We start from the raw sequence: 144179 nt of genomic DNA on the forward strand, positions 1-144179 counted from the left end.
TCTATTGTAATCTGGAAAAACAACTCAGTGAGGTTCCACTGGGAGGCGAGTGCTTAGAACGTGTTAATTTGGGTGAATTGTTCAAGCTTTATGGGTGTTCCTTGGTCAGACTTTGGTATCACATGTAATCTAGACAGACAGACACAGGTGATACAGGCTGTCTTCAAATATTTGAAGATATAGTAGACTTGGTGATAATATTTAGTCTTTCATTTAAGGTAAAAGAAAATGTCATTTAGGAATCTAGAAGTAGGCAGGTTTTTTTTTTTTTTCCAAGAAAGTTTTGATCTATGGTTAAAAAATGAAATCAGTCATCTTCCTTTGCTTTTGTCTGAGAGAGAAGTGGCCTCTGTCTGCCCAAAAGTTTAAAACAGTGAAGCAGGGGAAGCCACGAGAGAAATACAATTACAAAATGTATTTTTATAAATATCTGATTTTTACTATAGTTTGGTATTTACATAGATACAAAGAGTGTATAGATGTCAGAAATCAGACTGGAGTCCACTCAAAGCTTTCTGTCGAGTCCCCGCTAGGTTCCTACAGCCACAGCGACTTCATCTTCATGGATTTGTTGTTCATTTTGCCCTCTGAACTCCACTAAGACTTTCAGTAATATGTGACTTTCCCAGAAGAAGTTTGTAGGGTGTTTGGTGCAAGCTATTAGTATTTTTTTAATATTAGTTTATTTTTTCTCTTGCTTGCTCATACAAATTATGATTCACACCTACCCCATGCTTCCATATGGGATGGTGGAGATATCCAATATGGAGAAAAGTAAAAATGTGATGACTTGAAGAGGGAGTGCTTCGAGTTCATATGGCGAAGCCTTGGCTCCCAGCTAGTGACATTGTTAGGATGTGTTGGGTCATGAGTGGAGCTGGCTTTATTAATGGGCTAATACTTTGACGGATCCATTCTGGACTCATATTCAGGATTTAGGACCCAGTGGAAAGAAAAAGGTCCACTATTGGTGGCAGTATTAAGGCAACTCCACGTAGTTAAAAGGGAGGTTTATTTTGTGGGGTAACTTACAAGTAAAGGGACAGGTTACAGGGTCTAGGAAAGGTGTAATGCAGTCCAGTGGTGTTCTCTGGAGAACTCTGCTCGGTCTACCTCCAGCGTCCAGGATCCAGGAACCAAGAAAGCTGGCTCATCCAGATCTTGGGTCTTAGGGGCTCCTCTTTTGGCCCCGCATTGTAGGCTTCACAGTTACCAGAAGCCTCAATGTGGGTATTACTTCCAGGTCAAAGCTGGAACAGCTACCTACTACAGGTCCACAGAGGTGCAGTTTTGAGAGCTATGTCTTGACAGGACCCCCTTTTCTCTGTCACTTTCTCTTCCTGGAAGCCATGAGGTGAGAAATTGCATTCTATCACACACTTCCTGCTATGACGCTCTGAAATAGGAAAAGCCAAGTGGCTGTGAACTGAAAACCAGGAGCCACGAGTCAAAATGAATCTTTCCTTCCCAGAGTTGTTTCTGTTAGTTATTCCATCTCAGCAATGAAAAATGGACTACCAACAAGCCAACATCCATCACACTACATTCCCCAGACTCATGGTGATGTATTTCATGGACAAAGATTCTGGAATCTTACTAAAAATTTTGGAAACTCATAAAATTTCTTTAACTTTCAAACTTCACTTTTTCATATAAAATGTACATGCAAAATAAAGACTTATAATAGTTTTCAACAAAATGTAATTTTGCCCGAGATTATTCTTCCCTGCATGCAAATAACATGCATGGGTGGCTTTCAGTATGGAGGCTGAAGGGATTCTGAATCGCATGCCCGGTGTATCCTAGGAAGATCCTAAGCCACACATATGACTTAGTTCAGACTTTAAATCAGTGGTTCTCAACCTTCCTAATGCTGTGACCCTTTCATACAATTCCTCATGTTGTGGTGATCCCCAACCATAAAATTATTTTTGTTGCTGCTTCATAACTGTAATTTTGCTACTCTTATGAATCATAATGTAAGTATTTTTAGAGATAGAGGTTTGCAAAGGGTTGCAATCTACTGCCCTAAACTCAAGAGACTCTGCTCATGAAATTTTAAGCCCCCTTCTGGAGACAAAAATGGTGAGCAAATGCAATAAAATTGTGGAATAACACTGATGTCCCCCCTCCCCCCCAAAAAAAACCACAGAACAAGAGGCCAGGGCATACAAGACTGACGTCCAGACAAATAGAGTCAACCTTGATAGAAAGGAAAGTATGGCTCAGGAGGGTGGAGAACAAGACACAAAGAAAGTCTGGAAAACTCAAATGGTTCCCTATAGCCCAAGGCATGTTACATTAGGTAAGACGGAGACAATGTGGAGGTGGCTGACAGTGACTTCTGGAAGTATAAGGCAAGAGGTACAAGAATTGGAAGGGAAGTGACCTCAAGGAAGACACATCAGATCTTTAGAAAGCCAGAGAATAAAAGATCCTGTTAAGGAAAGTAGTACATTCTGACTCCTCATTCCTAGGCAGGAGGAAGCAGAGTTTCCAAGTGACCACATTTTCAAAGATAAATGGAAGTCAGTGGAATGTTCAGGATAGCCAATGAACAGCCAGATATGGTGGTTGTCACACATCTGCAGTCTCAGATACTTGGAACACTGAGGCAAAGTTATCATTTCTGCCCACAAGTTTGTAGGCAGCCAGTCAACATAGTGAGACCTATCTCAGCAACCACAGGGAAGGATGCCATGAATAATTTTAAGCAATAACGAAAATGGCATTTCAAGGTAAATCATCACATCTGTCTGGCCTAATTTAAAACAATTCTCAACCAGAGTGATTCGGTGCCTGAGGAGACAACTGGCGGTATCTGAAAGTGTTTTTAGCTCTCTCCGCCTTTGGAGCAGTACAGTACCAGGCAGCTCTCACCAGGGCAGAAGCCATTGTTTCTCCAAACATCTGAAGGCACCAAGGCTGACCTCCCAAAGCGGGGTCAGCCAAATCAGACTTGCTAGAGGTTCAAAACTGACAAACACTCACTGAAGGTATTTCTAAACATTCCAAGAATCAATTCCAAATTTAGTGTGTTACCAAGTTACCTGAATTTTCCAGTAAATTCTGATGAATGTAGTCACATGTGCGAAGGCAGTGGTTCCCAACCTTCCGGATGCTGTGACCCTTTAATACAGTTCCTCGTGTGGTGACCACAACCATACAATTATTTTGTTGCTGCTTCATTCCTGTAATTTTGCTACTACTATGAATCATAATGTAAATATCTGGTATGCAGGATATCTGATATGCAGCCCCAAAAGGGTCATGACCCACAGGGAAGTTTGATGACAGCCTTAGGCCACTTGGTGTTGAGACTTAAGTCATTATTTACCTATTGCTACATTGCCTTGGGGAAAACTTGCTAGCTAATGGCCAAGCCCATTCTGAGGGCAGTAAAATTTTAAAAACAGCAAAATGAAGAAATGCCACTAACAATAACTAAACTGTAAGGGGGCAGTTACTGTTTAAAACTACACAAGAAGGGACCAGAGAATGGACACATTACAGGAGAAGTAAAAAAAATATTTGGGATAAATCTATATCACACACAGCATTTTGCTAAAAAACAAAACCAAACAAACAAAAAACAAAAACAAAAAAACACTATTTTAAGCCCAAGCAAAGTCCTTTAGAAGACCCAAATAAATGTCTAATCAGCTTCTGCTGTGTTTTCCATCATAAGGATAAGCTAGAGTTCCTAGGGGTTGTTGCCATTTTCTGTGAAGGTAAGGCAGGCTTTGGTCCTTTGCCTTCAAAGCAATCTGTCGCTGGATTTTTCTAGAGCCTTTCAGAAAACTTTCTACTTTAGGAAACATGTTTTATGAACTTGATCAAAATTTACCTTGGCCACAACCTCTTCCTTGTAATATAGTAACAATGTGTGCATTTTACCGGGGGACAGCATGGACACTTGCACGTTCAGGTTGAGGAAAACCTTCCTGTGCTCTTCATGATACTATTGTGTGCTTTTCACATAGGGTCTATCTCTTATTGGGGACGTTACAGCTAGAAAAGGAAGGGCAAAAGAAGATAATTAAAATTTGTGCTTGTCAGAGGTTGAATCTGCAAAGCTGGATAGAATTGGCTATGTAAAATGTAACTCCTTGGCTTTAATTCTTATACGTTGTAATAACCCCTCAGGCAGACTTTTTTAGAAAAAGGAAGCAGAAGAATAAAAAAGTAGATGTTAGTGCTCTATTCAACAGATGTATCCTCATACAGTATATGACAAACTCTATTGGAGGGTGAACCTTAAAATGTCTGCATATTTTAAAAACAAGTTTACTATTTATTTGTGTGGTGTGTGTGGGGGGGGCACAATATGATTATGGAGCTCAAAGGACAATATGAGTCCCAGGATTTGAACTCAGGCCATGAAGTTTGAGAAGAAGCACCTTTACCAGGTGAACAAACCTACCAACCTGGCTTCAAAGTACACATTTTTTATTCATTTGGTTAAGGTTTCTTCTTTAAAAACTTTCATCCAGGTACCTCATTCTTTATTTCTCATTTGAAGGGAATATATATATATATATATATATATATATATATATATATATATATATGGAGAGAGAGAGAGAGAGAGAGAATGTACATATTCATTTTAGTATAGACTTTTCCTAATATAAAAGCATATTAAAAGTTTGGCTATGTTACAGCTTTTTAGGAAAAAAATTGATTATAAATCTATGATGACAAATTACAAATGGTTAAATTCCCATGGTCACTGAGCTTATCACTGTCCTCAACTGACTCTAACGCTTGCAAAGGACACCATTTTTCCCAGTGGCCATGTTGACCGCTGACAGAGTCCATTCGCACCCTCTGGGTGATCATCAGCTTGCTCATTTCTCTTACATTTTCCCCTTGCTCTTCATTCTTTCTATCCCAAACTTAAAAGATTGAAGGCATTTTGGGGAGTGCGGAGGATTTCAAGGCATTCGTTTCCCAGCCTATATAATCAAATATGATTCCCAGCTCTGTTCAGGGCTTTTCATCCTTTGCCCTGACCATTAGAGAGTAAAGTAACCACGAACTCAGCGTGCTCTGTGGGCTTCCACTGTATTACTGTTTAGTCCACTGTTTATCAAGGCTGTGCAGAAAGTCTGCTCTTGGGAAAGACTTAGCACTTGCTTCTGAATATATTTTCTCTTTAGCTTTTTGTAATGGCCCAAAAAAGAACATTCAGTATCATCAGCTCAAGAACGCATGAGCGAAATTATTGACCCTTTGTCAAGTATAAATGAGCCTCTGAAACATCCCTAGATAAGAATAGGAAAAATCTAATACAGGGCAGCTTTATTTCTTGTTATATGGTCACACATTCTATTTATAGAGTTAGAAATTAAGTTAAAGCAATTAGGAAAAGTAATTATAAATTATTAAGAAGAAATTACTTTTCTTCTCTTTATTTTTTCTTTGACTTTTTTGTTTAATTTTAAATTCAGCCTTCACTGAAGAAAACTATTTCCAATTAAAATCATCTTTTGTTTTTTTTTCTTTGTGTGTGTGTCTGGTTCTAGGATGAGAAAATATCTATATGGCTAAGATGACTCCTCAGGACCAAATCTTTCCCACCTGACAGAGGAGAAACTATGTGGATGAATAGAGTGTGATTCACTTTCCCTCAGCTTTCTCTTTGTGCAGCAGCTCCAAGCAGATGAAGAAATAAAAACTGGTCAAATGCAATAAAGAGGTCAGGAAAATCAGAGGAGGCCAGCTGGCCTATTGCTTAAACTAAGAACACAAGGTTCTTGGGGAGGCAGCTGTTAACACATGAGTACCTACGGAGGTACCACAGAGGCGGTGTGTGCTTTTAACAACCACATCCGAGGCTGGATGACCTGATGGTGTTCATCACCAAAGGGAAATATTTTCAACAACTACTATATTGTTACTTGTTGGGGAGAAACCATAGCACCAGATGACTGGAAGTCCTGACTAGGAGGCAACAGAAATTCGAACATAAAGCTGTAAGTCCCACAGATGACTTCGGCATGCCCTCTCCTCTCCCACCTCTCCCTTCTACCAGTTCTTCCAAAGGCTTTGACACCAGACCCCACATATCTAGCTGTAAATCTGCTCAAACGAGCTTCTTTCTTCTCTTTATATTGGCATTAGTTTGTTTTTGCCAAGCTAATGTTTCATTTGCATTTTCTATTGCATAAAACAGGAGCTGAGTGAAATCGGATCCACCTGTGGCTCCCGTGGAATGAGACGGATTGGAAATCAATAGGCCAGAAACATTTCCAAATAAAATTATCTTAGAGGCTAGAGTTTTCAACATGTTACCCAGAAACTTTGGATGAATCATATGAACGGGAGTTCACAACACAGATCAAATATACCATTCAGACTGTAGAGCACTTTGGTGGAGTTCTCAGATAATTTAAAGTCGTTGTGTTTAGTATTTTGGTTTAAAGACTTTTGGGAGGAACTTAGGAAAAACCTGAAAGTTCTTCTTTGAAGAAAGCATAAGTATGCCTGCCACAGTGGTAGGTATACAATTTCAGAAAATTAATAGAGGCTTGAGAGCCCATTAAAATCCATGATGAGGATACCTGAATTCCTCCAGTCCTCCTACATGTGTTTGAATGTTGAGGACAAGTGCAAAGTCGGTGCAACAACCTTGGTCTACAATCAGCACTATATATTCCATCCAACTATTTTTGATCATGCCATATAGTCTATGCAGAGCATCCTGGTCCATTAGGAGCAGCATTCTTCATCCAAGTCATGCTTGAAATCTCAAAAGGAGCATTCACAGAGGTAATAAGTGACAAGGAAGTCGTATTGGGTTAGGGTAACCTCTAAATTCACTGAATAGTATCCTTAGAATAAGAACCAGTAGAGCTAGGGGGTACACACTGGAGAAAGCTCCCACACACAAGCAGTAAGACCCAAGTTTGGATTTCATAGCAGCATGTGTCTCTCCTCAGTGTTCTTGTGGAAAGATGAGGGATAGAGACAACAGAATGTCTAGATGCTCACCTGCCAGCTACCCCTGCCCACACAGCAACAATCAATGAAAGACCCATCTCAAACAAGGTGGATAGTGAGGGTCAATGCAAGAGGTTGTCCTCTGACTTCTATATATGCACTGTTGCATCTCCTTAGTCCCCTTAGGCACACATTCTCTCTCTCTCTCTCTCTCTCTCTCTCTCTCTCTCTCTCTCTCTCTCTCACACACACACACACACACACACACACACACACACACACTAATACACAGAACTTTAAAGAAAATACAGGAAAAGACACATACACACCAGGAAAAAGCCAACTGATAACCGCCCCTGTCATGACCATGACATTTAAATATTATAGTGAGACAGCAGAGATTAGGGTGACAGTTCTTCAAGATAAAGAACATTGTGTGGTGATGGCAAATATCACAATCCAAGACAGAGGCATAGCATGGATTCCTATTGAACTTCCAAAATCACTGAATCCTACAGACTTCCGGCCGCCTTCTCACCAAAGTTTCTGTTGCTCTAAGAACCCTAATTGGGTAGCAATGTCTTATTGGAGCCCAGAGAAATAAGCAGCATGGGTTATTGCAGTTTGTTTTTATTTTATAGCTATTGTTGTTGAAAGTTTCAATACTGATCTCATCACTGGTCTGCTTGATGTCTTTCCATTTTATTTGCAAACTAACTGACTGACCTAAGAACTGGTGCTGGGCACATCAGTGCCCTTTCTTTCCCTGGTATTTCCTTTAGGCATTGTAGTGAGTTATGTTGATGGCAGTTCCCAGACCTACAACAGTGTTCTGATTGCTTTTCAAGTGGCTGTGTGTTTCCCATGCTGGGGTAGAAGCTATTGATCTTGCATGGTAGGGATGCGGGGCAGGGGGGCAATGAAAACTTAAAAGGAAGTTCCATTTGAAGTTTCTAGTATTTTTGGTTGTGAGCCTAGCCTTTAACGGCTGAGCCATCTCTCCAGCCCTCAAGTTTCTAGTAAAATGGAAGTTTGGTTTATTCAAACAATGAGGAAACCTTGGAGGTAATGTTGTTGACTTCCTACACTCTAAAGTGCTTCAGGAAGCTAACTGACTGAACTGGGGAATGATCTGTCTCAAAAGAACTGCCTCAGAGACTCATAACAATTGCTTGAGATAAGTGAACTAGCTTGAATTAATTTTCCTAATCCAATTTTCCGAACACACATGCCAGCTGTTATCCACTGTTCATGTTATTAGGACCATAGATTACCCTGTACATGGGGACACTGCCTTGTGCTGCTGTCAAAGTGTTTTAGCAATAATCTCGAATACCAGGTATAGTTTCCTTTAATTCATTGTTCTCAAGCAATTCTGAGCTAGAGGACTTTTTCTTTGGCCTGGAGAAAGGTCCAATGCCATGCTAATGTGAGAAGCCATCTGGATGTGTGGCTTGAAATAGAAGTCACAGTTATGCCTATTTTCCTGTCTAAGAACTGCTTGGAAATACAGCCCTGTAAGTTTGTTGAGAAAACAAGTGGGGGTGGGACTCTTTTATACCTTGAGGAAGCATGCTTTACCCTCAAGCTGCATGTCAAACGCAGCTTCTATTTGTGGTGTCCTGTCTGATTTCCTGTTTCTTGAATACTGAGTAACCATTCTGGGCTTCTGTTTGTCCATGAGCAAAATGGCACAGAATACACCTTGGAGTTGTGAGCATGAGCTAAGCAGATAAATCAACTGGATTTTTGTGAGTCTCCTTCAAATTGACAGCTGAAGGTGGATGGGTTTTTCCCTTTGAAACAGGCTACTGTTTTCTTAAAGAGGCAGTAGTGGATTTCCAAGAAGATACCGTAGAGCTGGAGTTCTCTGTATTCAAGTGTAACCATGCACTCAGTACAGTACGAAAGGGACCTGAACACCTGCATTGAAAACTCAGCTGTGCATCTGTTAGTTGGTTAGTTGTTACCATAGCAAACATGGTAAGGATGTACAAACCAACCTGGAAGAGTTCAAACACATACAATGCCAGCTGGATACCGTGAAGGGCAGGAAAACTAGGGGAAGGCAGTAGAAGGTGGCCTTTTAGGGCAAAACTATTAAAGAGATCAAGCATGAAAAAGAACAGCAAGGGGCAGGGAAAAGGCTTTGAGATGACATTGTTGAGTAGTAAGTACCCATTTGGAGATGCAGTGGCAAATAATCTAGAAGTCAGGTATGTGTCATTGCCTGGCGAGCAGAGGAAGTGGGAAAATGGACTCTTGAAGGCTCACTGTGGTTCAAATCTCGAGTTGGGGACAGATGAACCTTGCAATGCCAGCAAGTTCGTTCTTCAGAGCCTTGTCTATAACTCTTCTTGTGGGCTGCTGTTAGTATCTCAGTTAATACATGCATCTAAGTCCCTAGGAAAATACAGTGAATAATGGCTATTGATTAGCCTAATGAGGAACTAAAAGGAGAGAAAATTAAAGAAGAGAAGGCAGCCAGTTTATAACTTTAGCTCTCATGTCCAAAGGACAAAGTAGTAGGGTCTACCTGGAGGAATCCACATCATATGATACCCATGAAGGTCCTTTAACAGTATGCACTTGTGTCTTGAATCTCAAATGTATTAGAGCTGTGTTACCCAATAACCAGCCACCAGCCACCAGCCACCAGCCACATAAGGACATTTAATTTCACTAGTCATATTTCCAGTAACATGGACTAATGGATTCCACACAGGACAGTATACATACATATATTTAAATATATACAAATATATTCATGTCCCTGTGAATATATGTATGTTTCCATTGCCACAGAGACTTCTGTTACCAGTACACTATTGACTGTAGTGGGTTATGTAATAAAAAAGATATAACCTAGGGTTGAAGAGAAATGGTTCAGAAGTTAAGAGTACTAGCTGCTCTTTCAGAGGGCTCAGGTTTGATCCCCAACACCTACGTGGCAGATAACATTTGTTACCCCAGTTTCAGGGAATCTGATGCCCTCTTTGGGCCTCTGCAGGCATTGTACACATGTGGTGCACATACATGCAGGCAAAACACTCATATACAAAGTCAAAATGACAACAACAACAAAGATGTAACCCTGGAACTCAAGGGAAGGAGAGGAATCCAGCCATATTTAAAAATGTGTCCTACAAATGACACCTTTGTCTATAATGGCAAAATAATCTATTGGTAGCCAATATTGTGAGCTGTTTATCTCACATAACCTTGGGAGCTAAACAAAATCAGGCAGACACAATAATGGCAACCAGACTTTCACAAATGAGTCATGTCACTCATGAAAAGATACATCCCAAAAGAAAATGTGAGGTTTCATCGTGTGTTTCAATGAATATGTCAAAGTCCATAGAGAAAGATAATGATCCACAGTAAGCACACATAGTATCTAAGCAGAGAATATATCTACAAATTTGTGGTTAGATAGCAAACAACAACAGAACCCATCAATCTGAATATATAACAAGTTTTGTTACTATAGCAACACAGGAATAAAATGTGACCGTGTATATAGAAGTCATTCTGAACTCTAATTGTAACTGGGGTCATATTAACATCTATGACTATGATCATATGCCCGGTCCTTGTCTAGGCGCCAGAGTCTGCCCTGTCACATTCTATCCTCAGGATTTCAAAGTGTTCTTAACCCTGTTTTATAGGGGGGAAAACTGTATCTTAGAAGAGTCAAGGTTTCTGCTGAGTTAGAATACAGAAATCCAAAGTAAGGTGTTTGCTAGTGTGGGTTATAGCTGATACATGCCCAGATAAGTGAAGAAAAAATGGACCAGTAAAAGGATAGAAAGGAAGAGAACCCATTTTTAAAAGGTACATGGTCCTTTCACCCCCACCCCATCTTTAGTCCTTAGTGCGATAAAATACAACTAAACACAATTGAAATACAAAACAAAGAGAGCATGAAGCCTGTGCTCTTGAACTTTGGAAGGAGACTCAGAGTTGACATGACAATTCTGAACAGTTTCAAGAAACTTACAGCTATCTAAGCTGAAAGGAGGAGTGTGCCAGATGGGAGCCTGAAGTAGAAGGGTCCCTGAGGCTGTTGCCTTCTGCAGAGGCTTATTCGAGGATCTTACTCCTTCGTGGGGAAGGTCTGGTGCCTTGACAGATGGTTTTAAGTGAGTTTCACAGATGATGCTATTCTCTAACCAGAATTTTAAGCCTTAACTTACACTTAGTGTTTTTTCCAAGCCGTAATCTTCCACACCACACAGAACTGAATGTATACAGTTGAACCATATGCCTTAATGCATAAAATAATTTGAAATTTTCACATGATCATAAACCATGTTTTATAGCACCCCTCAAGTGGAGATGGTGTCTTGATCAAGTCCTGTGAACAGAAAAAAAATAAAAAGGGACAATAAAAATAAAAATTTTAAAAATGGTTTTTGTTCTGAGTTTCCCTCTACAGAGAATATGGAGCTATGAAAAGAAACTAGCTAGGTTTTCCAGGCACTAATAAGCATGACTATGAAAGCCCAGAGATGTTTGCTGTGGAGCCTAGTCTCTGCCCAATCTCATATCTTGATGTATGAAGAAGTAAACATTACCTGAAGGGGTCTGTGTGAAAGAGAAAGCCTGCCTGTACAAGTGGAAATATCCCTAAAGGTAAAACTTAAAGATAACAGCAATGTAATTTTTATATATGAGAACCGCATCAATATTATAGGAGATGAATAGGAAAAGCCCAAACAATAAAATAAAAAGTAACATGGCCATCTCTCTTTCAGCAATTTAACTTCATTATGTATATTTTTTTTTCTTCACGTGAACAAACTTATCAGAATTGTCATAATAGAACACCAGAGTCTGGGTCATTTAAGTAACAGAAATTTGTTTTCCCATAGTCTGCAGGTTGGCAGGTGTGGTTTCTTCTACAGCTTCCCACATTAACTTGAGAGCATCATCTCCTCCCTGTGTCCTCATATGGCCTTTCTTTGTGCACGTGCATTCCTTGTATCACTTTATCCTTACAAGGATGCTACTCATGTTAGATTAAGGGTCACCCACATGGTCTCATTTAACCTTAGTTTCTTCTCTGAAGGCCCTCTCTTCAAATAAATTCTGAGTCTATTAATGGTAAGGACTCAGCATCTGAAAGTTGAAGGAAAATAATTTGGTCCACAATAGAGGAAAAGACATGTTTTCACTTGTCTCAGACCCTGCTCTTTCCTCTCACCCTATCTATCATCTTGTGGTTGTTAGCAAAACCCTCCTTATATTTAGCAGTCCAAGTTTGAAATGCAGTATAACTTAGGGGGTTAACTCACAACCGTGGCAGTTTTATCATAGGGTCTGGGAAAGCTGAGCTACGTCCCACACAGAAGGGCTTGGTCCAAGATCTCAGCATCCAAACCACAAAGTAGCCAAGAAAGAGCCTTGTTCATGCATCCCAGGTCTTAAGGGTCCCTGGTGGCCACACCCCAGGGGCTGATACTTCAAGGTCATAGGCAGATATAGCTGTAACCTGCTGCCACATTAGGAGCAATGTTTCAAGGTTGTAGCTAGAATGGCTACTCATTACACTTAGACATTAATAAAGAAACACATGCAATTCATTTTATTTCAGCCAGGTTTGATGTGTGAATCAAGTATTGGTATCCAGACTGGAGTGGGCTATATGTAAGCTGGACACTGTGAGAGGCATGTAGAGGCATTGGTTGACCTTTTAACTACAGTGCAGAGTATTGCTTTGAATATTGACTGTGACAAGGATTGCATTTTCAAGTTCTCTCTCTAAAGAGCTTCCCATGACTCACTCTTACAGTAGAGATGATAGGATCCCATGTGACTAAAGCAGTCAGTCATCAGGTTGAACTATTTGAGCTAAGAGACACTGTAAAAGAGGATACAACATGGCCAATGCACTTAGCATTAGTGCAGGGCATGCTCAAAAGCAGGGATCTGTGATAGGCTATAAATAGCCACACTGATTACTATGAAGGCACAGTCAGAACATTAAAAGGAGGAAGTGGAAATAATAGTGGATTTATATTGATTGACTAGACCATGGTAGCCCAAGGATCTGAATAGATTCAGCACACCACCATTGACTTCTTGGTATTACCAGTCACTATTCCTAAACACAGATGGGAGACCAGAACTTGACTGGTCTCCCAAAGCTCCCAGAGGATGGGAGGCTTAAATTCCCGTCCAATGGTCAATAAACATTTGAGTCTGTCCTGGAGTCATGCTAGTGCTTCCCTTCCCACCACATGCCATCGTGGCAACTGGTACTGCAACATCCACATGTCAGGAATGAGCTGTCCAGGGTAAAGGGCTGTTGGCGGGCACCAGGGTACACATGACCCCTTGCAGTTGGTTCTATATCCAGAAGCCAATTGTAGTCTCCATCAAGCAGTTATTCAACATTTGAACCTTCTTCCTCTGAACTTACACCTAGGACCTGGGATGAGACTAGATATCATTCTTTCTGACAGCAGACTCCTCATATTGGTTTGTCAATACGAGTTGACATGGATACAGACTAGTTTTAATATAAGGACTATTTGTGAAAAAAAAATTTTTGTTCAGAGAAAGGAATACAAAATGTATCAAAAAACTTCAAAAACCCAGAATGGAGATGCTTTAAGAAGTGGGTAGTAACACATTTTAGGGACTGGGGAGATGGCTCAGAATTGGTAAAGTGTTCTTAAAGTTTTAACCACACAGGCATGAGGCCCTGACTCCCAGAGCCCATGTGCACCCTTGTAACTCTAGTGCTTGACAAAAGAGGATGCCCAGGTCTTGCTGGTCAGCTAGTCTCACCAAACCAGTGGGTTCCAGGTTCAGTGAAAGACCATGTCTCCAAAAACAAGAGGGAGAATTGATCAAGTGAGAAAACAGGCACTTACCTCTAGCCTAGACACACAGCCATATGCAAGTGCATGCAGGCCCACACAAATGCGTGCGTGTGCACACATACACACACACACACACACACACACACACACACACACACACACACACGGTGGTATTGTGTTCCCCGAAATATTGTGTGTTCCCCGAAATAAACTTATCTGGGGGTCAGAGACAGAACAGCCACAATATTAAACATGAGTATAGGCAGTGGTAGCACACACCTTTAATCCTAGCATTCCAGAGACAGAAATCCCTCTGGATCTCTGAATTCAAGGCCATTAGAAACAGCCAAGCATGGTAACCCACGCCTTTAATCCCAGAAACCCAACCTTTAATCCCAGGGAGTGACGGCAGAAAGGAGAAAGGTATATAAGGCGTGAGGACCAGGAACTAAGTTAGTCAACCCTTTGGCTAGTTAAGCTTTTAGGCTTTGGAGCAGCTCAGTTCAGCTGAGATCCATTCTGGATGAGGACTCAGAGGCATCCAGTCTGAGGAAACAAGACCTGCTGAGGAACTGGCGAGGTGAAGTAGCTGTGGCTTGTTCTGCTTCTCTGATCTTCCAGCGTTCACCACAATAACTGGCCTCGGGTTTGATTTTATTAACAAGTACCTTTAAGATTCATACTACACACATGCACACATGCACACACACACACACACACACACACAAAATCTGATACACATGCATATAACACACATGCACACAAAGAAATTTGTAATGTAGAATTTTACTTAGTGTGCTGTGTTTTATGTGTATTTTCTGATATATAAACTTACCAACTGTACACACACACACACACACACACACACACACACACACACACACAATTCCTCTTGATTATGCCTTCCCCCAAAACATATTCATTCTACCCAATATTTCCTTCCAAATAACTCCAGGAACTATCTCAGATTCTATAGCTGAACACCCACCCATCTGCAGAGATATAAGATTGTTTTCTACGGAACTAAAGTGATTTTTTTTTTTAAACCACAGTAAACAGACTTTAATATCCCTACCACACTCCGGAGCTTTGTTCATCTCATAATAATCTTCTTATGAGGCATCTGTTTCTAATGATTTCAAGAAGAGTCTCATGAATATAAATCATTAAGAAATGCAGTGATGGTGAGTGTAGCAAGCTAACAATTCATTAATAAGAAGTTGAAGAAATCAGAAACTCCTTATATCTATTTTTAAGTTGAGTAAGACATTTTCAGAATTTTATGTCACATCTGTTCATACATAAGGAGGGAAGGAAGGAAAAACAAGGAAGTATACAAGAGATAAAAATATGGTTAGATATTCATGGATGGGAGCAACTGTTACACAGAGCCAAAGACTAGGGAGCAAGAGAAATGAAACTTAATATAACCTGAATATGATCTAAACACCCATGACCAGGAAGTGGATTCTTGGTGTCCAAGATGCCCTCTCTAATGAATTCATCTGTCTTGGGTTGGCCCAAGGGTCCATACCCTTGGCTGCTGAACATAATATCAGCAAATATTTGCTGTCAAATCATCATAGTGCATATTACTGTACTATGTGGTCTTATGTGTGTGAGTACTTACCATCTCAATTAATTCTCACAACCCTCTGGAGCATATAACCCACTGTCCACAGTCAGTAGACTGAAAAACTCAGGTTCAGAGAAGGGAAATGATTTGCCTAAATCCACACAGCTACTGGAAAATCTAGGGCAAGTGTCTGGATTACTCATATGATTGTAGGCTAAGAAAGAAACATTTTATTACTGATAAACACAACAAAGTATCAGTGTGTACAACATTATTAGAGACTTAAATCAAGTCTTCACAGATTACATTCAAACCTTGAGGACAAATCTGGCTTTCTAATTTGGAGACCCAATAGGATGATAACACTCCTACTTTTGCTTAAGGACTTCCCTTTAAACAGTGAGCAGTACAGCATCTTCCCCCATTTTTCTGGCTACTAGGGCAGGAGAATAGGTTGTTGGAAGACTGATGCTATATTTGTCTTTAAGAAGGAAGTGAGGATGGGGATTTTAGGACAGCATTGAGAATAGTGTGGGGACAGAAACCTTTTGGCATGTCAATCATGGTGCTGGACACAAGGTAACATTAATTATGGCTACACATTTCCTATGTAACAAGCCCTGCCCTAGCCTCTGTGGGCACCATGCATTCTCTTCTGCAAAGACTCAGAGTAAGATTGGGAAGGAGATGAACAAGCAGAGAGTTGTGCCAGAGTCATCCTTGCCCAAGGGCATTATATGAACAGGCAGGAGGAGCACCTGTTTCCAGGGAGATGCCTGAGACCATTACATCTAGGCCGAAGCATTACTTCTAGGTTAAGAGTTGCAGAATTAGAAATACGTTGTCCAGAGATTGCAGGAAAGAGCCCTTGAAGCCGCTGCTTTATAAAATTGGATGCAGACTGGGAGCTGTAAAATGTACATGTAACTGGTCCTCATGCACAGAGATTCTGGTGAAATTGATGTGAGTGTGGGTTGCACACTAAATTAAAAGCTCCTCTAGAGATGTCAATGTTTGGGCCCAGAGTCAAGGCTGATAGCTCTCAGTACTCAAAATCTCCTCTTAGATTTGCAAGAAGTTTGGGATGGCGCTATCCTCAATGACTCTGGAATTGCAATTTGCTGCTTGGATGTTAAGAGTGGGTACATACAGGACCTAGAATCATGGGAGATTTATCCAGTTCTCTGTGTAGGGGCCAAAAGTACGCTACAAAGGAAAGGGAGACCAAGATTAGAAAGGGATTTGTTGTCCATATTATGGTGTTTGTTCTTCATTTGATATGCAGTGATGGTGAGTCAAGGGCTTAAGAAACTGATTAACAATATAAACAGAATGCAAGATGGAAGGTAGTGAGCAGGTCTACGTAGACATAACCCATGCGCAGAAAGACAGGAGTTTACAGCGTGGCCCTATTTTTACTCCTGCCCACTATAGTAAAGAAATGTATCACCCATCATTCTCCATAGAACCCCTGCTTGGGGAAAGCTGATAAATAGTAAAGGATTGGCTGCCTGGAAAGCTTGCACAGAGGGGAAACATCAGCTGACCTCTTTGCAAACAGTGTGTGACCAGACAGTGCAGAGACAAGGTGAAGCTTGAGGGGTCACAGGAAGTCAACCAGAAAATGTCTCAAACCTTCTAGCCTGTGCCTATCTCTGAGGAGCATCCTTGTCCTCTCCAGTGTTTATATGTGTATTCTTGGCCCTTGATGTTTCTCTTGGACTGTTCAGGGGAAGAAGAGATCAGGGGTGGGGAAGGGATGCACATGGTACTCTATCCTTGGTCATTGCTCATGCTGGGAAAACAGCCCCAAGCTTTTCATGACTCAGAAGTTTGGGAAAGGACTAGACTACCACTGGTGGGAAAATGATGACTTGCCCTCACTCAGCAAGCATGTCACAAGAGCAGAGCATGAGATACACCTGCACATATCCGGTTCCCATCCTTTCTGTGTGTGCTGTTTGGGGTGAGCCTCCTGAAGTCAACACAAATCAACCCAGGATGCCCTGTGGGTCTTCAGCCTCCCATAAGTTATAACTGAGACACATTGCCACATCACAGCTGGCCCATTTGCTGAAGTCATCCAATGGGACCTTAAAACTCCCAGACAGAATACTAATATTGGTATTTAAGTAGAAAGCTTTTCAGTAACTTTCTGAGAATCCTGAACTATTTCACTGGGTGAAAATATGCTTTCTCAGAAAAGGGTCACTGTGGCCCTCAGTATAGGATTCATTGTGCCCTATGGCAACTAATGGAAATGAAGAACTGTCAGGTCCAGAGCTTTAGAAACTTGGCATACAGTTTCTATATGTATACTATTGTAGGTAGATGTACTAGATCATGCATGAAATTCAGGCATGGCTCTTAGCTTTTCCCACATACAATAAGCTACTTTGATTAGATTAAGAAACAAGTAACTGCCCTTTTTATAATAACTGGCTAGTATTGGTGAAATCATTAAGGCAACTCCACGTAGTTAAAAGGGAGGTTTATTTTGTGGGGTAACTTACAAATGAAGGGGTAGGTTGCAGGGTCTGGCAAAGGTATAGCGCAGTCCGGCGGTGTTCTCTGGAGAACTCTGCTCGGTCTACCTCCAGCATCCAGGGTCCCGGACCCAAGAGAGAAACGTCCTCCTGATCCTTGGTCTTCTGCTTCCTCCTCCGCCTTGCCTTGTGGGCGTGACCATTACCGAAGCCTCTATGGGGGTTGGAACTTCCAGGCCAATGCTGGGATGGCTATCCACTACAGGCTAGTATTTATTGAACTTCTTATTGCCATTTACTTTGGAAACATTATTTAATTAAATATTTCCAATAATACTGCAGGGCAGTATTATATTTCCAAGTCATATGGGTTAATGCTGAGAAGAATAAAAACTGAGTGATTGCCTCAAGCCAGTGAACCTAATTAGCATCAAAACCAGGTTGTGAGCTCACATCTATTTGGCTTTCCTTTGTAATTTTCTTTTATAATTGGCTTTTCTCTAGAAGTTTCACACTTTCTTACCTCCAAGAAAGTAAGTCCCTGTGTGGTAGTTTGAATGTAATTGGCCTCCATAATCTCATAGGGAGTGGCACTATTGGGAGGTATGGCTTTGTTGGAATGGGTATGGCCTTGTTGGAGGAAGTGTGTCACTGTGGGGGCAGGCTTTGGGGTTTCCTATGTTCAGGATACCTCCCAGTGTGTCAATCGATTTCTTGATGTCTTCTGGTCAAGATGTAGACAGCATATTCCTGCATACCACCATGCTCCCCATCATGATAATGGACTGAAACTGTAAATAAGCCACTTCAATTAAATATTTTCTTTATAAGAGTTGTAGTGGTCATGGTGTCTCTTCACAGCAGTAGAATCCCTAATTAAGACACCTTGGTAGCCAGGTTCCTAAGAGAATTTAAGTCACATTGTGCTGTTCAGAGAATCAACCATTTTCCCAGTTTGATCTAAGTGTTCACCCCATTCATCTCTTCATTAGCACATGGTCTGTTCAATGATGCTCTGATGCTCTGCTTAGACTCAGGCAGTGGGATGCAGTGATGACCAAGGCATTGCTCCTGATCTCAGGGTTTATTTATCAGCCAGTGGAAGCATACGTGGATAATACATGAAACAGTCACAGAGGTAAACACTGAGAAAATAAAATAATGGGTAACAATAGGAGGGATTTGGGTAAAAAGGAGCACTTTGAGTATCTGATGACTCCTCCAGACCATGTGAGCTGAGAAGCAATGATGAGAACTAGGGGAAGGGCAGTCAAGTGGAGGAAAGGGCAGGTGTGTAATATCACCATACAGGTGCAAATAGCCTGCTACTCATTCTCCACGGTGGTAAAATGCCCGGATCACCTAAATACGGAGATGTGGTTACCCATCTAAAGTGATGCTGCGTATTCCCCTCTTATGGGTTTGTAGACATTGCTGTAGATACAATCCTCACTGTATACCTGCCATGTGGCAGCCAGTGAGGACATGCCTGCTCATGCTTGAGTTCTCAGGAGGCTGGAGCATTCATTGCTTTCAAGCCTTTCTATAAAGAAAAACAGCTAAATTCCCTTCAAGTGTTTAGTGAACGAAGAGGCTATCTAGTCAACATCTGGTATGTTTTACTTGTGCAAATGTGTTCAGTCACTTGATGAAGCAGGAGCCTTTGAAAAAAGACTGCATTTCAGTAAAAGCTGGGAAAACAGATGATAGATGATAGATATAATCAGTGGTTCTCAGCCTTCCTAATGTTGTAGTCCTTTAATACAGTTCCTGGTGTTGTGGTGGCCCCCAACCATAAAATTATTTTCATTGCTACTTCATGACTGTAATTTTGCTACTGTTATGAATTATAATGTAAATATCTGTTTTCCAATGGTCTTAGGCAACCCCTATGAAAGGGTCATTCCTCAAAGGGGTTGCAACCAACAGGTTGAGAGCCACTGAGATGATTGATAGATAGGTAGATAGATAGAAAGAGAATAGATAAAGTGGGAGAATGTAGCATGAATCTTAACTGGTCTTATTAATAAACTCAACCCTGAGGCCAGCTATTGGGGTGAATTCTGGAAGATCAGAGAGACAGAACAGGCCACAGCTACTTCACCTCGCCAGTTCCTCAGCTGGTCTTGTTTCCTCAGACTACAAGCTTCTGTGTCCTCATCCCAATGGCTCTCATCTGAGCTGCTGCTCGAAAGCCTGAAAGCTTAGCCAGCCAAATGCTGCTAGTTTCTGGTCTTCACGCCTTATATATCTTTCTCTTTCTGCCGTCACTCCCTGGGATTAAAGGCATGTGTCACTAGGCCTGGCTGTTTCCAATGTGGCCTTGAACTCACAGAGATCCACCTGGCTCTGCCTCCCGAGTGCTGGGATTAAAGGTGTGCACCACCACCGCCCACCTTCTGCTATAGCTTGCTCTGACCCATTTTCTAGCCACCATTTTTGGCTCCAGTGGCTGTCTGTTCTCTGACCCCAGATAAATTTATTAGGGTACACAATATTTTGGGGAACACAATACATCCATAGGAGAGAAAGAGATAGATAGATGATAGATAGATGGTAGATAGATAGATAGATAGATAGATAGATAGACAGATAATAGATTTAAATTTCATATGTATAGAGAGAAACTGTCTTGAAACTGGCGCCTTCCCTATCTCTTGGTCTCAGCCTAAGACTGCCTTCTTCAAGAAGACTTTTGGAATGAGCATGTTCAAAGTGGCCTTCCATTCCACCCACTGCCCAATTAGGCTTCCTTGTTTTGTCCTGGTGTGCTCCATCTCTTGCTTACTGTATTTATATGGTTTCACTGATGTGTTTTTACTCCATTGTTGGCTGTATTTCTGCTGAAAGACTTCAGGATGGTGAAGAACTTGGCAACCATCACTGAGTATGTTTTTCTCCTTTTTTTACTTATTATATTTGAGTTTTAATTTTACACATCAGCCATGGGTTCCCCTGTCCTCCCTCCCCAACTCCCACCTTCCCCCCCGCCCCTCCCCTCCATTCCCATCTCCTGGGAATTCAAACACCCCTGGGGATTCATTTAAACCTGGTGGATTCAGTACAGGCAGGTCCAGTCCCCTCCTTCCAGGCTGAGCAAAATGTCCCTGTGTAAGCCCAAGGTTCCAAACAGCCAGCTCACTGTCTGGCATATACCAGCCATGTGCAGTAATATAAGAGTGAGCAAATCTTACTTTGTCAAACTGATAAGGCCTATAAATTTAGGGAAGACATTTTTGACCTGGCTTAATATTACCCTATCTATAACCTTAAGAAAATTTTGACCTCTGGGTCAATGAGATGCTCCAGTGAGCAATGGTGATTGCCAGCAAGCCTGACAATATGAGTTTAATCCCCAGAATCTGAAAAAGATAACTAACTCCCACAGTTGTCCTCTGGCCTTCACATACCCACTGTAGCACATGTGCCCTTGTACACACATGCATGCAAATATGCACATATACATACCCATAGAGGAATAAACATCGTTTAATTCTTTTGTCTTAACCTCTGCTCGTTCATTTCCTAAGTCATACATGGAAGCTTTAATATCCAGTATTTCATAAGGTGGCAGCATTTTAAGGCAGAGCTTTCAATGAGAGGATTAACTCAAAATGAGATCATTAGGATGGAGTCAAATCTAATGAAGTAACTTATGTTGGTCAGCTTTTTGCTACTGCTACAAAATGCCAGGGAAATAAACTTCAATAGAAGGTTTACTTCAGCTCACAGTTTCAGAAGTTGCAGTCCGTGGTCAAGAGGCCTTACTATTTTAGGGCCTGTAGTACAGCATTGTAGCAGGGTGTATAAGACAGAGCAGTCTATTAAAGAGGACACGTCAGGGTTATATCATCACTTTCCAAGGCACATTCCTGGAGACCTAACTCATGTCACCACATCCCAACTCTTAAAGATTCTGCCCTCTCTCCATACTAACACAGCCCAGGCATCAAGCCTTTATAATGTGGACCTTTGGGGGCAGGGCATTTCAGATCACACAGATGTTTAGAAATGAAAGCAGGAAAAGTGGACACAGAAACATACAGAGAGAAAACTGTGTGTAAACACAGTATGAAGACACCTGCGAGTTAAAGACTGTATTAGAAGATACACTACCAAAGCTTGGGTCTTGGACTTAGAGCCTTCAACATTGTGGGAAAAAAAAAAAAAAAAACCTTATGAGTTTTATAACAATTTTAATATACTGATATCATCATCATCATCATCATCATTATTATTATGGGGTGCATTCACACATGGGTTTGTGTATGTGTGCATGCATATACCATGGTGCCTATGTGGATGGAGGTCAGAGGATGACTCTGAAGAGCTGGTTCTCCTCTCCCATTTTTACATGCTCTCAGCGGATCAGTTGCCGGGCCTGCATGTCAAGCACATCCACTTGCTGAACCTCCTCAGCGGCCCAAATCTGGTCACTGAGCCTCCCGGTTCATGATCCTCTTTCAGAATACCAGGAAACTGATGCATCCTCCAGGCCACAGTCCTTCTAAAGTAAAGACAATGACAGTAACGATTACAAGATGGACTCAGTGAGAGCATATGACAAAGGTGTCTGACAAACACTGGGAGGGAGCACATGGAACACTTGAAGATATCGACCAATTGTGACTTTCTTCCTAGAATCTGACTCTTTCCCATTTCAAAGTTAGTAATATCATAATCATGGCATGTTTCAAATAGAGAGCAATTTGAAATTATCCACACCAACATAGAATTTCAAAGTAATTGGCCTACTTTAATGTTCGATAATGTTTTTTTCAATTAGTGATTACAGGTGCATTTGTAAACATAGCTTCCACACTGATTTCTATTTATTTATAGGCAAGTCCCTTCAAGCTTTACAATACATTAAAACCTCTAACGAAAAGGGAATTTTACACTACAATAAAACAGGAGACACACCATATCACCTCCCCCACAGCATGCATTTCACTGTGAGCCAAACTGCTCATCTCTTGGAAGAACACACGGCTAATTCCTTTCCAAATTAAGCTTTGGTCTGTCTCAAGTTCTTCCTCTCAAGCTAGAATCCTACCCCCTAGATGATTTATAATAACTCTGTTCAAACAATAGCAAAGCAGTGTGGCCTTCCCAGCCCCCCTCTTCCTGGAAGAGCTTCCTGCTTCTCAAAGGTGTGTTCTGTCTGATGCCACACTGCCACCTCCAGAATTCACGTCTCGTACTTCCTGTTGACAATGTCTGCAGGGCACACACACACACACACACACACACACACACACACACACAAACACACACACGTCAGCAGAAGGAAACTTGGGGTTTAGGAAAGCTCCTTAATTTATGGAGAGCATGTGCAGTTATTATTAGCTTTTATCTTTACCATCATGCGAGGATATTCCCATAGGGCAGTTTCTGAGAATATAAACACCTAGGTATCTACCGTACTTTCTAGACACACCTCTAGATTTAACAGCTCTGTTTACTGCTTCCCAAGCATCTATCACCAAAGACAATCTGGATCTCCCAAGTCTGACTGGACTCCCATCACCTGCAAGGGAAGAAGATCATGAGATGTAAACATATGTCATGAAATCCATCCCCAAACAGCTTCTTAAGATCAGGAAGACTGGGCTGGAAGACAGGAAATACACATTGTTTTGTTTTGTTTTGAAATTTTCTTGAAGGTTGACAATATGAACTTGTTTTGTTTCTTTTTTTGTTTGTTTTGATTTTTTGAGACAAGGTCTCTCTGTGTAGCCTTGGCTGTCTTGGAACTCATTCTGTAGTCCACGCTGGCCTTGAACTCACACCTGCCTCTGACGCCAGAGCGTTGGGATTAAAGCCATGTGCCACCACCACCTAGTTGACACTATAAACTATTATGCAGTGTACACAGCCAAGCTGCTGTTTCTATTCAGCACAAGCTAAACTTAGATTCAGTGCACCGAAAGAATGTAGGAAGCATGATTTTACACATCTATAACATTCGCTTATCTCGTATGGAGGCTTTTAGACATCCTGCAAAGGCTTAAACATAATTGGGGAAGTAACTGTCATTTCTAGGGAGCAGGTAAAAAAGCTCTTTTCACTTCCCTCTTTTGTATGGTTTGATATGTTAGTATCAGATTATTAAAATTACACTCTCTCATTTCCTTTGTTTGTATTTGTTTATTATACTAATTACTGTCATTATACTCTTTGTATAATAATATATTAATTTTAAACATGTACTCTCATCCTGAAATATTTCAGAGTTGTTTACTACCTACTAAACAAATTAGACTTCCCCTCTGCCCATATGTTCTCAATTGTCACTGCTTAAGCCCACAACTTTCTAACTACATGTCCCCATCCCTGGCCTGTGGTGGCCTTAAAACCACAGAGTGCTAACAGCGTGCTCAGGACACGAATCTCTAGCCACAGTGTGAAGAAAATCCAAGAGCCAAGCAGAGTAAGTTCAGTTTTGAATCCTGAGTCTGATCCAGAGCCTGAATTATTGAGAGGTGATTTTTTTTCTTTTTCTTTTTCTTTTTCTTTTTCTTTTTCTTTTTTCTTCTTCTTTTTCTTCTTCTTCTTCTTTTTCTTCTTCTTCTTCTTCTTCTTCTTCTTCTTCTTCTTCTTCTTCTTCTTCTTCTTCTTCTTTTGGACTAGTCTTAAATTAATGGGTCACACAAGTCTCTAAATACATTATTTCTGCTAATGTTAAAGGGAAAACAATTGTTCAAATCTTATAAGAAAGTCGGTACTGCTAAATTAGAAAGTTCACCTTACTCGGGCTTTGACCTTTGAAAACCATTTGTGCTGCATCCAGGTACTCTTTTTGGAATGTCAAGACCTGCCTGAATTCTGTCCAATCTCATATGTTAGTTTTCTCCCTCAGAGCATTTCCCTGACCACCTACAGCCTTGTTTTGCTTCAGATTCAACCACATTTCCCTTTTCTGCAAGGCCACACACAGGGATATCCTAGACCTGACAGGACTTTAGGGGGAAGAGAAGTGACCTCATCACCCCTTTCTCCAACATCCTTCTTCTTACTTGGGGGCCATGCCCCCCACCCCACCCCACCCCCGTCTTCGTCAGAGCTGTGTATTTCAACCATTCCTCTATTGTACTAATTCATCTGCCATGACAATCCATGTATGCATACCCTGAGTTCTTTTTTCTATTAATTAAAAAAATACTTATAGCATACAAAGAAATGGGTTTTAGTATGATATTTTCATGTGTGTGTAAACATCATTCTTTGTTCTTATTCTGAGTGAGGCCTTGGAGAATTTGACCCATAGATAAGAGAAACACACACACATTCACACACTCACACATACCACATACACATACATACCACATACACACACATACCACATACACACACATATTCACACACACAAACACACACATGCATACACGCACACATATGAAAGGGAAGAACGTACAGGGTTTAGAGAGGCCCTTGATGGAAAGCACACATTGTTATTGTTAACTTCTATCTTTATCATCATGTGAGAATATTCCCACAGGGGAGCTTCTCTCTGATTATCTACTGTCCCTTCCCTCCTCCATCCTACCATAGTGCATAAAAGGCCCAGAAAGGACGCTGTCTCCCAGGTTCCAAGTAAGACTGACTATAGTCTCTCTTCTAGCCTATCCCTGGTACTCCCTCTGCCCAACCCTTTATCCTGGGACAATGTCTCTGGGGATACCATTGGGGAAAATTTCCAGGGAATGCCTTAATATGGATTCGTTAGAGAAGTGTTGGACCTACCTCAAAGGCGAGAACACTGTAGCAAGTACCAAACAGAAGGGAAGAAACTCTTGGGCAGTGTGGGCAAAGCAGTGACTGGTGTCTTATGAGCATCATTTAAGGCCCTGACTTTTTCTAATTGCTCAGTAACCAGCTGCAGTTAATGGCAAACTCTGGCTAAGCTTCAGCATACTCAAAGAGGAGTAGCCTTAGTGTTTCTCCAGATGCTTGGAAGGTTTTCTTGGAGAGAAAGTACATAAACCCCAGGGATAAATATGGGGTAATTTTTGTTATTTAAAAATAAAATTGGGATACCAGAGCTACCATGGGGAATGCATCTAACTAGGGTGCTATGCTATTCGGAAATATGTAAATGAGTCCCACCCCAGAAGTCTTCCTCTTCCTCAACAGAGACCACTGATCTAAACAGGGTTCTGTTGACTTTCCTCTCATCCTTTTACAAAGACAGGACAGTGGAGAGAGTCACTGACGTGCTGGAGAAAGCGAGCAGGGTTTGAATATGCACCTCCCACGCCCGTCCCCCCCCCCCCCCCCCCCCCCGTCCCTGTCTCCTCTAGGTGCCCTCCCAAATACAAGACCCAGAACCACTCCAGGAGTAATCCCTGCTTGGGCAAAGATTAAAAGTTCCAGGAGGCCACATGAGAAATAAATATAAAGCACCAGAAGGAGATTACTCTGTACTTAGGTTGAATTACTTCCCTTTGGCACGTGGATTGTTTTCTTGTGAAGTGCATTTTGGCTACAGCAGGGAGCTGTGGCGGTAAGCACACCCCTTGATACTGGTAGAGAAGGAACACAAAGTTATTAATGAGGGTTTTGTTTCAGGTATGAAGCCTACTATCTGCCTTGAAGCCACTGTGTTTTCCTGTTTCTCCAGGTAGCATTGAGGTATATTACTCAATAACCTATGAAACTGAAGACCTAGGGAGAAACAAGTTGCAACAGTCTCAGCAAAATTAATAAAATTTAAAAAAATGATATTCAATGCATTCTTCACAGAAATAGAAAAGAAAATTCTAAAATTCATGTAAAACCAGAAAATATCCCAAGTAGTCTTTTCCCAAGCACTCCTGAGATTAAAGAACTATTCTGGAGGGATTGTCAAGTTAGATTATAGTTTATAGGTTAAAAAGAACAAGGTACTAGAAGAAAAGAAGACATGTAGACCAATGGAATAAAATAGAAGACCAAAAACATTAGTGCACATAACTACAGCCATCTGATAGTATGCAAAGTGGCCAAAAACTACATCCGAGAAAACAGTGTCCTCAACAAACAATGATGTGAAAACTGGATATCCACATACAGACGAATGAAATTAAAACTATATTTATCACTCTACAAAACAAAAACAAAAACAAAAACAAAAAACAAAACTCCAACTGGATCAAAGATCTCAATGTGGAAGCTACAAATGATAGAAGAACACACAGGAAATTCCTACAAGACATAGACAGAGGAAGGAGTTTCTGGATAGGACTCCATTTGCTCCTGAATGAAGGCCAACTATTCACAGCTGGAACCCCACAAAACTAAAAAGCATCTGTGCAGCTAAGGAAACGTTCAGTCTAATGAAGAAGAAACCCACAGAGCAAGGGAGAACCTTTGTCAGCTATATACCCAGCAGAGGATTAATATACAGAGAACTCAAAAAAAGGAAGGAAGGAAGAAAGGAAGAAAGAAAGAAGGAAACAAACAAACAAAGGGAGAAAGAAAGGATGGAAAGAAGGAAAGAGAAAAAACAGAAAAGAAACAGTCAAGAAACCAAGTGATCCAATTAAAAGTTGGGCTATGAGTCTGAACAGAGAGTTTTCAATAGAAGAAATAAAAATAGTGACGGTTATCAGAAGAGGAGGCAGAAAGATTGAAAGAGCCATAGAACTAGAAGTCCCCTGTGAGATTGTCTCAGAGACACAGTTTCCTGTATAGGACCTGAACAATGACAATGTCAGTAGGGATGCCACAAGATCTGAACAACAGCAATATCAACATACATGCTAACATGGGAAGGAGAATATTTCAGAGTCCCACCCCTAGACAAGGAACTACAGATGACTGATCACTGCTGAAAGATGGAGAATTAGCCTCTCTTGGGGATTAGCCCCCAGATTGGTTATCCAAGACAAAGTGGTCTTCACTGGAATTATACATACACAGCAACAAAAACGGACTCCTCAGGTCGAATCTATATATTTACACATCTATGTCTGTCTATCTATGTATGTATCTATCTATGCATCTGCCTACGTATCTAAGTATCTATCATCTATCTATCTATGTTACCATAATAATCAAAGAAAAAGAGGCCATCAATTTGAGATGGAGTGTGTGTGGGTGGAGTGGTCATGGGAAGGATTGGACAGAGGACAAAGAAGAGAAGTGATGAAATGATATTTTAACTCACAAATATATTAAACAGTAAAACAAAAGGCAAAAGGGAAATATGGCCAGAATTAGGTAAGGAGTAAGTACTGACAATATGTAGGGTAAAACTGAATTTTACCATTAACATCCCTAGCAAATCCAGAATGTGATTCAGCATAAATTTTTAGTCCATAGAGGGTTACATTCACCACTTTATTATATAATGTGATATCATAATTTCATTCCAGTTAAGACCGTCAAAACTGATTCAGCTTTGGATTAGATATCTGTGATATAGTTTTATATGAAATAATTTAAAAATAAAGCTGAAGTTTCTGTTCTCTGAGACTCTGAAGATAAAGCAAAAACATATTGAGGTAGGAGAGCACAGGAGTCCTGGTGGATGTCAGGATCCACGTAGTATATTATACTCTTTTCTAAATCTGTGGATGTCACCTTCATTTCAGGGTCTGACATGTTTCCTTCAAGGCTCTTTGGAGAGTTCAGACTCCAATCAGATAACAGAAGGATTCCCTGACAAATAATGATCTTACGTGCAAGGCACTCTAACCCACCGCAGCCCTGTGGAAACCTGCCCACAATAATGAATTCAGAGAGGATGAGGAACTGGAAAGTTGCCCTCTGATTCATCACTCTACTCCAGCTGTACTTAGGATAATGGATCCAGGCTCATCCCCCTTGGGAAAATGTGTATTTGGGGAAGGAAGATGCCTGGACAGCATAGAGAGGTTTCCTGTGCAGCCACGAGCAATTTATGACTTAATGAGTATATTTATAGGCACATTATAAGTCCTTTATCATTTCAGAAATCAATGAGGCAATTTCCAAAGGAAGTCAGTGATTTGTGGCTATCAGTTGACACTGATTATTTATCATAAGGAGAAAAGAATTCCTCCACTGAAGAAAACTGGTAACTAAGTATCTTAAAAAGAGGGAAAGCCCAACTCATAATGATTGAATGCAAAGCTTGGTGAAAGCAGATACGCTTAAAGCGAAAAGGGCATAGTGTGGCTAGTGGGTAAACATCTTTAAAAGCTATTAAAACTCTTATTTGCTGCTCATGACCAGGACTTAATGCAGAGAGCTGCCATTCACCAAGGACTCGTGGCTTCCCTGCTGGTTGCTTACTAAGTACTCTACACATTGTCTTCACCCCTTCACTCTTGATACCACACTGAGAGTAACAGGGCTCTGAGAGATGTGGTAACCAATTATTAAACAATGGTTTGCTAAAAAGGGGCAAATGAGATAATGAGCTCAAGTCTACCTCACTCTAAAACTGTGTTTTTGTTTTTCCTCTCAGATTATCACCATTGGACTCAAGTTATTTGATAATGTCTGAAACAGATGTGTTTGATCTTACAGATTCATTTCACTGTGCATTACAATATACATTTGTATATGCACATATTCAATGTACTTGTTCATCCCTTCAACAGATACTGATCCATTGTCCACCTGTATGAAGCTCTTACTAAGAACATGGGCCCTATGAGTTAACAACACCCAGAGCCTCTTGTCCCAGTGAGTTTAGCAGGAAGACAAAGCAAACAATATTTATATTGCAGCATTTGCAATGATTAAAAAAATGTGCGAGGTCATGAGAGCAGAACAGAGATGAAGATTCTTTAGACAAAGCACTCAAAACCATCACCACACTTGTCAAATTACCAGCTACTTTTCCAAAGCTACTGTTTCAGTTCAAACTGCAGATAACAGGAAGTGAGATGAGATTCTTCACTTGGTTTTAGGAAAAACTTCCATCTGGGCATCCATAGAGCACACAGGAAAGGGTGTATTTCTAGACAAGGGAAATCTCCTTCTCCCAAGTGTATGAACTCTCGGAAACTGTGTTCTGAATTTAGAAATCAACTTCAAACTTCAGTCATTGAGAAGTGGGTGGGTTAAGGTGAAGTATAAGCTTGAAGTAGCAAATATACCACGTTCTCTTTCTCCAATTGCCTTGACGATTCTGGAGTTGGGTTCAAAAAGACTTGTGTACAATAATCTTTTATTGTTTGTTCATGATTATTGTTTGCACACAATCAACTGTTTCTTTGGTTGGCAAAATCTCAGTTTCTTTTTTTAAATTAAAATTTTCAATATAATGAAAGGAGCTTTCAAATGCTACCCCGTTCGTTCTTTGAAAACCCACACTGAAAAGTTTCTACACCAACTATATTCTAGTGTTTGTTCCAGATTGAAATAGAAACACATCTTATAAATATAAACAATAGAAAAATGATAAGAACCAAATTCAAGTTATAGGCAGAGTAGCATACTGGGAAGCACAATGTAATGATTGTTAGAGTTCATCCAAACATGGTTGAGACAAATTTTGTAATTTACATTATGCCCTCGGGTCTAGTTTGTTTTCTATTGTTGTGATAGACACCGTAACTCAAGCAATTTGGGGAAGGAAAGGCTTAGTTCAGCTTATACTACAATGTCAGTCTATCGTTGAGGGAAGTCAGGGCAGAAACTCGAACAGGAGTCTGGAAGCAAGCACCAAGTAGAGACCACAGAGGTCACTGCTTACTTGCTTGCTCAGCATACTTTGTTAATGTGATCCACGACCACCTGTCCAGGAGTAGGAGCACACACAGTTGGCTGGACCCTCCCACATCAATCTTAGCCAAGATAGTACCTTCCCAGACACTTCCACAGGCCAGTCTGATGGAAGCAATTTCTGAACCGGATGTGTCTGCTTCCTTTTGGCTATGTCAGGCTGACAAAACTAGTGAGCAGAATGAACCAAATAAGTTTTCCTTTCTTGACTTCTAGTTGAATAACTAGTCTCTTAAGTGGCCATAATCTCTCAGGAGCCTATCTAGATACTGTGGTGGGTATTGTGTTCCCTGAAATATTGTGTGTTCCCCGAAATAAACATATCTAGGGTCAGAGAACAGACAGCCACTAGAACAGAGCCAGAAATGGTGGCTAGAAAATGGGAAGGGTAAGCCATAGCAGAAGTTGGGCGGTGGTGGTACACACCTTTAATCCCAGCACTTGGGAGGCAGAGCTAGCCAGATCTCTGAGTTCAAGGCCACTTTAGAAACAGCTAAGCATGGTGACCCATGGCTTTAATCCCAGGGAGTGGGGGCAGAAAGAAAAAGGTATATAAGGCGTGAGGACCAGGAACTAAAAAGGAAAAAAGCATGTAGTTAGTTAAGCTTTGGAGCAACACAGTTCAGCTGAGATTCATGTGGAGGAGGACTCAGAAGCTTCCAGCCTGAGGAAACAGGATCACCTGAGGAACTAGCAAGGTGAGATAGCTGTGGCTTGTTCTGTGTCTCTGATCTTCCAGCAATCACCCCAATAACTGGCCTCGGGTTTGAGTTTTATTAACAAGACTCTTTAAGATTCCTACTACAAGATACTATAAAGAATTCTGAGCTAAGCTCTTCCTAGGTCAAAGATCATTACTCACAACAGTGTGACAGGCAAGTTGTCAATATAAATATGTGGAAGCTTCCTAAATTAAAAATAACTTCTTGTCTTAGAGAAGCAATTTATGTTTTATCTGATTTATTTATTTCATTTATTTACTAGAGTCCTGCCATTATACTAGAAGCAATAAGAATTCATTCAATGAAATGTATTACTACTCACTGTTAATCTATATGAACAACATGAATGTAGCCTGAGATAAAAATTATGAAATGAGCATTGTCCCCATTTTAAGATGTTTGGGCAGCTGAAAAGATAAAGGAATATATGTGATGGCAAAGGAGTTGTGTAGGATCCTTTCTTTCTTTCTTCCTCTCTTTCTTTCTCTCTCTCTCTCTCTCTCTCTCTCTCTCTCTCTCTCTCTCTCTCTCTCTTTTTCTTTCTTTGTATGCCTGTACATCTGATGAATGTACATGATTATCAGCATGTGGACACTAGAATGGACACTCATAGGTATGTGGATTCGTGCATGTTGAGGCCAGAAGCCACACTGTGTGTTTTCCTTCATTGTTCTCTACCTTATTTTTTGAGACAGGGTTTCTCATTTAGTCTGGGGTTCATTTATTGGCTACATTGGCTAGCTAGTGAGCTATAGGATCCAGTTATTTCCATTCTCCAGTGCTAAGAAGGGACACTTGCCATTGTACCCAACATGTGCTCAGTAGCTGAACGCAGATCTTCATGTTTGTGTGTGGCATACCCTTGGCTAACTGAACCATACTAAGTTTACAACCCTATTTGTTTACTTGAAATATACTTTATTTCACAAATCCCTTTAGACTCACTTGGTCTTGCAGCTGATTCTGATGTATTACCGTTTCTAAAATGTCCTCAGAAAGCACAGACCAGATGCAGGCAATATTGACACTGGCTTGTTAAGACCTAGCTTATAATTAAACTGCTGGATCAGGAGGCTCCAGAATCAAACCCTTGACAGAGCTAGACAGGTGAAGCTGACAATTTATTCCTTGCAGGAATGAGCCAAGCTGTGGAATCAAAATCCTAATTACTTAGAGAAGTTGATGCACCATCAAATGGGGTTCCTATCAATCAAAGTCTAGAAAATGACCTTTTGTGTTTCAGGCTGCAGACATAGACTGTCCATGCATGGGCATCTGTTAACCTTTATCTGTGTCTTTATCTGCCCTGGCTTCCACATCCAGCCTGAGCTCTCGTTAGAGAATTTGCCCTTTCTTGTTCCACAGAAGCACACAGCTCTTTGAACATCTATTTCTATTCCTTTTATTCTTTCCTTCCTCCCCCATAGCAATTTCTACTTGAACTGATGTTCCTTGGTGGGGTTCAGACACGTCCATCAACTCATCACTCAGAATCCTGATATGATTTGAAGTACATTCCCTGAGGTGAAAAATAATTTTTGTGAAAGCACTCTTTATTATTGTCAGTTTCACAGTTTGGAGTTCTCTCTCTGACTTTTTAAAATTTCATGTTTTCCCAGTTCTTTAAAGTCACAAGCACATGGAGTTATCAGTGAGTGCTTGCCATGAATCATTCTATAAAACATCAGGACAAATATGCAGGATAATAAAAAAAAAATTGATGTATTTTCCCTGGCTTTAAACTCACTCTAGCTCCACTCTGCACTTTACTTTCTCTCGGGGTAGGTTCTGTGGGGTTAGGAAGCACATGGATAAGCTCAGTGACATAATGAGGCTCCCATTCAACCTGGAAGTGATATCACTTCCTTCAAAATACTTACAAAGCCTTGTGCTTAACCGAGTCATTGTGTTACTGTAAATTTTATTGTTTCACAAGTAGTTTCTTTGTCTTGGGTGGGTACTCCATGTCTGTTAGAAAATCCTGCTGAGGAGAAGGGCAAGGCATGAGCTCATTTATTTTCATGACAGGCCTGTGATTTTGGAGGCAAGTTGTCACCAGCAAATGGTTTGTAAGGGGTATGCAACTGTATTTCTACCTTGCACTGAGTATAGCAGACATATTTCTTAGTAGAATAAACATCAGAAACTGATCCTAGGTCTTCAGAGGCTATGAAGGGAGAATGAAATTGTTTTATTATATATATATCTCATATAGAAAAATTGTATTCCTGGTTTTATTGCAAGAATTACATCAAGATTGCAGGAACTTTCTTGGCAAAGGCCTTTTGAGCAGTGAGTACAAGGCTCATATTTCAAATGCATGCGTGTGTGTGTGTGTGTGTGTGTGTGTGTGTGTGTGTGTGCATGTGTGTGTGTGTTTATGAAAAAATACATTTGAGCTCTTATACCAAGAAGTAGTTTTGAGGTTTTATTGTTTATTGATGGAAAACTTCCCCAGTATGGTAACCTTGCTATTTTTTTTTCTTCTTCTTAGTAAGGTCGCCACATTTAACACCCCTGTTTCCTTTATATCTTCACATAACTGTTGACCATGAACTGTCGCTCAGTACCATCTTCTTCCCCCTGAAAGGTCAGTGGTGGCAGATAATGAGGATGTTTCCTGATGTATCTGCTAAATTAGCATCTGCCTCAACCTAAGTATGTGACACTTTGTGAAAGAACTCCTTTATGCTAGGTGACTGACACCTCTAAGTAGTGTCCCTGTTGCTATTACTAATGTGGGAATGTCACATCAGGCAAATCACAATGAAGCCTGCAAGGGCAGATGAAATTCCAGCAGATGATACTCTGCATTCGTCTAAAGTAGTCATTTTCAACCTGTCTGTTGTGACCCCTTTGGGGGTCACATATAAGATATCCTGCATATTAGACATTTATATTACTATGATAATTACATCATAACAGTAGTGAAATTGCAGTTATGAAGTAGCAACAAAATGATTTTATGATTGGGGGTCACCACAACATGAGGATCTGTATTAAAGGGTTGCAGCATTAGGAAGATTCAGAAGCACTAGTCCAAAGCGGCTGAATTGTTCAGAGAGAAACTGGTGTCACATTCAGACGGCTCCAGATATAACAGTGGTGCGTGATATTTTAAAAAACAACAGCAGCAGCCCTTCTCACACTTATTATAAAATACTTTCTAATATATAGTACAAATTTGTGTTCCACTTTTTTTCCATCACAAAAAAAAGAACAAACTGATATGAGAAAACATCTTGATAAATCAAGCTCAGCAAACTTCCCCAGAATTGTACTTGTTGCGCTAACCTATCTCTGGAGATCTCATTTTCACCCACAGAAGCACAGCATGCAACTGGCCTTCTACCTTTGAACTTGGATTTGCTATATTTACCCTTGTTTTCTCATAGGATGCTCTCACAGGCAGAGTGGGAGCTAAATCAGGCTCCGATAGGGCTTCCTCATCCTGAACAGTTCTTTGAGAACACTGTTTTCATAAATAGCCCGCAAAGCAATGGGCTTCTGAGGTCACCGGGCTTCACACAATTGTTCTCCAAGGGACTACGTGAAAGACAGTGGCAGGCTGAGGCCTGCAGTTCCTGGAAGCCAGGTTTCTCAGCATTGAAGGGCTATCTCTTATGAAACAAAGCACAAAGCTGTGTGAAGGTGACCTTGGTCATTGTTCTTGGGGGCTGTGACTTCAGAAGTGGAGGTTTCTCCTGAGAGGATAGGACCAACTTTGAAACCGATATTATCTTTGTTTCAGGATGCCCATAGAAAAAGCAAGTTCATATCTGGAATGAGATAAATGCTCTTCTACAGAAAAGGGGCTGCAAAGTAAAGCACTGTCTCAATTCACTAACTTTCCCTCCTACTTCCTTCACACCCCAAAAGATTAATCCTACCCAGCTTCGCCAGAGGCAGGCACAATGGGGAACTGAGCACTTCTTATATGAAGTCTATTTTATAGACATTCAGAGCAGGTGAATAAAACCTGTGTATTGCTTGGCAGTTGTCTGAGGAGGTCGGAGAGGGTAGTATGAGGATCGTTCAAACTTTGATAACTGAGAAGGCAATGATCACTTTGTGGTTAGGCACGCCCGCTGGTTTTTGGAAGACCAGATTTCCATTCTAAGCATCCACGCGAAGTGACTCAGAACCACTTGTCACTCCAGTTCCAGAGGATCTGACACACTCTTCTGGACTCTATGGGCACACGTAGATACACACACAGCACACATATATACACACACATAAATCTTTTTTAGATAGCATTTGATAATTTGCTGACAAGAATGTATTATATTGTCATGTAGATATGGGTAGCGTCAACACAAAACCCACAACTGTCACCTCAGAGGGGACATGAAGTAGCTTGTTCTGGAGTCAACTAGGAGTGACTATGGTCTAGGAACAGAGATTTTTGTTAGGACAACTTCCATGTTCCCATGAGGCAGAAACAGAACAGAGAAGGCTTTAAACTGAGTCCCTGCAAGCATGTTAGTGGAAATGCGTGCTAGAGGAGTTATAACAGCAACTTCAGATGCTGTCTGATGACTCTCAGCTTTTGGGTTGGTTGAGGCTAGTGATTTGCTCAGTTCCTACATCCCAAAAGGCTTCACCTCATAGTCACAAAGAAGGTAGAACCCACAGAGGTAGGAAAGGAATGGCGGGTTGGAAATAGCTCAAGATAAGTTTTAATTAGGCGCTAGACCTGCAGCATTCCAACCCAGTCCACAGTCTTTGAGGTTCCAAACAGTCAATCAGTCTTGCTGAAGGGTCAGGGGAAGGTGTGGCTTCTTTCCAGGAACTTCCCTTCACAGTAGATACTGTACAGAAACAAGTAAGGGGTGGGAGAGGTCTTTACACTTAAAACCAGCAGACTTTCTCTTTATTCCTAGACACCCATGGCAATTAACATACAACTCATGCAAATTCCTGGTGCAAATTTCCTGTGACTCCATTTCTACAAAAGCAGTAGAATGTATAAACACAGAAACAAAGCAAACTATTTTGTTGTTTTTCCCCAGGGCCCTGTGATTGATGGCAACGCACAAGCTTTGGGGAAGGGCTCTTTGTGAGCTGGGGTAGATTCGTGAAAGTCTGCAGACCTAAAAAGCAAGTTACACTTAAAATGTGTTCGCATTTATCTTGAGCCCATCTCTTTGGCGGGGTGCATGTGGACTTTGTAGGCTGAGAAGTACTTAAACAATTGTCAGTAAATATTTCAACATAAAATATGGTTTAAGTGCTCTGATCCCATATTCAGACCAGAGCATAAAACATGACCACAGTATTGCTCCCCTCTACATCCCTGATGACATTTCCCTCCTTTGTGACAGCCGTTCTGAATTCCTTTTAAGTTTATTTGGGGTCAGACCCCTAAATTAGCATTGCAGTGCTCTAAGTGTACAAATCTTCAGCCAGTTTCTGGTGAAGGTGGAGATGGTAATATGTCTTAGTTATGGATACCGTTGAACTTCGTGACTTACAAAAATAGGAAATGGTTGAGTATATGCTATAATTGAGAATGTATTTTTGTTTGTTTTGAGACAGAGCCTCATGTCACTCAGGCTGACATTGACCTTACTATGGAGTCATAGCAGGCCTTAAACTTTTGATTCTCCAGTCTCCACCTCCCAGGTGCTAGAATTTTAGGTGTTACCACCGTACCCAACTCTAAGCAATGCTTTTAATATTCCTCTTTTATTTTTTTGGTTTTTCGAGACAGGGTTTCTCTGTGTAGCTTTGCACCTTTTCTGGAACTCACTTGGTAGCCCAGGCTGGCCTCGAACTCACAGAGATCTGGCTGCCTCTGCCTCCCGAGTGCTGGGATTAAAGGTGTGCACCACCAACGCCCGGCTGCAAATAGTTATGTCTTTACATACAAGGACGAAGTTTGCAGTGTCTATACAATTATTTAAATACTAGTCTTCAAATGGAAAGACTAGTAACATTTCAAATTAAGAAGAAACAAAGTTACCCAGGACTGTATGTAGCTTGCATTGCTTGTAATGACTTTATTATAGTCACACAAAACTATGATCTTTTTCTTATAGTTATTATTCCATGTTTCTCCTTGGACTGTAACACACACATACACACACACACACACACACACACACACACACACACACACACCACACACACACACACACACACACACACACACACACACACACACCTCTGCAGAATAAACACTTAAGGTTAATATGTTGAAGACTTCAAAACTACAATTCAATTCATTTAAATCAATACTATCTGACTATTGGACTAAATTGATTTGTGATTGGATTTCACTGGCAAACAAAAAATGGGCACGAATACTCTGAAAAGCTCCTATGCTAAGAAAGTACTAAAGGATAAAAATGAAAAATATGACCTTTCTGCTCACTATTCTCTCAGAATGAACTTTCATTGAGTTTGTTTGTGACAATTTCATGAACATATGATGATTATTGTAACACCCCTCTGACGTCCCTCCCACCCTGCCATCCCCTCCTCCCTGTAAGTCCCTTCCCCACACTCACTGGTTTGTTTTTCTGCTATTGTCCTTTTGTTTATTGAGACTCTTTGAGTTTGAGCAGGGTTGTCTGTGTGACCATGGATTTGGAACTATCCCTTGGACCCCAGTGGGCTCTTCAGTGCCCTAAGGACACAGCTAAGGACAATGACTGCCTCTCCCCTAGAGTCTATCAGTAGACAACAGTTGAGCAGGTGGATGTAACGTGCTATAGACACTCCTCTCTACAGAAATGATTTCTGATAAGGCCGGCCGCAGGCAGTCAGAGCTGCTGTTACGTCATGACTACATTGTCTATGCTGCACCCACAGACAGTGTTCCAAGGCTTTCCCCTGTTTTCTGACTTTTCTACATTTTTTCTACCTCCTTTCCCATGATGTCTCTGGGGCCTGATAGGGGCGGAAAAGGTGCCATTTTTAAGCCTGAGCATTCATGTATCATTTATTCTCAGCACTTTAAGCAACCATGTGGCTCTTCCTTCACTGCCATTCATTGTAGAAAGGCCTCTTCAGTTAAGACTGGAAGTAGCATTTGTCTATGGTTATAGAAATAATTATTTAGAAAGCAGCTTGGTGCCATGATAATTTAGCTAAAAAGTATTAAGTTCTTCTGTACAATCCAAAACCACTGACCATGGGTTTTTGACCATTTTTGAGTAGTTATTATGTATTACTTCCTGTGAAATGAGCCTCAAATCTAAATGGGGAATGATTGGATACCCCCAGAACTGCCATGCCACTATTCCTCCTGTGGGTCCATATTATCTGGCAGGCTGGTGTTTAAGTTTGCAAGGTTCACAGCTGAATAAAACTGTTGATGTCTCTCACTCCCCCAGCATCCTGTATTGAACCTTCTGGAATTACGAAAGCTAGCCAACATGGAAGATGCTTCTGGCTTGATCTCTCTCTATATTTTGCAATCAACATGTATGGAGTCTTTAGCAGTAGGCTCTTATCAATTATTTCTAGCTAGCAAGCAAGCAGAGAGGCAAATACCTATATTGTTTGGGGATCACTGAGGCCTCCCTGACCGACAACTGTAAGGAGGCATCTCACACCTGCTTTTTTTCTTTTCTTTTTCCTTGAAACCCTTAGATTTTGGGAACAGCATTGTGCAGTTTGCAGAATCTCTCTTTCCTAAGTCTCTCTCTTCTTAAACTTACATATATTTTACTGGTTTACAAAGTAGTAAGTTTATATGTGGTTTTCCCCATACACACTTAGGCTTGGATAATTGTCCCTCCTTTTTCCCTTTCTCCACCCCACCCCAAATTCTAGCTAAAGCTTTCCACCCTCAAAAGTAACACTCTATTTTCATTTCACCTGTGTTAAACTACCTCCCCTCTCTTCTGATTATTTTGGATAATTTTCCCCTATATTTATTCATCTATTTATAAATTCCACAATTTAATTTTTCTTAAAATCAAATAAAATTCCATTATGCCTATGTACCATATTTTTCATTGTCCATTTATATCAATTGATTGACATGTAGGCAGATTCCACTACTCAGTTATGGAGAATACAGCAGCAATGAGCATGTTTGAGCAAGTATCTCTGGAGTAGGAATATGGAATCCTTTGGGCATGTACCCAGGAGTGAGTGAAATAGTGGATTCTTGAGTTCCAGAATACAGATAAGGGAAGTACATGTGAGGTGACTAGGCATTCAGTGCAGGTCCTCCAATGGATAGGTTCGAGTCCCAGGGGAGGGAGCACTACCTATGGGATGATGAACAGGCATTTGGCATAGGTCCTGAAGTGGCAAACTCATCACTCATTTCTAATTAAGTCAATAAACCTTGATATGCATTTCCAAAACTAATTTAAAGATTTTTCCTTTTTACATAATGCATAATAACTGTGCATCCATTTGGAATTTAGTAACAGACATTAGTTAGAGACATTCTTAAGTCTTCAAGCATCTGATTGGTCTTATTCCTATGCCAAAGTAAGTTGGGAAATTGGAGAAACATTTGAGAGAGGTGGTGGGGCCATGTCACTCGGCATTCTGAAGAGAGCAATTTTATTTCATAAAGTGCAATTAACTCCTATGTGTATCAAGGCACCTGGCTGTAGGTATGGTGCATTGACTCCTAAAATATTCCTATCACATCCCTTAATCACAGACTTGACATGGCTCAGTTATGAAGTAGCCGAAAATAGAGAGAATTTCTTTTAAAATTCAGACGGTATGCACCACTGTCCACATAAAAGCCCTCCAAATTCAGCCTTTCTTCTTCTGCCTTCATTTCTAGTTGGCTTCTTCTTGGTCACATATAAAGAGTGAAGAAACATTGAATAGCATTCAACTTTGCAAACTCATTCGGCTGAAAGGGGGTCTCACGACTCCTGGAGACACTACTGATTACTCTGGCGTTGCGGAGATATTGACCTAATTATTCCATCATCTTATAAACTCTCCCTGTACAATGCCTAAATTTGCCTAGGGTACCACAGCCAACTGGTTTTTTTTTTTTTAAGAAACCTACTCAGACACTGTAAATAATTTAAGCAGTCGTGCAGATAGAGAAACTGATGTAATAGAGAAAAACCAGCCACTTGTTTTGTCTTCATTTTGATACCCTTAAGAAAAAAAAAAAAACTTATGTTAGTTTTCATTAGAATTTAGCACACTTCGGTGTGTCCTATGACATACAATCAACAGTCCCCATGATGATCTGAAATGTAATTCAAGGCCTGGGACTCAGTTTGGGACTTTGTTTCAATTTTGTTGTAAACAGTTTGTTTAGGAGAAATAAATAAAAGCAAAAATGTCGACTTCCCTTACTTTTCAATAGCATCGGATGCTTTGTCCTACGTTAATGTACTTTAAAAACACACCACCATTGGTAGGAGCATCCTACATGTTCACTAGCTTTGATGGAAGTACTCGGACATGCTCAGTGAGAGAGCTGCAAAGTTAAAGAAAAGAAACAGCTGGTGTCTCAGGGAGACATAGGAGTTCCCATTTTTACAACCTGGGCGAGAGGCAGAGGGAAAGAGACATAAAAATCAACACTACCTTGTTTAACTTACTGGGCTTTGAATCCAACCCTAAGGTTCTCTATGGAGACACAGAAAAGTGGTTTCTTATTAACACCTTTCACTACCCTTTCTGGCTGAAAGCATTTTCTTTGAGCAAATGCAAGCCTGTGCTATAACCCCAAGTCCCCCACCCCCACCCACCACAGCCCAAGGGGAATAGTAAAGAGCGGCATGTCCATTAGCCCGTGGGTAGACATACCTCAGGTAATTCTAGGGGCTAGGGTGGTTAGTGAGAGGCACAACTCCCATCTTTACTTAGGGCTGACCTTATTCCATTCTGACTACCATCAACCTTAGACAAACTACAAAAGGGACTGTTCCTCTCCTCCAGCTTGATTCCTTTCAGGGCCCCTTTCCTTGACTAAAGCTGGCCCTCTCCTGTCTTTCAGGGTCTCACAGATGATTGCTTATCGATCCTGTGTGTTTTTGCAGCCGTATTAAATATCAGAGATAATCAAATCAACCATGCTATGACACAGACCAGATGGTAGACTACTAGCAGAGCCAAAAACTATTTTAATCTACTATTTCTAGTGTTGCAGATTTGTCATAAGACCGCATGTTCTTTTTACTTTTTTCTAAGTCCTTTTATTTTCTAAACTAGGTGTTATGATATTTTATTTTATTGCAATAAATTTTGTAAAAGTAACTTAGAAGATGTTCATTAATTTTGTCGATTGCCTGAATTATTAGGTTATAATACCTTGTAGTTTTAACTTGAATGAGTGTGTTAGTCTCTATCTGTCCCCTCCTATACATTTAGATATAAGATACACTCTTCAATGTTAAGGTCATATGTGATAGATGCAGGAAGAGTCTTCCAGAGTTTTGACTTTGGAGTTTGTATCCATATCATTTTTTTTTAAATCTAGGTTCATGGGCCTTACACCAGAGATCCCTATTTAGTACTTATGGGGAGGACCTCATGAGTCTACATATTTTTTTTTTTAAAAAAAACAGAAAACTAAAAAAAAATTGTGATGCTAATATTGCCACATCATTTGAGAAACAGCAAATCAAAGAATAGGGTATCCCATTAGACAAAGTAGGAAGAACAGTGCCAAGTAATTCAAGACTTTACAGTAGACTGGAGGGAGATGTGGCTCAGTGGGTAGAGCATTTGCCTACAATGCAGGAAGGCCTGAGTTCAGTCCTCAACCTGCCATGAAACTGGGTGCAGTAATGCGTGTTTGGAATCCTAGGAGAGTCAGATGTTCAGTGTCACCTTGAACAAAGCCATGAGTTCAAAGCCAGCCTGCCTAAGAGACCCTACCTAAGAAAAATCAAAACAAAAGACATCACAGTGGCCAAGGCAGCCATGAGCTAAACTATCACTGAGCAGAAGGTGTGGAATGAGGAAGGCAGGAAGGAGCTTTGCATGGAGGTTCAAGAAGGAAAAAACCAAAGTCCAGGAATGTGTGCCCTCACACTGTTTAGAGAATATCTTGGTGCTCAGCATGGGCAGTCATGATTTCATGGTGGCTGTTTCCTAAACTTCACACTTTCCTCTGCTTAATGGACAGGCCCACTAAAAAATCGAGTTCACTAAGCAAATGACAAATTGACAGCTTGCTATATACCTTTTTCCAGGAGGAAAATGTCAATGTAAATGCTCTGATTTAATAGTTTTCCTAAAATGAACAGGCATTTTCGTTCCATACATAAAGAATATTTTAAAATTGACATCTATTCATTGTCAATGGTACCAGGTTTTCTAAGTACATTTTCACGTAAGTATTTACTGTACTGGGAGTCTATCACCCCATGCCTCCTTATCCTGGCATCTCTTTCTGTTCCCCATTCCATTTGCCTTGTTTGTCCCCCTAGAAATTTTACTTCTACTTTCAAATCAGAGATACAGGCATGATCTTCGTTGCATGCCCATTTTTATACACCTATAAAAGTGTATATTTAGTGAGCATATTTAGAATAAGTCATTTGCTCTAAATCTGATCAAGCTTCTGAGTCCTTGGAAGACTATTAACTCTACCCTGTTATAATCCTATCTTCCCACTCCTAGACAGATGTGACAAAATGAGGTGGATTAGGCATGAATGCCTACTGCCTGACTGACTTGAAGGACAGCTCTGCCATCTACTAGATTTCATCTAAGTGATTCCACTTCTCTGGATACCAATAACCCTTCTACAAATGGGGGTAGTTCTTTCTGTATATTTGCAGAAGTAATCAAACAAGCTAACAGATATAAAATTCTCTTTACAATTAAGTTTTTTGCCATTCAAACTGTCCTTAATGTTTGTTTCCAACCTAGCAACTAAGCAAACTCCTTATCTATTACTTTTATGTAATGTGGCATCATTAGTTGGTATTGAAATCTCAAGTGTAATATCTCATAAGCCAAAAAATTAAGTGATTATTTATGAATGCTATATGAAAATTTATTTCTCTTTGCCTTTAAAAAATCACAGATATTACATTTATTCTTTCCATAAATACTGCCAAGTGGCACTAATTGAATTCTGTGGTTTATAGTTTGGAGATAGGGTCTTGATGTATACTAAGGTGAGCCTCAAACTCTTGATCCTCATGCCTCAGCTTCCCAAATGTTGGGGTTTCAGATACACCACCTGGATTCTCCATTTCTAAAATACTTAGCTCTACATTTAGAATTGTCAGGTGATCTTTTAAAAATTCCATTGCTTAGAATGTACCTATCAGCACTGCTTATGACAGAGCCCAGGTACTACTAGTATTTGCTGAAAATCCCTGGGAGATTCCATTCTGGGAGTGAAGTACTCCAGAAAATGCCATCAGCAAGTCACTGGCAGAGAAACAGTGTGACATAGCACAACATTGGGAGAGTGTCCAAAGTTCTGCAGTAATACAGAGACACTCCACAGAAGGGAGAGTCAACAATGGACCACAGTGGTCTCCCAGAAGCAGGATGGAAAATCAAGACGAGATACTCTACTGGCAAATATGTGTAACAGCCCAGATGACAAATGACTGGTTTGGGGAGACTGGAATAAGGCAGCCAGAGGAGGCTCTAGTATTGGTGAGGAAGATCATTTGTCCCTAGGTCTCCAAGCACTTCAGAATCAAGCATGTAAAAATAAATGCCTACCTACTGATTTTTGTTTACAAGAGCCAGGGCTCTTAACAGATGCCTAGCATGATAAAGGTCCTGGGTTCAAACTGATCCTCCAAATCACAAAATTAGTCAAATAAAAATAAATCATGATAATGGAACAGGTTCAATTTGGATCATAAATAAATGTGACTCTTTGGGGTTCTTAAATTCTACATGACAAGATCCTGAACTGATGGGACCCCCAGAGTAAAGTTCATTTTCTTGTGAAAGCAAAGTATCCCCCATCTCTAAGAAGGCCAATTCAAAATCCAGGAAGAGAATGTTGGCTTTCAAGGGTGTGGGAGGTCATTGCATCTCTCTGGAATCTCAAGGAGGACCTTGCAAATCTTCTCGGAGGTGGCCTTTTCTTCTGTTCATATGAATATTCATTATCTAAATACATATATAAATAAACCATGAGTTTCTGTCAATTCTAATTCAATAGCATCATTTGAGTGTATCTAATTAACTTAATCCTCATGTAATTGCTCTAATTGAAACTTGTATAATCTCTCATGTTGATTGCTACACCAAACTCCTAACTGGTCTGTTTTCTCAAGGATTTCTGAACACAGTCCTGTTTTTTCTGGCTCCTATCTTTGCATATTACTTACAAATCTAGTTTACAAGCATTTCCTCAGACCCCCCAGTTGTTGTGCTTAGGCTCAGGAGCAAGTCCAGTTGGTCTGGTATTATTCTGCCTGCCAAAAGGACCATGTCTTTCATCTTCTTTAATCAGCTCTTTAACCATTCATTTTAATCATTACATCTTCTACTCAGTTCAGACACTTGCTGTGTACTGCTGAATCTTTCAGAATAGTAGAGCACTATCAATCCTCTGCCTTGACCACCTTCAAGTGTCTGTTGATACCTAGGATCCCACAGGGCATGGTTGCCTATATAAGAGTAGGTGTCATAATTTGTTCTAGGGTCAGGAAATCCTGTGTCACTATTCTCTTGTAGTAGTTGCTTGACTAAACTTAGAAGTCCAAGCCCAAGTTAATCTCCCTCTTATCCTTTATAATAATAGAAACTCCTTCCCAGTACTCAGAGAGAAGAGAGAGGAAAACATAAAGCCAGGTGACAGGCTGATCTGCCACATTATTGAATAGGAATGGTGATGCAGCAGTAAATGTGGCTGTTTGGATACGACAAATTAAACACAGAATCCACAGACCAGTCAAGAGGTGGGTGAGGAGAGTCCTAGTGGGTGATCATGCTGATTACCTTTCATATTCCACTTGTTCTAACTTGGTTCTTGTTTTGTTTTTAAGGATAACAGGGTAGTTAAAGAAGATCTACTTCTACCAACCTGGCATGAGAATTGGAATGGGTCTCCAAAGGCTTGGTTTATTTCTTTATAAAGTCCTTTCTTTCTGAGGGTAGACAAAGTTATCACATGGTGCCAGTGGATACATAAAAGGAACCTTAAAAATGCTTGTGAAGGTGGGAATAAACTCTCATAGTTTGAACCTGAGCCAAATTAGCCACCATGCCACACCATGTACCTTCCTGTGTAGACACTCAAAAGCAGTCACCCTTTGAAAATCTTAAGCCTATCTTCTAACCCAGCTCATTGCATTTTGTTCTTTCCTCAGTCACCTTGAATATTCAACCTGGTCAGTACAGTAAGGACAATTACAGAATGGCAAATGACATATCCATACCTAGGATTGCTAAACAAGGTTGCTAAACAAGGATCAGCAACTTCTGTCCTTCAAAGCTACATCTCAATAGAGTGGTAATACCAGAATTTGGTCAGCTGAAGCCTAAGAATGGCAAATTTGAGGCCATCCTGGGCTACATGGGGATACCCTATTTCAAAAACAGACATAAAAATAACAGAAACCAAACAAACAAACAAAAAAAACTACTTTTAGAAGGTGCATCATCACAAACTAAATGTGAGACAGTGAGGGTGTCCCCAACCTCCGGTCCTTTACAGGAAGCCATTCCTAGATCATCTACAGAATTTCATCACTAAAGGTGGCAAGTTCATCCTATAGACTGGAGTCCTCTGGGAAGGCTCACAGGGATGCAGGGGTCCCTGGAGCGTCTCAGACATACTGTGAGCATTGCCATGCCCTTCCCTAGCTGGCTGTTACTTGAGCTATATTTCAGATTCTTCCGTTGAAATCAAAAGCTGACTCATTCTATCTCCAAAGATGGAAAAAAAGAAAAGTGATCGAAGAAATTTTACAACTGTTTCCTGGCCTGGGCCCTTGATTTATTGTGAGTCCCGGGAAGGGTGTGCAATTTTGCAAGCATTAGAGAATGGTTTGAGGGGCAGTTTCTAGCAAATTCTGCAATCACTTGAAATTTAAATCCTGAGAAGCATTTCTCCTGTGATGTGAAAGTTGTGGCTGAGCTCACTGAAAGGCAGCTGTTTGATCTCTCTTGACCACTGGTATTCCCTGATGCGCTTTGTATTAGTTCCAATTTCCATCTGGAGAATTTGCATTGCCTTGCTGTCCTGATTCAATTTCATATGTATATTGCTTTCTATGTAGACTGAATTGCATCTCACTCACCAGTTTGTTTTGAGCACACCCTGAGAGGAAATCATAAAATTTAGAAGAAGAAGAAGAAGAAGAAGAAGAAGAAGAAGAAGAAGAAGAAGAAGAAGAAGAAGAAGAAGAAGAAGAAGAAGAAGAAGAAGAAAGAAAGAAAGAAAGAAAGAAAAAAGAGAGAGAGAGTTCATATGCAATCCATCCAGTTAATTAATTCCCTTACAGCCATGGTTTTGATCCCACACTAGAAAACATATTTTTATTGTCTGATCCTGAACCTGTGCTGGGATAGAAACTGTGTAGTCCAGATGATATACCTGCCTCAGCCAAATGTAAGTTTTAGCGTCTGATGAACTCTGTCATTGAGAGACACTCAGAAATTAGGGCAGCCTTACCTTTAAGCCCTTTGAAAGCATCCATCCACTTACAGACCTTGGAAAATGCCTTGACAGGTTAGGCACTCCAAAAACAAGTGTAGTGAATTGCTTTCTACAACCCCCACACACAGTTCCTCGGGGTAGTGTGCAGACCGGCACAAGGCACAGCAGCCTCTCCTAACGGCACTTTCACTGGCACACGTGTAAAGTTTGTCAACCCTAATTTGTGCCACCGATTTGTTTTCTAACCTTCTGCTTTTACTAGGCTCTAGAACAAAAACTCTCAAATGGGAAAAGAGCAAACACCCCTGTGGAAGGCATATACAACAAAGGAAAGTTGAGATTTGGGAAAGGGGAGCGAAGAGTTGAAGAATAGGCTGAATTATTAATATTTTCTATTGTTCGTTGAATAGCTAAGCTGACAATAGTCATTGTGTTCGCAGACTTTTATTGTAACTGGGATTTATTGTATTGGGTACCAGGATCTGGGAACACATATTATCGAAGAAACAATCTCATACACAATGGCTGGCTTCCCAGGCTGTGTAAAATGCCTGTTTTACTCGTAATGTAATTTGGATGAGTGACGCTATTGCATAAATATTTTTCAACTGTAATAAATATTTGAACAACTCCAAACCTAACATCTTTAAATGTGGATACGAAACACCAGTAATCTGCAGCTTTAAGAATGGAACTATTAGCACACTCTCTGAGTGGTGGTTGTGGACAGTGTGGAAGAGCTTCCGTTTGGGTCTTTTGTCCCTTCTGAGGACTCTGCAGGCTGAAGATAACTAACTACACATCCAGATTTTGCCAGAACTGGCCTCAGAGAGTTTCTTCTTCTCTTTCTTTTTGATGAAACTGTCTCGACTACCAGTACTGTTTTCCTATCTATTAAGACGACATTACTGATTATGTTTGTGTATAGACGCATCCACTCTTCCCTGTGCAATCTGTATGAGTCTATTTCTGAAAGTATCTATTCTTTCCCACTGTTCCTTATAACCTTTCTTGGCCGGCATCCTTCAGTCTTGGTTACAATAGTTACATAGGACTTCCTCACTGTGTACCAGCTATAATACTTTCTTGTTTTTTAACTTGTTAATATAATGAGCAATGGTGGGTTGGGGGAAATTGAAACAGCTTTAAACTGCTGGAATAAATCCCACTTGTTCAAGGTATGCAGTAATTTTTACATATCAATGCAGTTTGTTAAGGATTTTTTTGAGGGGGGGAGTTTCTGAATTAATTAGAAATGTTGATGTTCAGTGTTCTCCCTCACCAACTTGGTTTCATATAATATTAGTTTCACAAAACAAGTTTTATCTCTAATATTTTCTCAAAAAGACCATATTGAATTGACATTAATTCCTCTTACATGTTTGTATGATTCCTCCTGCATAATCTTCTGGGCCTGGAGATTTTTCAAGAAAGTTTTAAATTACAGATTCAAATTTTTTTAATAATTGATTTTAATTGCCAACTTTGTATTAGGCCATTTGTAGTAGTTTGCATTTTACGGTCAAACCCTTCCATCTATGTTTTAAATTTATGCATATAAGGCTGGCCAATTTTTTTTTTTTTTTTTATGATTCTTCTGGTGCCTGCAGGGTTTGCATCAAAATCTGCTGTTTTATTCCTGGCATAATGATTTGACTTCCTTTTTTCTTTGTTTAGTTTGACAAGTTTGTTCACGTTATGAATCTTTAAAGAGCCAATACGTTGTCCATTGATGGTGCAGTTTTCTATTTTTAGGATTATTCACATCTTTTCTTACCATGTTCCTCTCTTTTTCCCTGCCTTGCCTTCACGTTCTTCTTTCAAGAGCCTCACGACGTGGGCACTCATGGACTCAAGACACACTGTGCCTCTCCTCTCCTCTGCGCATGTTCAGACCACGTGTCAGGACTGTTAACCCTCCCCTCCGTGTTTCTATGGCAAGGTGCAAGTTCGCAAATATTGCTGTATTTATTCTGTTTAATTTATTTTCAAACTTTCCATCATCATTTCTGCACTTTATAGATTATTTATAAGTGTATTATTATTTTCAAACCTCCGGAGATTTTCATGTTATCTTTTTGTCCTTTCAATTCCATTCTATTGTAAGCCAAAAACACGTACTCAATGTATCAAGGGCTGCTCTGATTCTATTAACTTAACTTTTTCTTTCCACTTTCTATTTCTTACTTCTAGAGTTTGCATTTCTAGGGTTTGCTTCTCTTTGCTGTTGCTGTTCGTTTTGTTTTGTTTTGTTTTTGTTTTGCTTTTTCATTTCTGTTTCTTTAATTTTTTGGATTTTTTGTTCATTTTTGAGGTGATAATTTAATTACAATATTTCCCTCTTCCTTTTTGTCCCTCCGAATCCTCCCATATGTCCCTCCCCTCTTTCCTTTAAAGTCATGCCCCTTTTTTCCACTAACTGTTATTCCATGTATGTATGTATGTGTATGTATGTATGTATGTATATTCCTAAGCCTAATCTGTTGAATCCATATAGTTACTTGTAGGTGGATTTTCAGGGCTCACCTGTCAACATTGGACAACTAATTGATGTATTCTTCCCTGGGGAGGGCTACCTCTCCCTCCTCATCCCACAGCCCGCTTTATTCAGTTGTCTATAGTTCTTTGTGTGTGGATGAGGCTTCATAGGCTTTTTCCTGTCCCGTCTGTTCTTTGTTGACATTCTTGTTCAGCTAGCATGTGAGAGGTCCTGTTGGTGACACTTTGTGAGTACAACTTCTTTATATCACCTAATTAACTTGATATTTGTGTGTATGTGCACCTTGGATATTTATTGATTTGTTTGAATTATGGTAGTGACTATCCATTGAATCATGTTTTACACGGCTGCTCTAAAATCCTTTTCAGATAACATCTCTGCCATGGCATCCTCGTCCTCTGCTCATCATGCATTTCCTTTCCCTATGAGAGCTCACCAGTTCTTGATATGAGGAGCAATTCTTCAATTGAAACCTGGAAAGGAGACTCTCAGTGATATTTCATTCTCTCAGGTTTGTTTTGCTCCTGCCTGGGAGATTAATGACTGATTATCACCAAGCAGGTGTTGAAGGGCACATTTGCATTTGGTCTTTACTGATATATACAAGGAATAAGGAACTCCTTATTGCTGATAATCAAACACTAGAGTTTGATTTTCCCACATGGTTGCCACTGACACAGTGGACAGGAAATGTCTTATTACCAGCCAACAGAAGCCCCTTGGCCTTCCTTGGCACTATCCTAGTGAACACTGAAACACTTTGTGACAACCTCATGAGATCGTGGCTTACCAACTCAGAGTCTAAACCCAGCTCTAGTCCCAGGATTTCCCCTCTGCACTGTGGCATTTGTATAAATCAGGGAAGTGATGGTTTAAAGCTTTCTCTCTTCCTTGGTTCCCTCTTTCATAGTATTTTGCTAAAAGAAATCGTGCTTTGGCTGGTTTTTCTTTCAGTTCAGCTTTTGTTTTTATTTTTGTCTGCATTCATTATTGTTTCCAGGTGGCTGGCTTCTTCAGCTCCAAGTCTGGGATAGATGAGGCAAGAAGAGCATCCAGGGATCTCATGCCTTTATCTCCCTCAAGTCTAAGCTCCCTTGTTATCTCTAAGCTTTGGAGTTTTCACGTGTGTTTGTTTTGTGTTTTGTTTTTTGGTTTTTTTTTTTATTTATTATGTCTACAGTTTTAAGTTGCACTTAGATGGAAAATAGAAATAAATGCCTCTCTCCATTTTCTTTGGAAAAATTCTTAAACCCAAGGCACCAAGTTTTATAAGTGATCTTAAAGAAGGCATTGGACACATGAATGACTTTAATGTTGGACTTTGAACTTGACCTTACCATTGGAAAGCCATACCCTTAAGTTTAAAAAAAAGTTCATCAGGCATTTTAGTAATTGTTCATATTGTAACAATACTCACCCCAAGAATTAAAATAGGCTTTGTTGACCTTCATTAAATAATTCTTATATAACTTTTTCTTGTACTTAGTTAGTCCTTTTGATCTATCATATCCCAAAATGTGTGGCAATTCTGCCCCTTCCCCACTTCTGATTCATCTTCTCTTCTAAACTGTATGAAAAATTACAGGTCTGAAATGGAACAGTGAAACTTCCTTCCAGGACAATCTCTCACTAAATAATAGTGGAAATAGACATAAGAGCTAAGGCGGGAAATGCATACGTATATAAAATTTAGTCAGTTCTATGATATTCCACTTACATGTATAAATGTCTTTGTGATAACTGCATATTAATCCCCACAGAGAAGCCTAGGCTTTAAATATAAAGTGCAGCTTCAAACAGTCTGTTGTAAAAACTTAAAGCATTTTTAAAAAGACGTATTTCAAATATTATAGCAAAATACCGGAGATGGGAACACAAGTTATATTGCTTTGCATGAATTTGCTGATAATTACATAATGGATATCATCAGCTGTCCGTTTTTTTTGTTTTGTTTGTTTTTTTTTTTTTGTGAGCCATTTATGTAGGGCTAGGGTAGTGCATTTCTGAGTTTCTAGGATAAGAGTTGCTGAGTGCCTCCTTCATCAGCCTGCAAGCTCTCAGAAAAACACCAAAAAAGAACCAGGGTACATTCTTTAGAGACTGGTCTACAACAGATAGTCAAAATGTTTACTGAAAACTGGACGATGAAATGGTGTCCTGTGATAGCTGGAATCTCTAGAAGGAATGTTGAAGTAAAGTCACTTTATTGGCACAGAGGAATATGTCTTTGAGATAAAAGGGCCTTAGGAAAACCCCACTTTCCATCACTTTACCTCCTACAAAAGGAACAACTGTGGATAAAGAATTGCAAGCGCAGCTCTCTCTTGCAAACGACAGGGATGTATTTGATAAACATGGGTGCACACCAGCCAGTACCTCCCTTCTCTAGCCACTCTTTCCCCTGCTCCCTACCTGTTGACACTGGACAGGCTCCAGGCCCACAGCCGAGCCCACTTCAGAAGCGTTTGCACATTTCTCACATGGTTAGGAATCTATTGATCTGGTAAGCAGAGAGCCTGGAATGCTGTTTATACTCTAATTCCAAGGGTATCTTTTGATCCTTTCCAGGAGACAAAATGCCACCGAGGACTTCAGATGAGACCGTCACAACCGGCTCCTTAAAGGAGAGGCGGTGAAGAAGAAAAGAATGTTCATAATTTCTAGCTAAAGTTAACGCTCAAACTCCACCGCCCTCACCATACCCTCATTCCTCCTTCTGCTGGGTCTTTGTGCTGCTGCAGGTAATGAGGACAGAGCTTGCCAGTACCTCTTAGAGTGCTCCTTCATAATCAATCCATCTTCCAACACACACACACACACACACACACACACACTCATACACACACACATTTTACACATACACTCACACAGTAACACACCACACACTTACACACTCACGTGCACACACACACACATCACATACACTCCAAACTCATTCACATACACATATTCACATAGTCCACACACACACACACACCACACACACACTATACTCCCTACACACACACCACACATACATACTCAAACACTAACACACTCACCACATTCACATACACACACACATTACACACTCACACATACCACACATATACACACTCACATGCACACCACACACACTCACATACTCACACACACACCATACATACATACTCACACACTAGTGCACACTGCACACATACTCACACACTCATATACACACACCACACACACTCACATACACTCATGCACACACTCACACGTGCATGTATTTGAAAGTGCATATGACATTGATCATTGTGAAACTGCATGAAAATCAGTAAATTGTGTAAAATATTCCACTTTTCTCGAGATAAGAGTTATGTTTCATTGCATTTTAAAGGACTTAGGAATGTGGATAAATATGTAGCACAGTCAGTCCACTAACACAGAGATATAGGTATGAGGGAAAATAAAATGTCCAGTGAAGAAGGGCTGATACAGACAGACTAGGTTTCCCACTTCTCTCTAGCAGTTACTAGCTGCCTTCAGTGATGGGAGATAGAGCCGTGTATAGGACTTCTTCCCAAATAGATTGAGTCAAGTGATATTACAATAAAATCTCTGCTGTACATACAAACATGTGTTGACAAGCAAGACTGAGAGTACTTTACAAAAAGTCCATCTGCCAAAAGGAAACAGCAGAGGGAGAAACTGCTACAACACAATTCTAACGAGACTAGGTGGGGGGATTCTTGGAAGGCTGTGTGGCAGTCCTCTACACAGCCACAGTGAACATGTACCCCCTTAACAACACACTATTTAACGGGGCCAAACCACCTCAATAAAACAGAAATAGCTTTCTTTGTAATTCTGCCAGTGGGATTTTGGGTTCAAATATTGTTCAATAGAATAACTTTGAACCTGTATAGTTTGTCTGTGTTGATAGAACACAAACTGAAGACCAGATTGAAGGTGGCAGAATTGAAAAGTGGCGGTTAAGTGGTAGACATACTGACTAGGAAGGCTTTTGTGAAGTATGATAACTAGACTGCCTCTGCAAAACACTTCATAATGCAAGAGGACTATATTTAAGTTTTTAGAGTTGGCAAATTATCTGAAAGTAAAACTAAACATGAAGGATGGATGACACAGAGATGTAAACTGTTTCAGAGATCACCTTGAAACAAATTTGTAATAGAACAATAATAGACAATGGACTATAGGGATCATCATATGCTATCCCCAAATATAATACCCCCAAGTATGCTACTTCTACATAAAGATTATTTTGAGCCGGATGCAAATTGAAATCAACAGATGGCCAAAGAGACCTACAATTAGCATCTCTTATTTAACTAAAAGAAAAATTTCTGCCACGTTACGCCTTTCAAGAATCCGGTTGATGAATTTTACAGCCATGAGAAAGATGGAGTCAGTGCCATGATGGACCTTCACATCACACAAACCTCCAGCCACCAATTCCCCTCATGCATTCCCTCCTACAGCTTACTGCCCTTGAAAGCCAAAACTCTTCTCCACCATCTTGTCCTGTCTCTGAGAAGTTATTATTTGGTAAAGATGCTGTGGAAGTCTAAGTCTTGAGTGGTACTCTCTTCAGCTAATCTTCATCACATTCCTCCTGAGTGATGTACATTGTGTAGTCAATAAACTATTTATTAATCCTACTTTTTGGCAGTCTGATTTCACAGACCAGATAGGACAAGGAAAAGAGCTCCCTTTGAAACTATGAGGAAAGAAGTAATTTTGCCTGTGCCCTCTAAGGGTTGCTAGCAGAACCGACGAATTCATCTGACCTCATACAAATTCATAGGAGCAAAGCACACATCCTAACTTTACATGTTGTGGGAGGCACCCTGAAGAAACGAAGACCCAAAGGAGCAATTCAAGTGAAACACTGAGTAGACACAGTGTAGTAAACTATGAAAACATGACAAGGTAAAGGGGGCATGGTGATTGGTAGTAGAAAAGTAACCAGGCAGGTGAAGGTGGTTTGTAGTCCTCTCAGCTCTAACTCTTCATCTCTACGTACAAGAATACCAGTTTCCTCCTACACTTTCCATATAGTGCTTCTATCTCTTGCTTTGGAAGGCACGAGGAGCTCAGGATTTTAGCGAGGCCCCTGTTGTGTTAAAATGTCTGGCTCAAATAATCTTTTTGCCAACGTTGCACACTTTTAGGGCAGAAGGAACACACTCTACCATCCATTAGTACCCTGCAGAGCTAATGAAGTATGGCTAGTCTCCTAATGGAATAAATACTGTGGAAGAGTGTTCAGAGTCCAGCCACCTGGAGCCAAAGGATAAAAAGTTAGGAAGGATTGGAAATGTAATATAGTAATGTGTTCTTTGCTGAATTTCTTACTACTAGAGAGTGGGGGCTCAGAGACCAAAATACAGTAGCTATATGTAGTGGGCCTTAAAAGGAGTAGAAGTGGATAGTAAAAACTATTTACTAGAGGCTTGGAGAGCAATCTCAGCAGTTCAGAGCACTGGCCGCTCTTCCAAAGGACTCAGGTTCAATTCCCAGCACTCACGGGATGGCTAACAACCTTCTTTCTGTAGCTACAGTTCTGAGGAATCCAGGCCTCCTTCTGGCTTCTGTGGGTACTGCATATATGTGGTACACAGATATCCATGCAGACAAAACACTCATACGCATAAAAATTTTAAAGATTACATTTTAAAATGGAGAGGTTTTATTCAGAGAGATGCCTCCTCTGTAAACTATAGCACTGTGGCTCTTCCAGGCCGGATGTCCATACATGCTTCTTTAGTTACAACTGGTTCAGGTGTGTCAAATCTGAATTCCAAAAAAGGGGTCCCTGCAAGAGGGTTCAGAGACTGTGCAGCTAATCAGAATAAGAGCTAAGCTCTTAAACTTTGAACCAGCCTTTGGTGCTCAAAAGACAGAAGGCATGTCTGCATTTCTGGTGTCTGGTATATTTAGGCTTGTTCTACACATTCATGAGCAGGCAGTAGTTAATCTACTACTTCTACAGCCCAGAAGCCAGGGTCTCAGGAACACAGTCTCTATATCATACATTCATCTGGATCTGAGCAAGCATGGTGAATCTGAATATTAAATTCTCTCTCCCAACATTTTTGCGAACAGTGAGAAATTTCAACAAATATCCCCCTTAAAATCTTCAGTTTGGGAAATAAATAACTAGATTCTGATCCTAAATTTTTTCATTAAAAAACATACCATTATAAAATAGTTGATATATACAAGGAAAAAATTAAAATATTTCTGTACCTTGCCCTCTTCTTGCTGATCCAGTGGAAGAAAATTAGGCATGTATGTCCCCATGTGGCTGTGTGCCTTACATCATTGAGGTGATCATGTGTAAATAATTAGGTGGATTAAAGAGAACAATACTGAATGTGTAATCAATTAGAAAAAAACAAGAAAATCATTGTTCTAGAAATACATGCTTCCTTAGAAAACAGTACAAAAGTTTTTATTTCATAAATAAGTTAACAGTGTGGTAACATTAAGGATACTGGAACAAATACAAACTTTAGAACTCATTGGAAACAGACCTTTCATGTTAAAGTGGCAAAGATTGTTTGGATTAGAAGGTAATGTAATACAGCCACGATCAAATTATTATATCACCAGCTCTTTCTCTCCAAGCATTCCTAAAATTAAAATTCATAAGTGTGTCCAGAGCACGGTGATGCATCTGTTTCTTATTCATTTATGTCTTGTTTGCTGTGCTTTTTAATGTGAACTATTAGAAGTTCCAGAAGGTTTGAAGCTAGGTTTTCTATTTTTCCCCTCTAAATACTGAGAAAGTTCTAATTTAATTTGAAATTGAAACTCAAAATCTTGGCATGGACTTGGAGAGCTGCGACCTCTCATCCTTTATCCTGTACATGAGAATATCAAGATGACTTCTCTGCCAGCTTGGTGAGCATGTCAGTGGCTCCTTTTTTAATGTGAGATGCATGTTTCACTGAGTCATGTGATTTCACTGCACAGTGGCAAGATTTCTAAAATTAAATCTGAAAACTGAAATGAAACATCAGAGCCAAGTTGGAGAAAATAAATTCTTGAACTGATCTAGACATAAATTAACTTCAACTTTGCAAGAGTCTAACTACTCATCTAACCCATTCTCAGCATTGCAATCAATGCAAAACAGACTCAGCAGCCCTAATGTGACAAGCTGTAAAAAAAAAAAAAAAAAAGTGGGGGGGAATGTTTTTTCTTATTCCAAACTTAGGGAAAACAGAATAACTCTAAGACCTGGAAAATCAAAGGAAATGATATCAAGTGCTCTACTAATGCTTAGGCTGATTAATTTATCCTTTATTCATGTTTTATCCCTCAATCTATCATCAATTTGGGTGAATTTCAAAACATCTCACAGTTCTCTCTTTAAAAAATTTACATATATTTAGTTAGTTGTGTGCGTGTGTGTGCATGTGGAGGTCGGTGGACAACTTGGGGGAGTTGGTTTGGTCATTGTACAATGTGGATTATAAGGACTGAACTCAGGTCCTTAGGTTTGGCATCAAGCTCCTTTACTTTCCGAGTCCTCTTATCCACCCACTGACTCATGTTTCTTAACAGTAACTTGTTTAAATATGTCAAGTTGCCAAAATAAAAAAGTTTAAAGAATAAACAGACAAATCAACACCAATCTTTTAAGAGTAACTAGAGGCACTGGTTACTCTTGCAACTCTGTGACCAAATACCTGACAGAAACACCTTCAGGCTCATTTTATCTCATAGTTTCCTACAGACTCTAGTCCATAACGGCAGGGAATGTAGGCAGCAGGGATGGGCTCAGTGGGAGCATGAGACAGCAGGAACGTATTCACAATATGACCAGTCAGCAAGCAGGGAAAACAGACTGGAACAAGCAATGGACATAATCTTCACAGACCCACCCTAGTGGCATAGTTCCGAGAGGGGAGTCCCCCCCCTCCAACAAAGGTTTTTAGATAGATAGATAGATAGATAGATAGATAGATAGATAGACAGACAGATAGACAGACAGACAGACAGATAGATAGATAGATAGATAGATAGATAGATAGATAGATAGGTAGGTAGGTAGGTAGGTAGATAGATAGATAGATAGATAGATAGATAGATAGGTAGGTAGATAGATAGATTTTTTAAATTAGAGTCACAAATTTGATGAGCCAAGGGGTGGAGTGTGGCTAGACAGATCCAAGCCCTAATAAAGTATGTGCTCTCAAAAGTAGAATGCACTACTTTATGTCCAGAACTCTGTTCGTATCTCTTCTCCTTCTATTACTGGTTCTCTAAAAAAGAGTTTCAAAGAGAGACATCTCTTAGGTAGAGTCTACCTAATGTCTGTGGAGTGAGGAAGCTGAAGGGACAGCAGAGAAGTGACATCAAAATTATAGCAAAACCCAAATGCTAGTCATGGAGAGAGGCAAGCTGAGTAAGAATGCTGCAGTCTCTGCTGGCACAGTCTGCAAGGGGGGTGAATGGAGGTTGGCATGACTCAGCTCATGGGGGCATTTGCTCTATGTTGCACATTCTCCTAAGGACTTTATGAGCATTAATTCACATAATCTTCAAAGCATCCAGTGCAGTGATAAATACCCACATTCCCCTCCCCCTGCTTCTTTTTCAGACACAAAGTAGACACAGAAAAGTTAAATTGCATGTCCAAACTTGTTCATCTGGACTAGGAGTCTGTGCCCCTTCCTTATCCACTGTGCATCAAGCTTCATCATGTTAGCTTTAGGGAAGATGCCAAATGATGGAGGACTGGGGTCTAGTACATCTGAAAAGTTCAGTTTTCTAAAACCTTGGAGGGGAGCATAGAATAGGGAGACCTTTATGTCACGCTGGCTGTAGTGTATTCACTTAGCATGATTTGTCATCTACCGAGGAACAAACCAACTTCTAAAGTGTGGTATATGCATTCCAAAAGCCCGGGAAACACAAAGACAGGTTTTGCAACTCAAAGAATTCCTTATTCCCAAATGCTAGCCACAAGAAGATGAAAGCTTTAGAGTGGCCATTCTACCAGCTAAGGCCATGCTGAGAGAGCAGTTAATGAAATCCCCTGCCAACAGAAGTACTTGAAAAATGAAGTTATCAAAACAACTAAATCTGGGGGTTCTAGAAGACAGAGGAGTTGGGGTTTCTTTTTAATGTAGCTTCTATTTTAGTGCAACACAAAATGTAGCAGTTTGAGCAATTTCATAACAGCTCTCATGAAGGTTCAGATGTGTCTCCTTTCTTGTTGAGCAAAGGTGGGCCCTTGCCCAGAGGTAGAGTGACTTTTGTCTGTGCTTACTCTTTTTCTATTTCCATCTGCATGACAAGAGAGTCTCAGAAGGAACTTAGTGTGTCTTACATCACCACTGGCTACTCCATTCACAGGAAGTGTGCCTAGAAAGGCTTCTAGAAGTATTCAAACCTGGCTTGGTTTAGCTTTCGGGTTCCATTAAAGCATGGAATATATGTTTGTGTAAAGAGCCTGCAATAGGCTTCTCGGTAGAAATGCATGGCTGAATGGGACGCATGGGTGTTGTGTGGCCTAATGATTTGGCATCTTGGAATCTTAACTATTCCCCACCCGCTTTTCCGGTCTGGAGTTGGCAGCTTGCACCGCCACACCCACTTCCCCTAGCAAACACCTTCCAAGGTGAGGGCTATTTGGCAGATGGCTCACACCTACTCTCCTGGAGTCATAGCAGAGAGAGGGCTCTCTTTCACTCTCCTTGTCTGCAAACTGCAAACCATCAGCACAACCTCAGAGAGTTGGCACAATCCAACGAGCTCACAGGTTTCAAGTCTGTGTCACAAAAAAAAAAAACAAAAAAAACAAAAAAACACCAAGAGCTGGCGGCCGATCAAAGAACTCACTGTCCTGCCATGGTTTCCCTCCCACTGAGAAGAACAGACATTGAACCCATCCGGAAGAATGAGAGAAACTGGTTCACCTGGAAAATTCAGCCTTTTGCTGGTTTACCACAACCAACGCATTTCTTTTAATTTACTTGGTTTCATCAAATTTGATGGCCTAAGCCATCAGATTAGGTCCCCTTGAGTTGCCAGCGAAAAGTTGATGCTGATTCAGTGTAACTTGTAATGTTTCTGGACTTTATTGTTCCCTCAGTGACAACACAAAATGAGTCAAATAATAATTTTATGTTTATTGCTTATTATGTCAATTGATGCAAGCACAACAAAGACCTCTGTACTGTCTTCAAGTGTATGATTAAAGCATGGAGACCTTTTCCAGCTTCCGATATTCACTATGATGTTTCCTCTGCAGCTGCCGGGCCTCCAACTGTTCTTTGGCCTGTGATCTTCAAAGAAAGGTCATGAGGATGATGTGTGTGTTAGTGCTTTGGGGGAATGAGAATAGGAGGGAGCTGCAATGTAGAGTCTCTGTGTAAGGTGAATGTCAGTTAGTGAGTACAAATGTAGAGAGCCTGCACTCTAAGTGTCTAAGACTCTGCCTTAAAGATTTCTTCTCTCTCTCTCTCTCTCTCTCTCTCTCTCTCTCTCTCTCTCTCTCTCTCTCATATATATATATATGTATATATAAATGTATGTATATTATATATATATACAGATGCATAGATATACAGATAGAGATAGCTCATCTCATGTATATGAGAGATAAAGATATATGTATATTAGAGAGTATATATATTTGATAATATACTTGTATATTTACAAGTATTTATATATAAACATATGTATTATATATGCATGTACTTATATGTGATTGTATATATCTATATATCAGGTAGAGATTCAATTTTTTTCTATTTTCATTTAAAATATACTGTAAACATATCTTCTCCATCTTTAGTTTAATATAGACATGTTTAAGTGAAGTCTTTCTTATTTTATTTATGAGGGTACAGAGGACTACAGAGGTTTTTATTTTGCTAGAAACACAAAGCCAATGTCAGAATTCATAGCTCATCCTACAGGACTCTACATTTACAGATGATACCTCTCCACTCCCAATGTATACCTCCCCCAGAAACATGAAGCAATTTCTTCCACCTATTGCTCCTTCAACTTCCCAGACACGTGCTTTCTTCAAGTTGGTAAGACATTCACTGTTAAAAATAGAATGAATGGCAGAATGACATTTCAAGCAGTTTGACAGGGTAGAAATTAGAAATCAAAGTAAGATTTTCCTTTTTCAAAATTAAGTATTAAAGTTGGGGCTTGGAGATGGCTGGATGGGTAAAATGGAGGTCTTTATTTCCACACAAACATGAAGGCCCAAGTTCAAATCCATGGAATCCACATAAAAGCCGGGTGGGTATGTCAACCCACCTATAGTTCTAGGGCTCTGAAGACAGAGATGGGGGATCCCTAGAATAAGCTGCAATGTCAGAGTAGCCATATTGATGAGCTTTGGCTGCTATCGAGACATTTTCCCTCAGATAACAAGGTGGAGGTCACATGTCCCAAAAGATGTAGTTAGTACTTAGTTAGGTCTTGATTCTGAGTTTGGCTTGGGGCAGGACAATAGAAGACAAATTGAATTATTGACTATTTATGTACCCTAAAGCCACTTTTTAACATTTAATTCCTCTCCTGCCCACATCAATGCATATCTGACTTCTTCTTTCTAGGGAATTTACCATCTCAGAAAAATCAGTCTTTTATATTTCAGCCATACTACTAGAGATGATGTGATAGCTTACTGCATCTATTATTTAACAAACTTTTTTTTTTTTTTTTTTTTTTTTTTTTTTTTTTACTGGATAAATCTCAAAAGTAGCATTAAGTGATGCTTATACATCCGATTTGGCTCCCCCTCTCACTAACATCTTTAATTGGCACAATCACTTGCCAATACCATTTTGGTAAGGAGTGGGGCCTGGAAAATGCCTCCCTCACGTACACTAGAATTTCTTCTGGCTTGATCTTGTGGTGGTCTTATACAGGTAACCAAGGGCACTACAACTGATGAGTGCAATCACATGATTTGGTCTGGATTTAATCTAACACTTTAATTTTACATTTAGCTCCGCATTCCACATTGAGTTAATTTTCTGTGAAAGATAGGATGCCTAGATTCTTCTTTTTATAATAGTTTCCTATCACTTCTATATCAAAAATGGCTTAAATTAATACAGATGCATTATTTTATCGTTTTTGAAATCAGAAATCCAAATTAGGCCTCAAGAGGAGAAAAGGATGTGCAGCTATGGCTGCCAGGGAGTCTGTTTGCTTAACTTTTCCAACCCTGGGCCCACCCGTATTCCTGGACATTTGGTTTCTTTCTTCCTTTTTTTCAAAGCCGGGGACATCATGTCAAGTCTTCACAGTCTGTTCTCCCTGCCCCTCCCTCTGATGCCCTCTTCTGCTTTTCCTGACCCATGTGATTTTATTAGGTACATCTGCATAATGCAGTGTAAACTTTTTCTAACCATATCAGCTACATATCGATGTTAATTCTATTTGCACCATAGTTTCCGATTGTCAAGTTGCCCAAGGGATTCACAGGTTCAGGAACCAATTGTTGAAAAGATCATCCTGCTCTTCATTTACATGGCTTTTGCCTTTAACAAAAGCAATTGGCTATGCTTGCATGAACTCACTGTAGGTTGAATTAGTATTTTCCTGGCATGCAATAATGTGAAAACACTTTTCTATATGCTTGTCTGGCAATTTCTTTTGTGAAATACTTGTTCAGGTCTTGTCTCAATTTGTTCCCTTATGGTTGCCTTTTTCATCTTTTATGGAGTGATTTACTCTGAACAAAAGACTTTTCTTATATATGTATGTGAAAATGTTTTCTCTCAGTCTACCACTAATTGTTTCACTTTTTTAATTTAATTTAATTTTACATATCAACTATGGGTTCCCCTGTCCTCCCCCCTCCCATCCCTGGCCCCTCCTTCCCCCCAGCTACCCCTCATTCCCATCTCCTCCAGGGCAAAGACTCCCCTGGGGATTCAGCTCAACCTGGTGGATTCAGTGCAGGCAGGTCCAGTCCCCTCCTTCCAGGCTGAGCAAAGTGTCCCCGCATATGCCCCAGGTTCCAAACAGCCAGCTCCTGCACCAAGGACAGATCCAGGTCCCACTGCCTGGGGGCCTCCCAAACAGTTCAAGCTATTCAACTGTCTCACTTATCCAGAGGGCCTGATCCAGCTGGGGACTCCTCAGCTTTTGGTTCATAGTTCATGTGTTTCCATTAGTTTGGCTATTTGTCCCTGTGCTTTTTCCAATCTTGGTCTCACTTTTTAATTTTAATACTACAGATAGAAACCCAGAGCCCTGAGCATGCTAGACAAGTACTATACTGCTTAGCTGTATCCCTAGCCTTCTATTATTTCATCTGAGAATTTCATACATACATATAATGTATTTTGATCAAATGTCTACCTTTTCCCTCTCCTCCAATTGCTTCCCTCTCACTTACCCTCCATGTGCTCTTTTTTTAAAAGTCCGCTGGGTCCAGTTATTGCTACCCATATGCACACAGGTGTAGCACCATTTACTGGAACATGGGTAGCCTCATGAGGAGCTGCATCCCTGAAGAAAACTGATTTCCCCTTCCCAGGACCCATCTATTGGCAAGAGCGCCTCAGCCAGAGGTGGGAACTTCAAGATCCACTCCCCCATCCAGGATGGACTTTGTGCAGGTATTCTGCATGCAGTCACATGTGAACAACAGAGGCCACAGTGTTGTCTGGCAGGGCCCAGTCATTCCTGGCAAATACTGCTTTGCTGCAGAACTACTTCTGTCTCTTACAGTCTTTCTGTCCCCTCCCCTGCAATGATCCTTGCACCTTATCAGGGGATGAATAAAGCATTCTTACTTTTTATTTAGGGACAGAGTTCCCCTGTTTTCCCAGCTTGTCTTGAACTGCCTCTACAGCCCAGGCAAGTCTTACCCTTATGATCCTCCTTCCTTAGACTGCTAAGAAGCTGGAATTTTACGCCTGTGCTATCAGGCAAGCTTTCTTGCTTGCTTTTCTTTTCTTTTCTTTTCTTTTCTTTTCTTTTCTCTTCTCTTCTCTTCTCTTCTCTTCTCTTCTCTTCTCTTCTCTTCTTTTCTTTGTTGTTGTTGTTGTATGTTTGAGGTAGAGTTTCACCACATCTCACACTCTGGACTCCTACTGTGTATATCCTCCTGCTCCCCTGCACCCCAGTATCAACAACAGGAATGCATCCCTCCCCAGCCCAGATTTCTTTCACTTACTTCATAATGTCCTTGATAAGGACAAGTTTTAGTCTTGACTAAGTAACATAGTTTTAAAAGTTTTATATTTTAGTTTTGAAATTAACACCTATAGTTCATCTCCAAACATACTTTGTGTATGTTTTAAGGAGGGAGCAGACTGGGTTTTAAACTACAATACTCACTCTATCAAGACTATTTTTTTAATGATTTGCATTGAATTGCTTGGCTCTGTTACTGAAAATGAAGTCATTGATGCTCTATTGATGAATGTACCTTTACATGTACCACTATCAGATCCTCCTTAATTACTACAATTAAATTATATCCTTAGTTACTTAAAGAATCTCAAAATCTGCCAACATGTATCCTCCAGTTGAATTCTTCTTCAGGCCTACCTGAGGGGCCAGATGTCTTTTCCATTTTCATAGATGCTTTAGAATCAGTTTGACAAATTTTATCTAAAACCTTCTCCAATTGATTGACAGGTGTCATGGTTTGAATAGGTATGGTACTCATAAACTCATGTGTTTGAAGGCTTGGCCACAGGGAGTGGCACTATTAGAAAATGTGGCTTAATTGGAGTAGGTGTGACCTTGTTGGAGGAAGTGTGTTACTGTGGAAGTCTCATATATACTCAAGCCACACCCCAGTGAGATAATTGCTTCCTGTTGCCTGAAGATCAAGATATAGGACTCCCAGGTCCTTCTCCAGCTCTATGTCTGCCTGCACACCTCCATGTCCCACCATGATGACAACGGACTAAACCTCTAAAATTGTAAGTCAGCTCCAATTAAATGTGTCCTTATAAGAGTCTCTGTGATCATGGTGTCGCTTTACAACAATAGAAACCCTAACTAAGATGAGAGGAAACATCAGTTTATCATTCCTATTAATTTGGAATGGAAATTTATTTTCTTTAACTTCAAGCTATTAAGTAAGAAACAAGTTTCCCAGTTGTGGAAAAATCTTTTTACACATCGTGAAGATATGTTGATTCTATTGATTTAATAAAAAGGTAAATGGCCAATAACTGGGCAGGAAGAGGTTAGGCAAGACTTGTAGACAGGGGAAGAGCACTGGGAAGAATGACAGAATTGCCAGGAGACACAGGAAGAAGCAACATGAGCATGTCATAATGAGGAAAGGTACTGAGTTACATGGTAGAATGTAGGTAAGAAATATGGGTTGTGACTTCAAGGCCAGCCTGGTCTACAGAGTGAGCTCCAGGACAGCCAGAACTGTTACCTAGAGAAACCTTATCTTAGAAAATCAGAAGAAAAAAAGAAAAATAAGGAAATTTTGGTTAATTTAAGTTTTAACAGCTAGTTAGTAACAAGCCTAAGCTATTGGCCTAGCATTTATAATTAATAATAAATCTCTGTGTGGTTATTTGGGAGCTGGCTGGTGGAACAGAAAATTTCACCTATATATCCTGCTTCTTTAGATGAAGAAAGCATACTATACAGCCTCCAAGCGTAAAACAGAAACAACCATGCAGTTAAGCATCCACTGCTTTCTGTATGACTTAAGTCTACAATGCAAGATAATACAGGGGAACACTGGAGAGCTGGCTGATGGAAGCATGCACAGTGAAGCTCAGTGAACTACATGATACTCTGGAGTTTTAAGTTGCCTTCTGGGAGACTTTTCTCTCTAATTTTCTGAAAAGTTCTAGTATTCCAGAATATTTAAAACAAAACACACTGATTTTAATTTACTTTTCTTACCAGAGACTCTCTAGAGATGATTACCATGACATCTAAAAGTACAAGAAAAGGATGGAAAACTGTGAGCAGTTCCCACAGATTGATAAACTGCTATGCTAAAAGCCAGTTTTCTCTCATTTTATAAAATAAAACTTTTTAACTTACTAACAGTTCTTCATATTTTGAAAACAATGATAATTCACAATCATAATACTTATTCAAGGGGTTAAGAGACTTTCATTCACTCAACATTATTAAATATCTCCATGGGTCAGGTCCTTGCCTGATTTGCTTTTGAGAAGTTGGACATCAGAGAAATAGTCTCAATGTAATATTATACATATTTGGATATATATGAAAATTAATAGTCCATTTGAGATTTTTCTATAGATTCTATTACCAGATTCCTCTAAAGTCCTGGTCAGATTTTGTAATCTTTGTAGGAAACATTCTTTAGAAGGAATGATACTTACTAAAATGGATAGAGTTTGACTCTCTACTTTCACAAGTCAAGAGTTAAGTAAGATTAGAGAAAAAAATCACCTCCACTGTCTACCACTGATTCTGGCTTAGCTCAAATTTCTGAACGAAATCCTAGGATGGAATGTGATTCTCTAATTTCTATGCCTAATAATCCCCAGGAAAAAAATTAAAGTCATCTCTTAGCCAAGAAACAACACTCACAGTGACCCATAACTGCAACAGGTAGACTTGGCTACGCTGGAGGAATTGAGTGCTTTGGATGGGCACTGCAGGGGAGAATGGGCCATCAAATCATGTCTTACAGCACAAACCTGCTTCTCTTCTCTTTTTTCCCCACTTTCTTTCCCTGTGGTTGACTTCTTGGGAATGACATGTACCTTGTTGCCCTGATGTTTTCCAAGGGGCTTAAGAAATTCTGCAGTAAGTTTCATAATAGCCTTGGTGCTGTGTTTGTTGTTGCTGTTTGTTTTGTTATTCTTTTATAAGTATACCTAAGAGCTGTTCTTGCCATCTAGGCCTGTTTTTTCTTTTGTTCTAGGGAGGCCTTGTAGGAAACATTGTTACTTGTATTATGGGAGTTTACACTTTGAAAAGAGAATGTAAAATGGGAAAAGAAGAAGAGTCATCATGTCTGCACTGAAGAGCACTAATGGCCAGTATTCTTCAAGCAGAAATAGTCTTAGAAACATAGAGCACAGAATTCTTTCTATGTAACATGGCCATTCTTGATGAATAAATGATGCTAAAATAACGTCTGTACATGGGGCGGGGGGAATCTATCAAGTGTGAACCCCAGCAGTTCACAGTGGAATACGTAAAATAGCCAAGTAAAGCAGAAAACGCAGGAAAATAGTAAAAACTGCAGGGAGTAAACTAGTTATATCATTCTGACCAACTCTGTGCAGTTGTTCTCAGGTTGGTACATGTACCTTTTATTATGTTTTATAAAATAATAACAACAGGTGCCCGCAGTGTTTATTTTTAATGTATTTTAAGGAAAGCTTAACTCAGCAACTTCTAGGTTGCCATGTGATTATCTTTCAGCTCTTTTCAATTCCAACAACATTGGAGAACATGGCATTATGATGAGATAAGAATATGGCCCAAGTGAAGCTGCCAGTATATTTCAGGAAGCCCACATGTAATCTTATCTTTGATATTTTCCCAGTTTCTTTAGCTCCCCTGGCCCGTCAATAACCCAAATATTTTCCTAATTTCTTCTTTCCTGTATAAACTGTAATGATGAGGGCAATTTTATATTTTTCTCATTTCAAAGCAAAGTGTAGCATCTGGAGACATGGCTCAGTGGTTAAGAGGACTGGTTGCTCTTCAGAGGAATGGGGTTCAATTCCCAGCACCCACAAGGCAGCTCATAACTGTCTGTAACTCCAGTTCCAGGGCATCTGACACCCTCATACAGGCATACATATATGCAAAATACCAATGCACATAAAATAAATTAATTAATTAAAAAAAACACAAACAAACAAAACCAAAGTGTAATGCTTTAAGGTCTCAGGAAAGGAATGGTGAGTTAGGATAATTGTCAGTACCTGTATATTTGCTTATTCAAATCTTTTTGAATGGGGTGGTATTTATTTTCTTGTTTAAAAATTTACTTCATTTTTGAGATATTAATATAATTATGTTGTCTTTCCTTTCCCTTTCCTGTCTTCAAACCCTCCCATATAACGTTCTCCTCCTTGCTCTCTTTCAAGTCTAAGTGAGTAAGAATTTTTTCTTTTAAAATCTTTCAACACAATGTGGCAGAAATGAAGTCACAGGGCCAAACAGGTGGGCTAGTGGATAAAGATGTTTGCTACAAAGCTTAAAGTACACTGTGGTCAGCAGGGCCACATCACATCACTCACTCACTCACACACACACACACACACACACACACACACACAAGAATGCACACACACACATACACACACAATGTAATAATAAACATAGAAATGAAGTTCAGTCAGAGGAGAGGTAAATTAAAGTGGTAACTAGACCGACATCTTCATTCTATATTTCTTGAAGTTCTGCATACTGATGGATTTTAGAAGACACGGAGGGGGCTGGTAAGGTGTAAGGCAGAATGATGCTGGGTAGTCTGAGCAGTGAGTTTAAAATGCATCCGCAGTAGGAGCACTATGAACTCATGGGAAATTGTGCTCCCGTTAGACCTCCTTAAGGGCTTTAGGCTTGACATTTCTCCTTGAATTTGTGGCTCACCTCCTCCACTGAGTTCTATTGTCAATTGTTTGAAAATCTTAACCACAGAGTCCTGACACAGAAATACTTACAAGTACTTACCATCCACAAGATCATTGTTACAGTTACAGTAGACAAGACAGTCTGTTATCCCCCTCAGTCATGGCACAAGAGAATATTAGAGGCTCTGCCGTTTGATGAATTCTGAATTCAACTCCACCCCCAAGTAAATGTCACCAACAAGAGGGCTGATCCTTTCACACTGGCTTTCTCATGAAATAACAATATTTAATCTCATGGTGGGTAAAGAAGCAGTTTTTAAATTTTATAATAAGACAATGAATCTCAAAACTTGCCAGACAAAGTCCTCTAGAGGCTGTGTCTGTGAAGCAATAATAAGGAATTATAATATTACTTTGGAAGATAAATACTAATCACATTGGCATCAGAAATATCAAATACTTAAGAAGAAATTAAATTTAATGAAATATTATTTGTTTTATGTTGTGAATAGTAGTTACAGTTTCTATATTTATCAGTTGTTGAGTGTATTAAAAAGAAAGATTTGTGGATCTAGAGAGATGGCTTAGCTTTCTGCCCTTGTTGGCAACTTGAATTTGAGTTCCCAGCACCCACATCAGGCTTCTCACAACCACCTGTAACTCCAGTTCCAGTGGATCTATCACCTGCTTCTGGCCTTAATGAGCACCTGCACATAGAAGGCAGACACATACAGATACACACATACGTATAAATAAAACCAAATCTTAACGAAAAGCACATAGAATGCAGCTTTAACAAGACTCCACAAATGTTTAAATGTGTTCTCATTCTCCTTCAGTTCAGGATGTTTGTTTAGGTTTTAAGGTTTTTTTTATTACTTATGTGTTCATGTGTCTGTGTGTGAGTGTACTCACTCTTAGCCACTGTGCCATCTCTGGAGTCAAAATATCTCAGAAATTTCCTCATTCTATGTATGGATTTTTAGGTTTCTATTTCCAGTGCTGTTTGATTTCTAAATTTACAAAGCACTTTATTAGAGCTTCCCAACCAACATCCTTTGTGTGCAGAGGGCCACATGATGGATTGTTTTAGCCTTTTTCATTTATGAAGACATTGGATGGCCTAGGATGTGACATAGCTTGGTAAATTTCCATGTGTAGTTGAATACATATTTAAATATGAAGATAAGTGGCTATATGGGGTTAAAAGTGCAAATAAGCATTTACATAATAAATAGCTTCAGAGTTCTCAGCAATTTCTTCTGTCTCTCTTTGAAGTATACCACAGTACACTTCCCATTAGTGTTTAGATCCTTTTGATAAAATAATACCAGAATATGAATTAAGAGGAAAGACTGAAAAAGAAGAGCAGGGGCTTGGGAAGAAAGCTAGGTCTTGAGAACCTGGGAAATGTACCATTTTTGGAAGCTCATAATAGACTTTACTGGTTTTATTAACTTCTTCACAAGTCACTATTAACTCCTTACTATTTACTATATGTATTTGTTCTAGTTTTAATGAGAAAGGCTCCCCATAGGCCATAGGCTCATATATTTAAATATTTGCTTTCAAGTTGGTAGAGTGTTTAGGAAGGATTAGGGGGTGTGGCCTTCTTGGAGGAGATATCTCATTGGGGTAGGCTTTGAAATTTCTAAAGTCCATGCCAGGCCCAGTTTTGCTCCTCTCTCTCTCTCTCTCTCTCTCTCTCTCTCTCTCTCTCTCTCTCTCTCTTCTTTATGCAGATCAGGGTGTAAACTCTCAGTTACTACTCCAGTGCCATGCCTGTCTGCCTGCCATGTTCCCCATGATATTCATGGACTATTCCTCTGAAAGTGTAAGCAGTAAGCAAGCCCCCAATTAAATGCTTTCTTCTGTAAACTGCTGTGCCATATCATGTACTCACATAAATAGAACAGTAGCTAAGACAGAAGTTAGTACCAGGGACTGGAATATTGCTGGTATAGGCCAGACCATGCTGTTTGCTGTTAGAAATGTGGACTTTGGATTAGGAAAGCAGTTGAACGCTGCAGTTGGGGCTGAATGGGCCATGCTACTAAGAGCTTGGAAGACAGTACTGCAGGGAGCAATGCCGACTATGGAGACCCAGGTCCAGGGATTTCAGAAGGGAAGAATGTTAGCAAGTGGTCTAGAGTTCATTCTTGTGATATTTTGGCAAAGGTTGTGGCTGATTTCTGCCCTTGTCCTAAGAATCTGCCCAAAACTAAACTGAAGAGTTTTAAACTAATGTCATTGGCAGGTGAGGTTTCAAAACAACCTGGTATTCACTGTGTCATATGGTTGTTAGTAACCACCCATTTGCAGATCTGTAACAAAAAACAGCAACCAGGACAAAAAGAAATAAAAAAAATGTACAGCTTGAGGAGAAAAAGAGCACAGGAAAATGTAATGTTGGAGCCAGGTCTTATGCTCAAAGAGATAAGAAGTTTAAGGGAAGACCCAAGGAAACAGAATAAAGGGAGTGGTACCCTTTGGGCAAGACTCCACCCAGCAACTTGTAGTAAAAATGAAAACGTAGAAAGCAAAGGCAAAACCTCCAACAAGTCAAGACTTGTGCAAATGTAATTCAAGGAGGGGGTCAGAGTCCATCCCAAACAAGGAGAAGAATGTGGCAGCATTGGCCCCATGGTTCTGGATTTATGGAGAAAGGTCCAGGAGTACAGGGGTTGCAGAATCTTCCATGCAGGTTAAGGAAAACCACTGTAGCCAGATGTGCTGCAGGCATGGAGGCCTGGAGAGGCCCTTGTGTGAAGCTGTGAAGGTAAAGCCCAGACTGCACTGGAGTCCCAGAGATGTTGGAGATACCGTCATTTTAGGATGTCTGCAAAGGAAAGCTGCCAACGAAAGCAGAACCAGCCCAAGACAGAGAAGTGTGTGGCAATCAACAGAGCTGGAGGGAGTGGGGGATTGGAAGGGGCGTCTAAGTCAGGATTTGGAGTTGGCCCACTGGATTTCCATCTCACTTTGGTCCAGTATTTCCTCACTCTGTCCCCCTTCCTCCCTTTTGGAATATATATTCTGTGACATTTTATACTGGAAACTGTAATTTGCTTTTTGCTTTTACAGGGGTAGCAGTTAAGAAATTGCCTTGAATCTCACAAGGGACTTTAGGCATTTAAACAGTCTTAAGACCGTGGGTACATTTAAGGTGAACTTAAATGCATTTTGCATTATGATATGGCTACAAGGTTATGGGGGTCAGGAAGTGGAATGTGGCGGTTTGAATGAGAACCGTTCTCATAAGCTCATGTGTTGAATACTTGGTTTCCAGTTTCAGGGCACTAGAAGATGTGGCCTTGTTGGAGGAAGTGTCATCAAGGGTAGAATTGGAGGTTGCGAAAGCCCAGTCTTATTCTCTTTCTGCCTCCTGCCTGCAGATCAGGATACAAACTCCTGGGTGCTACTCCAGGACCATGCCTGCCAGCCTCCCCGCCCTGATGATCATGGACTCACCCCCTGCAACTGTAAGCAAGCCTCCAATTAAACGCTTCCTTGTAAAAGCTGCCTTTGTCATGGTATCTCTTCATAGCAACAGAACAGTAACTAAGACACCATTTAAGAAAAACGAAATCAGGCTAGCTGATCTAAACATAAATCATGTCCGTCAAGGGTACCTGCTTCTTATTGTGCAATCAGCAATTTTTACTGGAGCTATTTCATTGAGTGATTTTCCAACAAAAGACTTTCATGAAATACCTACTACTACAAATCCGTTAGTTCATGAAAAGTATTAAGACAGAAAAATAGTTGATTTTTTTATATCTACTTTTTTAAGCTTGACAAAGAGGATAGTAAAATTTTCCCTCAATGAAAACAAGGACGGTGTTAATAGCTTTCTCCTTTCTGTCCCGCTTGGCATAATTTCAGTTGCTATGATGCCTTTCCCTCCATCCATTCTTATTATCCTATCACCATCTACTCAGTAAGTACTTCCTCATCCCTATGTTCCCTAAAATCCCTCATATGTCTGAGAGAGCACTTATTATATTCTAGTACAGTAGCAATAGGTATCTTGTCATATGTCAACTAGACTGGAGCTCTCTGGAAGTAAGGCATTTGTTCCATTTTTGCACTCTTAGGTCCTAAAATTGTACTTGACACACGGTCTTTATGCAATAGACATTGTTAAACAAATAAATGCGTAAATAGATGACTGCTCCTCTCTTTTGCTTCTCTCACGGACTGGACAGTGGCGTTGAATGCCAAGCCTGAACAGGTGTTTTTCTTGAGCATCTGTTGCCTCTAAACATACTCATTTACTCCTTGTATCCATTTTACTACCAAGGACTCCCCAGCAAACTGTGCTGTTGAAGAGCATCCACTGGCAATGTCGTTCCTCCTCAGAGGAAGAAAAGTCCTTAAGTCTGTAGGTATTTCACTGTGTCCCTTTGATGTGAAAATTGCATCATCTATTTTTGGAAAAGCTTGCTGTTACATAAAGATGTAAAGAAGGAAGTGAAGAGAAGCCACCAGTCAGCCTTCGCAATCTGTAGATTTTCATTTTCAGTGCGAAGACGGCGGAGTAAGTTCTCAAGTCCTGAGTTTAACTTGGGAAGAAAACAACATTCAGAACTTATTCACATCTGACGGCTCAGTTTATAAATGGCAAAGCTGTATGTTTATGCTCGGAGCCCCATCTGGACTTTGCATCTGGGCTCCCACAATGCAACCCACTATCTACTTTTTGTTCTAGTCTTTGCACCTGGGCTCCCACAGTGCACCCCACTATCACCTTTTTGAAGAATGTCACTCTGAAACATGTTACTGCCTGCTGACATGGCTAAGTGAACCCCCCATAATCCTTTGTTGTTTGGACCAAATCAGTCTCTAGTAACTGTAGTATTTATAATGGCAGTTATCCACATAGCACCCTAGCTCAGCACAACCCATTTCTTCCTTGATACTGGAGCTGTCCTCAGATTTGTTTCTGAGTACCCCACACCTATGTTTTTCTTTGTGTTCTGTATTTCATTTTTTCATTCTATTCTCCTTTCCCAAGAATAAATGTGAGCAAAGTTGCATGTGGCTAACACTAACAAGTGAGAGATCATGCTATTATATCTCAAGATTTGTACAGTTTTTCTACCTGAAAGGTTAAGGTTTGAAAAGAGATTGTTCCAAGTGACATCTTACATAAAAGACGCATCTAATTTTATCTTGTTGTCAAATCTTTATGCAGATGATTAAAACTGAGATTTCTTTTTCTACATAATAGACATGTTATAACCAGCACCTGCCAAACAAGCTTTCAAGTTTTATATTTATTTTCTGTATGCATGTATTTAAGACACAAATATTCTATATATTAGATGGATATATTTTTAGTATGTAGATACTTTTTGTCTTCTGTAGCAAACATTTTATTCAATGAGCCAGATAATTTCTTCCATGAGCCACGTAATTTCTCCCTTAAATAGACAGTTGGGGGTTAAGCCTTGATCTAAAACCAGCCATGGATTGATATTTTTTTACTATTTTTCACTAATCTAAAATAGCCAAATTGGTTTGGGAAGGAAAGAAAACTTTTTCTTGGAAAAGTATTTTTGTGGTTTAGTTTGGTTTTGTGGTTAACCCATTTATCACCAAAAACTTCAATAGGGAAGGTACGTTACCCACAGGTATAATTATACTCCCATTTCCAAATTTAGGTAATGTACCACAGGTTGGGAAACACATTGGAAGACTAAAAAAAATTGTTACAGCAATAGTTAGCCAAGACTCTGTGTCAAAATCAGATGCTAGGAAGCTTGTAATAATCAAATGACTATAGCTAACCTTAAGAGAACACTCTGTGGTGTTTAGAGATTTATTTTGTAAGTAATTCTGACCATAGATTCAGGGTTCAGTAGGGAGAAGCTTACCATGTTCTGCTCATGAAAACCTGTGACAATATGTCACTTACTTATCAAGGATCTTTGGCTTTTCAAACAAAGCAGATGAGAAGGGGTAGTTCATAGAAGGTCTCAACTAACAGTACTGAGAAGTGTCTTTGCTGAGTAAGGAAGCCACAAAATCTCTAATAATTTCCATGCATGCAATGAAGCCTCCAGTCTAAGTAAGAACTCCCTGTGAAAAAGTCCCTTGCAGAACTCATCCCTTCCCACAGCTTTGTCCTAGAACTCTCAGACCCAGCATTTCATGCTTTGAAATTGTGTTGCTATCAGTTCATACATTCTACTATTTGCCTTCAGATTCACCCACCAGGTAGAATATTAATAGTTGGGAAACTACCACACAGATGGGGAAGGCTTCAGTCAGAACATTCAATATAAGCTTGAACATTCTTAAATATGTTCATCATTAGATTATATACCCATGTGCTGGCTAGTTTTATGTCCACTTGACACAAGCTAGAGTTATGTGAGAGGAGGGAACCTGAGAAAATGCCTCCCTAAGATCAGACTGTAGACAAGTCTGTAGGGTCTTTTCTTAATGATTAATGTGGGAGGGCTCAGCCCATTGTGAGTGCTGCCACCCCTGGGCTTGTGGCCCTGGGGTTCTTTAAGAAAGCAGGCTGAGCAAGCCATGATGAGCAAGCCAGGAAGCAGCACCCTGCCATGGCCTCCACATCAGCTCCTGCCTCCAGGTTCCTGTCCTGCTTGAAATCCTGTCCTGACTTCCTTTGATGATGAACACCAATGGGGAAGTGTAAGCCAAGTAAACCCTTTCCTTCCCAACTTGCTTTTGGTCATGGTGTTTTGTCACAGCAATAGCAACCCTAACTAGGACAATCCATAAGACAATTTTGTTGATTGAACTTTTCAGTCCCCTGTAACTTTAATAATTTCTTGTTGGTTAAATCATTCATTTCTGAGAATCATGTCTAAAATATCTCACCATTATGGAGAGTTGTGTTTTTGTTCTTTCAATCATCTTCACAAATAGATCCCTCCTTATTTCATAATGCAGCTCTTTTTTCCTCTCTCTTTCTCCTACTTTGTAAGTTTTGTGAGAAAGCAAATTCTACTTTCTTTCTGTGTCTGGCTTATATTTCTGCAAATGGCATTTCTTTCTTCTTCATGGCTGAATAAAGCTCTATTGTGTATATTACTTTTTCCTTATTCATTCATCTTCTGATGGGCACCTGGGCTAATTTCATAATTTGGCTACTATGAAGGGTACCACATTAGGCACAGTTTTGCTGGTATGTTTCCATACAATAGACAACAGTCATTTGGCATAGAATGGACATGTGTCTTCATTTTGCAGTGATGAAAACTTCCTAATGCTGAGCCCTTTAATACATACGGTTTCTCATGTTATGCTGACCCCAACCATAAACTTATTTCATTGCTACTTCATATCTGCCATTTTGCTACAATGATGAAATATAATGTAAATATCTGATATGTAGGATATCTGATAGGCTACTTCTGTGGGGGTCTTGACCCACAGGTTGAGAACTGCTGTTCTAGGAGCTTCTCACAGGAGGAAGAAATGTGCTAGGTACATTGTTTTAGCAAATATGTTCAGGGGATCTCTTTAAGGTCCATTGTCCCTGTACATACCACTTTCATTGAATTGGCTGCTCATCACGGGCTAAGATGAAAACAAAGGAGGCATGAGTGACTCCATACACTGACCATATAAAAATCTACCCATTAAAAGCCTTCCGAGCAGTGTGTGAGGATGAGTCCATGTGGGGAGGTACAACAGTCGACTTGACCTTTTCTGCTCAGGAAGCTTTGCTACTCTTCACCAAGTCTCAAGCACATTATTTTTTCTTATCAAGTGGCTAGACCTGTATCTGTTTTTCCAAAGCAGTCCCATTTTCAAGTATTCTGTTCCCTGATAATCCTCCAGCTGTTCATGAGTTTCTATTTGAATTCCTTTTCTGGATGTTTTTGCACTGCAAATGGCCTCATCAGTCTGTTTAACCCCCTGAACATGACTTTGATTTTGTAGATACTTCTGCTATTTCCATTGCAACAGACTCTGGACAGAGTCAAGATAATCTCCAGATAGGCTCAATGTTTCCCAAGGAGCATTGACTCCTGGGAGATTTTGCTGAATTCTGGCATCTGGCAGCTGTGTGAGCTCAAGATGGGAATGAAGAGGGAAGCCAGGATCAGAGATATGGGGCAGAATTCAAGGCTATTACATGTACTAGATCAATTTTCTTTTAGTATGCTTCCAGTTGAAAAAGAAAACAAATCAAATTGGAAAACCTGATTAAAGCTGCATAAGCAAAAGGCATAATTGAGTAATGACCTATATATGGAGGCTTGGAGTAAGTTATCAACATTCTTTACCCCATTTTACCCCCAATAAATTCTTCCATATTATTTGACTTTGGAGAGCGTCATCTTATGGTCCCAAGAAAGCTGCCAACAGTTCCTTGAGCTACATATGCATCATTTGTTTCTACGAGATTTAAGAAAAATACCATTCTTGACTCTGAAGAAAACTTCCGAGGTCATTAAAAACATCTGAGGAGCATTGACTCAGTCACACTGAGCTATGGGATAGAATATTTAGGCTTCTTGAATCAGATGATGTTTCCTGGAACAGATGTACAGACTACTTCCCTCAAACACAGGAGAGACTCGTATTTCAAGGGTCAAGGAATAGAGGGAAGGAAGTAAACAGCAGTAAATCCACCATGCACAAACACCATTGACTAAGTCCTAGCAAGTGTGGTGTGTAACAGCTCCTCTTCACCCTTTCATCTCTGATACTTTCCCTTGAGTAGGCAGACCCCTTTTTGACCCCACTGAAGAAGTTATGAACAAGAAGACCAGTCTTACCAGTTAATGCATTTCTTCCCTGGCCATCTGTGTTCTCCAGTAAGAGGTTTCCATCAACAAACAGCATGAGATCCCATTACATGTCTCTGCCACTTATTACCTTGAACACATGGTCTTGATCCAAAAACTTGAATTGACAAATATATATCTATCTAGGATTTAAGGACTATAAGATGGCTTACTTCTTTTATGTGGAATATTTCTTTTTCATAGAGAATATAATGCTTATTTCAAGGTATTACATAGCAAAATTCTATAAATCTAGTGCTTTATTTCTTACAATGTTGGGGTAGTTAATACTACAAGGATAAAGGTGCTGGTACACAAAGTGTCTGCAGAAGAGCCTGGCTTCTTGATTATGCCCTGTGTCTTCCTGATGGAGAGGTGAAAAGCCAGCTTTCTAGAACACCTTTTAGAACAGATCTGGTTTCATTCTTAGGGGCCAAACCCCTCCCTCAAAACTCATCTTTGATGTCATCAGCTTAGGAATGGGACTTTCACATGAATTCAGAGAAACAGAATGTTCAGACCATAGCAAGTAGCTTTATCATTATTCTAAATGCGGGACTACTTAATGATCTATGCTGAAACCAAGTATTATCAAGCAACCTAACAGTCCATGCTTCTCGATTAGCTGTTTATAACTTTTTGAAGCATAGAATATTCTAGGGGATCATATCCAGGGGCTTATCTTCTACAGTTGAGTTCACAGGTCACTGGCGCTTTCTCTGTCAGGAAGCCACAGTTTTCTTTAGTGATACAGAGGGAAAATTATAAGGGGGTCCAGAGCTGTCATCATATATCTTCATATGAAATCCTTCTATAAAGCAGCAGAAAGGAATCTTTTGGCTCACCCTTGTGTATTTTGTATCTTCCTCCCAAAGAGCTACACTGTAAATTTTGACAGTGCCATTTCAAATCAGACAGAATTTAGTTATCTTCCGGCACAGATGATTGTCACTAGAGCAAAATACTAGACAATCACTGTCCTGATTTCACACATCACACATAGCATGACCACAATAAAACAGAACCTTTATTGAACAAAGATGTTCAGCTACCGTAGCCACATGACAGTCACATCACACATACCATAGAGCAGGTCGCAGGGGCGTGAGGAGTGCCAGTTGGATACAAGGGCAAAGAAAACACTAAATATCCTTAACTAGGACAATTGGTCCTTAACACCACGTGAGTCCATTTTTCTATCCACTCATTTCCCGCATGTGTCAGGAACTAATTGGGAAGGAAGTGAGACAATGAGAATGAAGAGAGATGAATGGATGAAAGATGCTGGCAAGCGCTCTTCTCTCACTTCAATTCACTGATGTCCTGAAGCCTGACAATTGCCAAGATACTTGGATCTGAGCACAGGCTGCCAGAGGTGAGCCCAGCCTGGAGGAGCTGGGGGCATGTCTGTGTTTTCCACTCAGTTCTGGCTCAGCCTCCTCCTTATAAATCCTCCCTCTCTGTCACTGCAGAAGCCACAGCTTCCTGCCAGAGAAAGGCCCTGTGACCTCCCTGCTCATCAGCCCTCTGTCTTGCCATGGCTGTGATTTCGGCGGATTCCTCAGCTTGGCCCCAACACGGAAGTGTTATTTCTTTGGGCAGTCTTGGACCAAAGCCCCAGCTGGAGAGGAAATGTCAGGCATCATCTTTTGTCACAGATAATGAGTCCAAAAGCCTCATGATTACAGGAAGTCTGTAGGAAGCTGAGTGGTGTTCCTTGATCACTGTTTAAAAGACATTTACCTAGTCACTGGAGTAAAACAAAAACAATTAACATACAAAAAAATAGTAAGTACTTTAGTAGAAACTATAAATGTAAACCCAATGTATTTGTCATAAGTGTGTGTGTGTGTGTGTGTGTGTGTGTGTGTGTGTGTGTGTGAAGAGATATAGAGTGAAAAACTTCAAGTGGGGATAAAAAAAAAAACATGAAATCATGTATAATTACAAAAAACCAAGAGTTATCAACCAGACTGTAGGCAGCAGTGCAATGTGGGTAATTACCTAAGATGTAAGAGCTATGGCCAAAGATCATATAATTCCAAAACTAAACATGTACAGGAAAGACTTCGGGCATCAGGAAATAAACTGCTGAGAAATGTAATTAGTGAAATTCTCTAAATTAAACTTTGTGATTCCACCTTAATGTGCAAGGGAGTAACAAAAGTACCATCATCTGTTGGTTGAACAACAAAGAAGTAGCGTCTCTTTTGTAAGCTGGGAAGTCCACGGCCAAGACACTGGCAGATCTCAAGTCTGGCAAAGACCTGCCTCCTGATTCTCAGATATCATTTGGCTGCAGATTCTCTTATCACAGGATAGAGAGAGAAGGTAAGCTAAATTGTGCCTTATTTTGTTTATTTATTTATTCGTTCATTTATGTATTTACCTACTTGTTTACTTACTTGTTTAGAAAAGCTCTCACTGTATAACCATGGCTGGCCTGGAATTCAGAGAGGTCTTGCTGCCTCAGGCTCCTAGCTATTGGGATTAAAGGTAAGACTATCACACCTGGCCTTATGCCCGGTTTTAAAGGAATTCTGTGAGTCCCATTCTCATGACCTAACAAAACTCTCAAAGATCCACCCTTAGTCCCCTCCTACTGGGGTGGGATTTTACACATGAACTCAGGAGTGACACAAATATATAGTACATCACAGACTCATAAACTTCCCTGAATAAATGGGAGCTAAGGCTCAGATGAACAGAGTTGGTAAATGGGAAAGATGGGATTTGAGCTCAGGAATTACTTCGAAGTCCATGCTGTCTTCTAGAAGCTAGCTGCCTCAGTGTCCTTGAGACATGTGAAGCAGCTGTAAATACTGTGATTTTTCCATTTATCTGAAATGGAAAATTGTCTACTCAACCCTTCCCCAAGACAGAGTGCAGGCTAATACAGGTGAAAGAAGTTGCCTTCCACCTGAAGGGTATTGGGAAGGGATGGGGTTTCCATACATTCCTACTGTGAAGATTTGAAACACCATTCAGATAATTCAACCATTACCTCAGCTGTGACTCTGTTCCACGGCTTAGAGATGCAATTGTTCTCTTATTGATTGAATGCTGATGTGATTAAACTCACATAATCATCAGGGAAAACCCTGTGAGGAATTCGACCAATACCTTGAATGTGATAGTACTCTCTAGGCATCAAGGAATTCTATGCTTTGAAAAACATATCTCTTAGAGCCAAGACACATTTGCCAGGTGCCTTGAGAAAACTTCGCTGTCACCTTTCACAAAATCTCAGCTCTTCAGTCCTCACAGTTGGAGGGTGAAAGGAAGTGCATTGAAGAGCGTTCCTGTGAGGCCTACGCTAGGAGCTCTTCCTTCCAGAAGTCACCAACTGTTGGTTCTGCTTTCACTTGTTGCCTTTCCTGACACCTTTCCTCAAAGATGTGAAAAGATCTGCATTTTAACTCTGAGAAAGAAATATGGAGGAAACATATAGCACATAGGAAAAATCATTCCACCCTCCAGGAAAAGAAGAGGGATAAAGAGGATAAGTTTAAATATTGCCACCTAGATTTGCATCTCTGTGATAACTGAATTTAGTCCCTTGCTCTTGGAAAGGAAAGCAAACCTAAAAACAAACATGGTTGTGAAATAATATCTCCCAGGTATTACAAAATAATTGCATCGAAAAAATATCTGGAGTGTATAAGAAAAGTATGATAGTTTGAATGTAATTGGCCCTTATAATCCCATAATCTCATAAGGAGTGGCACTATTAGGAGGTGTGGCTTTGTTGGAGTGGGTGTGGCCTTGTTGGAGGAAGTGTGTCTTTGTGGGGGCGGGCTTTGATGTTTCCTATGCTTGGATACCTCCAGTGAGTCAGTTGACTTCCTGTTGTCTGCAAGACTCTCAGCTCCAGTACCAACTCTCCCTGCATGACACCATACTCCCTACCATCAGGATAATGGACTCAACATCTGAGACTGTAAGCAAGCCACCCTCAATTAAATGTTTTCCTTGATAAGAGTTGCTGTGGTTATGATGTCTTTTCACAGCAGTAAAAACCCTAAGACAAAAAGATATGCCTTTCATCTAAGCAGGGTATTTTAATACTTCAAACACATAATGTAGTGGTTCCTATATGTGGGAGAAAACCATACAGATAGACATACCTGGACAGAGAGGCAGGGCATCTGTGCCTGTCAGTTATTAGTGGCATGTATCTTGTCAGCAGCCCAGGTATTGCCTAGAACACAAGCCTGCACAATGGGAGGAGCTAAGCTGCACCTGAATACCCCAGTTCCTAGATGCAGAACTTTTCTATTGGGAGCAAGGATCACCTGGGTCCCGAATGAAAGAGCATCTGATGTGACTATCTGCCTGTGGGACCTGGCACAATGGAGAGAAAGCATCATTGGCCCAGAATCATAAGAGGCCCTCCAGGCTACATTTTCATTTTCTGCAATTTCAGACACCTAAGGTAGACAGGGTCTAAAAATACTTTATTAACCTTTTTCCTGACTATTTCACAAGAGATCAAATTTACATAGATTTATTGCCATGAGTTGTTATACTTGCTCTATTTTGTTATGAGTAATGATCATTAACCTCTTGTTACCTCTAACTTAAAACTAGCCTTTGTCAAAGGGACTTATAAAACAAAAACAAAAACAAACAAACAAACAACAGCAACAAAAATCCCCAACCTACTGTATGCATAAGACAAGATATCATTTCTCTTACTCTCAGTTTGAAGAAACATCCTTGATAACTTATAAAGAGACAGGGTTTATTTCAGCTCGAACTTTGGGAAGCTCCAACCCCAGGTCATGTGGCTCAAGCTCTGGGTCTCTGAAGATCATGCCAAATGGCAATGGCAGGGAGGTATAGACTTGAGTCATACAATTCTTCTAGGTCAGTGGTTCCCAATCTGTGGGTTTCGACCTCTTTGGGGTTGAATGACGCTTTCACAGGGGTCACCTAAGACCAATGGAAAACACAGATGTTTATTTACATCGCAATTCATAACAATAGCAAAATTACAGTTACAAATTATCAAAGAAAATAATTTTATAGTTGGGGGTCACCTCAACATGAGGAGTTGTAGCAAAGGATAGCAGCATTAGGAATGTTGAGGACCACTGCTTGAGGCAATGCCATAAAGACCCATGTACCACCCATAGAGCCTCACCTCCCAAAGTTCCCCTTATCTCCAAGTGGTGCCTCTCTGAGAACCAAGTCTTTATTTAACACATGGGTCTCTCAGAGAGCATTCAGCATTAAAACTACAGCAAGCATTATTTGTGTTCTTGGGCAAGCATCAGGGTTATGGAAATGTACCCCTGAGGAAAAAGAGGTCTACTAAACTGATGAACGTACTGTGCTCTTCAGTTTATTGCATTCTATGCTTTATAATTAGGGAGCATTGAAGATAATGACAAGAGTAGAGAGTATCTTAAGGAATTGGAATTCTTCTGTATGAATGTAAATGGTCAATTATTGCCACAGTAAAACAGTATGTTTAATACATCCCAAAGATGAAAGTATACTTTGGACATATGTATGAACAACTTATTTATTGCTTTAAAAAAACCACTGACCGGATGGTGGTGGCACACGCCTTTAATCCCAGCACTCGGGAGGCAGAGGCAGGCGGATCTCTGTGAGTTCGAGGCCAGCCTGGACTACTAAGTGAGTTCCAGGAAAAGGCGCAAAGCTACCCAGAGAAACCCTGTCTCAAAAAAAAAAAAAACCATAAACACTGAAACATCACTACTAAGTATAGACAAGGCCATTCTTGATGCAAAATTTACTGTCTTTGAAGTCTTTGAAGTAATTGTTAAAATATTCTCAGATGTGGACATTACAGTGTGCACACACTACTGCTGATGTATGGGACAATGAACTCATGTTTATTACTTTCTCATCTCATGGTTAACAGTGCAGCAAATACCTCAAAAGAGAAAAGTAAAGTGAAAAGATAATATTTAAATATATTTTCAATTAACACAGTCACTATACATGCTTAAAAAGAACAGAATTTTTTTTATATCCTGGTTAATGACAAATCAGGGAAATTGACACAAGCATTATTCTAGCTTCTGTTATTTCTTGGTAATGAGAACTCTTGCAAGTAACTAACCCTAATTGATCTATCTTCAAACTCCACCCCCCACCCCCACCCAGCCTCTGGTAACCAACTTTCTGCTTCTATGAGATCATCATTTCAGATTTATACGTAAATGAGATCATGTGGTATTTGGCCTTTTGTACTGGGCTTTTCTCACTTACCATATTTGATCAATAAATTACACTGTGATTGTTTAAATGATCAGCTTTTGTTAAATTTGACTTTCTGGGAGCTAGAGCAGGATGTGTGATATGAACAATTTTTAATTTTGTTTCCTGGAGTGCCAGGACCCAGAGGCTAGATGGCCCAAACACCTAGGATAGAACCATCAAGCAAGGTCCTGTCTACACTTGGCAGGGATGTTTCAGAGAGAGTTTCTCTTTGCAGCAAATGGCAAGCACATCCATACATATATCAAAAGTATGCTTTAACCCTTCTTGACCATTTAAATTGACTTGTGAGAGTACTAGTTCACAGAAGATGATCTACTTATGTCCTTATCTTTAAGTCTGTATAGTTATTAAGCATAGTCATAATTAAATGAAGAGATTTCATTTATTAATAGAAAATATATGAGTAAGAAATTCCATTGTGTACACACATACACACACACACACACACACACACACACAGAGTATTTAACTTGTCAAGGAAGTTCATCATTAGCAACATAAATTCTGTTGTGTCTGGTGGTGTATACTTTTAGTCCCAGTATTCATGAGGCAGAGGGAAGCAGATTTTTGTGAGTTCAAGGCCAGCCTAGTCTATGTAGGAAGCTCGGGCCACTCCAGGCTATATAGTAAGCCCCATTCTCAAACAAATAATTTATATCATAAATATATTTTAAATAATTGTTTTACTGTTTCTTCTATTTCTACAATGTTGGTTAACTGCTCTGAGAGTCCATTCACTCATAATGATTTCTTTGTCAGATCTACCATTTTTCATTCTCTCTCTTGTCCTCGGCTTGCACCGCATTCTCCCAGTGGTCTGCTTTTAATGATTAATCCAGTCACAGCTAGGTAGTGTTACATGTAACACATGGAACTGGGCTCCGATTACTTGTACTGTGTTCCATTAGACAAAATCAAAGGGATGGATCCCTTCTGTGCTGCAAGCCCTGCAAAGCAGCTAGCGTTTCCTGCCTCCCTCCCCTGTGTAGTGGCTGAGCAAGGCCAAGTTCACACCAATTCAGCTACATAGGACTCCGTGTTTCAGGGGAACTGACTCACAGTATGATACCCTTCTGTCACAGTCCTGAAATATCTTATAATTCTATCTTTGAAACTGTGTTTTGTCTATTTCTTGTAAAAGATATGCCTTGAGAAAATGTAATGGATAATGTTTGGGAATTTTGAAAAGGGTCAAAACTATCTTCTCAAAAACAGGATGAGGCAGAAAGTGTGGGATGGAGCAGAGTGCCAGAAGAAGATGGCTTGGCATTGTTGAGGCTTACTTGGCATTGTTGAGGGTGTTTGTTTGTTTATTTGTTTTGTTTTTGTTTTGTTGTTTTTTATGGTTATTTTATCTTGTTTTGCTTTTCTTTTTGACATTGGGACTCATGTATCCCAGACTCGCCCCATTTTTCTATGTATCTAAGGATGTCTTTGAACTTCTGATCCTGTACCTCCATCTCCAAGATACTTAGATTGTGGAGATGTACTACCACACTCAGCATTTAGTTTTGACTTTTTAAATATCAAATTTGTCACTACATTTTTCCACTTTTCCATAGCCATATTCTTCTGTGCAGTCTAAGTGGGGGGATAACTGAAGAATTAAATCTAAACAGGAAAATGTTTCTAGGAAAATATAATAAAGACAGGAAGGATCCAATAGAGTCTACAGGATTTCAGTTACATAAGAAAGAAAGGGATTTGATCTCAGAACAGGAACTAATAATGAACACGTGGATTGAGTGCTCAATGGTACGATGAATGTTTCCTTTTTTGGAAAGATAAGAGATCTTCAAGTGGGTAGCAAGGGGTAGCAATCAAAGACTCCGTTATTGGTAAAATACAGAATGAGATTTGAGCATGGGGTGCTATGGTGGAATGAAGAGGACCAGCACATGTAAAGTGGTTCAGACTCAATGCCAAAGGCAACTGAGGAATATGTTTCTGAAATGCCCCCGAACTAATAACAACATCATTGAGAAGAGGAGGGTGACAACCAAAATTATTTGAGGAGATGATGGTGACCAGGCAATGAATGTTGGTGCCTGCTTCTGATCACTCTTGAGGTGTAGCTGGCTGGAGTAATGCATAACCATCATTCGATCATGACAGGCATAGAGGGACTGAAATCTTCATGACCAAAAGGAAAAGCAATCAGGGAGTTGAGTAGTAAAGGATACATGGTTTGTTTGTTTTTTTGTTTTGTTTTTTTGTTGTTGTTGTTTTTGGTAGTGGTGTGTTTTGTTTGGTTTTGTTTTTTTAATCAAAGAGTAAGACATAAATGGAGAGGGGGGAATACAATGGCTTTTAGTAATTTAAAATTTCATCTGGTAAATGCATTTTAATTCCCTTAAAATATAGTCTGTCCAAGTCAGGAGACTAAGGACTGTAGGTTGGATTCCTTTAGCCTCAGTTGCTTGTGCCCATATTGTGTTCTAGTGAATTACAAGTCATGAATTTGGGAGTATAAAAGAATTACCCAAGATCTCATTATTATATATGATGCTTTTGATCCAATCATGCCATCATATTCTAAATATGGAAAAGAAATGATCATAGTCTTTGATCACGCAGTCAATAAATATTTCTCGCTGTGTGTTGAGCAAGGAGCTAAATGAAGTGGAGCATAAAAACAGACTAAACCTTCTGCTTGGCCCCATGACCTTGTAGCCTCTGAGCAGCAAAGTGGAACCATGGCAACTGGAAGGACTTGGATATTCCAATAATGCAACAAGGAGAGAAAGGGAAGAACATGGGCTATGTCCAGTCTTCAACTGAGAAGGTTTTCATCTCATGATGTTCAATTTCCAAATTTCACTCTTGCTGTAGAATTCTGGGCTCCATCTGGATCTCAATGAGGTAGAAAGGGCTACTAGCTCTTGCTGTGGGATGTTCTGTATGTGAAATGTGTTGCTCTGATTGGTTAATAAATAAAACACTGAGTGGCCAGTAGCCAGGCAGGAAGTATAGGTGGGACAAGCAGCAAGGAGAATTCTGGAAAATGGAAGGCTGAGGCAGAGAGACACTGCCATCTGCCACTATGAGAAGGTGTAAAGATATTGGTAAGCCACAAGCCATGTGGCAACTTATAGATTAATAGAAATGGATTAATTTAAGATATAAGAACAGTTAGCAAGAAGCCTGCCACAGCCATACAGTTTATAAGTAATCTAAGTCTCTGTGTGTTTACTTGGTTGGGTTTGAGCAGCTGCAGGACTGGTGGGCATGAGAGATTTGTTCTGACCCTGGGCCAGGCAGGACTAGAGAAAATTCCAGCTACAAACTCTGAAACTGTGTCAAGTGGAATTTGGGTCCCAGAGATCCAGGGGCAGCCACAGTTATAAGGACACAGATGATGGTACTCTCTCTTCATAGTGGCCAGATTTCAAAGGCAGCTGTAAGAGAGGAGATCCCATGGAATAGACCACATGCAAGACAACTTCTTTGTTCTGTAGTTGTCTTTTGATGTGTGTGTGTGTGTGTGTGTGTGTGTGTGTGTGTGTGTGTGTGTGTTAGTGGGGATTGAACTCACAGCCTAACATGTTCTAGGTAAATACTCTGCCACTGAGCCACATTCCCAGCCCTAGAACTTCTTTTTAGCAGTCCCTACACCCAGAACAACCTAAAAGTTCTGTGATTAATAGCATGCAGTTGAATCCCATGACTGTGTGGTCATGTTTTTTTTTTTTGTTGTTGTTGTTGTTGTTGTTGTTTTGTGCTCTGACCATCTTGAGCTGGTAGTCACAGAATATGACTATATATAGAATATGACAGTCACACAGAAACACTAGGCAAGAATAAACTTCCTTTACATTTGCTCAGATGTTCTGGATCGTGGGCTACATCACTGAGATCATCAAGATTTCTTGGCTAAAGTATTTCCTTATCTAAACCTCAGGCAGAGGGAATTTTGTGTGATGCAGCATAAAACAGAACCCAGTGAGGCACCAAAATACTGATACAGGGCAGGTTTGCCATGTTATTTTTACTAGCTTTTCCATAAAAAATTTCACCGTTAACCTGAGTGTTTAGGGAGAAAATGTAAACTTTAACAATCTTTTTACAGTTTATCGTAAGTGCTTTCCTACCCTCACCCAAACTCATTAATGTCTGGAATTGCACAGAGTTATAGATGTTAGTTGCTTTAAGAATCATAGATTCAGAACTAGAAAGGGCTTCAGGCGTGTTGACACTGGATTAGACGACCCCTCTCCCTCTCTCCCCCTCTCCCCCATCATTCTGTCTCTCTATCCTCTCCCTCCCCTCCCCATTCCTAGAATAGTTAAACACTTGCTACTTAGCTGAAGATGACATTGAACTCCTGGACCTCCTGCCATCCTCTCTGTAGCACTGGGCTAACTGAACTTTGCCTCTATACTACAGCCAGTGTCTTAAAAATATAACACCTGGTGAACAAAAGGCCAAGCATATGCTGTACATTATTTTTTTTTTACTAAGAACTCTCTGGTAAAAATGGCCTTGCAAGAATGACCCTTCACTAGAAATTAAGTAAAGAAATACATTTTGTGCTGTTTGGAAGCACTGGCTGTTCATATAAAATAGTGGTTTTCTTTGAATGGATATTTGATGATATCTTCTGTTTATATTATTACTTTTTAATTTTAGCCAGTATAGTTCTCAAAAAAAAATCTGAAAGCTCAAGTAGTTTTGGCAGCAAGGAGAAAGCTGTTTGCTTTGAGTGATGCATGAGCTTCTGGATGCTCTTATCAATTTCAATGGAAGTTCTCTGGCTCTCTCCAGATGACTTTACAAGGTCATTGCATACAGATGACTCACCATGCGACTGCTGGAAAATGACTCTGGGAATAAGCCATACGGAGATGTGAAAGGGCCTGCTTTCTCTTTATGAAACCAGAAAAAATAGCCTTGAATCCAAAGAAATGAACCAGGCCATTAGAAAATGAACCTGCTTATCTTGATAAACTACATAGTTTTGCCTTGATGGTATTTGGTCTCTAACAATAATAGATATTTCCAAAATAATGTGAGCATGCCTGTAGCCACCAGTGTCTCAGCTGTTTGGACATTTGCAACCCTAATGAGGCAGATGTCAAGTTCAAATGCAAACTTCTGTAGTTATTGACTTTGGAAGCATGAGTTTAGCAAGACTCAAAGGCCATTTCAGGCATGGATGTTCATGGGTAATAGTTTGTTTTCACTCAGTGTATCACTGAATAATTTGCTTTGTTATTTTGTTGGGAATATCTGTACTAGAATCCACATATGATGTTCTTTGTTCCATCAGCATCCCTGGGATATTAAAAGGAATGAGATGCTTTAATAGGATAGCAGAGGAAGGCAGGGGCTACTTCATTTCTTCCTCACACAGTGTGTTTCCAAAACTGTTGCTTCTCTGGAACACTTTTAATCAAGAATTCAAATGAAACTTCAAATGTTTTCCCTTGGACAGTGGACTCACAGGCACTAAACTCAAACACTGTTGTTACGTGACAATTCCCCAGTTCCACTAAGCATTCATGCACAGCACCACTGTGACTTACATCCAAGGAAATTTTGGTTCTCATCTGTGTTACTCTATTTACACAAACTCAATAAGCCGAATTAGTGCCGGTTCCATTCTAGATTTTATTTTGAGCCATTGAACTGTGTGACCTTCCTAAACACCAGACTCATCTCTGAACATATTAGATCATATTAGACCTCCAGGGATGATCTCAAGTTTTAGCACTCTACCTTCCATTTCTGGGTGTGTGTGGGAGTGGGGGGATGTTACCATCACACTGTTTCCAGAAGACTTTCCAGGGGACAACCATTTACAATGTCTGAGGAGACACAGGATCATTGCAGAAGCTGAACCCATGATCTTGGTGTGTCCTTGTTCTGTATGTATTGATTAATCCACTATTTATCCATAATGCCTTGGAAATCCCTTCAGAGCTTAAACCTCTAACATATCACTTACAAGGTTCTAGATATTGAAAAGCCTGCAGTTCTCCATATCTTGAGAGCTGATAGAACTCAGTCAGCTGTGGCTCATTCATCAACCCTTGGCATTTTTCTTAAGATCTCACATTAAACAATAGGTGTTCCCATGTTTATGTATGAAGAGCTTTAGTTCTAATCCTGTGGTGATCATGCAAAGTCTGTCATCATTTCTTATGGAAAAATAATAGAGTCATGACTATTAAGAGATTTAACTGGGGCGTGCCATCCAAGGAAAGGTTAAAAACAATGACAAGTATTCTTACCATGTGACATATCCAGTCCACCAAATGATTACTACTGACCATAGGAACATTAACATAATCAAGTTCTGTTATTAAACTTGAGATGGCTCAGCTGACAAAGGTGCTTGCTGCCAAGCTCTACGGCATGAGTTCAATCCCTGGGACTCACATAGTAGGAGAGACTCAATTCCTGCAAGCTGTCCTCTGGTTTCCACATACTTAATAAATAAATACAACTATGTTTCATTAAAATCTCTTGTCTTTTTGAGAATTTCATACATGAGTACTATATTTACATCATTTCTTCCTGTCTTGGTCCCACCTTTAACTCTTCACATGTCCCTTCTCCCTCTGATTCATGACCTCTTCTCATGTAATCATTATTGTTATAATAATTACATATGTTATATATAATATGTAATATTATTATAATTACATATGTTATATATAATATGTAATCATTATTATTATAATTACATTATATATATAGATATTCAATGAGTCTGTTTGGGGAGCTCCCTAATAAGTTATCAATATCCCAAGTGATCAGCATTAAACACAAGTACATACAAGTACACTAAACATAAAATTTTTTATCATGATTCTGATTATAAATGATCATTCAGTCAGTATATATTTCGAACCAATTCTATGCTAGGTAAAAATATTCATTAGTTTAGATCTCATCAGTTTAAAGGAAATGAAAGTAAAATTAAACACAGTTGAGTCTCATTATTGAAAGTATTTATATTCTATAGAATTTCTGTGACTTCAGAATCAGCAAACAGCAAATCATTGCTCTCTGGAGAAATACAGGGCAACATTCCTATAAACCTCTAGTCACAAATTTTCACCAAACTCCCATTGCATAGCCTAGTTTTATGTGTTTCTACTATAACATGCTATAGTGTATATTATGTGCTAAAAATGAACTCATGGCCAACAATACATAATTTATACCAGAAGGAATTGCATATTACACAGGTATTTTCCTCATAAGAGTCACCATAGGTTTTTGTTTCTAAAAACACCAAATGACTGCATATATAATCAACAACAAAGTTGTAGACCCAAAGGATAAAATGTGAAGAAGTTGTACCAAGTAAATAGCAGAAGGGACATAGTAGAAGACAGAGACAAGATGGTAAAACTATCAACTTGTTCAGCCTGAGCCAGGAACCTCAGCCAAGATTGTGTCCATCAGGTGATGTACTTTTCCCCTGCTCTGAACCTGTGTGTTTCTAATTAATACAGCCTTATCCTTGATCTTGAGATTACAATGATGTTTAGTCAAGAGATGAATTCACAAATGAGGAATCCACAGATAATGAGGTTCAGCCATCATTAGAGTCGAGTTGAAAATAGATTTAAAGTACAAATTCATTACATATTTATTAATTTAAAGTGAGGGCAAAAAGAAATATGATCCCGTTTTAGGGATTCTTGTACTCTAGCCCCCAGTGTAAGCAATGAACACATGCACAAATATATGATGTGCACAAAAAGGTATAGGGGAACATGATGAGTAATTATTTGAAACAGGAGTGGAAAAATCATCAACAACATAATTGCAAACCAAGAAGAACATTGGAAGTTTCTGTCCTACCCACACTTCTCCTTCCTTTGGTACCTGGAGGAAGGATAGAAATACTCTTCAGCTCATCCAGAAAGAATATATAAAGGTCCAGGGAATCCCAATGAGCTAGCCTCTGCTCCCCTTATCATTGTCTTCTGAAGTACTACTCTGTGGTTATATACATGTACAGGAACTATTAACTCCACACTTGCTTGTACAATACAGGGAAGCAAGAGGGAGAGGGTGCAGTTCTGTTCCTCACCTGTCAATTGAGAGGTATGGAAATTCACGTCTGTACAAACAGAAAGAAGTAATATCAAGCATTTAAGAAACGTGTGAGGCCCTGATCACAGAAGCCAATTGATGCATTTTAGAGTTTGCAACATTTTATTCTGGTAAAAATGAAGCACATTTGCTCAAGGTTATAGAAATAATTGCTTGCAGAATCTAGATAGAAGGGACCTGCTTTAGATGATGAATTTGTTTGGAAGAATATATACATTTATCTACTCCAAATTTAATAAAATTTTAATTTTCATTAAGGTTGAATTGTTACAGTGTCTGTGTGGTATATTTAAATGTCAATTTAGTACATCTTGAAAATGAAACACATTTGTTAAAAGTCATTCATGGTTAATTTAAAGATGAGAAAGTCTAAATTCAAGGAAAGATCAATTCACTTATCTAATCTAAGTGCTATAGGCTAGAGAAGTTAGTCCTGTGCTAAACTTCTGCAAAATCAGCCTTAAGCACGAATCAATATCATACAGTAAGATAATGAAAGGTCTGAGAGTCTATGAAATACTCTATATTAGCTTTTATCTTTAACAGAAGATGTATTATCCATAAACTGACTATATATCAAGTGATTTCTTCCAATAAATAAAAACTCAAAACCACATTTAAAGGTGGCAATAAATAAGTTACCTGCTGTAAGCACATAAGAGAACAAATTAGGAAAAGATATCAGTTGTCCCAAATTATTAATAGCTCCAATATAAAAAGAATTTATAAACAGAAAGAATAAAGAATTTAACTTTGAAGAAAAATGGGCTAAGAATATGAACAGAGAATTCATCAAGACAAAAGAGGTACAAAAGAGGACTGACTGTGTGGAAATGTCGGCAGCCTTTGTAATACTCCAAAGAGAAATCACAATCTACCCTACGCAATGGCAGAACTGTACATGCCTGTCACCCTCTGAGTGGGGTTCTCTGCTTGTACCTGCATCACCCAGTCTCAATCTCTGTTTTACAGGACCCCCTTCTCCCTCTTGTCTTACAATATCACCAGCAGTACTGGATTAGTCCTGCCTCGTGTAGGAGCGTGACCTTATTTTACATCTGCAAATTACATCTGCAAAGACCCTGTTTCCAAATAGGGATCAAGACTTGAATTCATCCTTTATGTGTGTGGATACAACCTGATAAGCTGTGATATATCAATACAATGGAAATCTATGTAATCATGTAGGAATGATTAACGAATTTATACACTTCTATAAAGTAATCCCTATATTATGTTCATATAAAAAGCAACACAAGGAAAAATGTACATAAGATGTCACCATTTAACTTGTCCCATATACATTTTATGTTAAATCCCAAAACAGTTAAATAAAGAGTTACTTAATTATGGAAGGAATAATACAAGGATGCAAAATAGAAGCAAAATTTCTGTGAATATCAGGTGAGTTGTTCATTTGACTTCAGAATTGTGTAAATGTTTATAATTATAAAACAAGTTAATTTAAAAATTATTCTAAACATGAAAAGCAAAGTGTAAGAATGTGAATCCATGTATAGTTTGTGGAATAGTAAAGACCATTCCAATGTACTTGTATCTAAATAATAAGTATTTTAACTATACCACAAAATATTATAAGCAGAGGGTTGAACCAGTTTTGATCCCTAAGTGTCATTCACATAAGAAAGAATCAAAGATGTATTGAAACATGGAAAACATTAGTTAAGAGTGTTATAAAACAAACTATTTTATCATGATCAAAAATAAGAAAGCTATCAGAAACTATTATAGTAACATCCAGAAGATGTAAAAGCCAACTTTAATGGGCCTTAACTGTCCAAATCTGAGACAATATTATGGACTATAAAGATAAGATCTTGAACTAAACCGTATCAAATGTACTTCAATCTATAAATTCGTGATTCTATTTAAAAGGGTAAAAAGTAAAAACACTGACTACAGCCAGTTTCATTATTTTAAAACTGGCAAGACAAATAAAATAAACATTTACATACAACTTATATACCAAGAGTATGAAATAACTGTAATTTGGGGAAATTTTTATAATAATTCAAGAAGAAATAGAATTACTTTGTATCCCATATTGAATTATCAGGCTTCAAAAATAATTGTCAGTGTCTGCTACTATTAAAAAGGAAAGACAAATAGCTATTATACAACTGCTCATAGAAGTGGCCATCACCATTTCTAAACAAGTCCTTAAATAATATTAACTTGTAACTTGAATCAACTCAGCAATAACTGTTTCACAAAAGAAGGAAATTCCAGATGCCACTAAGAGTACACAATAATTAAAATCCATGATGTAGGGCAGGATACAGCACACACTACCTCTTTTCCTCAACAACTGTCTAAAACAATCAAAGAAACATCGAAAAGAAAAATACGAAGGCAAATTTAGAGCAAAAGACTCTAGGGATAGATATTGACTCAATTCAAAATGAGAAATTATTTGGGATTTCAGTTCACACAATTTGACTGTTTAAAATTATCAACAGTGTTTATAGAATTGAAGTATGAAGCCTGACTTACTATAGGTAGTATTAAAAACCACTGATGTTTTATATGGCTCAGTGTAGCATGTAATAATGTCCCTGTGGTTATATTCTAAACAAGCAGCTCTTTTTTAAACTTAACATTGTGGTCCTAACAGCTGTAATCATATTAAGCCTGGGAATTTTTTCACAACAATCAGAAATTGGGAAAGGCAAATGTGAGGAGTGAAAAAAAGATCAAGTTTCTCTTGAATTGTTGAGCTTGATAATGGGCTCATAGAAAATTGAGTATACTGTTTCCTCTGCTCTTGTATATATTTGAAAATTTCCATAAGTTTTTGTATATCTATTTACTATGTTCATGTGTTACATAGTGAATATATACATTGACACATATTCTAAATGTATCTGTATGGGAATACTTATTCATTTACACATATATGTAAGTGCATACACCTATTTTGACTAAACAACACTGATAGATTTCCTTTATGCCATTATTCAATGAATTGATGCTGAAATAGCATTGCTTTTTGGGTAATCATCACTGTTCTCAGTGTCAATCACCATTATCAAACTAAACACAAGTGCTTACCTACACATATGATATCTCCAGAGGGAGACAATACAAGACACAGTGATCACAAATTTCCCATTTAATCTCTCAGCCCCAATTGCTCTTCAATGTCTCATGCCCAGCTTTATGTGCATCTGAAAGTCAGGATAGTATGTGATTTGAAATGTTCTCTTACTGAGTTTATTCAACAGAACAGAAATGTGTCACCATAGCCACCTCTTTGGTTCCCAGGCAATGCCTTGTAGGCTTGACCTTTTCACTTTGATCTGTTTCTTGTTCTCATTCAATTAGTTTGTTCATTAGTGGTAAAGTTCAAAACCTCTGAAGTGTGAAGAAGATATGACTAAATTGTCCTTTTCCCCTAGAAAGGGGCAAGTAAAGATCTGAGGACAGTGCTAGTGAGGGTCGCTAGCAGAAGCCCTGTCATTTGGAGAATTGAAGCCAAAGAAATGGCGGCTCCATCCTCACACTTCTCTTCCAGGCCAACACTGGCTGTTGCTGTAACTTCTCTTCATCTCCATGTTATATTCTTATTTTTGTTTTAAGAGAAGGAAAGAGTACTCACTTGGTTGCATATTTATGCATGTTTATTTGTGTCAGGGTCCAGGTGCTGATTAACTAAGCAGAACAGATGTGTTTAACTTGCCATGATCCATGTAGAAAGAAAATTTGCCTGTTGCTCTTCCTCTGGACTCTCCTGTTAGATTTTTTTTTTTTTTTGTTCTACTCTGATTTCTCCATTGAGACCTTCCAAATAGGGTACTGGTAGCAAAAGGAGAAAGGTCATGCCATTATGACTCCCTTCCTCGCAGATGTTTATAGTTTATTACCTCTTTCCAGGTGTACTAACACTGAGAAATATTTTTTTCTAATAATTCTGGGATGGTACATTTCTGACAATACCATCCCCAAGAGTATTTCTTTTCTTGAACTAAGATCCTGGGGGCCGTGTACCAAAACCAGAAGGTCAGTTACTGTTGTAACTAACTACTTCATAGGATTTAAATGTCAAATAATTGCTTTCCACTTATACAAACTTTGAACAAACTACATCTTTTAAGATTCATTTTTGTCTTTCTCTCTCTCTCTCCATCCATCCATCCCTCCCTCCTCTCCTCCAGCAGTCAGCAGTACGGGTGTGTGTGTGTGTGTGTGTGTGTGTGTGTGTGTGTGTGTGTGTGTGTGTCACATGCACGTAAGTCCTCCAGGGAGACAGAGACAGTGTCTGATCACAGGAGCTGGCACCACAGGGGGTCATGATCTACCTCATAGGGATGCTAGAAACAGAATTCAGGTCCCCTGGAAGAGCAGTGAACATTCTTACCTGCTGAACCATCTCTTCAACACAAAATTACATTATTTATGGTTAAATGTTTTACATAATAGATTGATTTGTTGATGTTTTTTAAAACTTGTCCCTTGTCAAATTATGTGAAACACAAGTTTGCTTAGGATCTCATCAAAGAGTCCTGAAAGACTGCTCGGTAGTCAAAGCTCTTGCGGCACCAGGACGAGGAATAGTTTGGGCTCCCAAAGCCCATGAACGTGATGGGTATAGTGACTTCTATGTAATGTCAACCTCAGAAAGTCGATACAAGATACCTCCAGAGCAAACTGGCAATGTTGACTAGCTGTATCAATGAGCTCTGGGTTTGATTGAGCAAACTTGCCTCAAAGAATAATGTGGAAGAGTGGTGGGAAAAGATTCTGGATGTACACACATATGCACATGTGCACCTACCCAAATCCAAGCAAACACATGTATACACATGCATGCACATATACATGGAAGGAATTATAAAGAGCTCATTAATAGTAGATACAGTCATATACCCCCTATGTTTAAAGTAAAATGGTGCCTAGAAATAGCTGATAAGGTATGTTCCCTCTAATAGCAACCTCTAGTAGACACCACTGAGACCCATGTCAGCCCTTCTAACAAGGACTTCTGGATGATAGATCAATAAAAAAATCAGCTACAAAGTTTATTTCAGCTTATTATAGTGACCATAAGAAACCAAGCTCTGGCATTATTCCCACACACATTGAAGGGAGTCCCTGTGGAAGTCCATTTGCCCTCTTTGACTTTCCTCTACATTTTGTCCTAATTGGTCCTCAGCTGTAGACAGGGTCAATTGGCTTTGTGACATTTCTGCTTCCTGTCCTTCAAAGCTCCATATCACATCCAGGAAAGAGAATTTTTATTAAAAAAATATTTTATGGTAATAACAAAACAAAAACTGTACATATTGTGTAGTGTGTTGTTCTAAAATGTATTCATCTCTAATCATGTTAAGCATAGCTGTTACATCAAACATTTATCACTTCTTAATGGTTAAAATACATTCAAAATCCTTCTTTCTATTTCTCTTTGAGATTCAGAGTATACAGTTTCTTACTATAGTCAGCCCACTGATAGCACACTAGTCCTTTTTCCTGTCTAACCATAACTTAGACTTAATGGCTCAGACTTTCCCCATCCCTTCTCTCTCTAACCACCCTCCCTAACCTCTGATAACATCCCTCTACTCTTCACTTCTGTGAGATCAACTTTTGTAGAATTAAGATACGAGTGAGATCATATGATACTCGTATTTCTGTGTCTGGCTTATTTCCCTCAATGTAATGCTCTCAAATTCGATCTGTTTTATCACAAGTGATAAAAATCTCATTTTTCTTTTGCTGTTGTTAACAAGGCATCATTATGTAGTTCTTGCTAGCCTTGAACCTCCATCAATATTCCTTCCTCTGTTTTCCAGGCATGTCCCACATGGCAGTTTCAATCATTTAATACCTAAATAGTATTCTTTTTTTCTTTTTTATTTAATGTGTGTGTGCATTTTGCCTGCATGCATGTCTGGGGCCCACAGAAGCCAGAAGAAAGCATTGGATCCCCTGGAACTAGAGTTATGGATGCCTGTGTGCCACCATGTGGGTGCTGGGAACTGAACCCAGGTCCTCTGGAAGAGCAGCCAGAGCTCTTATCCACTGAGCCATCTCTCCAGCTCTAGTATTCTATTGTATACATGTACCACACTTCCTTTATCATGTCAGCCTTTAATGCGCTTGTGGACACTCAGATTTATCTCATTTCTTGACTATTGTAAAGCAATATCATAGCTGCAACACAGTCATCTCACCTCCTTTGGATAGATACTAAATGGTGGGATTGCGCCGGACGGTGGTGGTGGTGGTGGTGCACGCCTTTAATCCAAGCACTTGGGAGGCAGAGGCAGGTGGATCTCTGTGAGTTTGAGGACAAACTGGGCTACAGAGTGAGTTCCAGGAAAGGTGCAAAGCTACACAGAGCAACCCTGCCTCGAAAAATCAAACCAAACAAACAAACACAAAACAATGGGATTGCTGGATCTTGTGGTGGTATTGTGTTCCCCAAAATATTGTGCAGGCTAATAAACTTATCTGGGGTCAGAGAACAGGATGGCTACAATATTAAACATGAGGATAGGCAGTGGTAGCACACGCCTTTAATCCTAGCATTGCAGAGACAGAAATACCTCTGGATCTCTGAGTTCAAGGCCACATTGGAAACAGCCAGGCATGGTAACTCATGCCTTTAATCCCCAGAGAGTGATGGCAGAATGTAGAAAGATATATAAGGCGTGAAGACCTCATTAAGCATTTGGCTGGTTAAGCATTCAGGCTTTCAAAAAGCAGTTCAGCTGATGGCCATTGGGATGAAGTCACAGAATCTTATAATCTGAGGAAACAAGACCAGCTGAGGAACTGGAGAGGTGAGGTAGATGTGGCTTCTTCTGCTTCTCTGATCTTCCAGCATTCACCCCAATAACTGGCCTAAGGTTTGATTTTATTAATAAGACCATTTAAAATTCCTGCTACAGGATCTTGTGGTAGTTCAGCTTTTAATTTGGGGAAGTACATTCCTACTGCTACTCACAAGAGCTATACTAACATATAGTCCAGTGGACAATGTGCTTGATTTCATTTTGCTCCATGAGCTCCTGAGTATTTGGGGGGGGGGATTTGAAAAGAGCTATTCATAATGGAATAAACTTGTGCTTCCCTAATTATCAGAGTTAAGCAGTATTTTTTAATGTGCCTGTTAGACATTTCTGCATCTTCTTTTAAGAAATATGTATTTTAGCTCTATTGCCCATTTTAAATCAGGTTATTCTTATTTACTGCTATTTTTTAAAATCCTTTTGTATTTTAGCTCTCAGACCCCTGTCAAAAGTATAGTCTGAAGATTTTTTCTCCCTTTCTGAGGCTGTGTCTTATCATTTCCTACACCAAAGAAGCATTTTGGTTTAATGTAAATCCATTTGTCTATTTTTGCTTTAGTTCTCTGTACTGGTGGGGTCCTAATTGCTGAGCCTAATGATCTGAAGAGTTTCCCATGAGCTTCCTCCTAGTCTTTGCAGTGTTCTGGGTCGTTACATTGAAGTCTTCACTCCATTCTGAGGGAAATTTATAAGGAAGAGCACAAATCAGATCTGTTTGCTACGACTCCTGTCAGCCTGCAATTTCACTTTAGGCTACTCAAGTCTCCTTGCTCCAAGTCAGAGAATCCCAAACTTTCTTGGTGAAGGATTTTAATGAATTTTTCATGGTATCCCTAGGCACAAGTAAGTGCTTAATAGTCTCCCTTATAACATACTTTGTTACAATTTGCTAGTTCTGAACAACTTAATGAATATTTATGTTCTGACTTAATAGCCAATTGAGACATAAGTCCCATAAACTGAAAGGAAAATATTCAATTGTTTTCTTAAATAGTCACAATTTTAATGGAATATGTTTAACTTTAGGGAGCCCAATGACTTCTCAGACTTTGACATCAAGGTATGTTCCCCCTAATAGCAACTTCTAGTAGAGACATCAGTTGGCTTTTCTTTTTAAAATTGCCTCCTGCCTCACATTTATCTGGCTTATTTTATTGATAATCATAATAAGTGCTTCCCCCCCAATTTTTTATTCTCAAAATCCAGTTACTAAATGCTTTGGGGTCTGCCTTCCATTTCCTTAGAGCTAGCATTAATTGATTTCCAGAGGTTCATATGGTCACAGCTTCATATTGGGTGGGTCCATGACAGCACTCAGCACTTGTCATTGAGATCCCAAGATTATCTGCTGCCAGGCTATCGAGTGTAGTAGCATTTATCGAAAGCAATGTGAGATGATGCTACCATGCAGCCAAAGTCTTAGTTAAGCACTGCAGTCACCTAGCTTTCTGTAAGTTGCTATGTATGTAGTAGACTTTCTTGCTTGTGTTGATTATTTCCTGTACACTGTTGCTTAGTTAATATTCCATATACAAATGGCACACATTGCATCCAAGCATACTTCATTTTCAATCAGCACTTGTGCCTGGTTCTGAATCCCAATCCTGTTGGTTTGGGTCTCCTTACCAATACCAGCTGGAGCACTCAGAACATTTCCCAAACTTCTGCTCATCTTTGTCAGGGCACTAATCAACTGGAGTATATTTTTTGTTTAAAGCATTTGGTCTATGTCTAAAGCATTATACTGATGGATTTGATCTGGTACTCATAATAAAACTATTTGCCTTGATCATTTAATAGCTTAGCTGAATTTGGATTAGATAGATAGACAGATATTGCTGAAATTATTAAGGCCACTCCACATAGTTAAAAGGGAGGTTTATTTTGTGGGGTAACTTACAAATGAAGGGGAAGGTTGCAGGGTCTGGCAAAGGTATAGCGCAGTCTGGCGGTGTTCTCTGGAGAACTCTGCTCCGTCTCCCTCCAGCATCCAGGGTCCCAGAACCAAGCGAGAGAGACCTCCTCTCGATCCTTGGTCTTGGCTTCCTCCTCCACCCCGCCTTGTGGGCGTGACCATTACCAAAGCCTCAATGGGGGTTGGAACTTCCAGGCCAATGCTGGGATGGCTATCCACTACAGATAGATAGATAGATAGATAGATAGATAGATAGATAGATAGATAGATAGATAGATAGATAGATGATAAATAAAAAATAAGAATTAAAGAAAAAGGCCAACAATTCAAGAGTAGGAGGACACGATGACAGGGGTCAGAAAGATGGTAACTCAAAGAGCTGTAGGGAAAAAGAAGGGGAAAAGATGATGTAATTCTATTAAAATCATATTTTTAAAAGAAATATGTAGCAGATAAGAGATCAATTTAATTGAATTTGGAGAAAGGAAGAAATTAAGTTTTAAAAGGTCAAAGGCATTTCTGCACCAGGTAAAGAAGTGAATTTTGTCATCGTGTAGTAAGAAAATCTAGGCAGGCACAGGCAGAATTAAATCTACCCCCAAGACATTGTTGTGTAACAAGAAAATATGCCCATGTAAGTTAAAGAAAAGAAAAAGGATTGTGGCCCTGGGCTACTCCAGAGTTTCCCACAATTCCATTTCAGTACAGTACTCTTTGAGAAAGAACACATCTGCAGATCCAATGGCATCAGCCTCCATCCTAGCTCTGTAACTGAGATCCCAAAGCAGCTTGAGACCATCCTTTGTCTATGATTTCCCTCTTTTTCTGAGATGGAGGGACCAGCTCTCTGTGTCCCTACCATCCTCATAAATTACAACATGATCTGAAAAGTCTACAAAATTGCATTCCTCCTTTTATGCAAACACACTGAGTGCCATGTAAGCCCAAATGAAAGTTTGCAGTTACATATTCATTAAAACTCTTTTACAGGAATTCTTCACTGATGACTTTATCATGATTCTGAGTCCAAATGACTGCACAACGCTTCTGCATAGAGTTGAGCACCAAATCCACAGATGTTTTCCTAGTTCCTCCCCTGTACCCTACTCCAAGAAGAATCTTCCTCCCTTGCTATTCATAAAGGACATGACTTTATTAGACACAAATACATGTAGTTATATAGAACATATTATATATAAACAATTTTACTTTGTTTTCTCTATTAATATATTATATAGCATAACTATATATATATATATGTATATATATATAAACATTTTTTACTTTGTTTTTTTTCTCTACCTCCCTATAGCTGGCTCCCTGTTTTCACAGTCTTAAAAATCCAATACTGTAGGACTCTGACATTTGCTTCTGTTTCTTAGCAAATTGGAAGTAACTCAAAGGACAATTTCTCCCATGCAGAATTTCTTTCTTAAAAGCAATCTAACTGATATAACCCCTTTATCCCAAGGTCGCTTAAAAATATGGGTACCCATTAAACTGTTATCACTTATTTGATTTCTTTTTTTAATTTCAGTACTCTCTAATTGGTAGTAGAGGAAAACAAGAGAGACTAAATTGACTAAGCATGGGAGATTATTTGGTAATTTTCACTTAATGTACGTCCTGCTTTTAGCACAGTAACCATATGTTTTCTCATTGTCATTAACAATACCATAAGCTTGTTTAATTCCCTAAAAGGTATTAATGACAGATTTCCTATTAATTGTTATAAGCTATCTAATTTTCTTTCAGGTATTGTGGTATTTGTTATTTTAATTGAATAAGTCCAGGAACTTCTTTATCACCAATTTTCTAATTATATTTGGGGGATAGGCAGCAAGTGTTTAAAACATATATCTGTAGACATCTTAATTATCAAGTGGTTTTATGACCACTAATGAATAGGAGACGTCTTCCCAGTTCTTGATCATCCTTTTTCAGTGTCTTTGAACCTCTTTTCTGAAGCAGCTTGCCTGTGGCTCTATGATGACTCACCTTTGAGAAGAAATTTCTGTTCTGTTTAGGTGAAAATATTTAGGACCCTTGATTTCCATCACAGAAAAACAGCATCTTGCCTTACCATTGAAAGCAGCTTGCCTCTTTATAATTAATGCTAAAACTCAAAATAGATGCCCTTCATTCTCCAGAGAACTTCAGTCAAAAACAGATTTCAGATTAATGGTATTCAGAAGGCATCATTAATGCAGCCTCTATGTCAGGTTCTCTTCTTCTAGCAAGTCCTAGCAAGGAATGCGCTTGGATTGCTTTGCTTAATTGTCTTCCAGACTTCTTCCAGTGCCAGTGTACCCACTGTCTCTTCCAAATGCTGTTTTTGCTGGGTTAGAGACCACCACCATATTAGACAATGCTACCATTTCTAGCAGAAACTATTATCTCCTTCTGGATGGTACCAGCTTTTCCCTGGTGCTACCCACTCTGTTGGTTACCACTGCAGATGCTACTATTGAAAAACATGATCATTTGGAAGCATAATACCACAAGGACATCCTGTTCTGTAGCATCTACTGGGTGCAAGATATCATCATGAAAAGATTATTCTGATGGATGTCTCTCACTTACCTGCTAGACACACTCAGACATTTTTCAGATCCAGCTAACGACTCCACATGGGCTCAAGCATGCCACATTGTTATGTAAACTGTAAACTGCATTAGCTTCTTCCCATTTAGAAACAAAACAGTAATTATGTCACTCTACCTATAAGGAGAAGGCCATAGTTCCATTAGGGCTACACACAGTGAGGTCTAAGGGTTTCAAAGTACATTTTACAGAAAGTAAAAGGAAAGGCATATTAATATAAAATTATTATGCTAATGTCTAATTGAGTAATGAGGACATTACTGACATGCCAAACTAGTTTCAAAAGCATTTAAGAAAATAGAAGCTTACATGCATCAAATAAGACAAAAGAAACAGAAGAAATGAAGAAAAGATAAATAGCAAGGAAGGGAAAATTATTAAAATATTATGTCCGTGTTAAGTGATAACCTATTTAAATATCCCACAGAGTGATTCCATGATAAACTTTTAGGTTTTCTCTCCTACTAGACAGAAACATACCCATGTCTGGATGCAAATCAAATGCTAAATAACAAGGTGAACAGATGTATGCCTCTAGAGATGTAAATAATGCAGTAAGCTTATTAATCAAGACCCTAATGACACTCCATGGGCATGCGTCCTTGAACATCTAACTTATATCTAGGTTTGGATAATATTTTATTTGTATAGTCCCCCAGTTTGATCATAAGCAATCTACAGAAAGATTCTAAATCACACCAAAAAAGGCTAGTCTCCTGTTAGACTGATTATATGATACAATAAGAAGAGGCAATTACTCCTTTGAGCCTTTATGAGCTTGGTCAACAAATCCAGAGCCACTCAATACTGAGAAGCTACCTAATATTGAATGCTAACTTCTACATGAGACTTACTTTATTTTTAAAAGTGTTTATTATTTTTAATAGTGTGTATGTGAGAGTATTTCTGTATTGGTGTGTGCATGTGAGTGCAAGTACCCATAAAGGCTGGAAAAGAGCATCAGATTCTCTGAAGCTGGTGTTATATGGTTGTAAGCCATGGGATGTGCATGTTGGGAAATGAACTCAGTTCCTCTGGAAGAAAAGATGGTACTCTTAACCACTGAATCATCTCTCTAGCCTTGCATGAAACTTTCAATAAGGAATCCCATGTTTAACTTTGAAATACTTCTATTTGTTTGTCTACCTTAGTATAGGGAATCCAGTCCAAGACATTATCTGGTGTACCCATAATGGAAGTGAATTTCTCTCTCCTCAAAGCGCCTACAGTAAGGTCCCTGACCTACTAGGAAGTGTGCTTTGGTATAAGATGTGAAACCAGAACCTCGTAAGACAAAGACCAAGCTGACCCACTAGAGGGGACTTTCCAATTGGCTTTCCATAGAAAGTCAAGCCATGTATTTTAATCGTGGACTTGTTATAGGAGATCAAGTGAACATTATTCTTTAAGATAACACACAGATATGGAGTTTGTGCCAATTCTACTCATGTATTTATATATTTTAAAAAAGATTTGTTTTCTTTTGCTTTGTCTTATGTGTATGAGTATTTTGTATGCCTGTATGTGTGTGCATCACATACATTCAGTACTTTTGGAGGCCAGAAGAGGACATCATGGAACTGGAGTTACAGATGGTGAGTCACCCTGTGGGTGCTGGGAACTGAACTGTCTTCTGAAAGAGCAGCCAGTGATCTTAACTACTGAGCCATCTCTCCAGCCCCTACTTATATCGTCAGAAGAGAGCAAACAGACTCCTTGTGGGCCTATGCAAGAGCAAAATGCAATTATACTAATCAATTTTTAATTATTATTTCATATGCTTATATGTATCTAGATCATATCCACCCCCTATTCCCTCCATCAAATTCTTCCCAGGTTGCTTGCACAGCATGTCTCCCTTCTAATGTCATGTATTTAAAACAAAACAAAACTCTGAGTCCTATTAGTATGGCCTACATGTATATGTATTGTGGAATATTTGTTCACTGTGTGAAGATATATTGCTGTGATTGGTTTAATAAAGATCTGAATGGCCAATAGCTAGGCAGGAAGTATAGGCAGGACTTCCAGGAAGAGAGAGAAAGTAGGAAGAGATAATCATGTCACAGAGAAGATGCCAACAAGACATGGAGAGAGTCAGACATACAGAGTGAAAGAAAGGTAAAAGCCACATAGTAAAATGTAGATGAGTAGAAATGGGTTAATTTAAGTTATAAAAGCTAGTTACAAACAAGCTAGAGGCTGAGCTTTCATAATTAATAATGTCTCCATTTATTTTTTGTGAGCTGGTGGCCCAAAGAGAACTCCGTCTACATATATGGATGTGGGGGCCATTCCCCTAAAGTGTGGGATAACGGAGTAAGGACCAACCACCAAAGAAAAGTAACTCTCCCTCCCCTGGTCTTGGGAGCTCCTCCCTTCTTTGTGCTGGAATTTTTATGTAACTAGCTCTTGTGTAGATCTTGACAGGTCACCACAGCCGCTGTGCATTCATGTGTGTAACAGCTATGTCATGTGCAGGGGACAGCACTTCAAAGCTCTCCTCTGCATCCTCTAGCTCTTTCTGTCTGCCCTCCCACTGTGTTCCCTGACTATGTGGGGTGTAGACCTTGGTCTATGTCCCTCTATAGCTGAGCACCCACTGTTGTTTATTCTTAGTACTTTGAACTTAGGAGCCTATGTATTAACCAGTACCCACTGCAAGAAGAAACTTCTTTGACCATGACTAAGAGTAGCACAAATCTATGAATATAAACATACTTAGAAGGCAGTTTGATAACATTAAGCAAAATGATATCAATAGTTTCTTTCCTTAGGCCCATGAATTCCCTAGCTATGAGTTTTGGGCATGTTTACAGTACCAGTTCCCTCCCATGGAGCAGGACTCGAGTCCAATCAATAGAATGATAGGTTACCTCCATAGACAGTTTTCCACTATTTTACCAGAGGACACATCCTGCTGGGCAGGTCAGTACTGTAGCATGCGCAGTCCAGAATAACACTACAGATGTCTTTTCTCCCCCAGGCAGTTGCCATTGCCTTCCAGTCAACAGGGAAGAAATCTCCTGGTTAGGTGAAGATTTCTCTGTCTTGCTCCCAAATTATGTGGAATCTTCAGCAATAAGGTCTTACCACCTGGTTATGGTGGGTACCTACAAGCAAGGGGACTAGCTGTATCTGTGTGTGTCTGTGCCTCTGTGGCCTCCCTGACCAATAACCCCCCAGGGAGGTAATCCACACCTAGTACTGAAGATTTCATTTGATAGTCCATATCTTCTGAGAGCAATATTGTTCATTCCGGTGGGATGCCTCTAATAAACTCTTTTTAAAATAAAATTATATATATTTGGCTTTTCAAGACAGGGTTTCTCGGTAGCTTTGGAGCCTGTCCTGGAACTTGCTTTGTAGACCAGGCTGGCCTCAAACTCACAGAGATCCACCTGCCTCTGCCTCCCGAGTGCTGGGATTACAGGCGTGCGCCACCCCGCCCGGCCATAAAATTATATATTAAGTGGCTTAAAAACTAGTGAGTTTCATAAGGCTTCTTCATACATCGTTAGTTAACTTATCTTCATCTCCCCACATATACACCATTCCCCATTCCTGCTTAAACGTTTAGCTCCCAGTAACCCCTACCACTATCCTTTCCTATCACATCTGTTCTGCTATCCTCTATAATTATATTTTACTTGAATTCCAAGACTATAGATTGCCATGTAACTTCTTCATTTTGTTTACTCCTCTTCTTTATACCTCCCCCATTTCCCCATCACTATCCTTCTACTACATGCTTTAACTCTATGCTCTTGTATTGCTCCTTTCTTCTTTCATTTTCCTTAAATTCTACTGCCCTCCTCCATAAATGCATCTCACCATGGCCATATCATGGTCCTGGCTTTCATGTGTCCCCTAGGTTAAAGACATAAAACAAAATATTTGAAGCAAGGACCCACACATGTGAGATAACACGAGTTGTTTGTCTTTTAGTGCCTGGGTGATCTCTCTCAGTCCCACCCATTACCTTCAAGTTTCATGATTTCATCTGTCTTTAAAGTTGAGTAATATTCCATTATGCATATGTACCATAATTTTATTATTTCTTAAGCAGTTGATGGATTTTCAGGTTAATTTAATTTCCTCTCTTTTCTGAATAGACAAATACAATCTTTAATCTCTTACTTAAGTTATAAAGAGAGCATCTCTAAGTTGGTGATTAAGAATAATTAAAGGTACAGTAGATTTTTTATATACCAACCAGAATATAGACAGTTAAAACAATGTCAATAATATCTAAAGAAATGATTACAGTGAGTTTCCCTTCATTATTCATTCAGTTTTATGTAAAGAGTTCCTGTCCTGCTGGACTGTGGGTCAAAGATCTGTTTGCATGGACTCATTTCCTTGAACAAAAAGAAAAAGATTCAGTTTGCTAATGTGATAAAATAAAACTGCCTATGTGATCCTTAACCTCAGATTCTTGTACCTGCACAACATTTACTGAAGTATTCATAGGAACAGCAGGTTGGGCCCTTCCTACAAGATTTTGAGATTATCCTGCTTTGGCGAAAGAACAAAATCTAACCTGATTCACAGAGCAAAGCTTTAAAACAAGCAACCGAGGACCCGAAACCACCTGCTTCTGAAGATGAAGGGCTGTAGTCAACTTATTAGGTCACTACTAAAAGTGGGGGGAGGAAACATTCTAGGCAAGCACAGCTGCCCACAGAGGCCTGACTGCTTTTTGCTCTGAGAACAGGAACAGGGCAAATGGCACTGACAGACAACAAAGCCCCTAGTCCATTTGGTCAGGTATACAAACTTGAGACATTTATATTCATATTTTATTTCTTCAGAGTCAACGGTGATGACATGAACCTTTTGTCTTGCCGCTCTTAAAATAATGTTGAAATAGTTAAAAGATATTTAGTCTATAAAACTAATTTAATATCTATCACCCTTCTATTTATAAGTGAGAGAAAGAAACCTTGGTTCCTCCAGGAGCCTACAAAGAAATCTAAAGATAATTTTAGTTTCAGATAATACTTAAAATTTTCATTTTCCTGAATGTTCAAAGCAACCTTAAGAAGGCAGAATGAAAAGAGGTCACATGAGGGTACTTGATCACATGGTTACAATAGAAGGCTTATGCCTCATTAAATGATACTATACTCTTTTTTTTTTTTTTTCCAAGACAGGGTTTCTTTGTGTAGTTTTGGTGCCTATCCTGGATCTTGCTCTGTAGACCAGGCTGGCCTTGAACTCACAGAGATCTGCCTGGCTCTGCCTCCCAAGTACTGGGATTAAAGATGTGTGCCAACACCGCCCAGCGATACTTTACTTTTAAAGAAAATTTTTATCTAAATCATTCGTAAAGACTATGAAGCCAACCTTATTCAAGGCAGTCATGATGATGGATGAGTACAGGAACCACTGAAAGGGATTTTGCCCTTGGGAAAAGAAGTTAGACTCTCTTAGATGTGTTGTGGTATATCCTAATTAACTCTATTTGGGGATGAACGTCCTTTCTTTCTCCTTTGTAAGCAAAAATAAGCCATGTTAATTTGCATATACCCTTGAATATCTGCTTCAACATTCCTTAAAAAGTCCCATCCATCACCAAGTGTGATGTTATATACATCTATACACATACTCGTACTTCTTGTTTTATGATTTCACATGTATTATTTATTATTTTAAATTAAATATGAATTCTAATGATTGAATCAAACTCACTGGCTGCACAATTAGAGTTGAGATAATGACATTGCTTTGAAAACATTATTGTTGATATAAAACCACAAAACTAAAGAGAACACAAAATAGTCTTCCAAAATTCAAAATAATATGGAAAATGTTTTTAGAAATATGTATCCTTTAGTCACCCTTTCTAGAAATATGTTGCCCCAAGCCTACCTTCTCTGTTGTGGTTTCAAATATTAGATAGTTTTAATAACTGTATTGTATATCTAGGGGTAGGTTCTCCTTAGTCCATTCTCAAGTTTACTGATGTCTTTTGACTTTTTCTGTGTGACCTTGTTAATAGATAATGAGTCAATAGAAGACACAGATCCCTGAATCATGAGTAGAGGGAAGGGCATGCACTTAACATAGTCCTGAGTTACTCGCAGCAAAGAACTGACAGTGAGGTGCCCATGCCCATTAGTATACACAACCCTTATACCTACAGCTCAGGGAACATCGTAGAAGAGGAAGCAGGAAGACTGTCAGAATCAGGGGCCCAGAACAGCTGCTGCTAGATCCTGTCTTCTAAGGAGAGAGATAGGGAAGGAAGTGGAGGAGAGTAGGGAGAAGAGGATGGATCTAGGAGGGATTGTTAGAGGAGTGAGCTGTGAATATGTTCAAAATATGTTTATGAAATTCTCAATGCATTAACAAAAATACTTTATTAAAATAAAAGAGTTGACATAGTAGGTGTTAGATAATTGGAAGATGTTGTCATTAGCTTGAATGTTATTACAGTGATAATAATAATAATAATAATAATAATAATAATAATGTCTAGAAGACAATATCATACAGGGATAGGAGCTGAAACTAGCAGATATATAAAAGGGAGGGTACATCAAAAAAACTCCCAGACAAACAACACTCTTTGATCAGCAGATGGATGTAAAGAGAGCCCACTGGACTGTGTGCCTCAAAACGGTAATGCTGAGAGACATTTTCAGGCTAGTGGCCTCTCATGTTCCCTGTGTGTCAGTGGCAGTAATTGGGCTTTGACTTAAAAGGGAATCATAAAGAAGAAAGTAAACAGCATCATTTATTATCTATTAGTGAGCAAGCAGATAGTATATGCAAGGAGATGAGGGAGCTGCTGCTGGTGTCCACACACCCTAGGGAAACAAAGAGTGATTACTTTTGCACAGGTGTAGATAAAAGGAAGCTCAGTGGCTTTTGCCATCCCTTCAAAGACTAACATTTCCTGTAAAAAGCACGTGACCTCCCAGCTTTCCAGGTCCATCTGGGAAGGGCTTTTATGCAAAACTTCTCCAGATAAGACTATTTGTTTTTCTAAGATGATGGCCCCAAAAAATCCCCTTCCACCTCCAGAGAGCTGTCCATATCATTATTTATATTTTGATAAAAAATAACAGTGACAGATTGTGTTTTCTAAGCATGTAGCATCTGACAAGTATGATGTTCTAAAATTCTACATACATTTTTGTTTTTAGTATGTGATCAGCTGACAAATGGTTTTAAAGTGTACTCAGAGTGTAAATTATTAATCTGCTAACACAGTGCCAGGGTGAAAACTCAACCCCAGGTAGGTTTCACTCTGACGTCCATGCTCTTTACATTACATTCTCAGTTTCAATATTCTGAATTTTAAGATATTTTCATCAAGGGAAATAAGGTAAAGGAGACAATGATGAAGATAGTGGTGAGAGTGTGTGTGTGTGTGTGTGTGTGTGTGTGTGTGTGTGTGTGTGTTTTCACAAAACACCATGATGCTAAGGTGAAATGTTCTATATGGTATGATAATCATAATAATAATGGTATATATTCCTGAAAAATCAAATAATGAAACAGAAAGAAAAATTAGTCTCTAGAGTCATGTTGTGGTCTAAATGTCGGTTTCTTTCTAAAATTCATGTTGAAATCTAATCTTCAATTTTATAGAATTGAGATGGGACTTTTGAAAAACTGATTAGGTCATTAAGGGTGGAGTCCTCATAAAGAGATTGGTGTCCTCTGAAAGGGGCCTGAGGGTCTCCTATACCCCTTTCCACCATGTAAGAATGCAGCAAGATGTCACCATCTCTAAAGTAGAATATAGTTCTTCATCATGTACTGAATCTGCTGGTACCCTGATCTTTAACTTTCTAGGATCCAGAATAGTGAGTGATGAACTTTTGCTCTTTATAAATCATTCACCACAGGGTGTTTTCTCGCAATAGTGGACTGACGTACATGCTAAAGAAGTTCAGAAGAAGATAGTAGCTTTTCAAAACATAAAAGTCATCATGAGAATGCATCATCTTTCAATATCTGGCTTTAGGGCATATGCAACTGTGAAGTTTAGCAGATTGCAATGCCTTATGGGTATATTACATGAAATATTCAAACTATCAACAGATTAGCAAAAATCAAAACAAAGAGAAAACCAAACATTATTAGAAACAAACAAATATTAGAAAATATATTAGTCCAAGCAGGTAAGGATGTGATTTTGATCAGTGCAGAATACAGCAGCTGTCATCTGGGCACTTAGATTTTCATTAACATTTAAATCTTTTTTAATGTGTGAGGAACAATAATTCATTATTTATCACATAGCTGTTCTTATCACATCACATCCGGGTTTTTTTTTTCCTGTTCTTATAGACACCTTGAATTATGTAAATTTCTCTGAGAAAATATTTACCAAAGGACCTGCTGTGATTTCTTTTCTTAATCTAATTGTCATAATTTGTGATTTACATCAGTGTCCTTGCTCTAAACTGTGATATATAATCTGAAAGAAACTTTTCTTGCTCCTCCACCTTTGCCCTTTTGGTGTTCTTTTTAGCTCTCCTCTGTTGCCAGGGAAATGATTGGAGCCCAGGAACTGTTGCACTTCTCACATAGCTGCTGCAAGACAAAACTGGGTGCTATTGTGCATCACAGCTTAAAATTACATCTATTGTCAGCTCTAATTACCAAAGCCTTTCCTTACAGAATCTGACTTATTTTAAGTAGTTCATCTTTAAAAACAAATCTAACTTTCTTTTTTGTCGGAATGAAGCAGAGGGTGACTGAGGCATCCTAGGCAGGCAGCCTCCTTGCCATTGTAAATCTCACTTCTCAATGGCACATAGTAACTGCTGCTTCCCATGGCACAGCCCACAGGAACCCACTATCTCTGGATGTAATTGCTGTACTCTGCTGTAAAAATATACTTTTCAAAGGTTAGAAACTTCTTGATGATGAAGGTTGTCATTTTAGAATTTAAAAAAAAAATCCTTCCCACTCCAAAATTTGGAAGTTCTGTATATAGAAAATAATTTCTATCTTTGGTACTGAATTGGTGTCTTTTCTAGTGATGGGCTAGGGCATATGTAACGATTTTAGCTCTGCTGTGGAGAAAGCTATTCTCATGTGTAGAACGTGTTGATTTCCAGGGAGTCAGTGCTGGCACCCTGGCTGATTTCAAACTAGCAACACTGTATCTCAGACCAAGGAACTGGTAACAGATGTGCCGCTGAACTTGGCCTTCCCCCAGGCAGACAAAGCCTGTGAAGAAATCTCAACAGCATGGCAATAAAGTGACATACAGTAAAATAACGAGAAGAGGATCATGTTTGAGGCTTTATTGCCTTTGATGTCAACATAACTTATTTAATTATAGCTTCATATAATTCTATTTTTAAGTAATCAAAGTGTTTAGACACTAGCTCACAGCATTCTTGAAAAGATTGCGATTGGTTCTTGGAAGTTGGTAAAAGCCTGTTTTAGCGTTTCGAGACCTTTCTGTCTCTCCTAGTGCTGCTCCCACTCAACACTGGTTGAGAATAGGATAAGTAATTAATATTACTGGTGGTGAATAGCACATCTGAAACATTGTGCTTGCCAATGTGTATACTCTGTAAAATACGTTATCTGTTCCATATGTCAGGTAGTACCAAATAGTATGTTAAATATTAGGTGGTTTATACATAGTAACTCATTTAATGTCAATTTTAAAAATGAGTATTAATATGCATTTTACTAGTAAGAAGCCTATGGTTCATGAAGGGAGCAAAACTCACTCTATAGATTAGTAAGGAAGTGCCTTCGTTAACTTTCTGTTGCTGGGAGAAAGACAATGATCAAAAGAAACCTGAGAAGGAAGGGGTTTTAGTTTACAATCATAGTTCATCATGAAGATAAGTAAGAACAGGAACTCAAGGCAGAAAGCTGGACGCAGGAACTGAAGAAAAAGCCCATAAAGGAGTGCTGCTTACTGGCTTGCTCCTCCAGGCTTTCCAAGTTTGCTTTCTTACATATTCCAGGGCTGCTCAGGAGTGGTACCACCCACAATGGCCTGAGCCCTCACATATTAATAATTAATCAAGAAAATGCCTCACAGTCTTGAATATAGGCCAATTTTTTAGTTATTTTCTCATTTGTAGTCCTCTCTTTCCAGATGACTGGAGCTTGTGTCAAGTTGACAAAAACTAACCACACAACTGACTCCTTGCCAACCTGACACACAAATATAGTCTTTATGTTTTTGTTTATCAGTAATATTTCATATTAATATCAAAATATAAAACATTCCAACTTTTAAAAGTACCACAGACTTCAAAAATGCAAATACTTTAAAATTTCAGTCTCTTTTAAAATATCTGAAGTCTATCTAAAATCCGAAGTCTTTGTGGGCTTCCATAATATTAAAAAATTAAAAAAAAAAAAAACAGGACATGGCTACAATCAATTCAAAGTGAAACCAAACTCCAATAGTATAATTAAATCCTGTAGTTCAGTGTCGCACATCTGGGACTCACTCAGGATCTTCTGGACTCCAAAGGGGTTGGGCAGCTCCAGAGTTCAGGCTCTGTTGTTCACACATAACTCATGTCATAGGTTCACAGAGGCTCCACTCCAACACTGCTGCTGTCCTTGACAGGTATCCCAGCATCTTTATTACACTCCCCAGGCTCTCTCTTCAGGACCTCGGATAGAGTGCTACATGGTACCAAGCCTCAGACTCTCTCCATGGTGCCTTCAATTCCGGGTATTCCACTGAAAGTTAGGCTACACTGTTATCACTGGAGAAAACTAACCAACACAGGAAGTATTTGGAAAACAGTTAATGGCCCAGTGTATTATACATTGATCCTTGACTATCTTTAAGGTAGATTTGTTAAGTTGTTTTTATTGCTAGTTTTTACAAATGATGAACACTATAATAAAGGAATATAGAGAAATACCTTCAAAAGGATATAAACTATAAATGTGAAAAACTGTCCATTTTTCAAGTCTACTTTCTGTCTTTCACAATATACTCTCTGCCTCAAACTCAGCATGCTCCTTTTTTTTTTTTGAGGATGCAGTAATTCGGTTTATGGAGTGTCTTAGTTGGGGTTCCATTGCTGTGAACAGACACCATGACTATGACAACTCTTAAAAAGGAAAATATTTAATTGGAGCTGGTTTACAGTTCAGAGGTTTAATCCATTATCATCATGGGAGGAAGCGTGGTGGCATGGGAGCAGACATGGTGCTGGGGAGGTAGCTGAGAGTTCTACATCTGGATCTACATCTGCACACAGCAAGAAGAGAGAGACACTGAGTCTGCCTTGAGTTTTTAAAACATCAAGGACCACCCCCAGTGACATGCTTTCTCCAACAAGGCCACACCCACTCCAACATAGCTACATCTCCTAATAATGCCACACCTTATGATCCTTTAGTGGCCATTTTCATCCAAACCACCACACTGAGTCACATCCAAGGTTTAAAATTAAAGTGCTATTTCTACGTATTTATATATTTAAATTGGTGAAAAGGAATTGCACAAGACTAAATAATAGTATCCATAACCCTAAAATATCAGTCAACTGCTCTGAGCTGGAAGAGGTTATGGTTTTAATGATGTGAGTCTCCTAATACTTTATTGGCAATATTCCTTTTTCCACTGACTAAAGTGAGTGCTGTATTTGAAAATCTTAGCTTTCTCTGAGCAGAAGAGTGGGTTGAGCTAAAATCTACTTGGCTTCATTCATCCTTACTAAGGCAGGCCTCCTCCATATGCAAAGAAAATAGCTCACTGTAGTCCTAAGTTAATACAAGTCACACATATATCTTAAACAGCAAGAATATTCTTTCTGTTTCATAAGTAAAGGAATAAATAATTTGTCTCCATGATTGGTTGGCTTGAGCAACATGCCTATTCCAGAATAAATGAAATACTGTCATTGATTGAGCCTAAATGATTTCCCTATTTCTGTGATCAGGGTTAAGAAATCAAGTACTAGATAAGGAGAGTTGAGTCTAATGAGAATATATAAAAATTAAATATCAATTAAAAGACTTGGTGAATAATTCAAAACAATATCTACAAGAATGCTATAATAAATTTTATTAAAAATAATTTTATTTTATTCTTTTAGTGCTTTCTATCTATTTCATGCCCAGTAGAGGAAATATTAGTAAAACAGGGTTTGTTGATGTTGACTAAAGAAAGAATGTGAATCAGCAGAATAGATTACACATTCTGAAGACTACCCTACTATTTTATCTCTTCCTAGGTTCCCACAATTTGAAGTCACAAATAGGGAATTTCCTAGAGAGTTGACAAATAGCGAACTTCTTGGCACAATGCCTTTCTAAATCCCACCTGTTGCCTAATAGTGTTTTTCCACACACAGGAGCAGGAATTTTAAACATCAGTGGGTAGCCTCCAGCTTCCAATCTGACACTCTTGAACCACTTCCAACACTTGTTCTTATGAGTCCTCCAAACAGAGATCAATAGATTAAATTGGGCAGTAGGATAGATGAAGTCTTAATTCTCTTGCAGATCCAGAGTGACAAGTGGAAAAAGGTCTCCGGATCATGTGAGAGTAAAAAGAAGAAGAAGAGTATTCAGAGTTTTCACATTGGCAAGGTATAAAATACAATACCAGCTGACACCTTATTGGCATGAAACTTAACCAAAGTGCATAAACTCACTCCATTCCTGCAATGAGGGTATGAGGTAGATGGCATCTTCCTCATGATATCTTCAGTAGTTCTTGTACAAAGACACCAGAAAGCTGATAATCTTTTTTTTTTTCAAAGATGTGGAAGGCAAAGTAACTAAAAGACTATAGGATGGAAGAATCATCCTTGAAGATAATAACATAATCCCTGGTGCTTGGGCTCCTTTCTGTGGTGAAAATACTCCCCTTTGTTTGTAAGGTATTAGAGCCCCCCCATTTTACAAACTTCCTGTGGGGTAAAGATGGTTAAAATAGTGTGACTCACAATCAGCTCAAACAACCTAAAATAATATATTTTTGTATTATGCCAAAAAGATAAACAGAAATATAAGAAAAATACTTTAGAAATGGAATGTTCTGTGGTCATCTTTCTCTTTCATGATGCTTACAAACTTAAAATAAAAAGGCAGGCAGACAATTCATGTTGGCTGTACATATAGCTCCTTCAGAGGACTAGAGCTTCCAGACAGAGAAGTCTCCACCCCTAGCACCAAATGATGTCAGAATCTCCTGTATTTGATTTGGCCAAATAGATATGCAATATTTTGGACTTCCCATCCTCCAGATTATAGGATTAAATGGTGAGAGGGAGAGTCTGATGACAGCCAGTTTTAGGAACCCTACATGGTATTCTTGCTCTTGACAAGGTGGGGAGAAAAGAGATATATTTAATATTTCCTTTGGAAGGACACTAATCTTATTCATGTGTTCTTTGTCCCTATTGCCTAATAGCTACTGAAAAGCCAGTTTTCCTAATTTCATCAACACCTCAGGGGTGAGGACTTCACTTCTAATATGGTGGTGTAAGTACAAGTGTTTGGTCCATGGCAGGTTACATATATGGGATGAGGTTCTATTTTTTAGGGTATTTGTTTCTAATGAACACATTAAACTATCTATTTTTCTTACCTCTGGAAAGGGGCTTAAGCCACAAAGGAACTAAGAAACACTCTAATAGAAGCAGTACTAGATAAGGAATTACCAAATAAAGTCCAGGAATGGAGTGGGATGTATAACTGTAATTAATGAGGCAATTCCACATAATTTATCTGGTAATCAAGGAGGTTTATTTCTGGGGTAACTACAGCCAATAGGAGTCAGTTACAGGATCCAGCAGAGATAAGGTACCATCCAGTGCAGAACTCTGGCTTGGTCTCTCATCCAGCTTCCAGAACCATGATGTATCCAGAAGGGCCCAGCATGCACCCACCTTGAGCCTTAAGGGGTTCCTTCTCAGCCACACCCCAGGGGCAGGTCATAGGGAGGTTTGACCTGCTGTCACTCTACGAGAGTGTTTCATGGTCAAAGCTGGAACAACCACCAACTACAGGGATATACTTGCTGCAAAGCATCACATTTCAAAAATAATGACAAGATTTAGGACGATCAGATCACTGCATCACCTAAGACAAGGCAAGTATGGTACCCAGGGACACAGTAGTAATGAGAATGGCTTAACTTACAGATCTTGATAGTGTAGTATTTTAACAGGTATTTCTAGAATAGAAGTGGTAAGGAGTCCACCATAGTCTACTTAATCTATACAAATGCAAGTTAAATTAAACAAAAACTTTGGATAAACTTAGATAAAAAATGAATAAAACTTGATTTGAATCAGAAAGGTGGGATATCATGACTCTCCAGTCATTGCTCCTGTCTAAATCAGTGTACAATTCAAGGGTTCCTGTAGTTAGAATTTTCCTGCCTGGTCCACCATCAGGACAAATCTCTCTCACCTGCCAGGCCCATAGACACTCAGACCCAACCAAGTACACACACAGAAACTTATTGTTTACAAACTGTATGGCCATGGCAGGCTTCTTGTTATCTACTTTTTCTGTCTTAAATTAACCCATTTCTATTAATCTATACTTTGCCATGTGGCTTGTGGCTTACCAGTACCTTACATCTTCCTTGTCATGGTAGCAGCTGGCAGTATCTCTCTACCCAGCCTTCCACTTCCCACAATCCTCCTCCTCCTTGTCCCATCTACCCTATCCTTCCTGCCTGGCTGCGGGCCAATCAGCACTTTATTTATTTTAACCAATCAGAGCAACACATTTGACATACAGAACATCCCACAGCAGGATCCTTCAATGAACAAGAGTTGTACAGTAGAAAATACTGCAATAATTCTGTAACTATGGACTACTCAATTTTTTCTGGAATGACCCATAGAAAAGAGGAATACATGTTTGATACATGATCACAGAGCCTTGGGGTTATTATCATTGATTTTGCTCTGAGTTAGTTCTTAATTAAAAGATTAGTATGTTCTTACTGACCATTTAAAGTGGGAATCTGCTGAGGCCAAGTTGGAAATGAAACCTGTATTGCAATAAGTTCTGTAGACCGTGGCCCAAATACATGGATAGAGAAAGTAAAGAGTAGGGTAGGGCATCTATGTCTGCAATATATAACACCCAACTGACAAAATATCTAAGGTATCATTCAGGAGACAAAGAAACACAGCAGCCCATTGAGACTGAGTGGAGAGTTTCAATAAACTTGAAATAATTCCAGGCTGTTTGAGTGACTAAAGCAATGGACATATGGTATCACTTATCCTGTTGCTTGGAATTAGTTGTTACAATTATTGCTGGGAGACACAGTTGACACTACACAAACGTCATTGGCTCCTGAGAAGCACCCCTAGAATTGTAATGCCTTGCAATAAAAGATGATGGAAGACTACAGCAATCCAATAAACCAACTCCAGCAGCTCAAATCCTTCACTATGACTCTAGTAGGTATAAGGCAAGGATGTGAGAATCCTGCACAGATTAAAGAAATATGATATATCTAAGCACTAAGGAAACTTAAAATGCCAGCTTCAGCCTTTTGGATCTGAGTACCATGGTAATCAACAATTATTCCTATGTCTGTGTATTGGTATGTCAATACCAATGTTTCCTCTTCTCTTTACCCAGCTATTACACTTGGATTGTGCTTTAAATGCATAACTTTATAGTTTACCCATATATTATGGAACTTCAGAAGACAATTATAACTGAAATTAGGAAGGGATGAGTACTTGCTAGCAGTGACTGAAGAGGAATAGGTCTGGCATCCCCCTTTTAATTGTGGCCTCATTTTTCATGTAGTTGGCAAAACACAGGAGGAAAAATAACACACTTGTTATCTTGGTTGTTTAGCAACCTCAGTGAACAGAAGGATAGGTACTGTGGACTTGGCACTAAGTAGGCAATGAATCCATTTTTTCATGCATGCTCTTTTAATTCAGAATCCGTGAAATTAAAATGTGTTTTTTTCAGCCTCTTGCCGCTCGGGTTAGAGTGTGACGTGGGTTTTAGCTAGGCATTTGCACTCTCAGAATATTTAGTAATTTTACTCAGAGTGAGACTACACTCTTAAGGTTTCTACTGGGAGACTCTGACATTATTCTGTTACAGAAAATGGCACTGGAATCCCCATTCCCAGGGAACAGGTGCCATGAGCATCAGGCATGGAGGGGAGAACTCTTGCTCCCAGGGTGATTTTGAAGTTGCTCTGCTGTTCTCAGGCCAGGAGCTGTGCCCCTAGTGTCTGTGGGCCGTGGCCAACGTGCTTTGTCTTTGTCAGCAGCTGTGTGGTTGGCTTCCTACTCTCCTACTTTCACCCTTTGGAGACACTTGGGCTTCTGAAACCACAGTATAGAGTCCATTTTTCTTTTTTTTTTTCTCTCCTTTTTTAAATTTATTATATTTGTGTTTTAATTTTACACATCAGCCATGGGTTCCCCTGTCCTTCCCCCTCCTGCCCCCACCCCCACCTTCCCTCCACCCCCTCCCTTCCATTCCCATCTCCTCCAGGGCCAAGACTCCCCTGAGGATTCATTTAAACCTGGTGGATTCAGTACAGGCCGGTCCAGTCCCCTCCTTCCAGGCTGAGCATGTGTCCCTGTGTAAGCCCAAGGTTCCAAACAGCCAGCTCATGCACTAAGGACAGGTCAGGGTCCCACTGCCTGGGTGCCTCCCAAACAGTTCAAGCTATTCAATTGTCTCACGTATCCAGAGGGCCTGATCCAGCTGAGGGCTCCACAGCCTTTGGTTCATAATTCATGTGCTTCCATTCGTTTGGCTATTTGTCCCTGTGCTTTTCCAATCTTGGTCTCAACAATTCACACTCTTACATTCCCTCCTCTTTCTCAACAATTGGACTCCTGGTGCTCCACCTGGGGCCTGGCTGAGGATCTCTGCATCCACTTCCATCAGTTATTGGATGAGAGTTCCAGCACGACCATTAGGGTGTTTGGCCATCTGATCACCAGACTAGGTCAGATCAGGCTTTCTCTCCACCATTGCCAGCAGTCTACAGAGGATGTATCATTGTGGATTTCAGGGAACCTTTCCAGCACTCTGCCTATTCCTGTACTCATGTGGTCATCATTTATCATGGTCTGTTATTCCTTGTTCTCCCTTTCTGTTCTTGATCCAGCTGGGATCTCCTGCTCCCCTAAGCTTTCTTTCCCTCAAACCCTGCCCTTCATTACTCCCACTGTCCAGGTTGTTCGTGTAGATCTCATCCATGTCTCTGTCATTGGACAATCCCTGTGTCTTTCCTAGGGTCCCTTTTTCTAGGTAGCCTCCCTGGAGTTGTATAGCAGTCTAGTCATCTTTGTTTTACATCTAGTGTCCTCCTATGAGTGAGTACATACCATGAGCGGTACCCAGGCTTTTACAATTTTTCTGCCCCCATTTCATAATTTTCTCTGAGCCTTGTGTGCACAGATTTACTGTAGATGCTCCAGTTGGAGCTGGACTCTCAGTGTCCCTTATTCTCAGCATTTTGACCAGCTATGGATTTCCACAATAGCCTTCCCTCTACCGAAAACAATACACTTCTTTGGTGAAACGTGAGAGCTGTATGTTTATCCAATTTTTTTTTTTTTTTGAGACAGGGTTTCTCTGTGTAGCTTTGGAACCTGTCCTGGAACTCCCTCTGTAGCCCAGGATGGCTTCGAACTCAGACAGATCCACTTGACTCTGCCTCCCAAGTGATGGAATTAAAGGCGTGAGCCACCACCGCCCAGAATGCTTATCCTTTTTAATGTGAACTAGTCTCTAGCTGATGAACATAAACATGTGAACTAGTTTATAGACAGGTAAACATCCTCACCCAAAAGGGAAGGGAGAGACTAAATTCCTATTCATGTAACAGACAGTACAAATTTATTGAAAATTTCCTCCAATTAAATGTGTAACCCAAAGAGTAAAACCATGTAGTCCTTTCCCACAAAAGAAATTCTGTGGATCTAAAACAGAACAGAATCACATATCTTCAAAAATAGATATTTTTTGGTATGGTTTTTGCTTTCACCAGCGAAATCTTGGATATATAGAAAATGAAATTAGATCTGGTATGAGAGTTACCTTTGGGTACCCACCACCCCTCTGAGAAAGATGTGCATTCACCTGTACATGATGGAGGATAGTCTCGTGCCCTGATGTGTGAGCTTGATAAGATGCCTGCTCCTTCTATGATCCTCGGGGTTTTCAGAGAGAACTCAGACTTCCTTGAGTAACTATGATAATTACAAAAAAGCTATCATTTGGGTGCCATCTTTCCGTATGGTAAAATTTTACATGCTTAATGGATTGATTCCAAAGGCTTTTCCTATTTTCTTGAGTAGTTTTTCTCAGGGCAAACCAAATGGCAAGAAAATATGAAGAAAACTTAATCTAAAATTACCGAGATGAGCAGATGAGTGCAATTTAGTGTTAACTGGGTTTTTCTGGTGCCCCTGGGAGTATTTTCTGCAGAGGAAAGAACATTCAAAGGTTTTATTTTATTTAAAACACACATATTCAACTTATTCCTATCTTAGATTTGCAAGATCTAGTTATCCCATAATCTATTAACTTTAGCCTCCAAAAGCTGTCACTTTACATGTAACAATTTTTAAAAGGCACTTTGTTTAAAAGGTTCCTATTGAAAGTTTCACTTCAAAATATAAAACTGCATTGTATGCTTCATTTTCTTTTCGTCTGTCTCTTCTTAAACACAATATCCTATTTTATTAAATCATACTTCAAAGTCTAATAATGCTGTGAGTATTGTAGAACTTCACACACTAATGTGTTTCAAAACAATCCATAAAATGAACATTTTCACTTATGAGTACAAGCCTTAATTAAGTATTGTGATTATGTGTTTTAATTTTAATTTACAGGATGCTTACTCTAATGGGCACCAATTCATTTAAAACTTTTGAGAAGTTGTGACATGCAAAATTTCAGTTGTTTTCCCATTTTTTTCTTAGCGTGGTAGTTGTTACATTGTGGTTCTCTGGAGCAATTTTCTGCTAAGTCTCAAATCTTTGTGAAGTTGAAAGTTACTTTTACCGTAAATACTAAGCGTTTAGGTTGACGGGGATGTCTTTATATCAATAGGGATTCTTTTGTCTGTCTGTCTGTTTGTCCTTTTCAATATCTGGTAGAAGCACACACACGCGCACACACACGCTACAATAATAAAGAAGTTAATTAGTTAATTTAAAAAACACTGTTGTTTCCAACACAAGAACATTCAAATACTAAAAGACAACAAGAAAAATTAAAAAAAAGAAAGAAAGAAACTAAAGATGGGAAGTTTTAATTAACTTTAGAGAGGGGTGAGAATCCCCCGTGTCACATGATAAAATCCCCTAGCAAGCATGGGAAGACAAAGATGGCCATAGGTGGGGGATGCGTCAAGAGCAAACCAACGCTTCCTCCACACCACTGTGACTTCACAGCTTTGGGTGGGCTGAATTTTGATCGTGGCATCATTTGAATGTTCACCGAGCAAATCACATTTCCTGGAAGAAAATGATGGCAATGAGAAACCCTACGGTCCATGCCTAGCATACCATAAAGAAATTTAGACTTTCTGTTTCTCTCCTAGGCATGTACTGAGCAAACCACATTCTGAATTGAATCGCCTTCAGAGTCGAAGGATGGCAGACTCATTATTTCTAACATGTTCCCTCGTGAATATGAACCATGGTTTCATTTAAAATAAATAAGAAAAATGCCAAGCTTCGTATTAAAAAATTTTAGCACTCAAATTAACAAACTAAATCAGCAGGCAACTTACAATTTTAAGATAGGGGAAAAAATCCAAGTATCTCAGAAAGTTTATGAGGCTGACATGAGTGGCTTTTCAGGCTTGTGGCAGAGTCCCAAGAGTCACAGTATGTCACACACTCACAAAGCAGCATACAACAATGCTTTAAGATAACAGAAGGAGAAGCTATCTGTTCATTTAAACATGATCTAGGATTTAAGGTACTGTGTTTTTGTTTTTGTTTTTGTTTTCCATTTAAGGTCTTACCACTTACAAGTACATGTAGGAAGTAAGGGGGTAGAAACCATAGAGGGATGAGATGGGAGCCCTTCTGAGTAAACATGTAAGACACCTTGGTTATTTAAACTTAGACACAAAGGACTGTCTTCATGGATTGGAGTGAAGATGAGTGACTAATGGGTTCCCCTTGTTCTGGGACTAAAAATGAGGAAACAGGGAAGAAAGAGGGTTAGTTCTGAGGGAGAAGTGTCAGCCCATGAATGCTGAGATGTAGCAGGAAGGTGTGGGCTGGCAGTACCCAGGAACTGCACTTCAGGAAGGAAGCCTTCCTTCAGCGAGTTTATAACAGGAAGCCAGATGATTGTCACAAGCTCTTTTCCAAATGCACCCACCCTTGGACGAAACTGTTTTCTCTCTCTCGTGGGCAATGTTCCTTATCAGGCTCCCCTGCCTCATTTCTTATAGCCAACTTACAAGGCTACTTAGTGTCCACATAATTTGTGTTGCAGAGAATGATTAAAATTTCATTAGTCACTGTCTGGTCCTAATAATCTTCTCTCCAAGATAGATGACCAAATAAAACTAAGCACCAGCAATAAGTCAGAATCCAACAGCTTCCCTTTGGATATTCAATAAATGCAGCTATTCGTGTGGAATACATATAGTGAGCTTTTGATTTCCATTTTGAGAACACAGTTGTTACTAGGAAACTATCTCATCTCCTGAACAAATCTTACATGGGTAGATGATTTCAAAGGACACAGAATTCAAGGAAGGAAAAACAAAACCGACTAGTAGCAACATAATTCTAGCTATTATCATCGGGGCTACAAACTGTTCTCTCGGACTCTGGAGGATAGCATGATGGGACAGTGGCCCCTCCCACTCTTGTTAGAGCAGTCTCCATGTTGACACTGAACATACGGCCTTTGGAGAAGGCTGCTTTATCTGCAAACTTCCCTTTATGTCTCCAAAGAATGTTGAGTCTTAAAGAAACAAAAGAGTCATTAAGTTCTAGTACTCCAAACGGTTTGTGCTGTGTTCAAAAGCTTGACACCTACACCATTTTAGTAACTAGCCTAGAACTAACTTTTGTTTAGCAACAAGTTTTGCTTGTTGTTGTATTTGGTTTAGTTTGGCTGGGGGAGGTGTGATTAACTATTCAGAATATCAATCACTCCAAACACATCACTGAGTCCTCAGATGGAAAATTATCTGGTTGACCAGAAAAGAACAATTTCAGAATCATTGTATCATTTTCTCCCCGCCCCTCGCTCCCTCCCTCCCTTCTTCCCCCTCTCCCTCCCTCCATCCTCTTTCCGTGCCAGTGTATAAAGTGTCTACAGGGGTAGTGTGGAGGACAGAGCATTACTAATTCTATTAACCAAATGAACTTGAAAGACTGGCATGACATGTAGGCAGTGGGAGCTTCGTCTAAACAAAGGATCACGACATGAATGATAAACCATGATGGGACCTAAAGCAGCAACTGAGAAACAAAGGCCAAAGCTCCCATCCCTGGAACAACACTGGAGCACATGAGTGCAGAGGGTAATGACAGGGAGTCAGCTGCAAGGTTTGTCCAATGAAAGACAAGAGGTAAAAATGGTTTGGGAATCAGCAAAGAGAAATTATTTTGAGATTAGTAACATTTGTCCCTGAGCCAATAATTCGATCTTGTATCCAGAGCTGGGAGGTGATTGTTATAAGCTAAAATAAGAGTTTAATGCAAAATAAAATAAAGTAAGAGACAAAGGCAGCTGGACTTCTAAGGGCAAGGTGAGAAGTGTCACCTACATCTGGAGTCTGGCAATAGTTTAGTCTTAGTTGAGGAGTTGTTGTGCAGAATCGGCGGCACTTAAGTATAGTAAGAGCAGTGACACGGAGACAAGGACAGGACTCAGAGAGCTGAAGAGCCCAGCCTTGACAGTAAGCCCTTGGCATTTTAGAGTATGTGATTCACACTCTCAAGATCTTTTGCTCAGAAAGCCAAAAAAATTAATGTCTAAATTTTCAAATTTATTCAAGATTTGAGAAAATTTTATATAATGAATGTCTTTGGACCACTGATGAAACTTCAAAGATTCTCCATTCATTACCAGACTTGCATACATGATTTCTATTTACAAACTCCTTCTGGCTTCTGAAGTAAACCCAACCAAATGATTCCATATAGAAATGTTTCAGTATAGATAGAGCTCCAAAAATAAGATTTTTTTTTTCTAGAGAGGATTTCTCTGTAGCTTTGGAGCCTGTCATGGAACTCACAGAGATCTGCCTGTCTCTGCCTCCTGAGTGCCAAGATTAAAGGTGTGGGCCACCACATCCCTCAAAAATAAGATTTTTAAACTAAAATGGTGTTAATGTCAGGGCTAGAGAGACAGCTCAGCAGTTAAGAGTACCTGCTACTCTTGCAGAGGATCTAGGTTTGGTTCCCAGAACCCACGTGACAGCTCACAACTTCCTAGAATTTCAGTCCTAGGGGATTTAACACCCTCTTGTGACCTGCCTGGTCACCAGGCACACATGTGGTACACACACACACATTTGAGGGTAAAACACTCAAACACATGAAATAAGAGTAAATAAATCTTTGAAAAATGTAAATACCTGATATACCATTTTTAAAACATTGACTAATTAAAGGAGATATTTTTGAGGTAAGAGAATTTGAGACTGCAGAATATCTCCAAGAAAGGACTGACTAACCCAAACTACAAAATCTGACCATCGAGTGTGACCTTTTATTGTCCCTGTGGATGGAGGCTGGGAGTGAGGATTAGCAAGAAGACACAGGTGTTGGATTTAGGTACCTTGTTCTGAGGATGTGTTAGCAATAAGAGGATAAATTCATTTTCAGTCAATAAGATAATATCTCTTGTTCTTCTGTTTTGACATGAAGGAAAAGCAATTTCAGTTCTCACTTTAGTAAGGCTCTTTTTGTCTTGCTCTCATAAGGGCTGTTTTGCTGCGTTCTTCACAATGATCATGGCTTCAGTAGGTGACCATGTTTCTTTGGGTTAATCCAATCTTCTCCAATAAGGAAAGTGTACGGATCTTAGAAGAGTGACCCCACAAGACCACTCACCACACACACGTTCTGTAGTCTGTCCACTTGGTAAGCTGGGAGCTCTATCAGGCCGAATTCAGTAAATATCAAACCCAAAAGAAACCAGCCAGGTGTATTCAGTTTTTATCATATGCTCAAGTAACATTAATTCACTTCTTTACTAATCTGGGACTGAACATTCAAAATTAAAGTGTTTGCAAGGTGAGTTTCCTGTGGGCCTCTCTCCTTGGCCTGCAGGTGGTGTATATCCCCAGGGTCTTTTTTATCTGTGTGCATTCTTCATATCTCTCCCTCCAAGAATACCAGACTGTTCGCTTAGGGTCTTGCCTTTATTACTCCATTTAACCTCAAACATTTCTGTATTGATTATTTGTCCTGTTGCTGCAACAAAATACCATTTGTAGATGCAATCCATCACAGCAGGACATCACAGAAGCAGGACAGGTCACACGGCATCCATAGTCATCAAGCAGAGTGATGAGTACTCATGTTTGCTTCCTGTCTCCATTTTTATTCGGTCCCCCAGCCCATGGAATGGCACTGCCTATGCTTAGAGTCATTCCTCTCATCCCAGTTAATGTCATCTAGACAATCCCTTACGAGTGTGCCTGGATATTTGTTCCCAGGATGATTATAGCTCCATCAGGTTTGGTATCAGTATTAACCATCACAATGTACTTAATCTTGATTAGCCTATCTCCAGATGCAGTCACACTGGATTTGTTGATTTGGGGGAAAACACAATTTTTCTGTATCATCAGCTAGCTCGCAAGCCCTCAGGGAAAGAATTTGTCATTGTCCCTCTACAATGAAAACATAACATCTAGCCTTTTAATTATCTCTGTTGCTCTAATTTCAGCCTCCAGTTGTTTTTAAAATGCTTTCATTATTCAAAGGTTTGAGGTTATATTCATTGATATAATTGTTATTTAAACTCTTTTTTCTTAAAATTGAGAATTGTTTTCATTCTCTTAGGGATGACAAATTATCAAACGCTTCCACCTCTTCTATCCTACTAACCGAGTCGATCATCATGTTATCTAGTAAGCGGCCACAAGAGCTTCCCTGGTTCAGGTTTTAGCAGCTTTTGAAAGTCAACAATGAAGCTGGAGCTAGAAAGGCAGTCAGGGTGTGGAGCCTTTCCTGCTCATAAGCTGCATTTGTCCTAGATGGTGAAACCTTTACAATTTTTCACCTTCCTTGGAAACAGATAGGAAAATGATATTTGTTTCACAAATGAGAAAACTAAGGCTCTGTGAATTTGTTAGTTGCCTCCAAACTCTATCTAAAATGCCATAAAAAAAATTGTCCCATCCCCAAGTTTTCCTTAAAGCATGGAAGAGCTATGGAAGCAAGGAGGACCCCAGTGGGACAATCTTAGATGAGATGGCCATTTTTTCCTCTGGCTCTGTTTTTAGAGTCAGATGAAGCAAAACTCAATAGACCTCTGTCTATAAAATCACTGGTATGGGCCACCATCCATATCACATGTTACTCCTGTTTGTCCTGCTTCTCAACCATTTTTATGATGTATTGCACCCCTAATTTCGAATGGCAGGCTTATGTTTCCCTGGAGACAGACTGATTTTAAAAAGGCTGTGAAGTTCTGTGTGATCCAACAAAAGGACTGACTTTAACCTAAATCAAGGGATTCTTAACAATGAATTTTCTCATGGATTCCCACGTCTAATTCAAAATGGAAGCAAACCAACTTCTAACCGAGCTAGCTACTCTTGGCTACCTTTCTTACTTATTAGTCCCATCTCCCAAACAATTTAAAACGCTGCATTGCACTTACTCCCAGGATAGTGGCTCTCACTTACCTGTGGTTCTGCTGGCTTCCTATAGTGGACTCCCAGCCAGAAATGATAATGGAATATTCCAGCAATAAATTATTTATGAGTTTTAAATAATATAGTATTCTGAGTACACTAAAGCCTTATGCCATCTCACTTGATACTGTTCACGTTATGGATCTCCCATTTATGCAAGGGTATCCAAACTGTATACGCTACCCCTCCATGGTCACTTTAATAGCCATCTCAGTTATGGGCTGCTTTCATGTTTCAGTCCATGCTACTTACATGGTAACAGATACTGCATCACAATCTCTATGTCATTCACTCCACTTCAAATCATTAGGTAGGTTCATACTACTTTTACATCATCATCTGAGGTAGAAAGTCTGAGTATCAAGATATTTTGTTAGACAGTGATCATAATAATCTCACTTTAATTATACTACATTATTTCCATTGTTTCATCCTATTATTAGCTATTGTTAACTTCTTACTGAGTTAAATTTATAAATTAAGCTGCATCACTGATAAATATGTGCAAGGAAAAATATAAATAAACCTTGGTACTATGAGTTTTAGGCCATGAATTCTCTACAGGAGAGGTGTGACTACTATATACAAGAGAATATTGTCCATATAACATCTTGTTACTAGGTTTTATCATTGCTTGTATTTTAAATTGAGTCAAGAACTTGGGTATTTAGTCAATTACTATAACTCTTCTAAAATGAAACAAAGACTTTTGACAGAGTTTAACCACTGTCCATGCTATTAATTTCATATGTCTGCTGAGTTCCCATGAAGATACTGTGGGGTAAAAATAATAATTGCATATTTAATATTGTGATTCCAGTTAAATTATTATAATTCCAGGTGGGGTTAGGTTGGTATTAATTTACACAGCTTTGCAAACCACTTTTAAGTGTTCACTATAGAAATAATGAAGAATTAAAAAAACCTCATTCTCATGGAACAGGGTTTCTGCTTAATTTATGTAAGTATGTTACAGATCCTTAGATCTGCAGGAATAAAATGCACTTTACATTTGAGTTGATGGATTTCACTAGAAGATTCTTTCCCCCAGTAAAATACTTATTACTGAGGCTACAGTTCAAATACAGCCATTCTATGCCTGCCCATAGAACTGGGCACAGACCCATATCTAGACTTAGGCTTGCTATTCAAAATGAGGGAATGGAAGACCTATAAAAAGGTTGAGAAGCAAGACAAACAGGAGGGAAAGCAGTATGTGACTTAATTAGTTTACTGCTGGTCTATTTGCAGTATTGAAAAATGCTTCTGATATCATCAAATCATAAATAATAAGTTTGACAAGACCAACACCAATCCCATTCAACCTGTTTGCCTCAGACAGTTCTCTTTATTATTAGAGCTTTAAAAAAGGATGTCATTGGAAAGCTAAAAGACAGATCATGAAATATCAGAAGAAAATTTTAGACATGAGTCAAATAATAAATATAATCTTTAGTCACACAGGCAAACAGACATTCAAAATGATGAGAGATAGAAAATAATTTGTAAAGTGTCTTACAATGCCACAAACAGGAAGTTTTGAATTAATAATGGAGCTCTGAGCATGTACAAGCTCTTTATTTTCATGATGACTACTACCATGATAAAGGGGAAACATTACTTCGGAGAGCTAAAATGTTTTAGTCAGAAAAGCATTTTCTCTGGCTCATACTTCACAGTCCTATTTAATGCAAAAAGAACAGAGCAAAGAACTTACTAGAAAAACGGTTTCCTCCTTAATCACTACCGTCAACAACAGTCTCCATACCTGTGGCTGCATCATTGTATCTGCCTAACAATATGTCTGTGGATGGCATCTTAAAACTGGAAGTTAGGTTAATCTCATCATTATGTTCAGGAACACATTTGGTATTTTAACCAACATTTTGAACATCTTTGTGTTTAAAGAAGACACCATGAGCTGGAACAAATAATAATTTTCCATACTTGTTTCACATTTGCAGTTTCCAGTCCTTTGCTAAGATGAAGTTGTGCTTCCATCTTGAGATTTTTAACCACCATCACTACATTAAGTCTAAGGAAGTATCCTAACTTAGTGTAATCACCACTGCAGGTTTCTTATATTTATCCTCCATCTTTGAGATAATTCTGTCTTTTGCATCAAGGCACCAGAAGCTGCACCATGTCATGTTCTTGTCTTAATGATATTGTCAGAAGACCAAGGATAAGTGAGAATATGGAGAATACCACAGCAACTTTTCCTCATGGGAAAGAAAACCATTGATGCCTCTCTAAACTTGCATTTAAAAACTCCATTTGTGAAATAAAAATTTACTTATATTTCCCCATGTTTATTTTTGTAAAAGCCAAATGAAGACAATCTGCAGGCTCCTGTCATGAGCCTTGCCCATTACAGTTGCCTAATGTCAGCCTTGATGTTCCTGCCTCTTTCAGTTACAGATGTAGGCTATCATTTGAGGGATGATGTTTCTGCAGGCAAAGCAGGGTTCTGCTGTTGAGGCAGATTTAGGGATCTCACAATAGATGTCCATAGTCCTTTCCTGGATAAAGAGCAGGTCAGAGCTGCTCTGAGCCAGTCACAACTCAGCTCAGCAGCACATATTCCTTTCACATACATTCAGGCAACAGCAAATCCAGAATCCCAGGGACCTCCCTTCCTACAGCAGAAAAGAAGGGAGGATGAATTACAGACACTGCAGCTGCTCTTGGACTCTGGTTGTTACTCACTGTTTCCTTTCCCACGGTTGAATTTCAATTCCTCTGTTCTCAGCTGCTGGGGCTACTGAAGCATGTCCTACATTCGCACCACCACCGTCCTTACTTCTGACTACCCTGCAGAGGCTGTCTGTTACACTCAGAAATGGGCAAGGAAATATTAAGAGAATATAAATAGATCACATGAGTACCAAGTATTTCTCTTGGACCTTAGATATTGTGTGTGTGTGTGTGTGTGTGTGTGTGTGTGTGTGTGTGTGTGTGTATAAGAGAATGTATGTGAGTGCTGTGTCCATATGTATGCATGTACATATGGATGGATGGATGTTTATATGTATGTAGTACATGCACTCATGTGTACAGGTGCGTGCACAGGCATTTGTGGAGTCTAAAAGAGGACATTGGGCATTCTGCTCTATCACTCTAGAGAAAGGCAAGCTCTTAAAACACATCTCTTTCTACAAAAACAAAACAAGCTTTCTAAAGTAGAAGGAGCCCAAGTCTCCAAAGAGACTGACTCTCCTTCTTGAGAAATGGTTGAGTACTGAATATTAAGCACCTATTACTTAAACCCTGTAGTGGATGTTAAGATTTTCACACTTTGTGCCCACTCCCATATGCCGGAGCTGGTGCCTCAACCCTATCTCTTCCCTGTCCTTCAAATCTCTTTATACACACACACACACACACACACACACACACACACACACACTCCAGGCCTTCTTCAGCTGGCCAGGCCATCTGCCATTGTCTATGAATTCACATGAATACTAATTTCAAGCCATGTCTCCTTCCCACAAAGCTTACAATCTGTCCTTGGGAAAGAATTTTTTTTTCTTTTTCTTTTTCTTTTGTTTTCTGCTACTGACTTACAGGGTTGTCTCTCAGTGAAGTTTGATAGAACTTCAATCAATCTATAGCTCACCTATCTCTACACTGACTCAGATCTTCAGTTTGTTCACTGAAGTGGGGTTATTTCTGGTTCACTGATGTGGTGATGCCAATTGTCACTGGGTCTGCTCCACCTTACTATTGTATGGCCTTATAGGACCCAGCTCATGATGAACCCTTCTTGATTATGGTCACTCAGAGCCCATGCTCAGTAGTGTTAGGATGGCTGTACAACAGCTCTTAGTCAGAACCTGTTTTCTAGAGGTTGACTCTGTGGTTATAACATATACTAAATGTAACTCTAGCAGCTGCCAATGGATATTTGAAAGAATGAGACAAGTAGCAAGAAACAGACAATAAAATGTTTGTAAAATAAAATAGTTGCACTGTGTGTTATTGGGGAACACCTCTACTGAAGAAAGCCATACCCCATCACGAAACACATGCTTTAGACTGAGCTCTCCTAAGCAATGGGAACGCCAGCTTATTTGTATAGCATTAATTCCACGCTTCTTCCAGCTTGTCTTATAGGCAACAGAGGGAGCTGTAGAATGTGGAAAAGGTTCCTACATAGAGAAGAAGATTAGAACCACATGAGTGAGTGCACACCGAACAGATAAAGGTGATGAGCAGAGTATTAAGAACATCTTTTTTAAAACCTTTGAGAGAATCGGTTGGCTATTCTTTCAAGACAGGATTGTTCTATTTCTTTGAGCTGTGACCCTTGTTATCATCCTTTGCCTCACTGAGGGGATGGCTTTCTTGCTTTAAAGCCCATCTCTAGTTAAAAGATATTTTAAAGTAGCTTTTTCATATTGGATGCTGGGATCTCCTGGTTATAAATCATACACAAGATTTTCCTAATCACACACACCATCCCAAAATCCTGAGAAGACATTTCTCCCTCCTCCTCAAGGAAAGCAATGCTGGGAGTGTGATAAAGAAAGTTCCCTGTACCTACCAAGCAGAACTAGACAGAGACGGTGCAAAGAGGACTGCTCACAGGCCCAGGTGTGAGCAGTCCAACTGCCAGAGTTTCAGCCTTACTACTGAGGATGGAAATGGTGAATTTGGAATTCTTGCAGCCCTGTTGTAGTATACCAGAAACCATCATGAGTTTTGACTAAAGTGGCTCTTTTGCTCACAGCCACCATCCTAAGCAAATAAGTTCTTCCATCAGTACAAAAGAATTGCTTTATCAATCAAATGAGCCAGCACTCATTTATATTTAAAATATAAATCGATGGCTCATTTCTAGAGAAAAGAACACCGACTCTAAGTGCAGGATTCATTAGCAAAAGACACTAGCAACTTCACACCTATTTTGATTTCAGAGCAGGGCAACGGTGTTGGAGCCTCTATGGGTTAAGCATGGGTCATTAGTTGTATGCTGTATTGTTCTGGCTTTTATGTTTAGTCATCAGAAGTAGGGGTGTTGGTTAAAGTCTTTAAGTTGTACCTTTTTTGAGGCAGTATCTTACTCTGGTTTGTAAACTGAAACTTGATCTATAGCCCAGGCAGCCTTTGAACTTGTGATCCTTCTGCCAGTACAAGGAATAGAGTTGTGTCCCACCATGCCCACTTAAATTTTACTTTCTAAAAGGTACAGCATACAGAATCCAGCACATAGAAGCTTATGGCCAGTCAAGGCAAAAAACATCCAATGCCAAGAATAATCCAGGCTAATCAAAGGCTTCAAAAATCTCGCTATCATTGGAAGAGAGTGTAGCCAGCTCTTGTCTGAAAGTCTCTTCCCTCAGACAGGCAGGCAAGCCTTCTAGCAGGAAGCCATGTGATGACAGACAGCATCTGCCCATCCCCAGGCTGGGATCCATTTGGTGTGAATTCCCAGGAACTCCGTGCCTTCCAGTTCAGGAGTATTTGCTTTATTATGCATGCCAGACATGGCAGTATTGTAGGAAACACATTCCTCAAAGGAATCCCAGGGTATTCTTTTATGATTTACAAATTCTTAAAGTAAACAAGGAAAATAAAACTAGAGCAACAAAAGGGAGTAATTATTTACAGAAGTAAAGTCATTATTAGAAGAAATTGTGTGTGTGTGTGTGTGTGTGTGTGTGTGTGTGTGTGTGTGTTGGACATTGAATACAATGCCTTACACATGCTAAGGAAGTGTTCTCCCACTGAAATACACCTTAGCCTAGAGCAAATGTACATTTTCTCCACCAATGAAAGAAATGCCAATTATTATAGAAGATAAATATATGAAGATGCATACACATAAAGGTATCCTCATCTACAAAAACAAATGTTTCACACACACACACAAAAAAATGGCGATCTAAAATGATTTATCACCCCACATAGTATATTGGTACTGCCTGTTGTCATAACAAATCACCACAACTTCATGGTAGAAAGCAGCATGAATTACAGTTCTAAAGATTAGAAATGGGCCTCAGTGTGGAAAAGCTAGGATTTTGATAGAACTGTTTTTCTCTCCTTTCTTTTCTTTTTTATTTTCTGGAGATTATAGGGGAAGCACCATTGCATTGGCTTTTCCAGCTCCCAGGCATGACTATAATCTTTAGCTGGTGGCCCTTTCTCCCATCTTCAAAGACACATTAATTTAGTTATACCTGAAAAGTCCTTGTTGCGTTGTAACAGAACTCATCCAAAGATTCCAAGAATTAATGTGTGGCCAATTCTAGGTATTATTCTGTATGCTACAGAGATGTTATCAAGAAGGAGAAGTAACTCACTGTGTTTTTGTTTGTTTGTTTGTTTGTTTGTTTGTTTGTTTTTTACATTTATCTAGTTATAGTATGTATGTGTGTTCATGGGCCAGCATGCATGTGGATGTCAAAGGAAAATTCTTGCCTTTCTCAAAGAAGGTCCCCAAGACCAAACTCAGGTCTTCGGGTTTGGTGGCAAGTATCTTTACCCACTGATCCATTTTATTGGCCTCAAGCCAATATTTATTTTTTTTAAGATTTATTTCACTTCAATTATATGTGTGGATATGTGCATGTGAGTGCAGGTGTCTGGAGAGGCCAGAGGTGTTGGATTCCCTGGAGCTAAAGTTGCAGGTAGTTGAAAACTACCTGTTACCAGCACTGGGAAGAGAACTTGGGTCCTCTGCAAAAGCAATATGCACATTGAACTGCTATTCAGATAACAATTAGTCCTGTCCTTGAGTGGTGCTTTGAATGTAATTGGCCCCCATAATCTAAAAGGGAGGGGCACTGTTAGGAAGTGTGATTTTGTTGGAGTGGGTGTGGCCTTGTTAGAAGAAGTGTGTCACTATGGAGCAGGCATTGAGGTTTCTTATACTCACGATACCACCCAACGTCTCAGTCAACTTCCTGTTGCCTGCAAGATGTAGGACTCAGCTACAGCTACAACACCATGTCTGCCTACATATCATCATGCTCCCCGCCATGATGATAATGGACTGAACCTCTGAACTGTAAGCGAGCCACAATTAAATGTTTAAATGTTTTCCTTATGAGAGTTGCCACGGCCATGGTATCTCTTTGGAGCAACAGAAACCATAACTAATACACCTTGTAAATGGAAAAAACAAAATATTGATAGTAATAATTAATTTATTAATTCAAAGTGTCTAATAGATCACAAGTATATTGATCTATTTTTTTTAATCCATATAAAACCCTCATGGAGTCATCATATCTTCTCCCAGGTGAGAGACTTGATCTCAGTGGCATTAAGATCAAAGATTTGGAGATTTTAGTCTGGGATTGCAGACTAAGCTGGGACAGGAATTTAATGTATCCCTTTGTAAATCCAATCCCAGCTTCTTTCCATCATTTACTATGTATGTGTATGCAATTTGCAAACTAACAGCAAAGAAACAAGCACAGCACGACTGTCTTAGAGGAGAAGGGCTCCACAGAGAACATCACCAGCATTTACAGGGGAGACCCTGCCTGGACTTTCCTCTGAGGCAAGGTACCACCATCATTTTCACGGCTTCTCTAACCATCTCCCAATTGTGATGAGAGACAGTAGAAGAGAAGCTATGTTGGACATAAAAGTTGGGTAGTTCTTGGTGGATCTGAAATGTAGACCATGTCTACAATATGGAATGTGTCCCTCCAAAGTTATGGAAGTGAGATTTGCATACATTCTTTGAAATAGATTAGGAGATGTGGCCTTGTTGGAGTAGATGTGGTCTTGCTGGAGGAATGTGCCACTGTGGGTGGGTTTTGAGTTCTCTTTTCTCAAGCTTCACTCAGTGTGACAATAGGTCACCTTCCTGTTGCCTGCAAGATATAGGACTCTGAGCTGCTCCAGTACCATGTCTGCCTGCGTGCCACTATGCTCCCTGTCATAATGATAATAGACTGAACCTCTGAAACTGTAATCAAGCCACCCCAATTAAATGTTTTCTTTATAACAATTGTTGTGGTCATGGTGTCTCTTCACAGCAATAGAAAGTCTAACTAAGACATATATCCATCTCAAAATAATGTATGCATATGCTTAGAATACAAATTTATTGTAATATGAAAATGAGCTTCGTAAACCCATTCTAAGCAGTAATCTGATGGTAAATTTTACATATTTTACTTAAAAATATAATCTAATAGGTTAATACAGTTCAACTTGCATTATAAACTATATGTTCCTCTACAATTGGCATATTCTTTCCCCAAAAATGTCATTTCCATATGCATGATTTATTTGTTTACACACACACACACACACACACACACACACACACACACACAAATACACACCCTTAAGCCCTTTCTCCAACCCAAGCCATGTGTGTGTGTGTGTGTGTGTGTGTGTGTGTGTGTGTGTATGTGTGTACCATGTGCATGTCTAGTACTCAGGAAGGCCAGAAGAGGGCATTACATTCACTGGAACTGGAGTTACAGATAGCTGTGAGCCACCTTGTGGGTCCTGGAAACTGAACCCAGCTCCTCTGCAAGAGCAGGAAGTGCTCTTAAGCACTGAGCCACCTCTCCAGCACTCACCTCTCATTCCTGATAGCTCTTCAGAGTTGGAACTACTTCTCTCTCTCTCTCTCTCTCTCTCTCTCTCTCTCTCTCTCTCTCTCTCCAACTAATGCCATTCTTAACACGAGGCTTTGTTCAGAGTAGATACTTGAAGATTATTGCTCAAAATGAATAACTGAGGGACTGCTATGTGATGGTTTCTACTGATTTTGCTACTTTTATGGGATGACCTACTGAATGGTTGGTTACATACTGTGGTAGGAATGATAGCAAGTGCTTTACAAGCACCTCCTCAACAACCATCAAATGACTGTGTGGAGTGAACATGTGATCAGAACTTCATCATGTGAGTGCTCAGTCAAAGGGAATGAGACATTCAAAAGAAAATTGATGACCATTCACAGGAATTGCAGTAAGTACTATTAAGGTAAAGCAACATGTGCTAGGAGAGACAGAACACAGAGGTATAACCAACCTTGTGGGTGCTGATCAAAGACTTCTTCCTGGAGGTAGCTTTTGAATTGAATGCTTAATGTGATTGGTAATAAACAAAATGGGGGAGATAGGATATTCCAGGCACTGACAGTCAGAAATGAAGGGACATGGTGTTTGGTCTGAAATATGATGGATATGCATTCATTAGCAGGGTACGTAGTAGAGGGAGATCATAATAGAAAGTTATGTAGAAGTGGTTTATATGTCGTGCTTGGCGTGGGTAGGAGCAAGAGAGAGTAGAGAAACAGGAGGATCAATAGAGTATGAGAAGAGATTGGTTGAGAATACTTATTAACTTGTACACCTTCTAGGTAACACAGAAAATTATTGGTTAACTTTATTTCTAAAATATCAAAAAGTCCATTAAAATAATTTAAATTAGCAAGGTGGCTCATTCAGACTTATGCCTTCAAAATAGTGTTGACTTAACTTTCACTATGACACTTTAATTACAATAATTAGAAATTGGGGGTCATTTTCTTTCAGACCACCACAATGTGTGTATAATATTTCATCATTAACTAATAGAACCTTGAATACTCATCACAGTCAGAAAACAAAAATCCAAGGAATGTACCTTCTGTCACTTTAAATAGCTTGGGGTTTTATGGTAGGTTTAAGGTGGTTATGCAGCTATTAGCCACTTTCCTCACTGAGTTCAAAATGGTTGTGTCCCTGTCCCTTGCATGTTAATGAGCTGTTACTAGCGCTAATGGAAAAATATGGATGAAGAAAAGTGGCCTCAGTTCCCCTGGCCCAGGTCTGAGGTACCACCAACTTCCCCTTTATGCTCACTGTAGTATGTGCTCTGGATGAATGTTGGATGCTATGTAAGAAATCAAGCTACTGAGACTGTCAACGTGTATAATGTCAAAATGTGGTATTTTGAAAGACCACATGGAGAAGAAAAGACCATCAAAGGATATTCCAGCCATCATACAATAAGCTCCAGGAGAGGACACAGACATGCAGAAAATGCAGGTTTACAGGAATACAGAGAGGTACCTTCTCCCACACAGTGCCCCTTAGCAAAGGCACAACTACCTAGACAGGATGAGCTGCCTCTGTGGTGGCAAGTTCTGTTTTCTGGCTCAGGAAATTATGTACATATTTCAGAGAGTGTTGTTTCACATCACTAAATTTGGAAGTGATTTGCACATAGTCACAGGTAACCAGAAAAGGCATTTTTACTGGAGTTAACTATAAGACTGCTTTTAAAAGATGTTTTCAGTTTTACCAGAACACTGAGAACACTACAAACGCTTCTCAGAATCAATATTCAAAGGTGTCACTTTGGAAGACTATTTACTTACTTCCAAAATTTTCCATCTTGAAAACACTTTTGACAGTCCCTTCTTGAAAATATTTTATGAGCCCAGAAACAGATAGAATAAGAAGAAAGATGGGAGGGAGGGAGGGAGGGAGGGAGGGAGGGAGGGCAGGTGGAGGGAGGGAGGAGAGAGAGAGGATGGAAGGAAAGCAAAGAGGAAAGAAGGAAAAATTATGCTTGGTATTTCATAATCGTGACTGCACTCAAGCTTGATTAATGCAATTATTTCCATAATGTCTAGACGGAGATCTACATAGATTTTTTTCCCAAAAAAAAAATCATAAAAGAAGTGCATCATGAAAATATTAAAAGGGAAATGGCAGGCACTCTCTAGGTGATTTGACAGGAAGAAGAGGTGGGGAAACCTTGGGCTCATTTTCTTGATGCTCAGCTCCCCCCCCCCCCCAAGAGGTCTGCTCTAAAGGACATACAGCTGATGTAGAGTCGGCTGGTCCTGTGAGTCTAGAAAATCAATCCTATCATAAAGGGCAACTCCAGCAGACAGAACACAACTGTTACACAAATTGCTCTGAACTTGTTCAGTCTGCAATGTCAACAAGGCTGAGTTTCACCGTGCGGTTAATTCACCTGCAGCGACCCATCATGAATCCTGTTTGCCAGTTGCACAAAACAAGCTTAGCTTCTAAGAGTGAAGCTTCTTAGAAATACCCTGTCCTTTATCAGCTCAACAGAAACCTACTAATATCTCTGAAACTTGAGTTTGGTATTTTTGTTTTATTTGTAAAAAAAAAAAAAAATGTGAATATAATATTCACTGGACAAGGGTAGCTGGTAGAAATTGAACATTTTTCAGACCAACAAGTTTATACCTGATACACAATGGACTCTGAATCCCATGTAATCTTTTAGCCCTACTAACAGACATTGAAGCACATTGGTATTGTGTATTTTGTTTTGCTTCTATCCTTAAGAAAGAGCTATAAATACAAAAACAGCCATCTGTCCTAGGAGGACATATACAAGATGAAACCCCATGCAAGCTTCAAGATTTTCACTCAAACTACAAAATGTTTCAGTTCAAGAGGAATAAAGCCAATCCTTGCCTAGTTTTACCCAAAACAAAGCTAAAGGAAACTCCATGTAATAATACTTCTTGCCTTGGCAGTGGAAATGAGCAAAGGTATGACATGAATACAGTGCTGTTGCTTTGATGAATTAAGCAATAATGTTCAGACAAGAGGGGAATGGTGCTATGATAAAGTGGAGCCATTGCTTGGCATTATGAAAATAGGCTTTGGGTAATTTGCTTTATGTACCAATATAACAATCACACCCCAAGTAAAAATAAATAAAGCACTGTTAGTTGGATGACATTTCTGATGTCACCTCTTATGAGGTGATAAACCAACCTTCTTTCTCATTATACCCTTTGATTGTGCCCACTTGAAACTGAAACTTGAATGCTATTTTCTCTGAAATTTTCAATGTTGAATAAGTGCTTTAGCTGCTTATTCACACAAAAGCCACAAACAAAAAACATGCATGTGAGCTGGGCGGTGGTGGCTCACGCCTTTAATCCCAGCACTCAGGACGCAGAGCCAGGCTGATCTCTGTGAGTTTGAGGCCAGCCTGGGCTACCAAGTGAGTTCCAGGAAAGGCACAAAGCTACACAGAGAAACCCTGTCTCAAAAAACCAAAAAACAAACAAACAAAAAAAACATGCATGTGTTCTTATATCATAGAATCCTCGAAAGAGTCACAGAAAACCTCAGATTAAAAAAACAATAATTAGCTGGGTGTGGTAGTGCATTTCTTTAAGTCTAGTACTCTGTGAGTTCAAAGCCAGACTGGTCTACTTAGTGAGTTCCACAACAGCCAGGGCCATGCGTAGAGACCTTATCTCGATAAATGATTTTTAAAAAATTAAAATTAAATATAATAATTAAAAATATTAGCACAAGGTGATTGCCAAGACTTAAGTTTTGCAAATGCCACCCACAGAGCTTGGGAAGAGTGTCAATGTACAGTCAATGGCTTCTGGATCTTCTGTTATGACAGGAGAATTTGAAGTCTCCATAACAGATGCTTTTCACACTGGGGCATCAGCTATAATTGATCACCAAGGGACCTGTCCAAATGATAGCCCATCCTGGGTCATTAATGTCATACCTCTTTTCTGGAAAAAAAAATCTGAAAACAGTGACCTCTTCCAGAATACAGAGTTTTGAAAATAACCTTCAAGTGTTTCTCCATGTAAGTAGGTAGGGTAACTGGTAATGAAAATGAACCATTCATTCTGTCTCTTTCTGTAGTTGATAAGCTACATACAGCCTGTGCATGCTGCTTGTCAAAAACATCTGCTAAGGTTCTATCAGATACTTAATAGCAGCTGTAATGAGACACCCTACTTCCTATCAAATGGGGAGCAGCCTTCAACCAGTTATCATTGCAATCATCATATCAACAAATCTGATAAAGGAAGAAAAAAAGCATAAAAACAAATTAGTTTCAGGTTCTTACAGGGAATTCTTAGAGATTCCAATAGGAAATGAATGCTGTTTTTGAGATTTTCAGAGGGGACCAAAGGGCATCACAGCTTCTCATGTTACAACTCTTACCTGTTCTCTGCTCTTGAACTCTTTGCTTTCTTTGTGATGAACATTTTCACTGCTGATTCTGCTACATAACTTGGCCTCCAGATTTGAACCTCTAGACTTGAAAAGTAGAAGGTTTAGTTTGAACACCAAGCTTTGGCAAACCTGAGCATCCTTCTCATGTGGCACCTTTTAGCTGTGTAGAGTACCAGCTGCAGACTGTGAAGCATGCCTGCCCCTCAGTCAAGGCCAGATGTTAACCTCAGCTTTGCCCATCTTTTCTTTGCCTAGTATCTCCTGGAAATAACTGAACCAATGTCTCCCATGCTGTCCAATCCTATAAAGCAAAGAAACAATTAGCTTCCCTGCTCTTGTTTTCTCATGATTTCTTACATAACTACAAAAGATCACAAACATAATCAATTTATAAACTTAACAAAAACAATTAAAAATAGAACTAATCAAGGCAAAAAGAAAACAAAACGTAATAAAATCACTTATGATTGCATTAGCAAAACAAACCCAAATCCTGATTTTATCTTTGATAGTCACTGATGTCAGTGAAATTTGAAATATTCCTTTGGGAAGCAATTTGGTATATTAAGAAAACACACTCATTTACTTACTCATCAAAGAGATTTTATGACTATTGTTATTGAGCAATTACAACATGACAAATCCTGTTCTAACTGTGGAAGTAGTAGACAGGGAGAATGAGATAAATGACACATAAAAAGAAATCTGTATAAAAATTTAATGTGGTAGGAATTGAAAATGGATATCCAGAAGAGCTGAGTGTTAAGTCAGACCCTGTGTTATTACTGCCTTCGTTCTTCTATGCATTCTTTCATTCATCCATTTTTATTAAACACTTTCTGTGTGTCAATACTGTCACAGGGACTGAAGACATGGCAGTTAACACAATGGCAAAAGTCTCTGCTCTCATGAAAATCACATTCTGGTCAGAGACAGACAAGAAACAAGATAAATTAATAATAAATGCAGTAAGTTGTTGGTAAGAGTTAAATAGCAAAAGAGAGAAGAGAGATGTGCTGTAAAAGCTAGCATCATCGGTAGGTGATGAATTTGATATTTGACAGAGCATTTAAGGGGAGTGAGGGGCTGAGCCCGGCAGCTCCTTCTGGACAGGCCATTCCTGAGTAGGAAGGCTTTGGGAAGGGAACTTGTGTAGGATGAATGAGTGGAGAGGAACCTGGAAGCAAGGAAGAGATCCCAACTATTTTGATCATGTAAGCAAGCACTTGGCTTTCTTTTTAAAGTGATGCCTGGTCACTAGAGTGTTGAGTAGAGGAGTGATGAAAACCTATTAATGTTTGGATCCATTCACCTACTCTCTGCTACATGCTACTAAAAAGAAAAAAAAAAGAGTGAAAACAGGGAGCCAGCCAAGAGGCTTACTTACCCAAAGAGATCCAACACTGTCTGGAAAGCTGAACAGCATGGCTAAAATGAAAACCTGTCATATCCAGGTACGCAATGCTGTTGACAGAAGTTGCCAATTGTATGCTGGGGGCCCTCAAAGCATTCATCAAAATTGTTGTACTTTCTTTCAGCTCTGACTTATTACACAAAAAGAATATGGAAAAAAATCAATGAAGGGCAGATATAAGTAAGAGATGGAAGAAAATGGGCATGGCCTTCAAGTCTCCTTTCTCTATAGTCACAAAAAATGTGCTTGGTCTTTTGCATGGAATTATGACCACACATGTGAAATATAGTCTACCAGGAAGCCCATTCGTGACTCTAGTGTCAAAGGTTTATATTGAGGGCTAGCCATAGAGGTAGGTACCTCTGCCATACAAATGCCAAATTTCCCAAGTGCCAGAAGGAAGTGTGCGTTGAGCACAAACATTGTAGAAATGGTTCAGGTACTGCTAGCACCTTCATAAATTAAAGAATGAAAGTAACTCTAGAAATTCAAACTCCAAGCCAAGGACCTGCAATACGGGCAGCCTTTCCACAAATACCATGCTCAGGCCTGATGTAGTAGCTCTTTTCTGTACAGATAGGATAAGGGAATGAAGTAAAGACATGTTCAGAGAGAGGAATAAGAGATATTGGTGTGTCTAGGCATTGAACAAGCATGCATAAGAGAGCAACCAGAAGAGCAGAAATAGGAGTTATCTCATCCTTCATACACGTGTGCGGAAAAACACATAGGGATCACACAATGATTCCTACAGACATACTCCCTTTTGTTGTCTAATTTGTTCCTGATTTAACAAGAGAGCCAGACACCAGTGATGTAGGTGTTACCTTTGGTTCCCTCGCCAACCAGGAGCTGGTCAGCCCAGATGTGGTGGGCAGCATCATAAGGAAAGATCCTGAGGATGCATGGCCCTTCCACACCATGCCAGAAAGCCGGTGTGTGGAAAGTACGTTGCATGATAACATTGGTGATGAATAGTGAAGGGGCTTGTATGGGAGTGGTTTAGCTCCTATTGTTCCCATTCTCTCAACTGTTGATTAACTTGTCTATCTATGGACACCCCTGCAAAGGCTGGCTTCACTTCATTTACTCATTCTGTGGGTTTGCATTGAGCATTTACTAATGTCAATGATGTGCTACACAATAGGACTAACGTTCCCAGTGCTGTGGCGTTTGCATTTTGAGGGGAGAAAAACAGTCATTTGTTCTTCATAATTCCCACCTCCATTGTCCTTCTTCTCATGAATTTATCTTTCTTCTGTCTCTCAAATGTGGATCATGATAAGTTTTCCTCCCAGATCTTCAATATTTCCTAATTCACATGTCACCCTAAAGCCAACTTACATTTCTTAAACACTGGTTCTAAGATTATTTCTAGTCCTCAAAAATATTATATATTTTCCTACTTCAGATCATAATCAGCTGCTACCACTGAAAGCCCTCAGCACACAGGATTATGAATGCATGTGTGAGTGCCTGTGCATGCACACACACTTCCATAATGAGCATGCTCATTTCTATCATTGTCTCTCCCAGTCTCATCTGGTTGTATTTTTTGGTGGGGCACTCTAGGTGCTATGCCATCTATGTCATTGCCTATCTGGTTGTCTTACAGTGCCCTTCTCTTCTTAACAGTATCTAAAATCTGCAGAATATGAGCCCTTTTATCTAAGGAACTTCTTAACATACATTTTTATTTTTGATTAAAATATAATTACATCATTTCCATCCTTCTCTTTCCTCCATCCCACCCCTTCCATGTACTTCCTTCCTTTATTCCTCTCAAATCCATGACCTCTTTTTATTTTATTATTATTGTTACATGGATGCATACATATATGTATAAAACATCTATACATATATATATTACAAATGGAAAAGTCAAGATAGAGAGAGAGAGGGTCCTCATAGAATGGAAGGATATACTTCCTTGCAATTCACACAGGACCAAATCTTTGAGCTCTATGAAGGGTAGGAACTCAACATATCATATGCATAGACTGAGTCCTTTTCGTGTTGCCTCTATGTAAATGATTTGGGGACTGACCACTTGGGCCTGGATAACCAACCAGGGGACTCGGCCCTGGAAATGACTAATTCTACCTCTCTCAGCAGTCCTTATTCATTTGTAGCTCTTTGTCTAATGATGGGGCCCCATGAGATTTCTTCCTTATACACATATTTCTCCTTTCTATTTTTCTTTGCTTTACCGTACATTTCTACCAATCTATCTCGACCTTTACTTTCCATCTCTCATATCTAAAGTATAACCTTCACTACACACAGGCAGAGCAAATAGTCAGGGTGGGGAGAGTGATGGGATCTTATCTGCCTATTTTTACATCTTTACTCTTTTTTAAACATAGGATCTTGTTTATCCCTCTCTGGCCTAGAGCTCACTCTGTATTCCAGGATGACTTTCTGACTTTAAATTCCTGATCCTCCCTCCTTTGCCTTCCAATTACAAAGATTATAGGCTTGTACCCTTACTCTGCTTTATATATTGATGAAAACTGAACCCAGGGTTGTTTGTGTAGTAAGTAAGCATTCTACAACCTGAGCTACATCATCAACCCATGGAGTAATATTAATGCTATTTAAGATTATCCCATATCAAAACATCCTCTACATCGGCTTACTGAACCCTAACATTTTGCAGTTAATGAACTCCTATGTCTGCTTGACATATGATTTGTCTTCAGTTAC

The sequence above is a fragment of the Onychomys torridus genome, chromosome 15 (assembly GCF_903995425.1).
Source record: "Onychomys torridus chromosome 15, mOncTor1.1, whole genome shotgun sequence".
NCBI lineage: Eukaryota > Metazoa > Chordata > Mammalia > Rodentia > Cricetidae > Onychomys > Onychomys torridus.